This window comes from Schistocerca gregaria, chromosome 8, assembly GCF_023897955.1.
Source record: "Schistocerca gregaria isolate iqSchGreg1 chromosome 8, iqSchGreg1.2, whole genome shotgun sequence".
Taxonomy (NCBI): domain Eukaryota; kingdom Metazoa; phylum Arthropoda; class Insecta; order Orthoptera; family Acrididae; genus Schistocerca; species Schistocerca gregaria.
The window spans coordinates 157,941,231-158,081,035 of record NC_064927.1 but is presented as its reverse complement, the minus strand read 5'-3'; the positions used below and the strand labels follow the sequence as shown (position 1 = coordinate 158,081,035).

At 42.5% G+C, this 139,805-nt stretch overlaps 1 protein-coding gene and 1 pseudogene across 1 annotated transcript; both read left to right on the top strand.

Moving 5' to 3' along the window:
• Nucleotides 1–52,268: 52,268 nt before the first annotated feature.
• On the top strand, nucleotides 52,269–125,060 carry LOC126285088 (uncharacterized). The gene is given in 9 exon segments (XM_049984413.1): nucleotides 52,269–52,343; nucleotides 68,491–68,745; nucleotides 78,599–78,739; nucleotides 86,183–86,409; nucleotides 86,411–86,662; nucleotides 107,122–107,221; nucleotides 115,119–115,232; nucleotides 117,366–117,521; nucleotides 124,760–125,060. Coding segments are annotated over 9 exon segments (1,398 nt in total). The 3' UTR covers nucleotides 124,838–125,060.
• Nucleotides 75,582–75,699, top strand: LOC126285700 (5S ribosomal RNA; annotated as a pseudogene).
• Nucleotides 125,061–139,805: the final 14,745 nt, after the last annotated feature.

The window sequence follows — 139,805 nt, the reverse complement described above, 5'->3', positions numbered from 1 at the left end:
GCCATTGTGCAGTGTTACACTGATTCCCCAAAATGTACAATGCTAGTGCTGTGATGTTTGCTTTTTTTGGAAGGTAAAGAATTTCATCAGAAATTTTCAAAACCAGTCCTATCAAGAGGAAAAATAAATCACTTCCTGCTTCATAAAACATTCTGTTGTACATCATCAGCTATCTTCGCCAGTGGCTGGCGACATGATGCATTATGTGTGGCTAGTTTGCTGCCAAACTGTACGATGAGAGAGAAACTTTTATTAGTGTAAACTAAGTTTGTGTTAGTATAGAAACTTTAAGACAACTATATAATTGTAAAATTGCTATGTTTATAGCATGTGTAACGTGCTGAGGAAATTACTGCTTTCCTCGTTTTTACGATATATGTCACGCTGTGAAATAATGAAAGCATTTAATTTCATATACGAATTTCTCTTGCGTAGCTTAAAATCGCTTCCTGGAAAATTGTATGCAATCACTAATTTTTCTTTTCCTTTCATTTTCGTGCCTTTTATAAATTAATAAATGCAATATATTGCACATTATTTCTCTTTATTTTGCAGTGTAAGTAACACAAAAATTTGAAACACAGCTCTTCTAAAGAACAAGTGCTCATACATTTTAAAGTATGTGTTTTAGAGCTTATGTTTGCTGCACTATTTGTTGTTTTGGTCCATATTGCCACATCCCAAAACATGGTAAGCAAAGAGTTTCCAGTAGAAGAGATTTGTTTCAAAGTATCGAAGATCAAGAATTGCTCATAGCTCTTAAGGTATGCGATTTACAGCTCATCGTTAACCACTTTTTTGTTTCGAATGTTCATACCTGTCATGTGAAACAAGTCGTTTCTAATGTTTTTAAAGAAAAAAGAGAACCACTGTCGAAAACTAATGCCAGCAGTCGATGTAGCTTTTCTTCATTTACATACAGTATTTTTTTAATGGATTAATGAGCTTTCACTGTTACAGCAAGGAAATCTGAAAACTCATTTTTCTCATATACTGCTATCAGCCGCATCCTGGGACTCGCTCTTTACTTTCATGTGTGGTCTTTTCTCTTGCTACTGCTCATTATATGTTTCTAACTTTTGCAGTAAGTCACACAGCTGTTTACTTCTAGGATAGCCCAGCAGCTAAAATGCACAATAAATTAAATAAAGAAAACGTATTCGTTCACCTTTGGCTTCAAAAACTACTGTTTATTCCATTTCAATATGGCAGACTTCGAGCATGCACACTGAATTTTGGCCTGGCTATGGCCCGGCTGAGCACTAGGGCACACTAACAAGGCCATGGCTTTCTGTTTAAAATGTACCACAGGGGAAGTCGAGACGAACAGTTTGATACACATCGTCTATCCAGAAAGATCCGAGACTGATTTTATTTTTTGTGTACAAGCGACGTCACGCAGTTACTATGCTGGCTCCTTGAACTAACGACTCTAGACAACAGTGTGCACTCGACCAGTCAAGCGGCCATAGTGTGTCACATATCGCAAACCGAGCAAGGTTCCTCAGTGATTAAAACACTGGACTGGCATTCGGGAGGGCGACAGTTCGAACCCGCGTCCGGCCATCCTCATTTAGGTTTTCCGTCATTCCCCTAAATCGACTCAGGCAAATGCCGGAATGATTCCTTTGACAGGGCACGACCTATAATCTCGCTGTTTGGTCCCTTCCAGCAAGTCAACCAACCAACCAACAAATCGCAATAGAGTTAAGATCTCCTCATCAGCAGGTGTTTTAGACACATTCCAAATTTTTGGGAGAAGACAAAACTGTGTGCGAAGTTTGCTCTGCACACATTGTCTCCCGAACAAAAGCAAAGCTGCGACTTGATTGATATGCCAAACGTGAATAATCCCTTAAAAAGAATCATCACAGGTGACAGAGCATTGTGTTATCAACAAGCACCTACGACAAAATGCAAAAATTCACATGAGGGATCAAGGCATTGCCGATGTAACAACTGTTTAACGTAACAGTTGCGACAGTCAGTCTCGTTTTTGTTGCCCTCAGTGATAGAAGCACCGCAAGCGACACTTCTGAATATCATATCGGATGTGTGCGAATATACTTACGTTTATATTGGTTTTTAACATAGCTTTTACAGTAGAGATTGTGTGTAATGCCACAAAACTCGACAATAACTAAAAAATGATCACTACATTTTATTATTCTTTACTTTATTTACGATTTTCTTGTAAAGTATAGATATTTACTGAATAAAGCCATTTCCCTTTAATGACAAAAGTTGTTCGCAAACTCCATAAGACCTGGCCTTTTGCCGGGACCCACGAGGTATACGAGGTCTGCAAAGAATTTGTGACGTCACACTTCTCGTCTTGTCCGCCACACTTCGCTAGTGCTCGGCTCGATGGAGGGTATACGGGAAATCAATATGTAATTGAAAAGGTACCCGTTAAAGGCACTAACTTTATCTTGCGCTATAGAGAGCTTGTATTCATCGAAACGTCCAGTTAGGAATTATTAAATTCTTCTAAAATAGTTACTCATCCCGCCGGAGATGACTGCTGGCATTTGTACGACCTTCAGAGTCACATGCTGTGACGTACGCGCCATGGCATGTCTCTCGAGAGCTTCTTCTTTTGCACAGAGACGTCATATGTCCACCCAATAAATCACAGTTTTCTTCGCCACACTTTGCTCCAAATCAGTGAATGTGGGATCGCGGGAAATCTGTGTGGAATGCAACACCTACATTATTTACTGTGCCAAATAAGCCACTACGCCTGTAGCTTAAGAGAAAATCACAGAAACATGACAATAAATAATCAAAAGCAATATAACTGTTTACAAACACAGAAGAAATCAGTTCCACAGTTGTTCGATTTTGAAGCAAAAAGAATCACGTTTACACACATCAAAAACAGTTTTGCACACCTCGGTTCCGAAAGTTCCAGAACCTGTACAGAAAATTGGAACAGACATCAACGTAAACATCATTTCCGCCCTTTTTATTGCTCATGAAAAACACACATTGCTTATTGTTCCTCCACACAGCGGGATCTTCAGAGGTGGTGGTCCAGATTGCTGTACACACCGGTTCCTTTGACAGCCAGTAGCACGTCCTCTTGCATTGATGCATGCCTGTTTTCGTCGTGGCATACTATCCACAAGTTCATCAAGTACAAGTTGTCCCACTCCTCAGCGGCGATTCGACGTAGGTCCTTCAGAGTGTTTGGTGGGTCACGTCGTCCATAAACAGCCCTTTTCAATCGACGTCCAATAGGATTCATGTCTGGAGAAGATGCTGGCCACTCTAGTTAAGCGATGTCGTTATCTGGAAGGAAGTCATTCACAAGATGTGCAGCATGGGGGCGCGAATTGCAAATTGTCATCCATGAAGAAAAATGCCTCGCAAATATGCTGCCGATATGGTTGCACTATCTGTCGGAGGATGGCATTCACTTATGGTACAGCTGTTACGGCGCTTTCCATGACCACCAGTGGCGTACGTCGGCCCCACATAATGCCACCCGAAACAGCAGGGATCCCCCACCTTGCTGCATTCGTTGGACGGTGTGTCTAAGGCGTTCAGTCTGACTGGCTTGCCTCCAAACAAGTCTCCGAATGTCTGGTTGAAGGTATATGCGACACTTATCGGTGAAGAGAATGTCATACCAGTTCTGAGCGGTCCATTCGGCATGTTGTTGGGCCAATCTGTACCGCGCTGCATGTGTCGTGGTTACAAAGATGGATCTCGCCATGGACGTCTGGGGTGAGGTTGCGCATCATGCAGCCTATTGCATTCGGTTCGAGTCGTAACACGTTGTCCTGTGGCTGCACGAAAAGCATTACTCAAAATGGTGTCGTTGCTGTCAGGATTCCTCCGAGACATAAACAGTAGGTAGCAGTCATCCACTGCGGCCTGAAATAAGTACGTCACCGACAGTTCCTGTCACTCTGTATCTCCTCCATGCCCGAACAAAATCGCTTTGGATCACACCAGGACGTCTGGACACTTCCCTTGTTGAGAACCCTTCCTAGCACAAAGTAACAATGCAGACGTATCGAACCGCGGTATTGACCATCGAGGCATGGTTGAACGACAGACAATGAGCCGTGTACCTCCTTCCTGGTGGAATGACTGGAACTGATCAGCAGTCTGAACCCTTCATTCTAATAGGCGCTGCTCATGCATGGTTGTTTACATCTCTGGGCGGGTTTAGTGATATCTCTGAACAGTCAAAGCGACTGCGTCTGTGATACAATATCCACAGTCAACGTCTGTCTTCAGGAGTTCTGGGAACTGGGGGGATCAAAACTTGTTTTCAGGTGTGTATCTTCCATGAGAAGTCGTTGGGTCAGTATTGTCTCGCGTATCCTTATATTTCTTAGGTATCCAAGCTGATCGTCCCAGAGCGCCGCTACTACCAGTTTTTCCATTCTTCTGTAAGGGTTTCGTGTTAATATTTTGCAGCCATGACCTATTAAACTGATAATTCGGTAATTTTCTCACCTGTCAGCATCTGCTTTGTTTGGAATTTCAGCTATTATATTCTTCTTGAAGTCTGAGAGTATTACGCCTGTCTCACACATCTTGCTCACCAGATGGAAGAGTTTCGTCATGAGTAGCCCACTCAGGCTTATCAGCAGCTCTAAACGAATGTTTTCTACTCCTGGGGCCTTCTTTCGACTTAAGTCTGTCAGTACTCTGTCAAATTCTTCACGCAGTACCATATGTCCCTTTTCACCTTCCTCCACATCCTCTTCCATTTCCTTTATCTTGCCTCAGGTACATCTCACTTGTATAGACTCTCTGTACACTTCTTCCACCTTTCTGCTTTCTCCTCTTTGCTTACGACTGCTTTTGCATCTGAGCTCTCGATATTCATGCAGGTAGTACTCTTTTTTTCAAAAGGTCTCTTTAATTTTCCTGTAGACAGTGTCTATCTTAGCCCAAGTGATATGTGCTTCTACATCCTTAAATTTGTCTACTAGCCATTCCTGCTTAGATATTTAGCACTTCCTGTCGATCCCATTTTTCTAGGCGTTTGTGTTCCCTTTCGCCTGGTTCATTTAGTGCCTTTTTGTATGTTCTCCTTTCATCAATTAAATTCAACATCTCTTGTGTTACCCAAGGATTTCTGCAAGCCCTCAAATTTTTACATATTTGACCTTCAGCTGCCTTCACTATTTCATCTCTCAAAGCTACCCATTCTTCTTCTACTATATTTCTTTCTTCTGTTCTTGTCAATCGTTCCCTAATGCTCTCTCTGAAACTCTCTACAACCTCTGGTTCTTTCAGTTTATCGACGTCCAATATCCTTAAATTCCCAACTTTTTGCAGTTTCTTCAGTTTCAATCCGCAATTCATAACCAATAAATTGCGATCGTTGTCCACATCTGCCCCTGGAAATGTCTTACAATTTAAAATCTGGTCCCAAAATCTCTGACTACCGATTACATAATCGATCCGAAACCTTTCGGTGCCTCCAGGTCTCTTCCACGTATACAACCTTCTCTCGTAATTCTTAAACCAAGTGTTAGCGATGATTAAATTATGCTCTGTGCAAAAATCTACCAGGCGGCTTCCTTTTTCATTCCTTCCCCTCAGTCCCAATTTAACTGCTACTATTCTGTCTCTTCCTTGTCCTACTATCGAATTCCAGTCCCCCACGACTATTAAACTTTCGGCTTCCTTAACTGTCTGAATAATTTCTTTTATCTTATCATACATTTCCTCTACATCCTTCAAATCTGCGGAGCTAGTTCGCATATGAATTTGTACTACTGTGGTGGCTGTGGGCTTTCTGAATGTCTTGGCTACAATAATGCATTCACTATGCTGTTCATAGTAGCTTATCCTCGTTCCTATATTTTTTACTTATTATTAAACCTACTCCCGCATTACCCCTATTTGATTTGTACTGATAACCCTGTATTCACCTGACCAGAAGTCCTGTTTCACCTGCCACCAAACTTCACTAATTCCAACTGTATCTAACTTTAACCTATACATTTCCCTTTAAAAAATTTCCAACCTACCTGCTCCATTAAGGAATCTGACATTCCACGCTCCTATCCATAGAACGCCAGTTTTGTTTCTCGTGATAACGATGTCCTCCTGAGTAGTTCTCCGCTGGAGATCAGAATGGGAGACTATTCTACCTCCGGAATATTTTACCCAAGAGGTTTCCATCATCATTTAACCATACAGTAGAGTTGCTTGCCCCCATTGCGACTGTAGTTTCCCCTTGCTTTCATCCATTCGCAGTTCTAGCACAGCACTTTCGTTTTGGTTGTTGGTACAAGGCCAGATCAGTCAATCATTCAGACTGTTGCCCCTGCAACTATTGAAGAGGCTGCTGCCCCTCTTCAGGAACCAAACGTTTGTCGTACCTGTCAAAAGATACCCCTCCTTTGTGATTGCATCTACGGTACGGTTATCTGTATTGCTGAGGGACGCAAGTCTCCCCACCAATGTTAAAGTCCATTGTTCATGGCCGAAGGGAAGGGGGGGGGGGGGTTTGCAAAAGCGATATGAAATGGAAAGAGTACATCAGGCTGGTGATTGGGAAGGCAAATGTTCGCCTTCGTTTTATCGGGAGAATTTTGGGAACAGGCACATCTATAAAGGAATTGGTGAGTAGAATGCTCGCCTGGCCCATTCTTGAGGACTACTCAAGTGTTTGGTATACCGATACCGGACTGCTAGATTTGTTACCGGTAGGTCAGATCAGCACGCAAGTATTACGGAGATGCTTCGTAAACTCAAATGGGAATCCTTGATGGAAAGACGATGCTCTTTTCGCGAGACACTACTGCGGGAATTTAGAAAACTGGCATTTGAGGCCGAGTGCATATCTATTCTACTGCCGCCAACATTCATTTCGCGTAAGGACCACGAACATCAAGTGAGAGAAATTAGGACTCGTATGGACGTTTAGAGATAATCTTATTTCTGTGTACTTGCGAGTGGAATAGGAAAGGAAATGGCTAGTAATGGTATGCATTACTCTTTGACATGCACCTTATGATGACTCAAGGAATACGTACGTAGCTAAAATGGTTCAAATGGCCCTAAGCACTATGGGACTTAACATCTGAGGTCATCAGTTCCCTAAACTTAGAACTTCTTAAACCCAACTAACCTAAGGACATTACACACATCCATGACTGAGGCAGGATTCGAACCTGCGACCGTAGCAGGAGCGCGGCTGCGAACTGAGGAGCATGGAACCGCTCGGTCACAGCAGCCGGCACTTACGTAGGTGTAGATGTAGATGTAGAAATCTGAAACCACAGGTAATGAAAACCCGAGTCAAATAATACATTATTAGCCACTCTTTTAACTTATTGTAATATCTGACCCCAGTAATATATATTGCGGCTAACTATAATATTTGCATCAAAGAGACTGCTACTTCATCGACAGCTGATAGTGTTATTCCTGAAGTTATGTTATGTGTGAAGTTACATAAGTTGTTAGTTTTTGAAGCATTAGATAAAACCATCATCTGAGTAGTTAAAAGGAGGAGCAGGAAATTTTTACAATGCAACTATTATTTTCTCGAGATTCATATAAAAGTATTCTAGAAGTAATACCCATAATTATCAGTGTGATGTTTTTGCACTAGTCATAATTTTTTCTTACTGTTCTGTACTGCTTACTGTTTATTCCGCCACAGTTAATGTGTCCCTAGGTGATACTAAAATCAACGTTGTTACATGTAGAGGCAGGTGCGTTTCTTCACTGGATCGAATTATCGCTTGACCTGAGTGAGATTATAGGGCAAATTCAGCGCTGATATTCAACGAATGGAGAGTTGGTCATAGATAAATTTAACTGAAGAAAAACTCCGCAATACTAATTGTAATACATACTGCAATAGTTTGTGCAAGACGGTTTCTTGATACAAATGAACTTCATTGTCATTAAGCGATAACAGCTCATTCGCTACACTGTGTTCAATAAGTGAAAGATTATGTCCCACAGATGGTGTTAATTAGCGAACAGTAAGGAAGGTCGTATAAATTCATCTCTTGTGGTACTTCTGTTGTGTCAAACACTGAGCTGAAGCTAGATATGAGCAGTGGAAAACAAATATTACTATCTACTGTTCAATTATGATTTTAGCTGTGTTATTAACTAGAGCTCCATTTAACAACAGCTCGGTGATTTTACAAACGTATGAGTTCTTAACAGTAACCTGACCTAACAGAAACAATTATTTGCATTACTAAATATTTCAGTTGTTATACAGAAATACCTGCCACCCACCACTTGCCTGGCGTCGTAAGCCGTCATCCAGAATTATATTTCGTACAAGATGATGGCCATGCTGACCAACTGGAAGCAGCAGAAACTGCTGAACAATGGAAGCTTCATGAAGATGTTAAGAAGAGATTAGGGTCAATAACCTCCACAAGAATGCCACAGGTTTGTTGCTTTTCTTTAAATAATACACTGAAGAGGAATCTATAGTTAATCTCATGAAAATAAGATGATGAATGAAACATTTGTGACCACACATTTTGGTACAACAAAGATTTATTTTCTAAAGGAAACACTGTCCTGAATTTATTGTGCGTATGACTGAATAGATGCTTGCAGCTGACAGTCCTCCTCCGAACTAAGTACGCCCCTGTGGGCACCGGCGAGGTTGATCCCTCACCAATGGTCGAGTGGGAGGAAACCTCAGGGCGTGGCAGGCAGCAAACGACTTCCCGGGTGGCTGAGTGTAAGGCCTTACCGCTTAGTCTGACAAACAGGTTCCAAGTGACGAGACGTGCAAGTGTTCTTCTGGGGCATGCAGGCCAATGGCTCTCCAGCGATGAACAATTAATTACCTCCAGCGTACATAGACATCACACCACACTGCCCCGGCAACAGAGTCGTGGTTACATAGAGCTATGAGGCAAGGATCCGCTTCAGCCACCACGCATTTTCGACCAGTGCTTCAGAGACATCTTTGATGTCAACGTCCTGGTTGAAGGTATCAACTACATATGACACATGTGTCACGTTTGTTCATACAGGTTTACGTTCATCAACATCATCAGTTTCCTGCTATATTAGCAGGTCCTTTGCCTCTTCATTTTCTGCGATCCATTGCTTCCTTTTTAAGGCTGATGTATGTTGTACCGTCCATCACGTCATCCAGTGTCTGGAATCTCTTCCTTCCTCGCTTCCTTTTCCATTGTACATAACCTTCTAAAAGTGTTTTTATCAGTCCGTCATTCTTTCTTTATATATGCCCAATCCAGTTTCTTTTTCTTCTTTTTATTACATCTATTAACTGTCTTTTTTCTCTCACTCTTCTCAGTACCTCTTCATTTTTTACTCTATCCATCCAACTTATTCTTTCCATCCTCCGCCATGTACACATCTCAAAAGCCTCCAGCCTTTCTCTGCCTCTCTTCCTCAAAGTCCATGTTTCAGCGCCATACAGAAGAACATGCCATAGAAAACATGTTATGTGTCTTTTCCTCAGTTCCCTGTCAAGACTGCTGCAGAAAATTCTCCTTTTCTTATAAAATGCCTCTTTTGCCATTGCTATCCTTGTTTTAATTTCTGCCGGCCGTTGTGGCCGAGCGGTTCTAGGCGCTTCAGTACGGAACCGCGCTGCTACTACGGTCGTAGGTTCGAATCCTATCTTGGGCATCAATGTGTGATGTCCTTAGGCTAGTTAGGTTTAAGTAGTTCTAAGTCTAGAGGACTGATGACCTCAGATGTTAAGCCCCATAGAGCTCAGAGCTATTTTTCTTTTTTTAATTTCTGTGCTGCACTTCGAGTCGGTGTCTATCCTGCTTCCAAGATACTTAAAATTTTACATCTGTTATAATATTTCTCCGTTCAGTATAATTTTTCCTTCGTTATTTCCTCTTAGTGCCAATACTTTGGTTTTCTTTGTGTTAATATTCATTCCCTAATTTTTTTCCGTTAGCTTCATTGGTGCCCAGTGAATCCTGTAATTCTCTTTTCCCTGTGGCTAGAAGGACCATGTCGTCAGCAAACACCCTACTGCTCTTCCTCCAGTTTCTACTCCTTTGTCATCTAATGAGCATTGGACAATCATATTTTCCAAGTAGAGGTTGAAAAGGGTAGGTGATAGACATCATCCTTGTCTTACTCCTTTTCCTAATCTGATCCAGTTTGTACATTCTCCTCTCATGTACCTAACAATCAGTCAGGCAGCAGCAGCTGGCCGAGCAACACCAGCAACTGGTAAGTAACCAATTCTGTGACGTTTTACAAGTTCCTAACCAGGAGCGAATTATTTGGTCTCACCTGTAGGTTTTTATAGTTTAGTTCATGGATATCTGTGTGTTAATCTAACTTACTAGACACAGTTCTTGTGTACCATCAATGTCTACATTAGTCTAGAGGTTCATAGCACATGTCGATAGTCATTTGTTTGTCTGTGTAGTATAATTTTCCACCGTATTTAGCATGCGCATGGACTGAGACTGCTGTGTACGGATGCGAGTTGACTGGATGACATTCAGCTCTCAGCTCCAGGCTGCTTTGGCTTCGATTACACAGGTTGCGGCTGCAGCATGGGCATCACTGTTGTGGACAGGCCGTGGGGACCCAACCCACAAGTCTGCCGATCGGTCGGCAAAGGTCGCCAGCCCAGTTACTACTGGCACTGAGGTTGATCCCTCACCAATGGTCGAGTGGGAGGTAACCTCAGGGCGTGGCAGGCAGCAAACGACTTCCTGGGTGGCTGAATGTAAGGCCTAACCGCTTAGTCTGACAAACAGGTTCCAAGTGATGTCTGTGGCTGACGATGTTCCTCAACCAGATGGAGCTGCTTGTCCCATTTCAGAGGAAACCTCTCAGAGCGCAATATCCAGGCATTCACAGAGAGTGGAATTATTGTTAGTTGGGAGCTCTAATTTAGGCGCATTATGGGACCCCTTAGGGACATGGCTGGCAAGGAGGAGCAGAAAGCCACTGTGCACTCCCTGCACATACCGGGTGGAGTCATTCAAGATGTGGAATGGCCACGAAGAGCGAAGAGTGCAGCTAGCTGGAGGTGATGGTTCACATCAGTACCAATAATGTGTGTCGCTTTGAATCAGAGATTCTGTCTGGCTTCAATCTACTGGTAAAGTTGCTAGTCTTGCTTGTGAGATGAAAGTAGAATTCACCATTTGTAGCATAGTTGACAGGACCGATTCCGGACCGGTGGCACAGAGCAAAGAGGAGGATCTGAATCAGAGGTTCAGACGGTTGTGCGACTGTGTAGGTAGAAGATTCCTCGACTTGTGCCATAGGGTGATTGGGTTTCCGCAAAATACGTTAGGAGTCTGTTACATGCAGGAGGCGGATACACGCGTGGCAGGGGGTGTGGCACGGAATGGTCGGTTTTTTGAGTTAGAAACACAGAAGGGCCTCAATCTGAAAGGGTGCAGGTTGAACAAAAGAAGGACGTAGATCTAGGAACCATCGGTATAGGAGTTGCAAACTGTCGTAGCTGTACTGGAAAATTACCAGAGCTCCAAGCGCTAAGAGAAAGTACTGATACCCAAATCGTTGTGTCCCCTGAATGCCGTCTAAAGTCGAAGTTACGTTCAGCCAATATTCTGCGAAGGACCTAACGCTGTTCAGAAAGGATAGAATAAATACAGTTGGCGATGGCATGTTTGCTGTTGTACTCATATGATACAATTCCTGTAAAGTTCAAAGAAAAAATGACTCAAATGGCTCTGAGCGCTATGGGACTTAACACCTGAGGTCATCAGTCCCCTAGAACTTAGAACTACTTAAACCTAACTAACCTAAGGACATCACACACATCCGTGCCCGAGGCAGCATTCGAACCTGCGACCGTAGCAGCAACGCAGTTCCGGACTTAAGTGTCTAGAACCGCACAGCCACACCGGCTGGCAGTTCAAAGAAAATTTCAGTCTAATTTCACGCACGTACCCAACTCATACATTTATTACTGGTGATGACTGCAATTTACTCTCGATATGGTGACGAAAATACATGTTTAATCCAGAGGTATGCATAAAACATAGCCCGAAAAATGTGCTTCATCCATTCTCTGGAAATTGTTTCAAGCAATTAGTTCATGAGCCCATTCGAATAGCAAACGGTTGCTAAAACACACTCCATGTCTCAGTAACAAATAATCCTGAGTTAATAAAGTGCACGAAAATAGATATAGGGGTTAGTGAACACAGAGTTGTCGTAACAATATTGAATACCGTAACTCCCAAACCCCCCAATAATTAAACAAAAAATTAATCTATTCCCCAAAAAAAAAACAGATAAAAATTCATTCGACGCCTTCCTGAGAGACATATCCCCACTCCTTCCAGATTAACAATGTAAGTGTAGACAAGATGTGGCTTGAATTAAAAGAAATAGTGTCGACAGCAGTTGAGATGTTTATACCAAACAAATTAACAAATAACAGAGCTGATTCCTCATGGCACACAAAACAAGTCAGAACACTGTTGCAAAAACAACGAAAAATTCATGCCAAATTTAAACGAACGTACGATCTCCAAGATTGGCAATATTATACAGAAGCTGGAAATTTAGCGAGGAATTCAATGCGAGATGCTTATAATAGTTTCCACAACGAAACTTTGTCTCGAAACCTGGCAGAAAATCGAAAAGACATTCTGGTCATATGTAAAGAATGCTAGCGGCAACACACAATCAACGCCGTCTCTGCGCTATAGCAATGGAGATACTATCGAAGACAGTGCTGCTAAAACAGAGTTACTAAACACACCTTTCCGAAATTCCTTCACCAAAGAAGACGAAGCAAATATTCCAGGATTAGAAACAGGAGTTGTAGACAACATGGATAACTTAGAAGTAGACATCCTCGGAGTAATGAAGCAACTTAAAAACAATTCTTCCTTTCCAGACTGGAAAACTGCGCAGGTCACACCAATATTCAAGAAAGGCAATAGGGTTAATCCACTAAACTACATCCACCCACATCATTATCGTCGATACATAGCAGGATTTTGGTATATATACTGTGTTCTAGAATTATGAATTACCTGGAAGAGAACGGTCTATTGATATATAGTCAAAACGGACTTAGAAAATATCGTTCTTCTGAAACACAACTAGTTCTTTACTTACACTCACATCAACAAAGGATTTCAAACTGATTCTGTACTTCGAGATTTCCTTTTGGCACTGTACCTTACAAGCGGTTTGCAATCAAATGGCATACTTAAGTGATATCGTCTCAGTTACATGACTAGATTTGTGGTTTCCTGTTAGAGATGTCACAGTTCGTAGTAACTGACGGAAATTCATCGAGCAAAATAGAAGTGATTTCCGGCGTTCCCCAAGGTAGTGTCATAGGTCCCCAGCTCTTCATTATCTTTATAAACTATATAGGAGACAATCTGAGCAGCCGTCTTAGGTTATTTGCAGATGATGCAGTCACTCATCTCCTAGCAAAGCCATCAGAAGATCAAACTAACTGCAAAACGATTTAGATAAGATATGTATGGTGCGAAAACTGGCAGTTGACAGTAAATAATGAACTGGTAAAAGGAAAATTACATATAAAACAATGAAATCTAAAGACCATAAATTCAACTAAATAGCTAGGAATAATAATTACAGACAACTTAAATGGAAAGAACACATAGAAAATGGTGTGGATAAGACGAACCAAAGACTGAGTTTAGATGGCTTAGAACTTAGAAGTTGGAACCGTCCTACTAGAGAGAGTGCCTGCACTATGCTCGTCGGACCTCTTTTAGAAAACTGCTGCACGACGTGGGATTCTTACCAGATAGAACTGACAGAGTACATCGAGCAAGTTCAAAGAAGGGGCAGCATGTTTGTATTATAGAGAAATAGGGGAGAGAGGGTGTCGGACCCGATACAGAATTTGGGGTGTAAATCATTGAAACAAAGGCGTTTTTCGTTGCTTTGGATCTTTTCAAGAAATTTCAATCACGAACTTTCTTGTCCGAAAACGAAAATATTTTGTTGACAGCGGACCTATAGAGAGGGAAAATATCATGATATTAACATAAGGGAAATTAGAGCTCTCACTGAAAGATATAGGTGCTCGTTTTATCCTAACGCTGTTCGAGAGTGGAATAATACGGAATTAATATGATTGGTTCAATGATCACTCTGCCAGACAGTTACGTCTGATGTAGCTGGAGATCTGTTATCTTGCAATGGATATTACAAGCTGCATGGAAGTGGAGTTAGTATACAGGCGTTCGTCAAAATATGGAAACACCAAAAACACAACACATTACCATGCCCAATGGAGTGTACGAAATCCGTTGACATTCAAAACAGCTTCCAGTCGAAAACTTCACTACTGGCCATTAAAATTGCTACACCAAAAAGAAATGTAGATGATAAACGGGTATTCATTGGACAAATATATTATACTAAAACTGACATGTGATTACATTTTCACGCAATTTGGGTGCATAGGTCCTGAGAAATCAGTATCCAGAACAACTAGCTCTGGCGGTAATAACGGCCTTGATGCGCCTGGGCGTTGAGTCAAACAGAGCTTGGATGGCGTGTACAGGTACAGCTACCCATGCAGCTTCAACAGGATACCACAGTTCATCAAGATTAGTGACTGGCGTATTGTGACGAGCCAGTTGCTCGGCCACCATTGACCAGACGTTTGCAATTGGTGGGAGATCTGGAGAATGCGCTGGCCAGGGCAGCAGTCGAACATTTTCTGTATCCAGAAAGGCCCGTACAGGACCTGCAACATGCGATCGTGCATTATCCTGCTGTAAACAGCACCTGGATTCATCCGAAAAAATGACATTTTGCCATTCGTGCACCCAGGTTCGTCGTTGAGTACACCATCGCAGGCGCTCCTGTCTGTGATGCAGCGTCAAGGGTAACCGCAGTCGTGGTCTCCGAGCTGATAGTCCATGCTGCTGCAAGCGTCATCGAACTGTTCTTGCAAATGGTTCTTGCAAACGTCCCCATTTGCTGACTCGGGGATCGAGACGTGGCTGCACGATCTGTTACAGCCATGCAGATAAGACGCCTGTCATCTCGACTGATAGCAATACGAGGCCGTTGGGATCCAGCACGGCGTTCGGTATTACCCTCCTGAACCCACCGATTCCATGTTGTTGTTGTTGTGGTCTTCAGTCCTGAGACTGGTTTGATGCAGCTCTCCATGCTACTCTGTCCTGTGCAAGCTTCTTCATCTCCCAGTACTTACTGCAACCTACATCCTTCTGAATCTGCTTAGTGTATTCATCTCTTGGTCTCCCTCTACGATTTTTACCCTCCACGTTGCCCTCCAATGCTACATTTGTGATCCCTTGATGCCTCAGAACATGTCCTACCAACCGGTCCCTTCTTTTTGTCAAGTTGTGCCACAAACTCCTCTTCTCCCCCGTTCTATTCAATACCTCCTCATTAGTTATGTGATCTACCCATCTAATCTTCAGTATTCTTCTGTAGTACCACATTTCGAAAGCTTCTATTCTCTTCTTGTCCAAACTAATTATCATCCATGTTTCACTTCCATACATGGCTACACTCCATACAACTCCCTGTCGATTAAATTTCGCGTCTGTAGCACGTCATCTTCGTGGTGTAGCAGTTTTATTGGTCAGTACCGTATATAGGCACTCCTGCAAAATAATGGCGAATTCAGCTAATGGTGATGGAGGTTGGTAGCGATCACGCACCTTTCTCTCCAACATAAACCGCAAAGGATCAGTAACATTGAGATGTGGTGTCTGTAATGGCTAGGGGAGATGCGAAAATTCAAAGTTGTGCTCACAATGCAGGTCTTGGACAATGAGAGCTGTGTGAAGAGTGGCTGCCGACTTTGAACACAGCATCATTCGGGAACTTTCAGAACGACTTCCTGACACTTAAATCTGTACTCGATGTTAACAAATTTCTCTTCTTCAGAAACGCTTTCCTTGCCATTGCCAGTCTACATTTTATATCCTCTCTACTTCGACCATCATCAGTTATTTTACTCCCTAAATAGCAAAACTCCTTTACAACTTTTAGTTTCCAATTTCCTAATCTAATTCCGTCAGCATCACCCGATTTAATTTGACTACATACCATTATCCTCATTTTGCTTTTGTTGATGTTCATCTTATATCCTTATATCCTCCGATTCCATATTCTGCTAATAGTCATTGGATCTTTACCAACGCGCGCAGCAATTTCGCGATACGATATACAGCAATCGCGATAGGCCACAATCCGACCTTTCTGCAAGTCGGAAACTTGATGCGACGCATTTCTCCTCCTTACACGAGTCATCACAACAACGTTTCACCAGGCAACGCCGTTCAACTGCTGTTTGTGTACGAGAAATGAGTTATAAACTGTCCTCATGTCAGCACGTTGAAGGTGTCGCCACCGGCACTACCCTTGTGTGAATGCTCTGAAAAGTTAGTCATTTGCATATCACAGCATTTTCTCCCTGTCGATTAAATTTCGCGTCTGTAGCACGTCATCTTCGTGGTGTAGCAGTTTTATTGGTCAGTACCGTATATAGGCACTCCTGCAAAATAATGGCGAATTCAGCTAATGGTGATGGAGGTTGGTAGCGATCACGCACCTTTCTCTCCAACATAAACCGCAAAGGATCAGTAACATTGAGATGTGGTGTCTGTAATGGCTAGGGGAGATGCGAAAATTCAAAGTTGTGCTCACAATGCAGGTCTTGGACAATGAGAGCAGTGTGAAGAGTGGCTGCCGACTTTGAACACAGCATCATTCCGGAGCAGACATTGTGCCATGGAATGGGGCTGATCAGCCAAAGCGGTCACAGAATCCTTGGCGGTAGGGTGACGTTGCAGAATAACTACTGGGTCCATGGAAAACGACGGTGTGGCGACCAAATCACCAGCAAACGGCTTCCATGTTTCACTCTTGGGACGTAAAATCCACCAGAAGGTGAAAACGGTGTGAAACATGACTCATTCGACCGAAAGACCCTCTTCCATTATTCCACAGTCTAGGTTTTAGGGCTTCGGCAATACGTTTTCCTGTTATTGTTTAGAAATTGTAGCTCGCCCTATAATTCCCTGCTTATGGCGCTCCCTTCGCATAGTATTGGTGCTGACAGGATTCGTGAATGCGACATTCAGTTCTGCGGTGACTTTTGAAGCCGTCACCGTGTTATTTTTTGTCACAATTCTCTTCGGTGACCGTTTGCCACAATCATTCAAAAGATACTTTCGTCTGCGTTCTTACCTCGTGAATGATGTTTTCCTCTTTGCCTGCATGCTGTATAATTGTTATCTTCGCCACGGTGCCTTTTGAAACGCCAAGCACTTCGGGTCCCTTGGTCAAAGAAGCATGACCCATACAGTAACCAGCAATGTGTCCAGGTTCGTGTTGACTTATTTTGTACATAACGCACTCGTAACTGCACAGAACGTTGTTATGATCACGACTGACGCTCGCTACGTATTGAGGTGCCGTTCGTGGTCAAATAGAACAGCACAACCTGCAGGCCTGGATAGCATCTACATTTATGTTCAGGCATGCGTTTCTCCTGCGTTACCATGTTTTTGTCCAACCCCTGTAAGTGGTGCATTGTCACCTTTATTATTTAGAACGGTCTTGGATATCAAATTATATGACCCATGACTAGATATCACTGGTGGTAGAGATAACGACAGATCAGTATCATCAAGAATTTATGACTGTTGACGCCAGAGAAGATGTGTTGTTTTACCATCATGCTCAGCAAACAAACCTCAGATATTTTCAACAGTGTGAATAGGGCATTACATATCATAAGAAGCAATGTTGTGCCAGTCTCATCGGATGAACTTGATTACCTAGAATGGTTTCACATACCTTGCAGGTTAACTTACAAATAGCCAAAAACTTCCTAACATGGTGTCAAAGAATAGTGTCTTTGCATTGCAGAGAAAAGCTACAAAACTTCATGTTTGTAACAGGCTATACATATTATTTTGTCTAACCTCTACCAGCCACTGCTTAAGAACTTGGATATAACTTTGGTTCTGTTACAGCAGTGGTGATCAAACTGCAGCCTTCTGGTCGCATGCGGTCCGAACGGAGTATTCGGCGGATCTCAGTCCTGTGTTATAATACTACTAGATGACAAACTCGGCATCTCCCAGCTATTCAGTTTGCTAATTTTCTTTCTGGTGCTGTTAGTAGGTTACCGCCCTCTGTTGGAGGCAAGACGGTATCGTTTAGTGGCAACAGCGGTGGTTAGCGACATGTAGTAACTGTTGCCCTATCTTGGGGGTGACGTCGTTGTTTTTCCGGGTAGTGTGAGTGGGCCAGTTCGGTTGGAGAATCAGGAGGAGCCAGGTCCGCGCAGTGTGAGAATACCCCGGGACCACTGGCGGCGCGCATGGATGCTGGATGGAATGGCTGTGGTCCCGAGGATACGTTACCTCGTCGTAAACCATATCCTGCGGGCTTTAAGATGAGTGCATTTCAATTTAAGTAGAGAAACTTCCATCATTTGTGACATCTCACGATTCTCCAGTGACTTGGGTTCGTCTTGCTGCTCGTAGTCTCGCCAAGGCGAAGAGCAGCGAGTGGAGTGCTTGGGGAAGGCGGATCTGATTAGCTTTCCCCCACTTCTTATTACTATTTACTGCGTTCAGCTTGTTACAATGTGTTAAGTTCAACCAGCGGTATTTTTCCTGCCTGGTGGCCGCTAACGCCCCAGTTACCTTCCCTGGGGATTAGTCTATGTAACGGCAGTGTACGTTTCCTTGCCTTGCCGCTGCTGCCTGGTAAGGCATGTAGTTTTGACAGCTTTCTTGATTGTAGGCCGTTTGTCATTCTTCTACTCTGGTGGTAGTGATTTCCTTCTCGTTCCGCCGCTCTAAGCACAGTATTCTGGGGGCGTAGTGCAGTCCACCGGTTCCGGCTTTGGCGTGTGGCTCTATTCTTGCATTTGGTTTACTGGACGTCAGGTAGCTTCAGTAAGATTGTCATTAGTCATTCGTTGGACTACCACTAGTCTTGAGTTACCATCTTGTTAAGTGAATGCAACTCTTGGCTGCCTATCTCATCGCTCGCGGAAGTGTTTGTTGCCGGACCTTCTCAGAGTTCGATTCCTGTAGCACCGTCTTTGACTGGTTCTTATGTTTTATTATTGTGTTATTTATTAAAAAATGGTTCAGATGGCACTGAGCACTATGGGACTTAACTTCTGAGGTCATTAGTCCCCTAGAACTTAGAACTACTTAAACCTAACTAACCTAAGGACATCACACACATCCATGCCCGAGGCAGGATTCGAACCTGCGACGTAGCGGTTGCGCAGGTTCCAGACCGCATGGCCACTTCGGCTGGCCGTATTATTTATTGCCATACCTTGTAATGCCTACATTAAAGATTATGTACGTCTAGTTAATAGTTCCGGTCGCCTTCTGGAATACATCTAGCGGTGTAAGGATTGTGTTACGAAGTTACCATCATCTTATTTCACCCGTTTGGTGGCCTGTTGCTTGTTTCTTTTAATTAAACTTTGCATGTATTTGTTGTTTTTGAGCAGGTTTCTACATTTTTTATATAATTGCTGTACCTGAAGTCTAAGGCCTTGATTGTGGTCATTTGCTTCGAAAAATAATTTGATATTTGTGTTTTAGCAGTAAGTCTTACAACCTTATTTACTGCCATTCCTGGCATCTGATACCTTTCGCCGTGTTTATGGCCACTTACTTTTTAATTTTTCAATACCTGTAAGTTGTAATTGCATTGAGCTCTTAAACATTCTTAATTTACAGCCATTCTTGGCGTTTAAGGCCTTCAGCCGTCATCACAGTGGCTTGTATTTTTTTAACATTATCTGTATCTGCATTTTATGGTGATTTACTAAACTGTAACGCACTGAAAACATTATTATTTACACAGTTGTTTATTCCTTCATTAATAACGTGCGGTATTTTTTTATTGTTGGGTCTAGAATTACTGTTTTAAAAATAAATGTGTGTAACTGTAAAGTGCAACCAATAGTAACTGATTACGGCCCAGTCCACAATCGTAACCGAATCCTGCCTTCCCTTGACTAGCACCAGGTTTCAGCGATCCCTGCAGCTGCTTAGCGTGTCTACAATGCGATTTTGTAAACGTCTCTATATCAACAAGTTTACGTAGATTTACGGGCTGTTACCCTAAGAGAGTGCAAAAATGTAACAGGACATAGAGAATGCTCCACTGAGCAATTTGACACAGGGAACCTGGGATGGGAGAACCCAGCTGAAAGAGATATGGAAGTAAACTTATCTACCACTTTGTCTAGCATTACCGTTTTCCAGCTTATTTACAACTAACATGCGTAAAAGTTTACACCTACTGTGCTGTTTATTTACGTGTACATTCTTTATTTTCTACAAGGAAACAAGGAGCACGAGCCTGTTTACCTGGAAATTCGTGACACAGGTTTTGTTTACTTTACTTGTACATAGGGTGCCTCTGTTGTATCGTATTTATATTGTGCCATGACAGAACGTGCTATGAATCAACGACAGACACATTCATTATTCAGTGCTATTCAGAGACGTAGAGCACAAAACTATGAAGCAATACCGGTTCAGTATTTGCTGGAGACTGGATTGGAAGGGGAGGTTCTATTTCATGGCTTGCAAGGTCACCGACCAGAATCCCCTTGGTTATTTCCTATAGGGAGACCACAGTGGACACGAAGATAGAATTAGTTGCCAGAACTGAAGCTGCCTGTGATGTGATTCGAAACACACCAGAGATATTTGTGAAGGTGCGTCAGAATCTTGTTCGCCGATGTCATGCAGTTTCAGTACATTTGTAAGGTACAGTACAAATGGTGCGTTCATTGTGTAAGTGATGGTATTTGCAGGTAACTAGTGTCTTAGAAGTAAAGAATAACTGTATTAAAACTTGTTGTATAACGTTGTATTTTTTCATGTATCACAGCGTTTATGACGTCATATCTCTTGAGCCATGTGTCGTACAATGGCACCTTTGTGTTGGTACATTGAGTGGTACACATGAATGCTCTCTGAAAGGTACGTTTCGAATAGAATTAGTAGCAATAAATTTAAACGTCATGCTTGTTGTATCAGTTTTTCACGCATCTCAGTGTTTATGACGTCATCTCTACAGATTTATGTGTCACACAATGATATAATTGTGTATGTAAATTCAACAGCAAATGTGGATACTGTCTGTAAATGTGTTGCGAACAGAGTTAGTAAAAAAGAAGCAATAAATTCAAACGTCATCTACAATGCGACAGTTTCTCACGCAGCTCAGGGTTTATGACGTTATATCTCCTGAACTATGCGTGGCACCATGATATAGTTTTGTAGATGCATTTAGCAGCATATGTATGTAGATACTGCTTGAGAATTTTCTTTTGCGAATACAGTAAGTAGCACAGAAGTAACACATTCAAAGGTTATGCATGATGTGGTAGTTTCTCACGCGTCACATTGTTTCTGACGTCATATGTTCAGAAAAAAAAAGATAGGTAACTGGTTCTTATCCCCACAGCGATTGCTGCCTGACACTATGTGTACAAAGTTTGGTTGAAATTGGTCCAGTGGTTTAGGCAAAGATGTTGAACACACACACACACACACACATTTTTATAACTTGTATGGATGCATGAAGCAACTAACAGCCCAATGCAAAAAACGGCGGCAACTAATGTTAAGAGCTTGTTAAGAGTGTTGTAGTTTTTCGTTCTAAGTCACGAGAAAAATACTTGCAGAGACAGTAAAGTTTTAAGATCTGCTTAATTTTAATTGACGTTTGTGAATCTGGCCGTGAGCTAAGTAAAACTGGTCGTTTACCACAGGGACAGAGGAGCAGAAGTAGTGCAGCCGTCGCATTGTTAGAGGATGTGAGAAGGCAAATATTCTGTTGTTTGACTCCGAGTGCAAACAACTCACAGGAGAGCATGACTCGTACCGATCAGCTTCTGTGGCGTGAATTTTGCAAGAAGTAACATGGATTCATGAATGCACATTACAGAGATGGTCATCCGCAAATATATATTTATAGCAAGGGAATGAAATGAAATTAAGGCTGTTGTAATACAGTACAATGAGTAGTAGAAAAATGGAACTCAAAACAGCTAGTAAGCGTTTGTGATCATGTCTCCTATTGCATAATCATCCAGGGGTTCCCATCCTTTCAGAGACCATTACATTACCCCTGATTACAATGAGACATTAGCTAATAACCCCCCCCCCCCCCTCCCCTCCTCTTCCGTTTCTAGCTAGTACCGCATACTGCATTCTCCTACCATTATCAACATCAGAAACTAAACTTCAGAATGAACAAGAACTTGGTTTGAATCCTTTTTTAAAAAATAATCAAAGACAGACGATATTAAGTTTTTGTAGGTGTTTTATTAATCCATGAGCTGATGACTCAATGAGATAATTGGTACGCTTGTCTCTAACAATCATTTTTATAGGATGATGAAGCAATTCTTAGTACATTGCAAGTAGTATCTTACAGCTGGTGATCAGGAAAGAAAGCTACCTGTCCACATTGAGAGAGCACAGTTGTTACAGAACATGCTTTATCCGCATCACTCACCTTTGTAGCAACACATGCTTCATCCACACATGCACACCCATTTAAAATCAGTGAAGTTAAAATGTGTGCACTATACTTACTGTTTGTAAATCAATTGCTTATTGGGCTCTTTACTTCCGAAATGGTAGAAATTGGAGCCATGTGCTGTCTGTCTGAACACTGATACTCCTACGAGGCGCGTTTTTTAAGTAAGTACCGTTTCGCCACACTGCGGCCGCAGCGCTGCACTCGGCGTTCTGCACATGCGCACTGGGTACCTACATCTATTGTCTACGCACTGACGCCATTACAGTCTGATTCTTCCTTGTTTATGTTGTGTACTGAATCTTTAAGGTGCCTCCGATAATCTTCAGTCCCGCTGACTGTGAAGTATGGGCTGTTATAAGATTTCTTAGTGTTAAAGGCCTAAAAGCGACCGATATTCATCATCAAATCTGTGCAGTTTATGGAGAAAACGCTATGAGTTATGGAATGGTAAGAAAGTGGGTGAGAGCGTTTAAAGATGGCCGTACAAGTGTGCATGATGAACAACGGAGTGGACATCCTTCGGTCATTAATGAAAGTTTGGTGCAGAAAGTGGACAATAAGGTGAGAGAAAACAGACACTTTACGATTTACTCCTTGTGGGATGACTTTCCTAATGTTTCTTGTAGTGTTTTGTGTGACATTGTGACCGAGCACTTGAATTACCGAAAATTGTGCGCATGTTGGGTACCGAAAATGTTGACAGTTGTGCACAAAACCAAACGTTAAGATATTGCATTGACTTTCCTTGAGCAGTACCATAATGATGGTGATGATTTCTTAACCCAAATTGTTATGGGCGATGAAACATGGGTGGCCTGTGTCACACCAGAATCAAAGCAACAGTTCATGGAATGGCGGGATTCAGATTCACCCAGAAAAGTGAAGCTTAAGCAAATAATTTCTGCCCGGAAAATCATGTGCACAGATTTTGGGACAGAAAAGGAGTATTGCTTGTGGAATTTCTGCCTTGTAATGAGACAATCAATGCAGCAGCTTACTGTAAGACATCCCACAATCTGCGCCGTCCAATGCAGAACAAAAGACGTGGCAATCTGATCAAGGCCATCGTTTTGCGGCAAGACAATGCCCGTCCGCCTGTGGCGAATCAGACCAAAGATCTCATCACATCTTTTCGATGGGAAACTCTAGATCATCCTTCGTAGAGCCACAATCTTGCGCCCAGTAACTACCATTTGTTCCGGCAGTTGAAGAAACACCTGGGCGGTCAGCGTCTTCAAGACGATGACGAAGTCAAAACAGTGGTGATGCAGTGGTTAACAAGTCAGGCGGCAGACTTCTGTGAGGAGGGTATTCAAAAACTGGTACAACGTTATGACAAGTGCCTCAATATTGACTGGAAATTATGTAGAAAAGTAGATTAAGGTACAGGCTTTCATGTAAAAATAAAATTATTGAGATATCTTAGCGCGTCTTTTTTTAATTTCAAAATGGCACTTACTTAAAAAACACGCCTTGTTACTGTAACTACTACTACTACTACTACTTCTAGTAATAATAATAATAACAACACTGTGCAGGGCCTACAGCAGTTTAATAACTGTTACATAGTTACTGTTGTTTATGACTTGAATGCATTTTCTTGAGATACTTAAGAATATGTGACGCACATGTCTCGGTTTTACTATACTATGTACGTAGTGGGTGGATTATGCGACTGTATGAAGCAGATGTTCATACATTCGTTTCACGAGCTGTAGCCTCGTCTACACTGTGTCGCACATTAATGCTATATTTGAAAAAAAGAAACTGTACAACATCAGGTCAAGAGCACTAATAAAGAGAGAGAAGAGAATAAATCACAGGTGATTTGCACTGGCAGTGACACCAGTAGTGAGACTAGTGAGTATTCTGTGCATGACTCTAGCAGTGACATAGACATTATCTGTAGTTCCCTTGAACAAGAAGAAGAAGAAGAAGAATACTGCCAGGAAGATGAAGAAAGTCAGTTTCGTCAGTACACAACTGCCAGAACTGGAAATATTGACCATAGTCACATAAAGCCAAATGATTTCATCTTGGTGTGTCTTATGTATGATGAAGGAAGATAGAAAGAGACTTTGAAACACTCTGTGGTTCAAATACAGAGCATTAATGGTGTCACACATAGTGTTAAATTCTTGAGAAAATCAACAAAAGCATCAAACATACACATATTCTCTCAACAAGATGACATGGGCTCTATAAGCATAAAAAATGTTGTCAGTCTTGTTACCCCTTTATTTGAAAGAAGAGGACACTCATTTTCCATTCGAAATATAAGCTTATACTTAAATTTACAAGTAATTCTTTAACTGCTTTGCATTTTGCACTAGATTTCACACTCATGTAATACACATTCTGAATGTACATCAGTAGGCAATGCTTCAAAATGTTTACAACTGGTATCAGTGGTCAATTTTGGATTTTTTATAAATAAAAAAATATCTAAAGTCTTCTTTTGTCTTTATTTCAGTGTTGCAAGTATCCCACAATAAGTCAAACTTGCAAAACTGCAAGTTTCTATTATAAAAGCATGGGTGTTCCAAGTAACACTCTCCCATAGGATAACTTGGAACAACAAGATTTTGGTAAAAATTAGTAAAAAGAAATTTACAAAACCGTTCTTCTTCACATATTCATTTGCTCTGTAATTTCACATGTACTTTGGAATTATTTAATTTAATGTTTTGGCAAAACTGAACAAACCAGGTGCAGATGAAGATCCAAAGTGTTCCAAGTTACTCCATTTCATGGTATGTTAGGAACTCCAGTTTCAAAGGCATGTACAATTTGTTTCAAATACAGTAACATAATTAAACTAAATTTAAAGATACATAATTAATTATCTGTTGCACTATAAAGTCAAAATTACTGCGACGGGAAGAAACATTATACGAAAATGCTTTGGTGTGCAAAACTTAAGAACGAATAAAACTTTCGTGTGATGTGTCACTGCCAACTATAAGGAAATATGCAGTGAGGAGAACAGAAATGACACAATTATACACAAGCTTGATGAAGAACTACATAATGAGGCGAACAGAAATAAAACTTTTACTCAAAGACAGTAGCTACAGTGAAGCAACTGTGATTTCTGATGCTCCCTTGGACATTAAAAAGAGAGTTCTGAACAGGATGTGTAGTAACCACAGATGGCAGTGCATGTTGTGCAACGTCCTTCCATGCTGGCCGCAACATTGGTAAGGACTTCTTGTGGTATGGCGTCACATTCCTCCACTAGCTCGTCTACATGGTCGTTGGTGCATATGGACGTCGTGCATTACGTCTCCTCAACGCATCCCACACATGCTAGATGGGATTTAAATCCATAAAAATGAAGTCAGGGCTGAATGCATCCCTCCAAAGACGCACATGGGGACGGAGAACCATGTTGCAATAACGCTGACTGGTGTGTCAGATATTGGGAGGTCGGTATCTCCATGCAACATTATGCCTCCCCACAGCATAGCACCTAACCCACTAGAACGATCATGTTCGCCAACATTCCTACATGCATATGTGTTGCCACTTATCGCCATTTGAGGTAGTATACCATTGTGGAACATTATCGTTTTAGTGGCCCAGTTATTATGATGTGGGATAGCATAATGTTGCATAGGCCTACTGACTTCCAAAGTTTTGAACATGGTCCACACACAGGTCAACATTAATGTGAGACTGTACTGCTTCCCAATGTGCCTCTTTTCAGTGGTGCATTCGGCCCTGACTTCATTTTTATGGATGATAATGCGCAACTGCGTCGGACAGTGTATGCGGGGGAGCTCTTGAAATGAGAGGATATTCAGCGGAAAGACTGACCTGACCACTCCCCCCCTTGCCACATGCACACTCCCCCCACCCTCATATCTCCAACTTAAATCTGATCAAGTACATGTGGGATGCATTGGATGGATATACTGCAGCACGTCCACATGGGGTTGGGTTGTTTGGGGGAAGAAAGTAAACTGCGAGGTCATCAGTCTCGTCAGATTAGAAAAGGACGAGAGAGGAAGTCGGCCTTGCCCTTTCAAAGGAACCATCCCAGCATTTGCCTGGAGCAATTTAGGAAAATCACGGAAAACCTAAATCAGGACGGCCGGACGCGGAATTGGACCATCGTCCTCCCGAATGCAAGTCCAGTGTGCTAGCCACTGCGCCACCTCACTTGGTATGCCCATATGAAACCATGACCATCCAGCAGTTGTCAACTGCACTGAGAGAGGATTGGAAACTCCTACCAACCGTGTGGGCAGCATGGGAGCACGTTCCACACAGTATGCACTCCTCTATGTGGCGGTCAGACACCCTATTAAGAACGGTGTGCCGCCTTTTGCAACGTCCAGGGGACCCTAGTGAATCGCTGTGACTTCAGTGTAATTATTTTCTTTGAACAAAAGTGTCTTTTCTGTTCGTCTCATTGCGTATTTCCTCCAGCTGCCTTCTGTATCATGCTGTAACATTCTTTTTGCGTGTGGTCTAACTTTCATCGCGCTATGTCACTTGGTAGCGACACATCATCTGGAAGGTACTTTTGTCCTCGAATTTTGCACACCATTGTAAAATAACTACATGACAATAATTTAACAAAACTTACATTTTAAAATTAAGTAAAATTATATACTGTATAGAGCAGTGTGACTGGACAGCCATATGTCTTGCCGCATTGTTGACACCACTTCCCATCAGATCCCCCAAATTAACTGCTGTCGAGCTTGGCTAGCCGTTGGATGGGTGACCCTCCGGGTCTGCTGAGTGCTATTGGCAAGTGGGGTGCACTCGTCTGTTGTGAGACCGAAACAGGAGTTGCTCGACTGAGAAGCAGCGCCTCCGGTCACGAAAACTGGGAGAATGCTGTGCTCACCACATGCCCTCATATAGGCTAAGGGTGAGACGGCGGTCGGTCGGTAACGTTGGGCCTCCAAGGGCTCTTCAGACGGAGTTTAGTTCAGTAGTATGACTAGACACCCGAAGAAGGATCGACAATACCATACTGTAGGTATGAAGATGGCCAGTGACGTCAGAAACTGGTAATCTCTTGTTCAAGTTATGAGTGTTTGTGACACAAGACAATCCATTTTCAAAAAGTATATCAGCACTCACTGACGTCTCCATTACGAAGAAAATGCTGTATTTTACGTTCAAATATTAAAACTCATCCAGGTTATTAATCTGTGGGCGAATGTATTTTCCTGCTAAACCTAACGATTTTGTCCGTGTCTGTGAAGAACGAGCGAGATGCCACTGCGGTAGACGGCAGCGAAGTAGCATTCGAAAGGAAAGTGGTTCATATACCCATTGAGCTATCTAGCTTCAGGCATTTAACGGTTCCCCTAAATCAATTAAATGGAAGCTACGAATTTCCTTCGAAAGGACACGGCCGACTTCCTTTCCCAGTCTGGGCTTGTGCTCTGTCTTCGTTCCTTGCCCTCTGTTGCCGGAGCTGCTGCAACAGCTGGTGACGTCCCAGTTGTGGCCGCTGCCAGACTCACTGCCCTCTTTGGTATCGAGAGGCGAGCGAGTGAAGGTACGCATTGGGCTGCTGCACTGATTTCCACATAGTTGTTTATGGGCGGACAATGGATTGATTCTCATCACTGACACTCTGTTGAACCCAGTTTAAGATATGGGTCGGCCACCCTTGTTTGACCCACTAGACAGAGTTAAACGTCTCATTACCCCAATTCCAACAGCAGCGATCCAGCTACTTACAGAAGACTCTCATATCCAACCAGTGGGTTTCGAAACTAGGCTGTTTTCCTGTCTCTCCCGCCGATAAGTTGATCTATAAACAGGATATTAAAGTTGTAAAAGAGATAGACAGACACAAAATCACCGCATTTCAAATATCCGCTTCATTCGTTAAAGAAAATGTTCAGTTGCAGTAGTGTTCACATAAGGAGGTGGATGGTGGGAAGAAGTGCGGTGGCAAGGAGCAGTACACTGCGTCACGCTCCAGCAAATACCGTCACTCCGACACGTCTCTCAGTAGCACCCGAAATGGGATGCGCGTAGAACGTTTAGCATTGATTTTTATGATAACTTCGGTTTGGTGAGGTTACTGAGCCAGTATAGGTTTCACTATGGGTGACGTAAAGAAAGGTACGATAAATAGTGTGTTAAGAAGTAACAGAATAGTATTTCGAACATATAAATCACGCTAGGCACAGTAAGAAACAGAGACTACGGGTGTAGAGCTCACCCCTACATTACCAGTTATCATGGTAGGTAAGCAATATAGCTGGAGTGTGAGTTGTGGAACACTGGCAATGCCACAAAGCATTCTCTGTGCAGGCTGCTTCATGTTACCACCTTCTTACGTGCATCTCACCACAGCTAGTGGCCCCATCACCCTATGCTACACGACCTCGACCTGCAGAGATCGTCTGTGCCGACTCAATCGCAACATTCGCCGTCAAAAACCAGCAAATGGCTAAGGCAGCTCCTAGATACACACACGAAAAGGCACGTGCAAATTCAAAAATGGTTCAAATGGCTCTGAGGACTATGGGACTTAGCTTCTGAGGTCATAAGTCCCCTAGAACTTACAACCACTTAAACCTAACTAACCTAAGGGTATCACACACATCCATGCCCGAGGCAGGATTCGAACCTGCGACCGTAGCGACGCGCGGCTCCAGACTGTAGCGCCTAGAGCCGCTCGGCCACGCCAGCCGTGCACATTCTTTTAGAACTTTGAACAGGGCAAACGACTTTATTAATCACTGAAGATCATTGATTACGATCTCCTGAAACCCACTCCACAGCTTCACTACTGCGTCACAGCACACAACACTTATCTCTTGTACCACGCCACGGCTTGTACCGTTCGCCTTTTAAAACGGCAAGGAGTTTCTGCCGTGACGCATTACTACATCGGACACACACAAGTTGTAACTGTCGGGAGCTTGCATATGGAGGATTATATTGTGTGAACCATGAAGGTAAATTATAGCAAACTCCAATAGATTGTTCCCTAGATAATCAAGTACCTCATCTTTCGCTGTCTCGATGTCTACATTGAATTCCTCCTCAGAAGGCTGCAGCTCGTAACATGTGGTTTAAAGACAGTGAATTTTATAATGACTTTTGGGGCTAATATTACAGTACTACAAGATGTTTCGATGAATTGCCCCTCATTTATTAATTCAGACCAAACGTGATGAAAATGTGTTTTGATAGTCAACCCTAAATGAGAGCCAATCTACACTCATAAATCACGATAATAATTTCAGACACTGATTTTAACACTTCGAGCATCAAAATACTAACAGAAGAGTGCACTGTATGTGTTGCAATGTTTCTTTAGTTGTAAGGTGTCAGGCAAATCCAACACCTTCCATGAAAACCCTGACATAATAAGCAAATCTACTAGTATGTCACATAGGTCCGAATAAATCGTGACATTAAATTAACCAAAGTAATACAAGTAACGAGTGAGCAAATGGAATACCACAGACTAACACAAGAATGCCTAAATGCATGTCGTACCTTCCCACCGTGAGGCAGACGCAGTTCCGAGGGGAGAAACGAGGACAGAAGCCGAGAGCAGAACCGTGTTAAGCTAGAAGGCCCTACGATAAGGGAGGGGCTGGACACCCACGTCGCCAGCTAACCACTAGGGCTCACCACTCGCACGTTTTAGCGTGAGACTTTTTCGCGTCTCAGGTATGTCAAGGACCACCCCCCAGCCCATGTTAAAAGATAGAGCCCTCCAGAAGAACAGTATAGATCTTACGATAACGCTAAAAGGACCACACCAGCTGCAAGTTTTAGCGTGAGACTTTTTAGCGTCTCTGTTACGTTGCAAACTTTAAAAACGTTGCCCCATCACGAAAAATATAACGTTTCTCATTGGATAGACAGAATTTTTGTAGGCGGAGCTTAAGGTTAACATTGAGACCCTGATTGGTTAGATGAAAACATAGCCAGATAGGTTTTTTTAAACAAACTTCGGTAAATTGTAGTAAGGAGAAGTTAAGAGAGTTGGTTCCGAGACGGCGAGCTGGATGGCTGCTGCGCCGGCCGCTGCCGCCCTGACGCTGCTTAAACACCGACAAGGTAATGAACGCACGCGATGCCGCAATTTTGAGCGCATAAGACTTCACTCAGAACTGCAGAAGTCTCATCTGTTACACCCCCTTTTTGCGTAATACTAGTGTCGATCGTTAATTAAAACTCATGGTGTTCACATTTGCCACTTGAAGTAAAAATCTGAAACGCGATAATTTTTCTGTTATATAGTTATTGAGAAGCCACATTAGCCACTGTAATTTACGACAAATTAGATAAGTAATTAAAGATAATTGAGGGTCACTGTAGACCATTTTGATAGTTTGCTCTTCTGTGAAACTTAATTTAAACCTAGATTATAGATGTGATATGGCATAGGTCATCTTTCGATCGATTGTAGAACTTGGAAACCCATTCAGGGAATATTCGTTTTTTTTGTTGGACGCAGTTGGTTTTTACCATCCTGTATTAAAACATTTCCTTTTATCAATAGTGTAATTTATAAACGATGTTTTGTGAGTAGAATAAAATTTCCAATGGTAAACTTAACTGCTTTTTCGACGTTGTTTTACCAGCTAACTAAAAATAGGAAAGCCTTGAACCCTTTCCACTAAATTTAGTTAGTATTAAGATTCTTTTACAGGTAGTGCAGTGGAGCTGACGCTGAGATCATTTAGTATTTGGTTATATCATCGCTAGTCTCACTGAACTCTTCTGAGTTCTACATGTCATGTGTGGTCTGGCGTCTCCTTACCAGCAACAGGTCCCAGGTTCAAACTAGTTAATTCCCTAAAAAACAAGCTCAGAGCGTCGTTGCGCGAAAGTGGTAGGGAGACACGATATAGAACGATCAGCCACCACCATGAATGTTTAGATAGTTAAAACAGATCACTGTTCAGAATAAAACTTTGGGTTATTTTCTTACGTAAAATGTACCAATGCTGATCCACACGTGTTGAAAATCCTGGTGCCATTCCTAGACTGGGCTGAGTTGTCCTAACTGCCTCCCACCTGCTTACACTGGGTGCTCTAATGTGTAAATCTGACAATTATTCATAACACCACATTAATCATTTTGCTAAGCTTTGCAGGTCAGTTTTAATAATTTGAATGGTAGTTCATTTCAACATTAAGTATTAATAGCAGAAATTATACATATGGCGCCGAAACTTCTGGACTAGCAAACCTTTGGTAACCATGGGCTCTCACTGCAAACACTGAGGCGAGCCAAGTGCGAAGTCAGTTCTTTAGCATCAATTTTTCATTTTGCAGACATAATTTTCACAGCAAGCTAGTTGTATGCATCATGTTCTTAGGTACGAGTGCAGGTGTTTATTCATGCTTTCTGGGGGCCTTTCTTTAAATTATTGACTTTTTTCTGCAATCATTGGCCATATTCATGACACAGTTCATATTACTGTTTCATGTCCGCCCCTGAGATTCCTCGGATTATGTTCTTATTACTGTCGTTTTATCAAAGACTTTTGTATCAAATCCAGGCCACTGATTGTTAAAAGCCGATGCTAAATTTATCTGGGGTGGTGCTCAACAAGATTCTTTCGATGTGCTGCGAAAAGCTCTGACGACTGACCCTGTACTTGGTCTGTATGGTGAGAGAGCACCTACATAACTACGCATGCCAGTGGGTATGGGATCGGTGCTTTTATGGTGCAGATTTTGGATGGGAAAAAGAAGGTTTTAGCCTATGCTTCTAGGTCACTTACAAAAGCCGAGAGAAATTACTCAACTACAGAAAGAGAATGTCTTGCTGTCATCTGGACCATGTGCAAATATCGACAGTATCTGTATGGAAGGCCATTCACAGTTGTTACAGACTATCATTCACTTTCCTGGTTGACAGGTCTTAAGGACCCAACAGGCTGACTCGCCAGGTGGGCACTATGTCTTCAAGAGTGTGGCATTACCATAGTGTACAAAAGTGGAAGAAAACACCAAGATGCCGGCTGTCTCTCTATGCAATACAATAAAGACTTTGATGAAGATAGTGACTGTCTCACTACACTCCAGGATCTCTCTATTGAGCAGAAGAAGGACGCCAAGATATCTCAAATTAGACTTGCCTTAAATTCCATGGCCGACCGAAGTGGCCATGCGGTTCTAGGCGCTGCAGTCTGGAACCACGAGACCGCTACGGTCGCAGGTTCCAATACTGCCTCGGGCATGGATGTGTGTGATGTCCTTAGGTTAGTTAGGTTTAACTAGTTCTAAGTTCTAGGGGACTAATGAACTCAGAAGTTGAGTCTCATAGTGCTCAGAGCCATTTGAACCATTTTTAAATTCCATGACACACCTGAGGCCGAACGTTTATGATTTATTAAGACTTGTGATAGGATATGCAAGAGATTTTTCTGGCCTGGTTTATTAAGTAGTGTCCGTCACTATGTGTCGTACTGTCGAGAGTGCCAGAGGAGAAAGACAGTTCCTCAGAAACCACCTGGCCGACTCAGACCAATTCCACCAGCCAAAACGCCTTTCAAGCGTGTTGGGATTGACCTCCCCGACGATTTCCAACGTCTGCTAGAGGCAAAAGATGGGTTATTGTTTGCACTGATTATCTGACACGCTGTGCCATTACAAAAGTCGTGAAAACGGCCGAAGGATTCGAGGTAGCCAAATTCATAGTGAAAGACATTGCATTAAAACACGGTGCCCCAAGGTTGTTAATGACGGATCGAGGGGAAAGATTTTCAATCGAGTCTTGTGGCAGAGATAAACCGTCAGTGCAACATTACTCATCACATGACGACTACCTACCATCCGCAGACAAACGGGCTTGCTGAACGTCTTAACAAAACCTTGGCCGACATGCTATCGTTGTTCATCAATGTTGAGCAGAGAAACTGGGATGAAGTGCTACCTTTCGTGACGTTTGCCTACAACACCGCCAAACAAGACACCACAAGATTTACGCCATTTTTCTTGGTTGCGAAGGGGGGGTATAATAATAAAGAAGAAGTGCGGTTGCAAAGTTCCCACGAAATGTGCATATACAAATGTTGGTTAAAAAATGTTACTGCAAATTTTGGCTCACACGTAAGTCTCAGGAGATGATTTCCACACTTGGTGCATTAGTACACTTGCACACCCGCGCATTTGTTATAGTTTTTGAATAAATTATTCACTCAGACGTAAGTACAGTTTATGCTAGGGAACAAGAATTAGGCGATTATTATACTGAAATCAGTTTTTCACGACACAGTTCAATCACTATTTATGGACGTTGTCCTTTTCTTTCACACAATGAAATTAACACTGGTGAGACGGTTTACAGTTTTGCTTTAATAATAATTTGACTCCGAGCCCCCAATAGCAGTAATGTAGGCTGCTATAAACGAAATTTATTCAAACAATACGAACAGAACCACAAGTCCCACTGTCCTCTTTGTTCTAGCACTTTTGGAGCAAAATCACAGTTCGCCACATGTTCACTTACGATGATGTATACTTCGTAAATCGCACTCACACAAATAATCGTAGAACTTACAGTTCACCAAATATATGCTTTCACACTTGCACTATTAAGCAATACTCTTCGTCGAAATAAATCGGCGCGAAAACGAATTCTCAAGCGACCACATGGGCCACCCTCCAGTGGGGCTTGCTCGCCACCCACCCTCCAAAACGACTGACCAACGACTGACCCCTGGCAAAGATGGCCACTCGCTTATATAGGCTCGGATATCCAACCCCCTGGTTATTTAAGCAGGCTACCATTCTCACCAGTTAAGGTTACAAATTTTGATACATACATCCCTCGACAGAACTAAGTACACCATCGGAACCGCGCTAAAAAGTGCATATTATTCATCATGTTACATTAATTTCTAGGATTATTCTATTGTCCGTAAATCAAATTTTAGTTTTTCCAAAATTTCGCCACTTAGCGCAAATTTGTTTGTTGACATCTGTGCTGCAAAGTTTTAACATAGAACTGCATCTAGCACCGTTTTCACACGTAATCTATAGCGATCTACACATTGTGCTGCTCAAAATCTTCATGTCTATAATAATTAATTAATTATGGGCGATAAATTTTAATAGTAATTTGCAAACAATGAAAACTATTGCAAGTTAAGTGTGTAGTATAACTTAACTAGTTTAAAATACGTGTGATGCCACCCAAAATATTATATAGTGCCGTTCTTTACGTCATGAATTTTATAAACAATTTTCCATCAAACTTTGTTTGTTGCTCTTTACGGGCTTAATTATTTATGACTCTTAACATATGACTACTGCACTCGATCCGCTATGACAAAACGTTTTTAATGACTGCTCGCTCATCCCTGTAAGTTGGTATTTCCTATTTTTTATTAATCTTACAGTATTCGTGATATTAACCGATTTTGAGGTTACTATAACTTTTGCATCTCGTGACTTGAAATAAAGATCGATCTTTCAGAAGGTGCATATTGCTCACCACAATCCACTGCCGCGTCGCTCTTCGCCGTAAGTTACATCGTTTTCGCAATATGCGCGAAAAACCAAACAATGCCCCAAGCTGCGGGTCACGTGGTTGCCCGGGCGCGGTGACCAACCGTTGCAAATCTCGCACGGGCACGCTACGCGCTTCCGCGAATCGCGCGCCGTGTAGCGCGCTCGATCTGCACAAAGCAATCTTTGCATACCAGAAATAATCATTTAGTAACGGGGGTTTGTACCGTCGCATGATGCGTGGGCAAGAGGCGACTACGGCGATGGAGACTGTGTTCACGTTACATCCTGATGACGTAGACGACGAATGCATCGGCCAGTTGTTAACCAGAGACGAGGATGCTCGGCAGTTAGCTCGACTCTGGACGCTGCAGGCTCAAGAAAACGATCACCGAAGGTATGAGGCGAGCCACCGCCCTGTTGTCTACCAGCCTGGTGACCTCGTCTGGATCTTCACTCCCGTTCGGAAGATACGTCTCTCTAAGAAGCTCTTCAGGCGCTACTTTGGACCTTATAAGGTTGTAAAATAGTTGTCTGATGTTACTTATGAAGTTGATATTTCGACTCCGACACAAGACGAAAGGTAAGAGTTACTGTCCACGTCCTTCGAATGAAGCCCCATAAGGACCCTACAACCTATTGTAAATTCGAAGCTCCAGCGACAGGCAACAAGCAGAAAAATGACAAAGAGCGTAGCGGCAAAGGACATTTTAAGAAGATCACCATCAGGGCGAACATCAGTCATTGGGAATCGGAGTATTCAGGACCGATGACTCGTTCCCGGACTAGGAGGACGTAACACCAAGACGTTGTTCTCTTAAGAAGAGAACAATGTCGCAGAGGAAGGTGAGTAGTAGAGGCGCCGTGGTGCAGTGGTTGATACTAGACTGTTGCATGGAATGTCGTGAGTTCAAAACTCACCTGAGCTGTACCATAATAATTTCCATATTCGGCTCGAGTACATTCTAGAAGTATCCACAAATGTCAAGAATCATTCTACTGGAATGTTCTGTAACTGTATATATACCGGACGTGTTCTGGCCGGAGGCAGTTGGCTCTGTGCTTTAATATGTGCAAGTGCTGAATAAACCTTCGTTAAGTGAAGTTACTGTTTGTCATTCATCTAATTACACCTTCTTCTACGTGACAATATGAAGCGATATGTTTTGCTGCTGACCATATATTTCAGTAAGTGAAGATGTGAAAAACGTAAGAAGTACAATGTAACATCATCTGGATTTTGGTTCTCAGTTGGACTAGCTGCTCACAGGCAAGATTGCATATATGCTGAATTTAGTGCGTGTAAAAAACAATTATATGGCAAATACTGTCATATGGTAAACGCTTTTGATGAACGAAAAATGAGCATGTATTAAAAAGTCTGTACACATGAAAATATGTAATAAAGCATTATTGCTTTTTTAAAAGTTACAATGTATGTTGTAAAGGAACTGAAAATATTGTGATTTAATCGCAGAGGTGCTGAAAAATTGTTCCAGTGACACACCAGAGAAATATCTGGTAAACTTTTTATCTTTGAGAGACATAGGAACAATTTCGCCCTTCGTTTTTTATTTCTTGTATGAACGACTACTTTTTGTTGTGATGGGCTGGTGGGATGTCGTACTGTCTAATTACTAGTGTGTGTGTGTGGTAAATGAATGAGTTAAAAGACGCAAGATGTGTTTTATATTATTTTCATCGCACAAAAAGCCTTATTCCCATGCCTATGGAGTATTTATGTTAAGCAGAGAAGGCGAGTTTTAGATGGAACCGAAGATCTTCAAAACGGCGCTGCTCAACAATAGAGGTACGTGATTGTGCTCTCTACTTTCCTTTCGTGGCCGCTAAAATTACTTCCGATTCGTTTTGCCGAGACATTCAGAACCTGCAATCTTCTTTTTCGTATAAAAATACTAGTCCGATGCAAAGGAAATACTCTTAGATTTAAATAATTGCCATTCTTTTACCCAGGCCACGCGGAATGATAGAACGTACGTGCCTCTACTCTGAATGTACGTTCGCAATCTCCGAGTGTGTTACGACGAAATTATTTCACAATGAAAATTTCTCATCAGACCGCAACCACTCGCACGCGAATGTACGTACCCTCTGAATGTATCTAGTCAGTCACGTACGTTGTTCAAAAGCTTTACTTTTAATATTCAGTGGATTACATTTCCGAAATTAATTTTTGTTTATGCTGCAAATCGTACTTCACGCGAAGTATTTATTACGTAAGTTTCAGGCTCAATTTAATAAAAAAAAAGATTCCGAATAATAGAAATAAAGAATAACAATCAAACAAATCAAACCTAAATAAACAGAAAGAGGGAACGTTACAATGTGTAACACCATTCACTCAAGATCACCGTTTTTAAGCTGAAATTTATACCAGAGGAATAGATTGTCCGAGTCTGACCCTGTGGAAAGTGGACTGAAAGTCTTGCTGGCATGCATTTTTTTCTGAATGTGAGTGTACTCCATGGTATTCTCGTCGTTGATGTATATATTTGCTCTTTTCTTCGGTAGTTCAAACATATTGTATAGTTAACTTCCTGGAAGATTAAAACTGTGTGGTGGACCGAGACTCGAAATCGGAACCTTTGCCTTTCACGGACAAGTGCTCTACCATCTGAGCTAACAAAGGACGACTCGCGCCCCCTACTCACAGCTTTACTTCTTCCAGTACCACATCTCCTACCTTCCAAACTTCACAGAAGCTCTCGTGCGGTGCTGCAGAGCTGGTACTCCTGGAAGAAAGGATATTGCGGAGACATGGCTTGCCACAGCCTGGGAGATATTGCCAGGTACTGCCGGAAGTAAAGCTGTAAGGAGAAAGAGCCAGTCGTGCATGGGTAGCTCAGATGGTAAAGCACTTTCCCTCGAAAAGCAAATGCCTCGAGTTCGAGTTTGGTCCAGCACACAGTTTTAGTCTGACAAGAAGTTTCATATCAACGCACACTCCGCTGCAGAGTGAAAATTTCATCCTGGAAATATTGTACAGTAGGCTAGTAACGCTGTCAACGTTTGAGAGCGCGAGAGAATTTAACATTGCAGCTATTTCTTTTTAATTTTGGGATAAGCAGACAGCATCACTTTAACGTCAGCAAATCGTTGGTTAAAAATAAATTAACATTACGCTAAACTGGCTATCTGATGATGACCCTATTAACAGTTAATGGTTTAGAGAGTACCACCACATTCATTCAGTGCTAGTGGCGCAGACGTTGGGATAGCGGAATTTCAAAGACTGCAGTCAGTTCAGTGTGTCCTGATCCAGTGTGTTCTTGATGCTTAGTAAGACTGGGCGCTGAGGGTGAATGGTGGTTAGAAATCTAAATATCTTATGTATAACTTAAACAGTTACAATTTCTGTGAGAAATCACTTTAACCTTCCGGTGGGCGCGCATGTGAAACTCGCACGAGCGGGCTCGTGGAGCACTGAATGCTGCCTCCAGAAAATCGGGTTTTCCGCTCATGTAGCAGCCCTGCTTTCTAAGTAAGGTAGGTAAAATCATTAGAAACAAATGGCTATATGGAACTGAATTATATATTTGGTTCTTGACCATATTACAGCCTTTCAGTGTAATGTACTTTTTCAATGTAAACTAGAAACCGTTCCTCAGTAAACTATAAAATATCAAACGCAAGTAACTAAAGCGAAAATATGTTCCATTATCGGTGATAACATAACCTTTCGAAAGAAAGAATGTATACCTTTTGTATACAGCCAATTTCACAAGATTACCAATCAGACGTATAATAAAATATTACCAGAATTTCACAAGCAAAATAGTAGGTAGCTGCTTGCGCTCATAGCATTATCAGAAAAAACAACATTGAACAAGAGTACAGTAACTGAATAGACCACTACCGGTCTGAACATAATTTGTAGGTTCTTGAGGTTCTCTCTTGAAAATCGAGATAAATGTAAAATATTAGAATGCAGGATTTTCAGACGTATCACAATCTTTGCACGTTGCAATATATCGTGAGTGTTTCTTACAAATAAATTGTTTACCATCATTACGTGTGATAGTTATACGATTGTAATTTTTTCCTACACATAGGTGACATGGTCCATTTCCTTTTGCAGCGTCTGGGGCTGCAATTGGTTGGGGTGGCTCGCGGTGTTTTACAAGAAACAGTAGAATATCTTTTGTAAGTATGTACATCTGAGCCATTATTTTCAAATGAGTCTCTAAAAGTTCGAGCGCTAATCCACTGAGAAAGTCGTGACAGCGTATCGTGTATTCGGGGTTATTTTGGAGAAACGCCACTTGTGAATTTATGCTGGCCAGGTCCAAAAAACTGAGAAAAATCCTTAGACGCCATCCACTTGTTTGCCGTACAGTTGAGTATGCAACCCACATTTTATCGAATGTACCGACACCTCCCTTGGTGGAATTATAATCGGCGTTATGAGATGTTTATCTGTCATTTCATTCGGTCATGCACAGTTGATAGAAGAAGTGCATATTTCCTTGGCTTGGTCTGGATGGAAACAAGTGTTTTATCGTACTGAAATCCATAAAGACATGATCCGAGTTCCCGTGATTTTGAGATAAACTCAGAAGGGATTTCTCTTTTGTTGGCTTTGACAGTACCAATGACAGTCCATCCTTTCTCAAGAAGGATATCAGCTAATGGCACACTAGTGTAGTAACTGTCCATTGTAATGTTTCTGTTGGAACGTTGAATATCTTGAGAAAGACTCTGAACTACATCGAAGTGTTTATCTGATACATCCCTAGGGCCTGACCTCTGCTTTCCACCGTACACCTCGAAATTTGATGTATAATATGTCTTAATGTCACATATTGCATAATATTTCAGTCCATATTTGGCTGGTTTGCTAGGCATATATTGGACAAAACCACATCTACCTCTAAATGCGAAAAGCATCTCGTCAGTTGTTGTGAATTCACCATGCCTGTAATTATTCCTACATTTGGCCAGAAACCTGTCATAAATATCGTGGACGGGTGCGAGCCTGCCAGTCTTTTCTCTCGCCACTCTTGTACAAAGATAACCAAACCTCATTGATCGAAGTAAGAATAGGAAGCGCTTCTAATTGCATGTCGCCCTTGTGATCATCATACCTGTTCCATCATTTTTCCATTGCTCTCTGGAGTTCGCACGATTCCCATGCTTCACTCCAACTAGGAATAAAAGTCCCAAAATACCCATAGCCTCATCCCGTGTAGTGTCCTTGCCGTCCCGATCCCTGGAGTCCTTTACTTCGTTCCTTTTGTTCGCACTAAACGTGCTAGTACAGTCTACAATTGTATTAATAATGTCAAGGCCTATATATTTGAGAAATGCATCAATGGGTCTCGGAGTATCCCTGCAAATTCGCTTTAGGCTGGGAAAAATTTTGATGATATTTTTCGCTAGTACTTTTGAAGAAGCTTTTACTGGGGGTTTGCTGCACCAAATACACTCCTGGAAATGGAAAAAAGAACACATTGACACCGGTGTGTCAGACCCACCATACTTGCTCCAGACACTGAGAGAGGGCTGTACAAGCAATGATCACACGCACGGCACAGCGGACACACCAGGAACCGCGGTGTTGGCCGTCGAATGGCGCTAGCTGCACAGCATTTGTGCACCGCCGCCGTCAGTGTCAGCCAGTTTGCCGTGGCATACGGAGCTCCATCGCAGTCTTTAACACTGGTAGCATGCCGCGGCAGCGTGGACTTGAACCGTATGTGCAGTTGACGGACTTTGAGCGAGGGCGTATAGTGGGCATGCGGGAGGCCGGGTGGACGTACCGCCAAATTGCTCAACACGTGGGGCGTGAGGTCTCCACAGTACATCGATGTCGTCGCCAGTGGTCGGCGGAAGGTGCACGTGCCCGTCGACCTGGAACCGGACCGCAGCGACGCACGGATGCACGCCAAGACCGTAGGATCCTACGCAGTGCCGTTGGGGACCCCACCGCCACTTCCCAGCAAATTAGGGACACTGTTGCTCCTGGGGTATCGGCGAGGACCATTCGCAACCGTCTCCATGAAGCTGGGCTACGGTCCCGCACACCGTTAGGCCGTCTTCCGCTCACGCCCCAACATCGTGCAGCCCGCCTCCAGTGGTGTCGCGACAGGCGTGAATGGAGGGACGAATGGAGACGTGTAGTCTTCAGCGATGAGAGTCGCTTCTGCCTTGGTGGCAATGATGGTCGTATGCTTGTTTGGCGCCGTGTAGGTGAGCGCCACAATCAGGACTGCATACGACCGAGGCACACAGGGCCAACACCCGGCATCATGGTGTGGGGAGCGGTCTCCTACACTGGCCGTGCACCTCTGGTAATCGTCGAGGGGACACTGAATAGTGCACGGTACATCCAAACCGTCATCGAACCCATCGTTCTACCGTTCCTAGACCGGCAAGGGAACTTGCTGTTCCAACAGGACAATGCACGTCCGCATGTATCCCGTGCCACCCAACGTGCTCTAGAAGGTGTAAGTCAACTACCCTGGCCAGCAAGATCTCCGGATCTGTCCCCCATTGAGCATGTTTGGGACTGGATGAAGCGTCGTCTCACGCGGTCTGCACGTCCAGCACGAACGCTGGTCCAACTGAGGCGCCAGGTGGAAATGGCATGGCAAGCCGTTCAACAGGACTACATCCAGCATCTCTACGATCGTCTCCATGGGAGAATAGCAGCCTGCTTTGCTGCGAAAGGTGGATATACACTGTACTAGTGCCGACATTGTGCATGCTCTGTTGCCTGTGTCTATGTGCCTGCGGTTCTGTCAGTGTGATCATGTGATGTATTTGACCACAGGAATGTGTCAATAAAGTTTCCCCTTCCTGGGACAATGAATTCACGGTGTTCTTATTTCAATTTCCAGGAGTGTAGTTTCCTTGTCTTTTGCGTTGAAAAAAAAAATCCTCACCAATATTATCAATCTCCATTTCATCTGCTTTCTCTTCAGAAACTTTCGAATCGCTGTCATGCTCATTTACTTTCACGACCTCTTCTTCATCCTCAACATCTGAGCTGCCTATGTCTTCTTCAGTATTCTGTATTCTTGAACCCGCCTCTTCTCGTGAGCTCTAACTGCTCAATAAGTCACCTGATCTCCCAACGGAAGTGCCACGTTTCGCCCTCGGTACAACATACGACGGCGAAGGCAAACAGACTTAGATAGGTAAATATAAATAGTGGGTGCAATTATCATAAGATAGATAGGTAGTAGATATACATATTTGCATTACACTGGTGACATGAATGTGACAGTATATGTATAGATGAAATAGCTAACCCATCATATTGTATGTTGCTTGCATGAAAAACCTTGATCTACGTACATATTTCTACTAAATAATTCATGGTAAAAATGTTGTACAACAAGAAAGCCAAAGCCTCTTACAAAACAATAACCCCTCACCAGTATTCGAAAAGCCGGCCGGAGTGGCCGAGCGGTTCTAGGTGCTTCAGTCTGGAACTGCGCAACCGCTACGGTCGCAGGTTCGAATCCTGCCTCGGGCATGGATGTGTGTGATGTCCTTAGGTTAGTTAGGTTTAAGTAGTTCTCAGTTCTAGGGCACCGATGACCTCCCATAGTGCTCAGAGCCAATATAAGAAAAGCAAATTTACATAGATGAGCGGGCGCATGCTGCACGGAGAGTTGCCGCAGTGGGATACTCGAGTTCGACTTTGGCTAGTGACTACTACAAGGAAGAAAAACGACATCTGGCGCATGGATTGTGTTAACGGTGAAGCCAATTGCAGGTACAGTATGTCCCTACACGACTCAAATACCTTTACTACCAGCCCAGCGGAGGGTAAAAATGCATGCGCAGTAGGTTGCATTCTGTTTATAGGAAGGATGGTTAGAATTCATTTCCATCACACTAAGACATACCTATAGGATAAATAAGCCTCAGTTAAAGAATAAATTGTCACTTTTATGCATGTCGTAGCGAGGATGGATGGTTAGAATTCATTTCCATCACACTAAGACATACCTATAGGATAAATAAGCGTCAGTTAAAGAATAAACTGTCACTTTGACGCATGTCGTAGCGAGCCTTGACGACAGTTCCGTAGTAATACGTTCGGAGGGGGTAGAACCGACACAACAACACCCATAAACAATATTAGTTCACTTGAGTAAAACGCTTTAATATGTAATACTTATCTTGGGTGCAATCCGTGTCCACGTGAATGACAATATACACTAACTTGACAAAAGTTAAGGAATAGTACATTTACAGATGGCGGTGTATCGTGTACACAAGGCATAAAACGGCAGTGCATTGCCGTAGCTGTACTCAAATGATTGATGTGAAAATGTTTCTGACGTGATTATGGTTGCACGACGAGAATTAATAGACTTTGAACGCGAAAAGGTAGTTGCAAATAGACGAATGGAACATTCCATTTCGAAAACCGTTACTGAATTGAATATCCCCATTGCAACAGTGCATCACATTTCAAGCATTATTTTTCACCATGGATCACCCAATGGCCGACAGCCTCTCTTAACTACGGAGATCAGCGGTATTTGAGTATAGTTGTCAGTGTTAACAGAGTCGGCCCCAGTAGCTGAGTGGTCAGTGCGACGGAATGTCATGAAAAGGGGCCCGGGTTCATTTCCGGCTGGATCGAAGATTTTTTTCGCTCAGGGACTGTGTGTTGCGTTGTCCTAATCATCATCATCTCGTCCTCATCGACACGCAAGTTGCCGAAGTGGCATCAACTCAAAAGACTTGAACCAGGCGAACGGTCTACCCGACGGGAGGTCCTAGCCACACGACATTTTATTTCCGTGTTAACAGACAAGCAATAATGCGTGAAATAACCACAGAAATCAATGTGAGGTGTACGACAAACGTCTGCGTTAGAATAGTGCTGCGAAATTTGGCGTTTATGGGCTATGGCAGCAGACGACCGACGCGAGTGCCTTTGCTAACATCGCCTGCAACGTCTCTGCTGGGCTCGTGACCATATCGACTGGCTCCTTGACGTCTGGAGAACCGAAGTTTGGTCAGATGAGTCCCGACTTTTGCTGGTAAGTGCTGATGCTATGTTTCCAGTGTGATCACAGACCCCAAGAAGCTATGGACCCAAGTTGTCAACAAGCTACTGTGCAAGCTGGTGATGTCTCCATAATGATGTGGGCAGAGTTTACATGGAATGGATTGGGTCCTCTGGTCCAGCTGAACCGATCATTGACTGGAAATGGTTATATTCGGCTACCTGATTTGCAGCCAATCATGGACTTCGTGTTTCCAAACACCGATGGAATTTTTTTGGATGAGAATGTGATATGTTACTGGGCCACGATTACTCGCAATATTGTCGTGTCCTGACATAGGTGGTAGAGGGAGAAAAGGGGTTACTGGTCAGTCTGCGCTCCAGAGCGGTACAGAGCAGAAGGTAGAAAGACAATACACAGTGAAGGCATTTAATTGTTTTCTTATATCTGAGCCAACACTAGTACAGGCATTTTCTAGAAATGCAGGTGGTGAGACTTGGCAGGGAACTCGTTATGGAGACTCTTGGACAAACAGGGTTTATTCCATACAGGACTAACTAACACACTGGAGGCTAGTTCTAGGGTTAGAAAAAACATGAATAACACTGTTACAACAGAAGACAGTGCAAAAGTCCCAGAAGTGATTGCTAACCAGAGTAGCAAACACTAGCAGCATTTTAAGGCAACAACTTAGTTGCAAAACAAAACATACTGAATGTGACACTGTTCACTGAGGGATTCCCAAGTGAGAGAGCAGACTTACGCAGAGCTGGACTGAGGCTGGAGTCGAAGAACGCAGATTCGGCGCCCAGATCGTCTGACTGAGAACTACGCCAAAATGCAGAATCAAGGGGTTTTAAAGAGTCACGTGGGGCACTGTTTTTCCCACTTAATGCCACCCAGCAAATCCTGCAGGTCTCTTGCAGGTGCCTGCCAATCACAGTTTAGTTTGGTTCCCTCTACTACTCCTAAGGCGGGGATAATAATGCAGTTGTACGAAGTCCGTATTTGGTATCAACACTGTTCAGCTGAAAGCTAAACGTAACTGCTCTCCCAAATAAGGCTTGCAACATTATTGTTGTAAGTAATTTAGCTCTGCCCCTCGGGCTCCCCGGAGTAGGGGCTGCTAGGTCAACAATTTTTGGCGTTTTCGCTCTCTTTCTAACTCTTGTGAGCCTACTGACGTTGCTGTTCTCAGGGCTCGTATCAAGCTGGCTTTATACACTAATACGTGCCTGTTGGTTACGAAATTCTAAGGTGGCAACCTACCTCAGCGTCTAGACGATATATGAAGTTACATGTTAATTCCTTGAAGAGTAACTAGCGCCCTGGGATCGCGACTGGGGGCGTCTGCATTTTCGCAAGGCTCTCCCCTTACAGTTTACTTCATGTAACAACATCTCTCCTAGCTTCGGCTACCCTCAGCATCGTCTCTGCTTCAGCACCTTGGAGCGCCTGTCCTTTCTCACAGCTTCAAGATAACACTACAGTAGCAAGGAATAATCAATATATTACAATATGTTTGAAGAAGGTTATGTACATTCGAATGATTTGGTCACGTATCGATCATTTACGGCACATAATCGAGGCTGGCCGTTGTGGCCGAGCGGTTCTAGGCGCTTCAGTCCGGAACCGCGCTGCAGCTGCAGTCACAGGTTCGAATCCTGCCTCGGGCATGGATGTGTGTGATGTCCTTCGGTTAGTTAGGTTTAATTAGTTCTAAGTTCTAGGGGACTGATGACCTCAGATGTTAAGTCCCATAGTGCTCAGAGCCATTTGAACCATTTGTTAAGTCCCATAGTGCTTAGAGCCATTTGAACCATTTTTGAATATAATCGAGAGGTCAGTTGGTGCACAAAATCCTGCACTGACAACACTTTCGCAATTATGGACGGCTGTAGAGTCAGCATGATTCAACATGCAGGTCTTTCAATGACTTGTTCAGTGCATGCCACGTCGAGTTGCTGCAGTACGTCGGACGACAGTAGGAGGTATCCCATGACTTTTGTCACCTCAATATACGTCCGCAGCTCGTGGTCTAATGGCTAGCGTTTCTGCCTCGGGACCAAGAAGTCATATCTTCGATTCCCGGCCTGGTTGGGGATTTACTCTGCCCGGGGACTGGGTGTCTGTGATGTCCTCATCATTTCATCATCGTCATCATCATCATCATTCGTGAGTTTGGACTGTGTATAAACTGGACTTTGTAAAAATTGGGACTTTGTATGGGTACTCATCACCTCGCTGTCGAGCGCTACGCAAACCAACACCATCATCTCCTCAGTGTACAATGTGCTATTGCAGTGCAAATCGACCTTGTAAAATATCAAATATTGCCATAAAATAACGAGGCCAATAAGGTCAATACTTTGTTTACTCAGCAGCTTACTTGCTTCTTTGGAAATATAAATTTAAATTTTATACAAAGAAGTCAAGCTTTTGACAATGTTGACTGGAATATTGTCTTTCAAATTCTAAAGGAGTAAAATACAGGGAGCAAAAGGCTATTTACAATTTGTACAGAAACCAGATGGCAGTTATAAGAGTAGAGGGGCATGAAAGGGAAGCAGTGGTTGGGGAGGGAGTGAGACAGGATTGTAGCCTATCCCCGATGTTTTTCAATCTGTATATTTAGCAAGCACTAAAGGAAACAAAAGAAAAATTCGGAGTAGGTATTAAAATCCATAGAGAAGAAATAAAAACTTTGAGATTCGCCGATGACATTGTAATTCTGTCAGAGACAGCAAAGGACGTGGAAGAGCAGTTGAATGGAATGGACAGTGTCTTGAAAGGAGGATATAAAATGAACACCAACAAAAGCAAAACGAGGATAATTGAATGTAGTCGAATTAAGTCGGGTGATGTTGAGGGTATTAGATTAGGAAATGAGATACTTAAAAAAGTAAAGGAGTTTTGCTATTAGGGGAGCAAAGTAACTGATGAAGGTCGAAGTAGAGAGGTTATAAAATATTGACTGGCAATAGCAAGGAAAGCGTTTCTGAAGAAGAGAAATGTGTTAACATCGAGTATAGATTTAAGTGTCAGAAAGTCGTTTCTGAAAGTAATTGTATGGGGTGTAGCCATGTATGGAAGTGAAACATGGACGATAAATAGTTTGGACAAGAAGAGAATAGAAGCTTTCGAAATGTGGTGCTACAGAAGAATGCTGATGATTAGATGGGTAGGTGACATAACTAATGAGGAGGTACTGAATGGAACTGGGGAGAAGAGGAGCTTGTGGCACAACTTGACCAGAAGAAGGGTCCGGTTGGTAGGACATGTTCTGAGGCGTCAAGGGATCACAAATTTAGCATCGGAGGGCAGCGTGGAGGGTAAAATTCGTAGAGGGAGACCAAGAGATGAATACACTAAGCAGATTCAGAAGGATGTAGGTTGCAGTAAGTACTTGGAGATGAAGAAGCTTGCACAGGATAGAGTAGCATGGACAGCTGCATCAAACCAGTCTCAGGACTGAAGACCACAACAACAAACAACAAAGAAGTCTTATGGTTCCTTCAGATGCGTTAGGTAGACATGTAAGCTAGCCAGTTGACTCTACCAGCTGTTTTACTTACTTTTTTGAGGGTATAAGTTAACCGTTATTATTATTAAACGACAGAATGCCCCCTGTCTGTTCTCTCTAATAATTTCTTTTCGATTGTACACCATCAAAGAGTTTAACGTAATTTTCATTCTTGTTTCATTCCCACAATTATATGACAGACGCAAGCCACATGAGAGTTTAATGCTAATGAGGTCCCATACTCCAAGGAGCATATTAGGCAAGGTCCTAGTGAAGGTGGTTTGTCGTTCCCTTCCTTAGACCGTAATGGGGATGAATGACGATGATGAAGACGACATAACAACACCCATTCATCTCAGGAAAAATCCCTGACCCCGCCGGGAATCGAATCCAGGACCGTGTGCACGCGAAGTGAGAACGCTACCGCAAGACCACGAGCTGCGGACAGAGTATAATAAATATGCAACAGTTATTTATGTCCGCCTCCTTCGTACGATGTAGGAAAAGGTAAATTTCTTCGTTTCGGCCATAGACGGGCCAACCGAGCAGACCGACTGCCGTGTTTATCCTGTGACACATGGGATGCGGTATGGAGGGGCATGTGGTCAGCACACCGCTCGCACGGTCGAAGTAGAGTTTCTTGACCTTGAAACTGCTACCAATCGGTCGAACAACTCCTGTTGGGCTCTTGAGACTGAGTGCACCCCATTCCAGTTCTCCCGGCAAGGATAAGTCCCTGGCAGTATCGGGAGTCGAAACAGGGTTCCTCGAATGACAGTCAGTCGCTCTGACCATCCAGCTATGGAGGCGGTCTTCTTCCTTTGTACGAGACGCTGAAAACATTCGCTTATCGGAGCACAGGTTCACATATTCTTCAGTATTTGAACCATTTTTACAGGTGTGCTCCATCCAAAAGTTCGTCATGTCAGAAATTTAAAAAAACTTATTACGTTCCAGCCTCTTCCTCTCTATACGCCACACTTTATCCTTTATTACCCGACGTCATTCCCACGCTGAGGGCACACAAAAAATGGCTTGTCTAAAAGTATCGATCTAAAAGACACTTTACTAACCATATCTCGAAGACTACTGAAGATTTACTCTGGAGGCAGCCCCTTGCCATGTTTCAGACATGCAAAACGTGTGTTCCTGCGCTGTGAAACAGAAACTAGTAAAACTGGAGTATGATGTTAAATATCGCAACGAAATAATAGTTCCAAGTCAGTAAATCTATTGTTAACTCACCCATCCACTTTCTTCACTTTCTTCCCCGGAAGTCTTCATTTAAATGCTGCTAACATTTTTACCTCTTCCCAGTATCACATCAAGCCATAGGCAGAGTGATTCAATTTTTTTCATCGTCATCACATTTCTTTTTCTTCTTTTGATGTCACATGAAAATGACGTAGCGGTAGGTATACAAGTGCTCAAGCAAGCTCCACATCGGTAGAAAAATGCATCAAGACGAAAGAATATAAATGTATCTGTAAATCGCGAAACTATATTGTTTTATTATTTTATTTTGTACGACACAGTCATAAGAGCATTTGACTGTATTATAAAAAATAGAATTAAAAAAATTCTAATAAAAAAATAAGAGAACGTAGGCACATTCTTAACCTCTGTAGACAGCACGTCACTTTTTCCTAAATCACGAAACTGAATGGTTCAGCCCACAGCACAGTAGAGGAGGAAGCGTAATATCACACAGGGCGCCAACTAGTCGTTGAAAAATAATCAGGTCACCTTGCGTAATATTTATCTCTTAGAGCTAAACGTTCGCTTTAATCGAGGCTATGTCGTTTGAGGCAGTGCCGGCTGCCTGACGAAACTCTCACGCCATTTTTTATTGACTCTGTACCTGTAGTTGGTGCAACGCGTTCCGTATTCCGAGTGTCGAAGACTGAACAAACAATAACAACAGCCGTTCTTTCACAGTACATGATTAGAAACGCACGAAAGACTGGGAGCAGCAGCAATTCGTGTCTGACGTCTTCGCAGTGGAAACAAGCGGCAGTGTTTTGCAATGCGTCGGGGACATCTGACATCGAAGCCGTGCATAATGAACACGACATGGCGACAATTCCTAGAGGACTGTTTCCAATCTGTCACACTTTTTCATCGGCGACAATCTGATGTAATTTTTTTATGTTCTGGGGGAGGGAAGAGAAGGGAGTAGGAGGAAGATAAGTGGCATTCTCGAAAACAGACTGTTTGAAGGGACAAGCTGTTTTAACGAGAGGTGGTGTCACGCAATCGTTGGTGGTTTTGTGTCGTAATGTGAAAAGCGGTTCCTTTTTAACGGCTCACAGCGTCGCCTTATCCCGTAGCTTCTACGCTGGATCTCGTGGTAACGATAGTTAGAAAACCGCTGCTGGAAGTATTTGCAAGCAAGGTGTGCAGGTAAGTGTAGTTACTCCACTGTCAGGCGCGATGAGTCATAATCACTTAAAGCAAAATTTCCGAGGAAATTTTCGTAAAAATCAGGAAACGTACCTTTATCAACTTCCACCGTGTCATTCAAAACAGTCACCTCGCACTTGCATACAACATTCCAGCGACTTTCAATTGCCGGAAGCAATGCCGGAAGTCTGCTGGCTGAATCGTGTTCAAAATTAATTGCGGTTCCTCTTGAATCTCTTCTCAAGTTCTGTTTCATTTTCGAGGAGGGGAAGAAATCGTAAAGGCGTGAGTCCTCTTGAATCTCTTCTCCTGTTTCATTTTCGACAAGGGTAAGAAATCGTAAAGGCGTGAGTCCTCTTGAATCTCTTCTCAAGTTCTGTTTCATTTTCGACAAGGGGAAGAAATCTTAATGGCGTGAGTAGGGTGAGTAGCGGACAAGTGTCATTTAGTTTTTTACTATGGAACAATGAGCGAGATGCGTGGAGGTGCTTTGTCATGATGCAGCAACCAGTCCTTTTTTTCCATCTATCAGGCCATTCGTGTCTAACATCTTCCCTCAGTCTTCTCAAAACTTTGCAGCAGAACTTCCCTCACTGAAGAAGTACTTTTGGACAATTCCTTGGTATTAAAGAAATTCTTTACCCTTAACTTGACGTTACTGTTAATTTGGCGACCTTTTTGGGTCACAGAGAGGATGGAGTCTTCCAGAGTGAAAAATTGCTGTCTTGTTTCAGGATCGTAATCATACACCCACGATTCATTGGTACTTATAACCCTGGATGGGAAATTTAGATAATCTTGAACTGTTGTTTACAGTTCAGTGCGCTCATGAACCCGTCGCTTTGCCTTCAAGAGACGAGGAACGAACTTAGCTGCAATTCGTCTCGTGTGCAGTTCATCAGGTAAAATGCGTTGACATGTCCCGTGTGAAATTCCAACGATTTCACAAACATCATGGATTGCCTGCTCCCTTCTGCTTTGTGGATCACTTCAGGCACTTTCGCGATCGTTTCCGGAGTTGTGCATGGTGAGACTTGAGTGTTTGTCGCCATCCACAGACTGCCGGCCGTCTTTAAACAGCTTAACCCACTCAAATGTTCCTGCTTGTTTCAAAGCTTCCTCTCTAAAAGTCTCCCATATCATGTGATGTGTTTCAGCTGCAGTTTTCGAAGCTTAAAAAGTACTTAATTCAGGTCCTTTGTTTCCTCAAGTCAGCCATTTCGAATTTGGAATACACAGTAGAACTCGGTTTAAAGAAATTGTCAAGAAGCCTCAGACCAAAGCACTCACAGTGATGTGGCAGCTGAAAGACACAACTAGAGGTGAAAATATTTTTTGTTGATTGTGTTCCACACTTTAGACAAATAGTAGAAATGACATGACTCAAATTCTCCCAGACCCTTTAGCTACGATTGTGCACATTAACTTTTACTGTGTCTTAGCTTCCATAGAAGTATTTTTTCCCAATGGAAACCTGAGGTACACATTTGTGAATGTTCAAGCATGTCATCATACGCAAGAGCTGCCAACTGTTGGCCATCACTACTAAAATATCAGCAAGTCAATGTATCAGTGCTCAACAGCTCTTGAGCACCAGAATACAAGGATGTGGTTGGTTCGCTATATTCCACTGTATAACTCAATATTGTTATTGTTATTTTGCGCAGTAATCATTAAATGATCATTTTACTATTCATTACTATAGAGAAAATTTTTCTTCCTCCAGAAAAAAATCAGGCCTGAAAGGTTAAGCTGCTGTTCAGTTTATTCATTATATTCCATGTAGTGCGTCCTGTTTCATTCGAAGATCATTATCCAGCACAGATTTTTGGTAGTAATTGACACTTCCTACATCTATTTATCCTTGACAAAGCATTATTTGAAGAATGGAAATGTCAAACGATCTTCGTACCAACTCTCACATTTGTCAGTAGAATCGAAAATAATCTCCCTTTACTACAGTCGACATAATAGTCGTGAGAGAACAGCAAGTGTACTGATATTAAAAAAAAAATCTAAATGTTTATTTCTAAACCTCCGTTGCACAGTTTCTAATACATAACGAGATTCATCCCCCTTGCTCATCTTCAGATTTTCGTAGTTGCTTCGGCAACCTGTCGTTTCTGTGTCAGAACCACACATCAAGACGCTATGAAGATGATCCAGGAAGATGTATTCAAAACTCTGCAAATGAGACTGGAAAAATAAATGATTTATTTTATTTTAAGTGTATCTCTTTTTGACAAAAATTTTTTTGTATGAACAAATCGAAAGGGTATTGTGACACCACAGAATTATGCTCCTCACGTCCGCCCCGTTAGCTGAATGGTCAGCGCGTTGGATTGTCAGACATGGGGTATCCTTCTGTCCAGGGGGTTGGCTCAGTCTTAGGTGCAGCGTGGGTGAAGATCTTCCGGCTGCTGGCTGTAAGGGAACTGCTACCCGCTTGCTTGCTAGCCTCTTTGCTCGTCTGACTTTTAGCGTGGCAGAATGATGTTTGACTATGTGTCCGTAATCTGTTATGCCCTAAATTGTCTGGTGCTAGTAGTGCTAGTGTTTGTTTTGAATACAGTCCAGAGACATGTAGCGCTATTTTCATTGTTTTCTACAAGAAGTGGTTAGCAATCACAGTTTAGTCAATAATCAGCCGCCTTTAGTGAATTAGCAGTCTAGTTAAAAGTTGATTAAGTCTCTTCAGTAAATTGATTCCTTAGGATGGATAGGACGTGTAACTGCTGTGTACGGACGCAGGAGGAGCTGGCCACTCTTCGCGAACAGCTGAGCGTGTTGATGGCCGCGGTCAGCCGTCTTCAGGCTGCTGTCTCGGAGTGTAGCGGCAGTGGGGAGTCTGGTGCGTCGCAGGGTACACCCCAGGTGTTACATGCTGCCTCGGAGTGTAGCGGCAGTGGGGAGTCTGGTGCGTCGCAAGGTACACCCCAGGTGTAACATGCTTCACCCACTGTCCCTGCTGTCGAGACGTCTTCGCGGGTACCGGGCGCGGTTGGGCCACCCTCTCCCCAAGGGGAATGGCGGGTTCAGCGACGTTCACGGCGCACGAGGTGGAGGGTCAATGTGGAGGCTGGCCGTGTGGCGTCGCCCGCTCTGCCTGTGAGTGGACATGTGGCTGCTCCTTCAGCAAGGTCCGAGCACGCACAGGGGGGGGGGGGGGGAGGGGTTTATTAATTATTGGGAGCTCCAACGTTAGGCGGGTGATGGAGCCCCTTAGGGAAATAGCGGAAAGGTCGGGTGAAGAAGGCCAGTGTTCACTCTGTCTGCTTGCCAGGGGGTCTCATCCGAGATGTGGAGGAGGCCTTACCGGCGGCGATAGAGAGCACTGGGTGCACCCGACTGCAAATTGTTGCTCATGTCGGCACCAATGACTCCTGCCGTCTGGGTTCACAGGTCATCCTCAGTTCGTACAGGCGGTTGGCGGAGTTGGTGAAGGCGGAAAGCCTCGCTCGCGGGGTGGTATCAGAGCTAACTATTTGTAGTATCGTTCCCAGAACCGATCGCGCTCCTCTGGTTTGGAGCCGAGTGGAAGGCTTAAACCAGAGGCTCAGACGATTCTGCGGAGAGCTAGGGTGCAAATTTCTCGACCTCCGCTATCGGGTGGAGAAATGTAGGGTCCCCCTGAATAGATCAGGCGTGCACTATACGCCGGAAGCGGCTACGAGGTTAGCGGAGTACGTGTGGAGTGCACATGGGGTTTTTTTAGGTTAGAGAATTCCTTCCCTAGGCCCGACAAGACGCCTCCTGAGACGCGGCAAGGCAGGAGTAGGCAATATGCAACAGGGAATAACAATATTAATGTGCTAATAGTAAACTGCAGGAGCGTCTATAGAAAGGTCCCAGAACTGCTCTCATTAATAAACGGTCACAACGCACATATAGTACTAGGGACAGAAAGTTGGCTGAAACCACATGTAAACAGTAATGAAATCCTAAACTCAGATTGGAATGTATACCGCAGAGACAGGCTGGACAGTGAAGGGGAAGGCGTGTTTGTAGCGATAAGAAGTGCAATAGTATCGAAGGAAATTGACGAAGATTCGAATTGTGAAATGATTTGGGTGAAGGTCACGGTTAAAGCAGGCTCAGACATGGTAATTGGATGTCTCTATAGGCCCCCGGGCTCAGCAGCAGTTGTGGCTCAGCACCTGAAGAATAATTTGGATAATATTTCGAGTAGATTTCCCCACCATGTTATAGTTATGGGTGGAGATTTTAATTTGCCGGATATAGACTGGGAGACTCAAACGTTCATAACGGGTGGCAGGGACAAAGAATCCAGTGAAATATTTTTAAGTGCTTTATCTGAAAACTACCTTGAGCAGTTAAACAGAAAACCGACTCGTGGCGATAACATATTAGACCTTCTGGTGACAAACAGACCCGAACTATTTGAATCAGTTAATGCAGAACAGGGAATCAGCGATCATAAAGCGGTTACTGCATCGATGATTTCAGCCGTAAATAGAAATATTAAAAAAGGTAGGAAGATTTTTCTGTTTAGCAAAAGTGACAAAAAGCAGATTACAGAGTACTTGATGGCTCAACACAAAAGTTTTGTCTCAAGTACAGATAGTGTTGAGGATCAGTGGACAAAGTTCAAAACCATCGTACAATATGCGTTAGTTGAGTATGTGCCCAGCAAGATCGTAAGAGATGGAAAAGAGCCACCGTGGTACAACATCCGAGTTAGAAAACTGCTGCGGAAGCAAAGGGAACTTCACAGCAAACATAAACATAGCCAAAGCCTTGCACACAAACAAAAATTACGCGAAGCGAAATGTAGTGTGAGGAGGGCTATGCGAGAGGCTGTCAATGAATTCGAAAGCAAAGTTCTATGTACTGACTTGGCAGATAATCCTAAGAAATTTTGGTCCTATGTCAAAGCGGTAGGTGGATCAAAACAAAATGTCCAGACACTCTGTGACCAAAATGGTACTGAAACAGAGGATGACAGACTAAAGGACGAAATACTAAATGACTTCTTCCAAAGCTGTTTCACAGAGGAAGACTGCACTGTGCTTCCTTCTCTAGATTGTCGCACAGTTGACAAAATGGTAGATATCGAAATAGACGACAGAGGGATAGAGAAACAATTAAAATCGCTCAAAAGAGGAAAGGCCGCTGGTCCTGATGGGATAGCAGTTCGATTTTACACAGAGTACGTGAAGGAACTTGCCCCCTTCTTGCAGCGGTGTACCGTAGGTCTCTAGAAGGGCGAAGCGTTCCAAAGGATTGGAAAAGGGCACAGGTCATCCCCGTTTTCAAGAAGGGACGTCGAACAGATGTGCAGAACTATAGACCTATATCTCTAACGTCGATCAGTTGTAGAATTTTGGAACACGTATTATGTTCGAGTATAATGTCTTTTCTGGAGACTAGAAATCTACTCTGTAGGAATCAGCATGGGTTTCGAAAAAGACGGTCGTGTGAAACCCAGCTCGCACTATTCGTCCACGAGACTCAGAGGGCCTTAGACACGGGTTCACAGGTAGATGCCGTGTTTCTTGACTTCCGTAAGGCGTTTGACACAGTTCCCCACAGTCGTTTAATGAACAAAGTAAGAGCATACGGACTATCAGATCAATTGTGTGATTGGATTGAGGAGTTCCTAGATAACAGAACGCAGCATGTTATTCTCAATGGAGAGAAGTCTTCCGAAGTGAGAGTGGTTTCAGGTGTGCCGCAGGGGAGTGTCATAGGACCGTTGCTATTCACAATATACATAAATGACCTGGTGGATGACATCGGAAGTTCACTGAAGCTTTTTGCAGATGATGCTGTGGTCTATCGAGAGGTTGCAACAATGGAAAATTGTACTGAAATGCAGGAGGATCTGCAGCGAATTGACGCATGGTGCACGGAATGGCAATTGAATCTCAATGTAGACAAGTGTAATGTGATGCGAATACATAGAAAGATAGGTCCTTTATCATTTAGCTACAAAATAGCAGGTCAGCAACTGGAAGCAGTTAATTCCATATGCCAGACTGAGATTCATTGGAAGAATCCTAAGGAAATGCAATCCGGCAACAAAGGAAGTAGGTTACAGTACGCTTGTTCGCCCACTGCTTGAATACTGCTCAGCAGAGTTGGATCCGCACCAGATAGGGTTGATAGAAGAGATAGAGAAGATCCAACGGAGAGCAGCGCTCTTCGTTACAGGATCATTTAGTAATCGCGAAAGCGTTACAGAGATGATAGATAAACTCCAGTGGAAGACTCTGCAGGAGAGACGCTCAGTAGCACGGTACGGGCTTTTGTTAAAGCTCTGAGAACATACCTTCACCGAAGAGTCAAGCAGTATATTGCTCCCTCCTACATATATCTCGCGAAGAGACCATGAGGGTAAAATCAGAGAGATTAGAGCCCACACAGAGGCATACCGACAATCCTTCTTTCCACGTACAATACGAGACTAGAATAGAAGGGAGAACCGATAGAGGTACTCAGGGTACCCTCCGCCACACACCGTCAGGTGGCTTGTGGAGTATGGATGTAGATGTAGATGTAGATGTAGAACGTGGAGATTCGTCTGTTACCTGAAGCGTCGGGGTGTTGTTGTTGTTGTGGCCTTCAGTCCTGAGACTGGTTTGATGCAGCTCTCCATGCTACTCTATCCTGTGCAAGCTGCTGCATCTCTCAGTACCTACTGCAACCGACATCCTTCTGAATCTGCTTAGTGTATTCATCTCTTGGTCTCCCTCTACGATTTTTACCCTCCACACTGCCCTCCAGTGCTAAATTGGTAATCCCTTGATGCCTCAGAACATGTCCTACCAACCGATCCGTTCTTCTGGTCAAGTTGTGCCACAAACTTCTCTTCAATACTTCTCTTCAATACTTCCTCATTAGTTATGTGATCTACCCATCTAATCTTCAGCATTCTTCTGTAGCACCACATTTCGAAAGCTTCTATTCTCTTCTTGTCCAAACTACAGTCCTAGAAATTGAAATAAGAACACCGTGAATTCATTGTCCCAGTTGGGGGAAACTTTATTGACACATTCCTGGGGTCAAATACATCACATGATCACACTGACAGAACCTCAGGCACATAGGCACAGGCAACAGAGCATGCACAGTGTCGGCACTAGTACAGTGTATATCCACCTTTCGCAGCAATGCAGGCTGCTATTCTCCCATGGAGACGATCGTAGAGCTGCTGGATGCAGTCGTGTTGAACGGCTTGCCATGCCATTTCCACCTGGCGCCTCAGTTGGACCAGCGTTCGTGCTGGACGTGCAGACCGCGTGAGACGACGCTTCATCCAGTCCCAAACATGCTCAATGGGGGACAGATCCGGAGATCTTGCTGGCCAGGGTAGTTGACTTACACCTTCTAGAGCACGTTGCGTGGCACGGGATACATGCGGACGTGCATTGTCCTGTTGGAACAGCAAGTTCCCTTGCCGGTCTAGGAATGGTAGAACGATGGGTTCGATGACGGTTTGGATGTACCGTGCACTATTCAGTGTCCCCTCGACGATCACCAGAGGTGTACGGCCAGTGTAGGAGATCGCTCCCCACACCATGATGCCGGGTGTTGGCCCTGTGTGCCTCGGTCGTATGCAGTCCTGATTGTGGCGCTCACCTGCACGGCGCCAAACACGCATACGACCATCATTGGCACCAAGGCAGAAGCGACTCTCATCGCTGAAGACGACACGTCTCCATTCGTCCCTCCATTCACGCCTGTCGCGACACCACTGGAGGCGGGCTGCACGATGTTGGGGCGTGAGCGGAAGACGGCCTAACGGTGTGCGGGACCGTAGCCCAGCTTCATGGAGACGGTTGCGAATGGTCCTCGCCGATACCCCAGGAGCAACAGTGTCCCTAATTTGTTGGGAAGTGGCGGTGCGGTCCCCTACGGCACTGCGTAGGATCCTACGGTCTTGGCGTGCATCCGTGCGTCGCTGCGGTCCGGTCCCAGGTCGACGGGCACGTGCACCTTCCGCCGACCACTGGCGACAACATCGATGTACTGTGGAGACCTCACGCCCCACGTGTTGAGGAATTCGGCGGTACGTCCACCCGGCCTCCCGCATGCCCACTATACGCCCTCGCTCAAAGTCCGTCAACTGCACATACTGTTCACGTCCACGCTGTCGCGGCATGCTACCAGTGTTAAAGACTGCGATGGAGCTCCGTATGCCACGGCAAACTGGCTGACACTGACGGCGGCGGTGCACAAATGCTGCGCAGCTAGCGCCATTCGACGGCCAACACCGCGGTTCCTAGTGTGTCCGCTGTGCCGTGCGTGTGATCATTGCTTGTACAGCCCTCTCGCAGTGTCTGGAGCAGGTATGGTGGGTCTGACACACCGGTGTCAATGTGTTCTTTTTTCCATTTCCAGGAGTGTATTTATCGTCCATGTTTCACTTCCATACATGGCTACACTCCATACAAATACTTTCATAAATGACTTCCTGACACTTAAATCTATACTCGATGTTAACAAATTTCTCTTCTTCAGAAACGCTTTCCTTGCCATTGCCAGTCTACATTTGATATCCTCTCTACTTCGACCATCATCAGTTATTTTACACCCCAAATAGCAAAACTCCTTTACTACTTTAAGTGTCTCACTTCCTAATCTATTTCCCTCAGCATCACCCGACTTAATTCGACTACATTCCATTATCCCCGTTTTGCTTTTGTTGATGTTCATCTTATATCCTCCTTTCAAGACACTGTCCATTCCATTCAACTGCTCTTCCACGTCCTTTGCTGTCTCTGACAGAATTACAATGTCATCGGCGAATCTCAAAGTTTTTATTTCTTCTCTATGGATTTTAATACCTACTCCGAATTTTTCTTTTGTTTCCTTTACTGCTTGCTCAATATACAGATTGAATAACATCGGCGAGAGGCTACAACCCTGTCTTACTCCCTTCCCAACCACTGCTTCCCTTTCATGTCCCTCGACTCTTATAACTGCCATCTGGTTTCTGTACAAATTGTAAATAGCCTTTCGCTCCCTGTATTTTACCCCTGCCAACTTTAGAATTTGAAAGAGAGTATTCCAGTCAACATTGTCAAAAGCTTTCTCTAAGTCTACAAATGCTAGAAACGTAGGTTTGCCTTTCCTTATTCTTTCTTCTAAGATAATTCGTTCCAGTGTTTCTACGGAATCCAAATTGATCTTCTCCGAGGTCGGCTTCTACTAGTTTTTCCATTCGTCTGTAAAGAATTCGTGTTAGTATTTTGCAGCTGTGGCTTATTAAACTGATTGTTCGGTAATTTTCACATTTGTCAACACCTGCTTTCTTTGGGATTGGAATTATTATATTCTTCTTGAAGTCTGAGGGTATTTCGCCTGTTTCAGACATCTTGCTCACCAGATGGTAGAGTTTTGTCAGGACTGGCTCTCCCAAGGCCGTCAGTAGTTCCAATGGAATGTTGTCTACTCCGGGGGCCTTGTTTCGACTCAGGTCTTTCAGTGCTCTGTCAAACTCTTCACCCAATATCATATCTCCCATTTCACCTTCATCTATATCCTCTTCCATTTCCATAATATTGTCCTCAAGTACATCGCACTTGTATAGACCCTCTATATACTCCTTCCACCTTTCTGCTTTCCTTTCTTTGCTTAGAACTGGGTTTCCATCTGAGCTCTTGATATTCATACAAGTGGTTCTCTTTTCACCAAAGGTCTCTTTAATTTTTCTGTAGGCAGTATCTATCTTACCCCTAATGAGATAAGCCTCTACATCCTTACATTTGTCCTTTAGCCATCCCTGCTTAGCCATTTTGCACTTCCTGTCGATCTCATTTTTGAGACGTTTGTATTCCTTTTTGCCTGAATCATTTACTGCATTTGTATATTTTCTCCTTTCATCAATTAAAATGAATATTTCTTCTGTTACCCAAGGATTTCTACTAGCCCTCGTCTTTTTACCTACTTGATCCTCTGCTGCCTTCACTACTTCATCCCTCAAAGCTACCCATTCTTCTTCTACTGTATTTCTTTCCCCCATTCCTGTCAATTGTTCCCTTATGCTCTCCCTGAAACTCTGTACAACCTCTGGTTCTTTCATTTTATCCAGGTCCTATCTCCTTAATTTTCCACCTTTTTGCAGTTTCTTCAGTTTTAATCTACAGGTCATAACCAATAGATTGTGGTCAGAGCCCACATCTGCCCCTGGAAATGTCTTACAATTTAAAACGTGGTTCCTAAATCTCTGTCTTACCATTATATAATCTATCTGATACCTTTTAGTATCTCCAGGGTTATTCCATGTATACAACCTTCTTTCATGGTTCTTAAACCAAGTGTTAGCTATGATTAAGTTGTGCTCTGTGCAAAATTCTACCAGGCGGCTTCCTCTTTCAGGGTGCATAACTGATAAATAAGATGATGTGTCGAAGTGGAAGCTTCCTCGTACAGACATTCCGACTTCCCTTTGATCTGTGTAGGGATCGATCGTTCGTCTAAGAGGTCATTAATGTTTGTGCTGGGGGTGTATCGGTCTGCTCCTGCGATGGTGCAGAGGGTTCTATTTTGAAGCGTCTGAAGTTTGTGCAGATGCGTGTTCAGAGCTCGTAGGCCGGACTAAATAGACGCCTCGCACACGGATACTTGCGTGCCTATTTTCGGCACTTGAAATGACGAATGCATGAAGTGATGTGTTCAGTCAAAGTGCTCTATCATTGCTTTTTATACCGCCTGCTGGCCTAGCCGGAGTGCTGTTGATGCCCTTTGCTAGTTTGGCCGCTGGGTTCCGTGGTTGCGAATTCCCGTGTCGTCTGAACTGTAGGCGCTGCGCTTGCCGCAGCCCGCACTACATGTATGTGCCCCACGTGTAGTCTCTCTGCAGCAAAATAGTCTGACTTATATTCCTCCGTCAATCCTAGTTCATGTATTTCTTTTTTCCGTAGACACTGGCCAAAGTGAAAATTGCAATCGGAAAGGGATGTTTCGAGAAACAGTGTTTTCATTCCTTTAAGCGCTGCTTTTCCAAAGTCTAGCACTCTCAAAAAAAAAAATTCTTCCGTGTGTATTTTAAATTTTGTCTGCTAGGAAAGCAAGTGAAACAGAAAATATCTTTGTATCCTCTTCAGGGTTTCCGACGTCGTCATGTATTGTGTACAGTTGTTTGAACTATGTCGAACACCTGTCAAATTTCTCGTTTCATTTTCACGTAGGATTTTCTACAATCTTCACATCAGGATTCTTTCGTCAGGAACAGGGCCACTGTAAATTTTCAAATGGCTGTTACCTTCAGTTAATGACAAAATGTCTTCGCTCAGTTGTATCTCCGAATCTCGGGGTCATACCAATAGTTTTTATTCATTCTCTACGCAATCCAGTCTTGGGAGTTATCATAATACGACATAATTGCTACACCATTAGTTTTCAAACCATGGAATTCCTCTTTAAAAAAATTGGAAAAAAGGTTCTGTCTTTTCTGCGTGGACTCTTTTCCAGCAGTGATGATTGCGTTTTTTAATCGGCACACGTGTTTCGTCAGGTGAGCAAGAGTATTTCTGGTTTCCATCTGTAATTGTAAATGGTCTCACCACTTACTCCGTTCGGAACTCACCCACAAATAGTTCCTATTCCCATCATATTTTCTGTGTACCCAATTCTGATGGCGATCGGTCAGAAGAAACAGCTTCTTTTTTGATCTTGTAGTTATTTCCATTAGTCACAGTGTATAGAACTCAAGGCCCATTGTCGGCCCGTGAAAAATTTTACCGATGCTACAATATTACAAAAAATAAGCAGATTGTCTTTCTACTAAATCGTCACGGTAGGCGCCACCAACTAGTGGCACGTTATTAGCTTTACACAATGGGCTACGGAAATTGGAAATTTGTGGTAACGTCTTACGGGACCAAACTGCTGAGGTCATCGGTCTCTCAGCTTACACACTACTTGATCTAAAACTGACTTAAGCTAAGGACGACACACACGCACCCATGCCCGAGGGAGGACTCGAAGCTCCAACCGGCGGAGCCGCGCGGACCATGACAAGAAGCCTACCCTGGGCGGCCCAATGTGCTACGATCAAGTAAACTGTATATACACTCCTGGAAATTGAAATAAGAACACCGTGAATTCATTGTCCCAGGAAGGGGAAACTTTAATGACACTTTCCAGGGGTCAGATACATCACATGATTACACTGGCAGAACCACAGGCACATAGACACAGGCAACAGAGCATGCACAATGTCGGCACTAGTACAGTGTATATCCACCTTTCGCAGCAATGCAGGCTGCTATTCTCCCATGGAGACGATCGTAGAGATGCTGGATGTAGTCCTGTGGAACGGCTTGCCATGCCATTTACACCTGGCGCCTCTGTTGGACCAGCGTTCGTGCTGGACGTGCAGACCGCGTGAGACGACGCTTCATCCAGTCACAAACATGCTCAATGGGGGACAGATCAGGAGATCTTGCTGGCCAGGGTAGTTGACTTACACCTTCTAGAGCACGTTGCGTGGCACGGGATACATGCGGACGTGCATTGTCCTGTTGGAACAGCAAGTTCCCTTGCCGGTCTAGGAATGGTAGAACGATGGGTTCGATGACGGTTTGGATGTACCGTGCACTATTCAGTGTCCCCTCGACGATCACCAGAGGTGTACGGCCAGTGTAGGAGATCGCTCCCCACACCATGATGCCGGGTGTTGGCCCTGTGTGCTTCGGTCGTATGCAGTCCTGATTGTGGCGCTCACCTGCACGGCGCCAAACACGAATACGACCATCATTGGCACCAAGGCAGAAGCGACTCTCATCGCTGAAGACCACACATCTCCATTCGTCCCTCCATTCACGCCTGTCGCGACACCACTGGAGGGGGTTGCACGATGTTGGGGCGTGAGCGGCAGACGGCGTAACGGTGTGCGGGACCGTAGCCCAGCTTCATGGAGACGGTTGCGAATGGTCCTCGCCGATACCCCAGGAGCAACAGTGTCCCTAATTTGCTGGGAAGTGGCGGTGCGGTCCCCTACGGCACTGCGTAGGATCCTACGGTCTTGGCGTGCATCCGTGCGTCGCTGCGGTCCGGTTCCAGGTCGACGGGCACGTGCACCTTCCGCCGACCACTGGCGACGACATCGATGTACTGTGGAGACCTCACGCCCCACGTGTTGAGCAATTCGGCGGTACGTCCACCCGGCCTCCCGCATGCCCACTATACGCCCTCGCTCAAAGTCCGTCAACTGCACATACGGTTCACGTCCACCCTGTCGCGGCATGCTACCAGTGTTAAAGACTGCGATGGAGCTCCGTATGCCACAGCAAACTGGCTGACACTGACGGCGGCGGTGCACAAATGCTGCGCAGCTAGCGCCATTCGACAGCCAACACCGCGGTTCCTGGTGTGTCCGCTGTGCCTTGCGTGTGATCATTGCTTGTACAGCCCTCTCGCAGTGTCCGGAGCAAGTATGGTGGGTCTGACACACCGGTGTCAATGTGTTCTTTTTTCCATTTCCAGGAGTGTATGTTTATGATTTCCGCTTTGTTTTTTCTAATGCATTAATATGTCATAAATCTTTAACTGCCTCTGTACCCCATGCATCACCGTTCCTGAATAACAAGCATGAGAAGAAAAAAAGTGCTTTACATCACACCCACGAGCCAACACTTTCGTACACTTTCATACTAAAATTCCTACTTTACTCGCTTTTTTCACCACCACCTATAGCCCTTTGACTTAAAAGCGTACTAATCACAACCAAATTTAATACATTAATTTTACATATATAAACTGAACTGTTTAAATTATGTAAAATTTATAATTAATAGTTTTACATTTCGAGGAATAAAATAAAATGAAGAAAAATGGTAGCGACGACAATCGAACCCAGACTGACAGTCGCCAGTCATTTCACTGGACCACTGTGCCGAGGCACAGATATGTCGCATAGAGCTCAAAATTCCTTATATTCTACCTATAAATACTTAGAGAGCATTTTATCTTTTTTCAGACGAAATATTCTTGGAAAATGTAATAGGCATCTACACGCTTCTAATCACATGGTGCTATAAGCCAAAGCAGTAACTTCACTCCCACGCCCTTCCCTTGTCAGATTTAAATTTGGAGCTGGCCTATCTGACTCTGTGACTCTTACTTTCTCCTCCAAAAAGGGCATCTTCATCAGATCATCTACAAAACTCTCTATTTTGCTTGCACAATACTAGACAGACACTTTCAAAGAAAAATACTGCTGTGCTGCAGTGAACAGCGTAGCGCCCACAGTGCCGGCAGCGATGACGTCACGTCAGAGCATGCACAATTGAAAACAGACAGCAGCCTCATAACCCCGAATTCACAGCAACGCTGTTGATCGTCAGTTCAGCACTCGACACTGGTTCCCATTTATCGCGGAGAGAGTATTACAAAACACGTTCTCGTCCATTTTATTTGCATGAATAAAACGTTCTCGGTTTTCCAGCCGCGTCAATTCAAATAAAATGCTCGAGCTTTCGATGGCCATCTCCGCCATCGTCGTCAGGAGTGAACTCCTAACGACGATGGAGTGAACTCCTGACGACGATGGCGGCGATGGCCATCGAAAGCTCGAGCATTTTATTTGAATTGACGCGGCTGGAAAACGGAGAACGTTTTATTCATGTATGCCGTCGCGAAAGACTCCGAGGACACATTTTATTTGCATGCCAACACGCATTCTAAAAGAAATGGTATGATTTTAGTGCGATTACCAGCTCTTATTCGAAGAGAAATGACGTAATTTGAGTGTGATATTTACAGTTTGCTGTAGCACGTTATCACGTGATCACCGGCCTCCACTGCGTAGGCCTACGACACTACACAGAAACGAAGGCTGTTGGCGAGGACACTGGCTGTGCTAACACATCCGCTGTTGCTGAACGACTGGCGTCTACATCTACCTCTACGTTCGTACTCCGCAAGCCGACGTCTGGTGAATGGCAGAGGGTACCTTGTACCGCTACTGGTTGTGTCCTTTTCTGTTTCACAAATGGAAGGAGGGATAAAAGACTGTCTATATGCCTCTGTACGAGACCTAATTTCTCTAACCTTATCTTTATGGTCCGTACGTGACGGCCTTAGAATCGTTCTGCAGTCAGCCTCGAATGCCAGTTCTCTAAATTTTCTCAGTAGCGCTCCTCGAAAAGAATGTCGCCTTCCCTCCAGTGACTTCCTAAATCATGTCCGTAATACTTGCGTGTTGTTCGAAACCACCTGTAAAAAATCTAGCAGTGCTCCTTCGAACTGCTTCGATATCTTCCTTGAATCTCACATGGTGAGGATCCCAGACCCTTGAACGGTCCCCACCAGTGTATCGAACTAGTGACCTTCATGCGATCTTCATTACAGATAAACCACAGTTTCCTAAAATTCTCCCAATGAACAGAAGTCGACGATTCGCGCTCCCTGACACAGTACTTACACGCTCATTCCATTCAATATTGCCTTGCAACGTTAAGACTAGATATTTAATCTACGCGACAATGCGAAGCAGAAGATTATTGATTCTGTCCTGAAATATTATGAGTTTGTTTTTCCCACTCATCCGCAATAACTTAACTTTCTTACATTAGGACTAGCCACCGTACATCCCATCAACTAGAAATTTTGTCTAAGTCACCTTGTACCCTCCTTCAGCCCGCCCCCGGTAGCTGAGTGGTCAGCGCGACAGAATGTCATTCCTAAGGGCCTGGGTTCGAAATGGTTCAAATGGCTCTAAGCACTATAGAACTTAACATCTGAGGTCATCAGTTCACTAGACTTAGAACTACTTAAACCTAACTAAGCACATCACACACATCCAAGCCCGAAGCAGAATTCGAACCTGCGACTGTAGCAGCAGCGCATTTCCGGACTGAAGCGCCTAGAACCGCTCGGTCACAGTGGCCGGCGGCCCGAGTTAGATTCCTAGTTGGTCGGAGATTTTCTCCGCTCAGGGACTGGATGTTGTGTTGTCCTAATCATCATCATTTCATCCCCATCGACGCGCAAGTCACCGCAGTGGCGTCATATCAAAAGACTTGCACCCGGCGAACGGTCTACCCGACAGAAGGCCCTAGTCGTACGACTTTTACATCCTCCTTCAGCCACTCATGGAGGACACCTTTCCATACATCGCAGCCGGCCGCGGTGGTCTCGCGGTTCTAGGCGCGCAGTCCGGAACCGCGCGACTGCTACGGTCGCAGGTTCGAATCCTGCCTCGGGCATGGATGTGTGTGATGTCCTTAGGTTAGTTGGGTTTAAGTAGTTCTAAGTTCTAGGGGACTGATGACCACAGCAGTTGAGTCCCATAGTGCTCAGAGCCATTTGAACCATTTTGAACATCGCAGCCTCTTCAGCAAACAACCGCACACTGTTGCTTCGCCTGTCCGCCATGTCATTAATGTATACAGAAAATAACAGCGCTCCAGTCACAATTCCCTGGGGCATTTCTGTGTCTCTCATGAACACTTGCCGTCGAGGATTCTGTTACTTAAGATGTCTTTGAGCCACTCACATACCTTGGAATCTATTCCGCATGCTTGTATCTTCGTTAACAGTTGGCAGTGTGGCACCTTGCCAGATACTTTACGGAAGTCTAACAGTGAGGCAAGATTTGGTCGCAAACGACATTGTGCAAAACTGTGCACTTCGGCACACACTGTGCAAAACCACTTGGACGGACGTCCCACGGCACCTACAGCGTCTACAAAACGGTCGAAAACACTCCGATCGGAAAGTCCATAGCCTCTCCTCCAGCGGTCGGGAGTGGCCGAGGGGTTCTAGGCGCTACAGTCTGGAACCGCGCTACCACTCTACCATTCTGCGTGGTGTCTGTTTGTTCTATATCGTGCCTTCCTACCACTATCTCGCAAAGACGCTCTGAGCGTGTTTTTTTTAGGGCATTGACTAGTTTGAACCTGGGAACTGTTGCTGGTAAGGAGACGCCAGACCACACATGACATGTAGAATTCAGAAGAGTTCAGTGAGACTAGCGATGATATAACCAAATATTTAATGATTACAGCGTCAGCTCCACTGCACTCCCTGTAAAAGAATCTCAATAATAACTAAATTTAGTGGAAGGGGTTCGAGGTTTTCCTATTTTTAGTTAGGTGGTAAAATAACGTCGAAAAAGCAGTTGAGTTTACCATTGGAAATTTTATTCTACTCACAAAATATTGTTTAAAAATTTCACTATTGATAAAAGGAAATGTTTTAATACAGGATGATAAAAACCAACTGCGTTCAACAAAAATGTGAACAAATATTCCCTGATTGGGTTTCCAAGTTCTGCAATGGATCGAAGGATGACCTATGCCATATCACATCTATAGTCTAGGTTTAAATTAAGTTTCACAAAAGAGAAAACTATCAAAATGGTCTATAGTGACCCTCAACTATCTTTAATTACTTATCTAATTTGTCGTAAATTACAGTGGCTGACGTGGCTTCTCAGTAACTATATAACAGAAAAATCATCGCGTTTCAGATTTTTACTTCAAGTGGCAAATGTGAACACCATGAGCTTTAATTGACGATGGACACTAGTATTACGCAAAAAGGGAGTGTAACAGATGAGACTTCTGCAGTTCTGAGTGAAGTCTTATGCGCTGTTATGCGGCATCCCGTGCGTTCATTGCTTGTCGGTGTTCGTCAGGGGGCCGCGGGCAGCACAGCTCCGTTCACCTCGCCGTCTCGGAAGCAACTCTCTCCTAACTTCTCCTTACTACAATTTACCGAAGTTGGTTTAAAAAAACTATCGGTCTGTCTTTTCATCTGACCAATCAGGGACTCAATGTTAACCTTAAGCTCCACCTACAAAAATTCTGTCTATCCATTGATAAACGTTATACTTTTCATGGTGGGTCAATGTTTTTAAAATTTGGAACGTAACAGAGACGCGAAAAAGTCTCACGCTAAATCTTGCAGCTGGTGTGGCCCTTTTAGTGTTCTCGTAAGATCTATACTGTTCTTCTGGAGGGCTCTATCTTTTAACATGGGCTGGGGGAGGGGGGGGGGGGGTGGTCCTTGACGTACCTGAGACGCGAAAAAGTCTCACGCTAAAACTTAAGGCTAGGGTGGTCCTAGCGGTTAGCTGGCGACTTGGGTGTCCGTCTCTTATCGTAGGGCCTTCAGCTTAACACTGTTCTGCTCTCGGCTTCTGTTCTCGTTTCTCCCCTCAGAACTGCGTCTGTCTCTCGGTGGGAAGGTATGACATGCATTTAGGCATTCTTGTGTTAGTCTGTGGTATTCCATTTGCTAACTCGTTACTCGTATTACTTTGGTTAGTTTAATGTCACGATTTATTCGGAGCTATGTGACATACTACTGGAGTTGCTTATCATGTCAGGGTTTTCATGGAAGGTGCTGGATTTGCCTGACACCTTACACCGCTACATTCACATGTTCGAATCCTGCCTCGGGCATGGATGTGTGCGATGTCCTTAGGTTAGTTAGGTTTACGTAGTTCTAAGTTCTAGGGGGTTGATGACCTTAGAAGTTCAGTCCCATAATGCTCAGAGGCATTTGAACCTCCATCTCTTCCACTGTTGCCCACGTGTATCGCTACAGCAACAACTAGCGCCGATGTGACGACGCATTTATGGCTGGGTGTTGCAGACGGGGAAGGACGAGGACGAGCTGTCGTGGCCGCTGTCTTCGGTGTTGTGGGAGCTGCGACTTTTGAGGCTGTGGCTGCCGCCGCCGGGCCGCCGACTGCGCCACCGGCTTCTGCTCGCCTTCGCCATGGTCTCGCACGTCGCACTCCTCTTCATGGTCAACGGCAGCTTCATCGTGAACACCCCTACTGATCTCCCTCAAATCTCTTTCGTCGCTTATAACTGCCTGACCGACATCGGGCTCACTTCCAAGGCAGTGAATGAGAGTGCATTGACGTCTGCTAAAATGTAGCAAACAAAGATTTTTTTTTTTTTTTTTTTTTTTTGCAGAATCAAACATACATCTCTAAAAATGGTCATTGAATTCAACGAAACTGATCCAGAGGGACATAGTGACTTTATTCTCTCAGAAACAAAAGTGACCGGATGTGAAAGTTGTTGTAACCGAGATCGGAACGGTCGCAGGATTGCCGAGGACGAAAGTGCGGCGGGACCAAACGGGAGCTGCCAGCGAACAAACAAAACGAACAGGGAAGGACAATCACGAACAATGACGGACGACATAACGAACAACAACACGCAAATAGCAACGGGATCACAAGCGAAACCTCACGAATCCACAACGTCTACTTGTACACGGAAACCAAGTAAACACGCTGTCTGTATGCGAGATGTCGATAGACTACCGCGAATATCAGACTGCCTGCTGAGCGAGAGGCTGGCGCTTAAATACCTAATAGAGTACGTTACTATTGGAAGCGCCAGGATAGCCGAGAGCGCTAATGCGCTGCTTCCTGGACTCGGGTAGGCGCGCCGGCCCGGATCGAATCAACCCGGCGGATTAACGACGACGGCCGGTGTGCCGGCCAGCCTGGACGTGGTTTTTAGGCGGTTTTCCACATCCTACTGTGTGAATACCGGGCTGGTCTCCACGTCCCGCCTCAGTTACACGACTCGCAGACATTTGAAACACATTCACACCATTTCACGATTTGCAGTAGACGCAGACAGCTGGGGTGCGCTATTTCCGTCCTGGGGGTACGGGGTGGCTGCAGAAAGGGCATCCGGCCACCCCTTAAAAATTCGCCAAGTCAAATACGTACTTGACCCTGCGCACAATGCGGGATAAAGGCGGTAGCAAAAAGAAAGAAAAAAAATACGTTGTTATTGGCCGCTGGGACCACGTGCTCCACCGTGGTGCCCTCACATTATATGCGGGCCAGAAGCGCGCGCGCAGCCACGGCTTACGGCGCGACGGCTGGAGAAACTGGTGGTAATCGTGGTCCATGCAGTCTGGCACGGATTCGAAACCCGCGGCAACCGGTACCAGAAAAGTCAGCGTCAAAAGGGGAAATTGTTCGCAGATCAATTTGCAGGAAACTAGGACTTACGAAATGTTGGTTTAAAAAATTAACGGGACAAAAAAAGGGGGGCCTTGATTATCTATCATCATGTGAGAATTTGCTTATAATATATAGGATGACAGTTACTGAACTATATTGAAATAAAATCGTCGTAACTTCTGAACGGTTTCCAAAGCAACGTTCAAACGCCATGGTTAGCCGCGGCGCATGATGGCAATACGTTTGTTGGTTTATCAACGATGCCCACTTTCATTTGGATTGGTTCTTCAATAAGCAAAACTGGCGCATTTGGGGGACTGAGAATCCACATTTCGCGATCGAGAAGTCTCTTCACTCTCAACGGGTGACTATGTGGTGTGCGATGTCCAGTCACGGAACAATCGGTGCGATATTCCTTGATGGCACGGTGACTACCAAACGGTGCGTGAAGGTTTTGGGTGGTGGCCGCGGTGGCCGTGCGGTTCTAGGCGCTGCAGTCCGCAACAGCAGGACTGCTACGGTCGCAGGTTCGAATCCTGCCTCGGGCATGGATGTGTGTGATGTCCTTAGGTTAGTTAGGTTTAAGTAGTTCTAAGTTCTAGGGGACTGATGACGTAAGATGTTAAGTCCCATAGTGCTCAGAGCCATTTGAACCATTTTTTGAAGGTTTTGGGAGATGATTTCATCCCCGTTATCCAAAGTGACTCTGATTTCGCCAAGATGTGTTTAATGGAAGACAGAACTCGACTCTATCATCCCGGAGGAGCTCTTTGGGGACCGCATTCTGGCTCTGTTGTAGCAAGAGGCCACTGGCGTAGGTCTCGATTAGCCGTCGTATTCCCCAGATCTTAATACATGCGACTACTTTTTGTGGGGCTGTAATTAAAGACAAGGTGTACACCAATAAGCCCAAATCCATTGATGAGCTGGGAACAGCCTTCAGGAGGTCATCGACAGCATCGATATTGCGACACCTTCAGTAATCACGCAGAATTTCGCTATTCGTCGGCGCCACATCATCGCCAGTGATGGCAGGCATATCGAACACGTCGCAACTTAAATCCAAATATCTGCAATGACGTTTAATGTTGAATAAAATGTGTGCACACCGTAGTTTGTGACTATTTTCCGATTTTTCATATACATCTACATCTAAGTGATTACTCTGCTATCCACAATAAAGAGCATGGCAGAGGGTTCAATCAACCACCTTCAAGCTGTCTCTCTACCGTTCCACTGTCGTATGGCACGCGGGAAAAACGAGCGCTTAAATTTTTCTGTGCGAGCCCTAATTTCTTTTATTTTATCGTGGTGATCATTTCTCCCTATCTGGGTGGGTGCCAACAGAATGTTTTCGCAATCGGAGGAGAAAATTGGTCATTAAAATCTCATGAGAAGATCCCGTCGCAAAGAACGTCTTTGTTTTAATGATTGACACTCCAATGCACATATCATGTCTGTGGCGCTATCTCCCCTATTTCGCGATAATACAAAACGAGCCGCCCTTCTTTGTACTTTTTCGATGTCATCCGTCAGTCCCACCTGATGCTGAACCCACAACGCACAACAATACTCCAGAATATGGCGGACAAGCGTGGTGTAAGCAGTCTCTTTAGTAGACCTGTTGCACCTTTTAAGTGTTTTGCCAATGAATCGCAGTCTTTGGTTTGTTCTACCCACAGCATTATCTATGTGATCGTTCTAATTTAGGTTATTTGTAATTGTAATCCCCAAGTATTTAGTTGAATTTACAGCCTTTAGATTTGTATGACTTATCGCGTAATCGAAATTTAGTGTATTTCTTATAGTACTTAAGTGTAACTTCACACTTTTATTTATTGAGGGTCAATTTTCGCTTTTATCACCATACGGATATCTTATCTAAATCATTTTGCAATTCGTTTTGGTCATCTGATGACTTTACAAGACGGTAAATGACATCATCATCTGCAAACAATTTAAGACGGCTACTAAGATTGTCTCCCATATCGTTAATACAGGTCATGAACAATAGAGCCCCTTAACACTTCCTTGGGGAACGCCGGATATTACTTCTGTCGTACTCAATGAATTACCGTCTATTACTACGAACTGTGACCTTTCTGACAGCAAATCAGGAAACAGTCGCCAACTGAAGAGATATTCCATAGGCACGCAGCTGGGTTTGAAGACAGTTGTGAGGTATGGTGTCGAAAGACTTCTGGAAATCTGAAAATATGGAATCAATTTGACATCCCCTGTCGATAGCACTCATTACTTCATGAATATAAAGAACTAATTGTGTTTCGCAAGAACGACATTTTCTGAATTCATACTGACTATGTGTCAATAAATCATTTTCTTCGAGGAACTTCATAGTGTCCGAATACTGTATATGTTCCAAAACCCTACTGCAAATCGACGTTAGTGATATGGGCCTGTAATTCCATGGATTACTCCTACTTTTCTTTTTGGGTATTGGTGTGACTTGATCAATTTTCCGGTCTATTAGGTATGGATCTTTGTATATAATTGCTAAATATGGAGCTATTGTATCAGCATACTCTGAGAGGAGCTTGACTGGTACACAATCTGGACCAGAAACCTTGCCTTTATTAAGTGATTTAAGCTCCTTTGAGTCACCGAGGGTATATTTCTTTCAATGTTTCTCATCTTCGCAGTTGTTTTTGATTGGAATTCAGGAATATTTACTTCGTCTTATTTGGTGAAGGAGTTTGGGAAAACCGAGTTTAATAACTCTGTTTTAGTGGCACTGTCATCAATGACTTCACCGTTCTTATCACGCAGTGAAGGTATTGATTGCGTCTTGCCACTGGCGTGTTTTATGTATGACCAGAATCTCTTTGGGTTTTCGGCCAGATTTCGAGACAGAGTTTCGTTATGGAAATTATTAAAAGCATCTCGCATTGAAGTACGCTCTATATTTCGAACTTTGTACAACTTTGCCAGTCTTGGGGATTTTACATCCTCTTTTTCGCTGCTTTTGCAACAGCGATCTGACCTTTTTTGTGTACCATGGAGGATCAGTCCAATCACTTATTAATTTATGTGGTATACATCTCAACTGCTGTTGATACTGTCTCCTTGAAATCATTCCACCACTTTTCTTCTTTTACAGGACCAGATCGGAAGACTATCTTAAAAGGGCGTTAAGAGCACATTTATCAGATTTTTTAAATATATATATACTTTGCGTTTTTTTATTGTTGTAGGTGTTATGGAATTCAGCCTAATAGCAGCTGCCTTGTGGACGCTAATTCCTATGTTCGTTACGATAATCACTATTTGTTCAGGATTATTTTTTGCTAAGAGGTCAAGTATGTTTTCGCAACCATTTACGCTTCCAGTGGGCTCATGAACTAATTGTTCACAATAATTTTCTGAGAAAGCATTCAGCACAGTTTCGGATGACGTTTTATGCCTGTCACCAGCTTTAAACGTATAATGTTTTCAGCATATCGAGGGTACGTTGAAGACACCACCGACTATAACTGTGTGGGTGGGGTACCTATTTGAAATGAGACTCAAGTTTTCTTTGAACTGTTCAGCAACTATATATTCTGAGTCTGGGGGTCGGTAAAGCGATCCAATTAATTGTTCAGTCCGATTCCTAAGCATAACCTCTGCCTATACTATTTCGCAGGAACTATCTGCCTCAATTTCACTATAAGGCAAACTACTTCTGACAGCAATAAATACTCCACCACCAACTGTATTTAAAATATCCTTTCTGAACACTGTTAGATCGTTTAAAAAAATTTCGGCGGAATTTATTCCCGGCTTTTGCCAACTTTCTGTACCTATAACTAGTTGAGCTTCAGTGCTTTCTATTATGTCTTGGAGCTATGGTTCTTTCCCAACTCAGCTATGACTAATTACAACTACAATACCGATGGTTTCTACAAGTTACTGTGTTTTACCTGTCCACTTTTAGAAGGACGCCCTTTCTGTGGTTCCCTGAGACCCTGTAAAGTAAAAAACCACCCAGTCTCTTCCACACAGTCCCCGTTACCCGTGTAGCTGAATCCTGTATGTAGCGGACTCCTGACCTATTGAGCGGAACCCGGAAACTCACCACACCTGCCCTCAAGTTCTAAAATAATACAAGAGTGGCCCACTGTCACATACAAATGTCCCATAAATCTTGATATTGACGTATTAGATAAGCCCGCCAAATGGAGAGTGCAATAGTGACGCCTCTCTCAAACTCCGTCAATCGCTGATAACGCTGTCTCACAACAGTGCGCAGCATCTCCGTTTCGCTCACAGCACTCTCTCAACATCTGACGCTCTTCACACCCCTCGTATACCCTAACAGGCCTGGTAAGAACACTAAACGCAAACAACACATTGCACTCTGGTCAACGTTCTACCTGTCCCACACAACTGTAGCTCATCATTTACACATCCAACGATACTGTGTGCGTGTACAAAATTACGTTGACATCCTACCATGTCTTTTGGGCGCTACAGTTTTTCCTCGTAGGGCAGCATATTTTCAACCAATGATTCCTTATGCACTTTATTGTGATTCCGGGATTCAGAGTCAGATTCAGATAAATTTTTTCCACTGCTCGATACAAAAATAATCTTGTCGTAATTTTCGTGTACAGCATGTACACTCCGAAATCGCCAATCTTCATAAAGTGCATATGTGATCTATAACTGAAAATCTTTATGACAAAAGGAAAATAATGTTCGCTGGCTCTGAATGGGACATTATTCCATCATCAGAGAGATTGTATTGCTTATTGTATTGCTTTTAGTTTCGTTCAGTTTATTCTGCCATTCCATGTTCTGCTTTAAGGGAGATCGGCAGGGTGACGGCCGAAAAAACTCGATTTTTTATTATTACGGAATTCGAATGTATATACATTGAAGAATTATCCCGCAAAATAAAATGCGCGAACTCTGAAATGTAACGTTTCTGTGAGCCTTTGAAGCAGAGCGGGCACGGCACGCCTCGCTGTTAGAGAACCGGTTCCCCATTCACGCTCCCTATTTATACCGATTTGAGTAAACCTGACTTGCTGGAGCGTTGTTTTGGCGGTTTTACTCAAAATGTGTACTAAAGTGTCAATATCATTTGGCGATAAGCTCCAAACATAAGATGCAGCCGAAGCGAAATTGTCAACATTGCTTCAAATTTGGCTGTATGTTTATTCAATGTAGGCCACACTGCATTAACGCACTTGACAAATGCCCTTCAAATCAAAACCGGCGATGAACTGCGCCGATTCCGTGAAGATAAAGACGCCAGCGGCGATGCTCTCAACGACGAAAATGGCTTTGAGGACGAAAATGAGGGATTTTCAGGTGAAAGTAGCAGAAATGGCCATCCACATCTGCATCAGACCCCACAATCCACCTAATGTTATGTGGTGGAGGGTACTTTCGGTACCACTATCTGATTCCTCCAACCCTCTTCCACTCGCGAATAGTGCATGGGAAGAATGATTGTCGGTTAGCCTCTCTATTGGCTCTAATTTGTCAAATTTTTTCCTCATGGTCAATACGCGAGATGTATTTGGGGGGTAGCAATATGTTGTCCGACTCCTCCTAGAAAGTGCTATCCCGACGTTTCAATAGTAAATCTCTGTTATGCACAACGCCTCTCTTGTAACACCTGCCAATGGAGTTTGTTTATTATCTCCGTAATGCTTTCTCGCCAGCTGAACGATCCCGTGATGAAACGCGCCTCTCTTCGTTGGATCTTGTCTAACAGTCCGTACCTGCCATCATGGACGAGCGCAACGGCCTTGCCGCAGTGGATACACCGGTTCCCGTCAGATCACTGAAGTTAAGCACTGTTGGGCGTGGCCGGCACTTGGATGGGTAGCCATCTGGGCCGCCATGTGCTGTTGCCATTTTTCGGGGTGCACTCAGCCTCGTGATGCCAATTGAGGAGCTACTCGACCGAATAGTAGCGGCTCCGGTCAAAGAAAACCATCATAACGACCGGGAGAGCGGTGTGCTGACCACACGCCCCTCCTATCCGCATCCTCATCTTAGAATGACACGGCGGTCGGATGGCCCCGGTGGGCCACTTGTGGCCTGAAGACGGAGTGCATATTATGGACGAGGCATCGATGATATCCCGTAAGTTTCAAGCTTTGTCCCCTTTTTTATGTGATAAATACTAGCCAAACTTTAATCGCGTTTTTCTCAAAACCATGTTTTTCGGCAAGGTTGTCGTCGCCCACGCTACGATTCTCAGATAATTTTAATGGTTCTCCGTCTCTCTTGAAGCAAACTGAATTCTCTTCAATTCTAGGTAGCCGATTTTTATGTCGATATTTAGTATTTTTGTCGGCGAAAAACGAGACGCCAAAAATGGCCGTTTTTACAAATCTTTGTAATTTCACCCTGTTTTTATTTTACAGATCTCTATGATGAACTAAAATTACATCTGTAAGGATCAGGCTGATATGTTAATTTCATGTTTCAGATAACTACAACCGGAATTACAGCGACAACCGTTGATCTACCTCCTTTCAGAGCTCCCTCGGGAAAATCCCAACTACACAGTGAAAATATTATAATTTTTCAATAGAAAAACACCAATTAAAATTTCAATGTATACGTTATTCATTGCAGCTAACCCCATTTGTGTATTACATTCCTGCACGAGAAAAAAAAACCCTGAATTAGTGCTATATTTTCGCCCGTCACAGTGTCGTTCCCCCGTAACCTATTGCCATATTCGTTTCCAGGCAAGTAGGTGATGAAGTCTTTTTTTAATAATCTGTATTGTAAACTGTAGCTGACTTCCTAAAAGAATAGGCTGTTGTTCCGAGTAACGCAATGTGTTGTAGTGTTGTGACGACCATGTCGCCGAGCGCAGTTCACTGGATTTACTGATTTCAGCAGTTCTGGAAGGAAAACGTAGTAGGTGTTATAAATGAACGTGGGTCTGGTAAGAAGGCTGGGCTAAGGTCATGGCTAGGAACGGAAAGGTAAGGGAAGATAGGGAATCCTTATTTTAGAAATGATAAGGAAGTGTGGCATGTAACAAAAGAATTTCGTGACATAGACCGTTTAGTCGTCTGACTGAATGTCTCTGTTAAACATATAAATGTAGTGTGGCACTATGCTGTTGGGCAGGTCTTTCAATTGGACGCCACTTCGGCGACTTGCGTGACCTGAATACCACCAGCACCCAGTTTTCAAGGACGGTCGCCCATCCAAGCTCTAGCTGGGCCCCATGTTACTTAACTACGGTGAGCGTGCGGGAACCGGTGTTACCAACTTTGCAAGGCCGTTGCCTAATGAATCTGTTAAAGCTGTATTAGGAGAGCATTGCATGAGAGCTATGCGTTAGTGAACGAATGTCAGCTTATCATCGCTAGAAATAAGTGAGGAGGCAAATGTGATTGTTGAATTTGCGAGATATGTAGTGTACATGTGTTCACTGTGGGCAAGAAGAGAGAACCAAATATGAAGAGCTCTTGAATGATTCATGTGGGGGCACATGAAAAAAGTGAGATTGACGGCATGACATTAAAGAGTTTGGAGGGAGACCTAGAATTTTTTCGGAGGAGATAGGTAGACGAAATTCGCGGAGAGGAGAATGGGTGATTGTGGAGGAGGGACGGAAGGAAGCAAGGGTGATGTGCGGACATTCATTTGTGTTAGCTGTTTCTCTCTAGGGTTGGCCTTCTATTGGATGTTTAGTAGATTGAGGAGCCAGTAGCCAGGTTGGTTTAAGGTTGAGAGTTACTATGAAATATTTTTGATAACAGCAACAACAATTTGCTATTTTTTAATGTTAACTGAAAATAGAGTTTTTTGTTCTCAGTTGAGTGGAACGCGATTTTTTTGATGATATATTAGAAGAAAACGAAAATTTTTTGTTATATGCTCATTTCACAATTTTTTATTGTTGTGGATGCAAGTGATTGTTATGAGAACTACTATATAAAAGGATGGATGAAGGGTGTGATTTTATAGATTTTGAGGTGAAGTGTGAGGAGGAGGAGACTAGTGATTAAAGTCCTATCGACAACGAGGTCATTAGAGACGGAGCACAAGCTCGGGTTAGGGAAGGATGCGGAAGGAACTTGGTCGTGTCCTTTCAAAAAACCATCCGGGCATTTGCCTGAAGTGATCTAGGGAAAACACGGAAAATCGAAATCAGGATGGGCGGACGCGGGATGAGCCGCCGTCCTCCCGAATGCGAGTCCAGTGATGGAGTGTGATATGGGTTAGTTATTGATGCCATGAAATGCGAAAAGAAGTGAGTTGTCGTTGGAAAGAATGGGAGGAGTGAAGAGAAGAACAGTACACGCAATGAGAGGAGAATAGGGATTCTAATAAATCTGGGGGGGTGGATGTAACTCTAGGAAGATTTCATGGCCGGATATGGGAGCAGATTAAAATTTCTTTGGCAGAGGATGTGGAAGGCGTATGTGTGCGAGACTGGGGCTGTAGATACACGTCAGCTTCCAAAGATTGGAAGGCAGGAGGAAACGATTATATGGTTAAGTCAAGTTTAACGGAACAGATGGAAATCCGTAGATGTTCCGTAAGGGAAAGGAGGGGAATTTATTGATATTTTGAAATGTTTCTTGTAGAGGAGGGTAAGAGGATATGGAACGCAAGTTACTGTCTCAAGGTCTTGTATCTGCAGAGAATTTACAGAGATAAATAAATAATATGTGTTTCGTTTTCCATTACATTTTCCACCAGCGAAAGCAGGAGCGAGTGTGAGGGCTAGTGAAATCCACTGTCTTAGTTTACGGCCTCGCACCTGGTGTTACTGTGCAGATGTTCTCGTTTTCGCTGGACGGGACTCGCGTGACGGAGCTCTTGCGGCAGCTGGCGGTGTCCCGTCGGCGCTTTGCTGACCTCGCAGGGCACAGGGCCCGTAACCACGCCACCGCTGTCAAAATGCACCGATTTCTGCAGGTAAGCCTCACTCTGTGGTACGTTCCTGTTTGAATTTAGAGCGGGATTGGCAAAAGAGGAAAATGGAAAGAGGGAAGGGGAACAATAATGGTAGATCGTCGTTAATAAGCAATTTAGTCACCCCAAGAAGTTTTCACAATACCGTGTACCGCTGCCTCTGAATTTGATAAAGGCCTTAATTCGGGGACGAAGAGAGTCAACAAGTTATTTAACCAGATGAAGCCACTTACTGACGATCGGATCTCGTAGAGCCAGCGAATTTCGGGGATGCTGATTGCCAGGTGTCACCTGTTGTTCAAATAGTACGAGACATTTTCTGTGGCATTAAGATTGGCTTATTTAGCTGGTGGGAAGAGGTACGAGAGAGTACCTGAGTGTTTGTCAAACCAAGAACATATTCGTTCAATCCTATGAAGATGGGTACTGTCGCCTTAGACGGCGGGACTTTTAATAGCAGACTCATCACAAAGAAGTAAAAGAAACGACAAGAATTTGTCACGGAAAATATTGAAATAAACACGGTAGCTTGAGTGAGTGGACTCTAGGTTGTAGTACGAAAAACACCTTCATAATATCACAAAATAACCTCCAGCCCGAACTACTCACTCCACACACTGTGGGTTGGCGTGTCATTGGGGAGTCAAGTGCACTAGACGCCTTGCATCATTTGAAAAGAGGCGAAATCGAGAATTTTCGGCCCACACTAAGCGCTTACAGTTTCTGTGTTATTTGGCCCACTGAAGAAATGCTGCTTTATGTGCTACTATGTTCAAGAACTAACTTGAGTAGAAAATGAAACACAAACGCATGCAGTAATTCAGATAGATTTATTCTGATTTGAAACATATAAGACATAAATCTTGATATAGCCGGTCGTGGTGGCCGAGCGGTTCTAGGCGCTTCAGTCCGGAACCGCGTGACTGCTACGGGCGCAGGTTCGAATCCTGCCTCGGGCGTTGATGTGTGTGATGTCCTTAGGTTAATTAGGTTTAAGTAGTTCTAAGTTCTAGGGGACTGATGACCTCAGATGTTAAGTCCCATAGTGCTCAGAGCCATTAGAACCATTTTTGAACTTGATATAAATTTTGTGCTATCTATACGTGCAACGGCCTTGCCGCAGTGGATACACCGATTCCCGTCAGGTCACCGAAGTTAAGCGCTCTCGGGTGTTGCCGACACTAGGATGGGTGACCATCCGGGCCGCCATGCACTGTTGCCATTTTTCGGGGTACACTTAGCCTCGTGACGCCAATTGAGGAGCTGCTCGACCGAATAGTAGCGGCTCCGGTCAAAGAAAATCATTGTAACGGCCGGGAGAGCGGTGTGCTGACCACACGCCCCTCCTATCTGCATCATTATCTGAGGATGACACGGCGGTCAGATAGTCCCGATGTGGCCTGAAGCCGGAGTGCTTATATATGCCGTTATTACACAGCGTCCTTCCAAACTTTTATGTATCATAAAATCACCGGTTTAGAATAAACATTTTTTAAAGGCTAGAAAGTTTCTCTGATGCCATCCCATAACCAATACTCTGACACGTAAGGACATCACAAAGAAAGTTATATATGTCGCCCCAAGCTAACACCATTCGTGCAACAGGGTGGCACATTGTCAGCATTGAGTACTGTACATCTTTCCGGGTTTCCTGCAGAAGCAATTCTGCTGCGGTACTTAACAGCACATGCATCACAGTGCGCCATGGCGCGGCAAATGGCAACGTTTGAAGCACACGGGACAGTACGGTTCTTGTAGTGAGAAAGGGTGAATTTCACAGAGATTCGCCATGATATTCTGGCGATATATGAACCAGATGCAATGTCGCGCCCAGCTGGAGTGGAATGATGCCAACAGTTTGGCTAAGTCCGCTCAGACTTGGCTGATGCTGATTGGGTAATCCAGGTCTCGCAGCAGGCGATTCCCATCTTTCCGGGAGGCTGAAAGACCATCTGGGGTGGAAAGATTTTTTTCAATGATGAGGATGTTCACACAGTGGTTCTCGAATGGCTGCCTGAGCAAGGAGCAGATTTCTATCGTCAATGAACTGAATGATTGGTGGAGCGTTTCGACTATTGTTAACAAAGACTTGCTGACTATGTTCAAACAATAGCGTCACATGTCTGTGTCACTCGGAAGTGTGGTGCAACGTTCAGTAAAAGTTACTTGGCTTGCCTGCATAATGACGTGTAATGTACTTTTTGAAGTCCCTTGATATTTCTTACGGAACTATGAATTTAATAAGTACACAGTAGTGCCCTTGTTTTGGCATGGCCGGTATCAGTCTCTGTTCGTACCGGAAAGACTGTACACGACGAGATCTCACGGTTGTTGATCTGAAATGCACTAACCTGCTTCTTTCAGATGATGTCCGCTCCGCTGCAGTGTAAGTACTGGTCGTGGGATCGTGCGATCTGGAGGCGGAGGTATAACTTCAATGGTGAAGGGAATCCTCAGCTATTGATTGTGGCAGTAACACAGTACAACACTCGTGGCTGCCGCATCGCGGTCGGGAAGCGGGGCTGAGGCAGCTTCAGTTAAGTTTTTAAAATATGACGACACTTGGTGTATTTGTAATTTTAGTTTGACAATGTCCATTATGGACAAACATTAGTAAGTGTAATTCTGAAGAAGGTTGGGTTATCCCAACTGAAACCTAGGTAAATCTAGGTAACTCAGCAACTGAGGCTGTTAATTTTGAATTCTGTTATCTAATTACACTGATCAGCCAGAACATTGTGACGACAGACCTACTATTGATATAAAACCGTCCAGCCGATAGCAGTGTCACCTGGCGAGGAACTAGTCACACACACACGCACTGTGCATGCAGTATCAGTGATCGTGCGGTCCGTGTGCAGTATTGGAAAGGAGCGAGATCTATGATCGAGAGCAGATTCTGATGGCACGGAGATTCGGCACGAGCATTTCAAAAACTGCCCGAGTTGTCGGGTGTTCGAGGAGTGCTATGGTGACTGTCTTCAACACTTAGAGAAACGAAGGTGAAAACACGTCCAGACGTCGTGGGTTCAGGCGGCCATTTCTCATTAGAGATGTCGCACGTCGTAGGCTGGGCAGACAGGTAAAACAGGAAAGACTGCGAACTATGGTGGAACTAACATCAGAGCACAAGTGTGTCTGATCACAGAATGCACCGAATACTCCTAACGAAGGGCCTCCGCAGCCGACGTCCTACGTGTGTGTACCACGAGATTGGCAGCTACGAGTGAAATGGGCAAGTGACCATCGGCGCTGGAGGTTGGCGCAGTGGCAGAGCGTTGAATGGTCCGATGAATTCCAATACCTTCTTCATCATACTGATGGGAGGGTGCGGATCCGTCGTCTTCCAGGGGAAAAGCTCCTTGACATCTGTATCGCGGGTGGAGACACGCTGGTGGCTGCTACATTATGCTTTAGGAAACATTCACAAGGGCATCCACGGGTGCAACGGAGAACGTGCAAGGCAAGCACTATCGTGCACTGGTTGCAGACAACGTGAACCCCTTCATGACGATCTTGTTGTTTTTTTTCAGCAAGATAATGCGTCTCGTCACAAGGCCAACAGTGTGATGAATTGGTCCGGCAAAAATAGTGGCGAGTTCCGATTGATGTGCTGCCCACCCCCCCCCCCCCTCCCAACTCACGAGATCTGAAACCGATCGAACACATCTGGGATGTGATTGAACGTGGCTTCAGAGCTCATGCTCCCCTACCCCGAAATTGACAGGAATTAGACAACTTGTTTGTGTAGTTGTGGTGCCAGTTTCCTCCAGCGACCTGCCAAGACATCTTTTCTTTCATGCCACGACGCGTCGCCACTGTTATCCTTGGCAAGGGTGGACATACAAGCTATTCGGTAGGTGGTCATGATGTTCTGGCTGATCAGTGTATACTGTAGCGTCATCATCACATTCACTGAGCATTACACTTCATTCGTTACCTATTAACGACCCTCAAAAAGACCTTTGAATAACATATAGCGAATGTGCAGATACAAACATTAAGACTGACAATAATTAACGACACCCACTTCCAATCTGTTAATCAACAAGGCCACCGATACCGATTCTACTTTTAGTGAAAGACATTCAACAAATACTGTAAGGAGCAGGAGATACAATGGACATAGTATGCTCCTGGTGGCCTCCCCTCCGCGCCTAATTTTCCAGCTCTGGTCTGCCACTTGCGACACAAGATCTGCTGCCTTCTATTTAGCCCAGTCGGTGCCCCATAAATTTTATATACACTCCTGGAAATGAAAAAAAGAACACATTGACACCGGTGTGTCAGACCCACCATACTTGCTCCGGACACTGCGAGAGGGCTGTACAAGCAATGATCACACGCACGGCACAGCGGACACACCAGGAACCACGGTGTTGGCCGTCGAATGGCGCTAGCTGCGCAGCATTTGTGCACCGCCGCCGTGAGTGTCAGCCAGTTTGCCGTGGCATACGGAGCTCCATCGCAGTCTTTAACACTGGTAGCATGCCGCGACAGCGTGGACGTGAACCGTATGTGCAGTTGACGGACTTTGAGCGAGGGCGTATAGTGGGCATGCGGGACGCCGGGTGGACGTTCCGCCGAATTGCTCAACACGTGGGGCGTGAGGTCTCCACAGTACATCGATGTTGTCGCCAGTGGTCGGCGGAAGCTGCACGTGCCCGTCGACCTGGGACCGGACCGCAGCGACGCACGGACGCACGGACGCACGCCAAGACCGTAGGATCCTACGCAGTGCCGTAGGGGACCGCACCGCCACTTCCCAGCAAATTAGGGACACTGTTGCTCCTGGGGTATCGGCGAGGACCATTCGCAACCGTCTCCATGAAGCTGGGCTACGGTCCCGCACACCGTTAGGCCGTCTTCTGCTCACGGCCCAACATCGTGCAGTCCGCCTCCAGTGGTGTCGCGACAGGCGTGAATGGAGGGACGAATGGAGACGTGTCGTCTTCAGCGATGAGAGTCGCTTCTGCCTTGGTGCCAATTATGGTCGTATGCGTGTTTGGCGCCGTGCAGGTGAGCGCCACAATCAGGACTGCATACGACCGAGGCACACAGGGCCAACACCCGGCATCATGGTGTGGGGAGCCATCTCCTACACTGGCCATACACCTCTGGTGATCGTCGAGGGGACACTGAATAGTGCACGGTACATCCAAACCGTCATCGAACCCATCGTTCTACCATTCCTAGACCGGCAAGGGAACTTGCTGTTCCAACAGGACAATGCACGTCCGCATGTATCCCGTGCCACCCAACATGCTCTAGAAGGTTTAAGTCAACTACCCTTGCCAGCAAGATCTCCGGATCTTCCCCCACTGAGTATGTTTGGGACTGGATGAAGCGTCGTCTCACGCAGTCTGCACGTCCAGCACGAACGCTGGTCCAACTGAGGCGCCAGATGGAAATGGCATGGCAAGCCGTTCCACAGGACTACATCCAGCATCTCTACGATCGTCTCCATGGGAGAATAGCAGCCTGCATTGCTGCGAAAGGTGGATATACACTGTACTAGTGCCGACATTGTGCATGCTCTGTTGCCTGTGACTATGTGCCTGAGGTTCTGTCAGTGTGATCATGTGATGTATCTGATCCCAGGAATGTGTCAATAAAGTTTCCCCTTCCTGGGACAATGAATTCACGGTGTTCTTATTTCAATTTCCAGGAGTATATATATCTGCCTAGCTTTTGCGTGACTCTTGACATCCACATCACCCAGATTCCATGCTGGAAGTTGAAGCGTAGCGCCTTCGCATCGCTCCTGTCACTTGTTAGGACTATATCGTTATAGGCATGAGTCATCGATAGATGTCACCATCTGACATGGACCTGAGTTACGGAGCTGCACGTAGTTGTACCAGTAGGCGGCAGAGTTCAGCAGTTGACGGACATTGCTAGCAGTCGTAGTCAAAACAATGTTGTACAGTTATGTTTCGCTAATAAATGGCTCTGAGCAGTATGGGACTTAACATCTATGGTCATCAGTCCCCTAGAACTTAGAATTACTTAAACCTAACTAACCTAAGGACATCACACAACACCCAGCCATCACGAGGCAGAGAAAATCCCTGACCCCGCCGGGAATCGAACCCGGGAACCCGGGCGTGGGAAGCGAGAACGCTACAGCACGACCACGAGATGCGGGCGTTTCGCTAATATTTAATGTATTTGCATAATTATAATTGTTTTATATGTGTAGTAATTAGCAGTGTGAGTGTTGTATGAGTGAAGAAGAACAGAAGTAAATGAAAATTGTTTTGTTTATTCACGAAGTACCAGTTAAAGTATACAGGGGATTTACTATAATTAAATGAGCAGTCAGTTTATGGTACTAATAAATCGTGAGTAGAACACAAATTAATCGGTAATTTCAGAAGGAGTAATTTTATAGTTGATACTTTTCTAAATTTATTTATTTAGCAATTGCCATAGAAAGAAATGTTTTACTATGATTGGTCATTGAAGTAAATCGCGGGTTAGTTCGGGATAATACTGCAACTTGATTTGGTGTTTGTGATATCAGCCAATCAGAAAAATGCAGACTCGCGCCAATCTATGCTGCGAACAAAGCCTTTGGTGTGTTCTAGGGAAGTCAGGGCTGAGGGTTCGAACTAGTAATATCTCATTGAAAGCAGCTCCGACGAAAGTACTGTAAAATCGGGGAAAATTCCAATTACGAGTTTGCGAAGTAGTACAAAGTGTATTTAAGTGAATGGTCTAGTGGAAGTCGTGTGGAATTTCGGACAGAATATCAACATTATTGCTTTTGACTGTAAGTTAAAATCGCGTGGCGTCTTGTGCGGTCTAAGACCTGAACAGGTATTAAGTGTAGAGCAGAGTGCACAACATTTGAGCATTTTCATAACTAAACGATCTAGTGAACTCTATTAACTTCGGTAACGGGTGTAAATACCATAAACTGGCTACGTGTGTGATAGTGGTGTGCGTGGGAGCTTTACATTGTGTAGACACTTAGTACGGACTTGGCAGTATTAACTGTGATCTTTATCGTAAAAATACACCTGAAAATTTACATTGCCAAGTTAAAACTTTTATTTCAGTACTAGCCACAGCCCGTTTACAGGACAATTCTATGTATGTTGCGACCTGTAGTAGATAGTAGTGGTCTAGTATTTTCTACTACACCTTTTAGCAAAACAAATGAACATTTCTGGACGCTGGCAGGGCGGTAAAAATTAACGTGCCGTGCCGCAAAGTGCAATGTCATCCAACGCCATCTTCCCTCTGTCTTCTACAGTAGGTTGGCACTGTATTGTACAACATTACAGAATAGAAGGTAGACATTTTTTGACGTAAATGTTACAAATACTTGTTAGCGAAAGGTATCGATATTTCCGCAAATCAATAATATAGGAACGTTCCCATTTCTGGTATTTTTTGTTTAACCGTTGCTTGAGGCGCCTTACTTTTTTACCTCTCCAGGTGACCTACCGAGTGAACTCAGCGTACTGGTTTGTTGCTCCCATCATCAGGATCATAACGGCTCCAAGTTCTGAAGACAGTTTACCAGTGAGGCGAGATGTGCCTATCCGTATGTGGGTGCCATTCGACACCCAACCGTCGCCGGTCTACGAGATCCTGTACTGGCTGCAGTTCGCTTTTGGATGGGCAGTGTCTGAGACCACGGTGTTCGTGGACGTCTCGCTGATCGCAGGTCTCTGCGGAGCTGGCGGTCCTCAGCGACAACCTCGCCGCTGGCACATGGCCGCCCTTGCAGCTCTTACCTGCCTCAGAGTGCGACACCAGCGACTCAAAGCTCCAGTCTACCGATAAATCGCCATCGTCGTTGGAACTGCCACATCCTGCCTCTCTGCAGGGAAGAACTCCTCGTACAGACAGTTCGAAAGGCGAGACGTATCAACAGCTGTTGGTCAACGTTCATTACCACCATATCATTATCGGGTAAGCAGTCGGGTTTTAAGAAACAGTTGAAGTGACCATGTGACTCCAAAGTGATAGACAGTATAACACGACTTCAGTACTCATGTAAAGTTTATAATTTGGATTCTGCAATGAGAAGTACCTCTAGGCACTCGATACAGACACAGTTTGTTAAGAGAACACTTTAAAAAGTAAGTTGTACACTATTATGGCAGACCAAGTGACTTATCGAATGCTGCAGTACACTTCAAAGTGACGTAGTTACATGACATTACTTTCAACATAGGCACCATCTCTATAAACAACTTTCGGAACGGTCTACCAACGGTTCGGTTCCTCGATAATAAGAATCCACTCCTCGGTCACTGGGCCATTTGGAAACTCCTGTGCAGTTACTCTTTCCTGACAATGTGTCACTTTTGTTGCGCAATAGTCTTAACATAGCAAACATATACAACAATACCGTACTTCACAAGCCACCTGACAGTGTCGGGCCACTAACTGATCCCCCCTCCCCTGTCCCATTCGGGAACAGAGCGTGGGAAGAATGATTGTCGTCAACCCACTGCAAAAGCTATAATTTCTATAATTTACTCGTCATGATCATTTCGCGAGGTGTATATGAGACGAAGTAATACGTTGTACGACTCTTCTCGGAAAGTAAACCTCTCCTTGATGCAGCTTTTATAGCCCTAATAAGCCGAAGCAATTTGCGATATCACCGTGTGTACTGCGTCTGGTGCATCGGCGTGCTGGTTCTCGTACACGTCTGCGTCGATGGAAGAACTCCAGCCACAAAATAAAAACTCTTTCAAACCCTAGGATGGCAGAAGGCGGTCCTCTGACTAATATACTATAATACTGTCTTCTCCTCTCTGTGTTCTAGAAACGAGAAACGCGAACTCCCAGCCACAAGGATGGAGTTCAGATTGCGTTTCAATGTGAGTATAGTCAGAGGAAGTGCTCTCAACTACTGAACGTCTCGTACTTAATGACGACTTTCAACCCGGAGGTGAAGTCAACAACCGCATACGTTCGCAACAGTACAGTGCCTACCTGTTCTAACTATAAACTCTCCTGAGAGCAAAGACAGCAAGTCCATCTGTATCAACAAAGCTGATACCGAGCGACCGTCACACACGGGCGCTCACAACGGAAGACCACGTCTCTCCACCGCTGGCCTGCCAGCAAGGCCCAGCTCCCCACCATTGTAATTCCGAAAACGAATTATATTTCCGAAACCACGGAATATTCTCTCTCTCTACAGTTTCCTCCGAACGCCGATCAACCATATTTTAGTCTTTTGTCGTCAAGCGTGGAAAGTTTACGAGGAAATACTTATACAATGGTACGCTTCTGAGTAAAAATTCTTGGAAATAACACAGCCTGCGTGGTTTCCGAGGTGCCGCTTCTTCGTTCCTCTCACCTGCGTCCAAAACTTGCAAAGTTCGGAAGTATTATCCGGTTATCCTTGCGGCCCTACTACAATAGCGGCGGATAGCGGCCGGTCGCGCCTGTATTGTGTCTTTGCGCTCAGGTGTCACGACGTCCGTCTAGCTACTTCCTGTGTTTAAGCAGGACCAACAAACATGTGTGGGCCTTCCATCCAGGGCTTGAGTTCCGCCTGCCGTTTCATCTCCACTGGCGTTCCAACCTCTACTAGTACAGGCAATAATTCATTATGCTGTTCTGATAATAAAGACACTCTGTCACCTTTCATGCAGTAAGCGTTAACAATTATTTACAAGGCTTACGTGACAATGCCAGTGTCCTTTTGTATTCATATATACGATTTACAACCTACCAAGTAATACTAATTGTGTTTGTAGATCATGGCAAAGTATATGGATGGGTGCTTGTAAAGTGGGAAATCATAGCCAACTTAAAACATGTCTTCAAGAAGGCAATGACTGCATTGTCTCACAATGGGATGAACGTATTAGTCCTTATGGCGATTACATTTGAAATAATAGACAGTTTACTTACTATTTTCCATCTGTCTCGTTTTCATTTGACTGCACCTTACAATATTCTTGGGGACCACGAACCTGTTATAACCATTAAGTGAAACTCCGCCACACACTGTGTGGCAGCTCCCTTTCTAAAAATATTAAAGCATTGAATCCCGAGCTCTGAAGTTCCTATAATTTGAGTTACTGTAGTCTGCCTTGGACTAGCCACTGCTATAAGTGGCCAGATTAATTTTTCGGTATAAAAATCAGGCTTGGGGGCCCTGGAATTAGCATCTGCTTGCTACTAATATTGAAACTTCCTGGTATATCAAAACTGTGTGCCGGGCCAGGATTGAAATCTGGGACCATTGTCTTTCACTGGCAAGTGCTCTGTCGCGTGAGCTACTGCATCCAAGCACGAACACTCAACCAGCCTTTCTTCCGGAAATGCTGCTCCCACAAATTATACAGGAGAAGTTCTCTGAAGTTTGGAAGGCTGGAAATGGGGTACTGGCGGAAGCAAAGCTGTGGAGTTGTGTTTTCGTAGCCCAGTCGCTAGAGCACTTACCTGGGAAAGGCAGAAGTCTGAGTTTCGAGGAACGGTCTGGCACATAGTTTCACACAGTTTTCGTTACACAGAGAATTTCAAACCAGCGCACACAGCGCTAAAGAGTAAAAATTCTTTTTGGTGTTTATGATGTTCCGCCTCTGCGGGCGCCGACAATCGCCGAAGAGTACTAAATGACAAAATAAGGAATAAAAATCGGCGCGCCGCTATTAAAGAGCAACAGCACACTCTTCAAATTGGTTGGAAATAGCGTGATTATGGAATATCGTCTCATTTATGTGGATAGCTTCGTGATTTCCTGTCAGAAAGGTCACAGTTCGTAGTAGTAGACGAAAGGTAATCTAGTAAAACTAAATTGATATCTGGCTTTCCGCAAGGAAGTTTTATAGGTCCTCTTCTGTATCTAATCTATATAAATGATTTAAAAGACGATCTGAGGTAGTCCTCGTAGATAGTTTGCAGATGATGCTATCGTTTACCGTCTCGTAAAGTCATCAGAAGATCAAAAACACTCTCATAATGATTTAGGCAAGATATACGGATGGTGCTAAAAGTGGCAATCGACTAAAATCTGAAAGCTGTCAATTGAACTAAATACTTAGAAATTACAATTATAAATAACTTAAAGAGGAACAAACACACCGAAAATGTTGTGCGGGAAGCGAACCAACTGAGACTAACTACACTACACGCAAGATGGAGGACATAGAAAAAGTTGGAAGAACAGCAGTTCGTTTTGTATTATCGCGAAGTAGGGGAGAGAGTGTCACGGAAATGATCAACGGGTTGGGGTGGTAACTATGAAAATAAAGCCATTTTTCATTGTGGAAACAACCTGGTATAAATATTTTCCGAGTTTATAGTTGAAATTAATATTTTACCGGGGAATAAAGAATTGTATGTAACTTGATAGTTACAACTATAAAGAGGATCGTGAAATATGAATGTAGATTTAGATCTAGAACTGTACTGAAATGTGAAATCTTATGGAAAGTAGTCTTTAGAATGTCAGTCATAAAAACACGATGAACGCATGATAAACGTGAACGTAATTGTCTGACTTCATCGCTATTATATGTTTGCTATTGTTGTGATCGTCAGTCCGAAGACTGGTTTTATGCAGCTCTTCATGTTACTCCATCTCCGAATAACTACTACAACCTACATCCTTCTGAATCTGCTTACTGTATTCATCTCTTGGTCTTCCTCTACGATTTTTGCCTCCCACGCTTCCCTCCAGTACTAAATTAATGATACCTTGATGTCTCAGAATGTATCCTACCAACGATCCCTTCTTCTTGTCAGGTTGTGCCATAAATTCTCTTCAGTATCTCCTCGTTAGTTACGTGATCCACCCATCTAATCTTCAGCATTCTTCTATGGAACCATATTTCAGAAGTTTCTATTCCTTTCTTGTCTAAACTGATTATCGGCAACGCTTCACTTCCATACATGGCTACACTCCATAGAAATACTTTCAGAAGACTTTTTTTTCAAGGAGTTCCTTGCGGGGTGGTGGAATGGCTATGTACGTAAAAACAGTATTTCATAGACGAATTACGACAATGCACTGAACAGATATTTGAATGTTGAGCAGGGGCAGTTTAGTTTAGTGAAACTAAACTTCTAATTCTTGTTTTTTGTAGGTCCACAAACTAATATGTTTGCTCAAGCTAGAGGGGGTTCTTGATTCACTTTGGAGGATATCCCATTGTGTCATGACCTCAATATAAATTTTGTATATGATGGTGAAAGAAAAAGGATGTTGGTAGATCTCTTAAATTCATATGATCTAATGCAGACTGTGTTTTCCCAAAAAAATTGGTTCAACTAAGGACATCAGTCCCCTAGAGCGTAGAACTACTTAGACCTAACTAACCTAGGGACATCACACACATCCATGCCCGAGGCAGGATTCGAACCTGCGACCATAGCGGTCGCGCTGTTCCAGACTGTAGCGCCTAGAACCGTTCGGCCACTCCGGCCTGCAGTGTTTTTCCAAATAGGGTGCATTTAAACAGTAGCACAGCCATAGACAATATTTTTATTAATTCTTCATTACTAGATGGACATTCTGTTAGTAAAAGGGTGAATGGCCTTTCAGACCATGATGCACAAATTTTAACCCAAAAAAGGCTTTTGTTCTCAAATAAATGTCACATGTAATAACAAACTAGTAGGAAAGTTAGTCCAACAGCAATAGAGTGTTTTTTAAACCTTGTCAAGGAACAAGAATGGCAGGATGTTTATAGTGGCTATAACATAGATGATAAATATAATGCTTTCTTTTACACATTTATCATGCTCTTTGAGAGTTATTTTCCATTACAACGTTCTAAACGGGGTACTAGCAGTGAAAGGCGGCCTGAGTGGGTGTCTAGTGGGAGAAGGATATCATGCAGAACAAAGCGGGAATTATATAAAAATGTTAGAAGTTGTCAAATCAAGCCACAGTATCCCATTACAAACAGTATTGTAAAGTGCTTAAAATGTTATTAGGAAGGCAGAGAGTATGTGGTATGCACATAAAATAGCTAAATCACAGTATAAAATTAAAACCATCTGGTCAGTTGCGAAGCGGCCGTGCAGAGTGGCCGCTTGGTCTCAGGCGCCATGCACGGATTGCGCAGTCCCTCCCACCGGAGGTTTGAGTCCTCCCTCGGGTATGGGTGTGTGTGTCGTTATTAGCATAAGTTAGTTTAAGTAGTGTGTAAGTGGGCCGATAACCTCAGCCGTTTGGTCTCTTAGGAATTCACACACAGTTGTGAAGGAAGTGTCTGGTCAGCAGTACAACGTCGACGATATAAAGTCAGTTCGTAGTAAAAATATTTCTGCTACTGATAAATCAGATATATGTATAGTATTTAACAATCATTTTCTGAGCATTGCTGGTGAATTAAATAAACATTTAGTTTCTACAGGGAATCATACAACTTTCTTGGCAAATGCCTTCCCGAGACTGATGTCTGAAATACTCCTCTGTGATACAGGCAAGGGGGAGACTGAGTCAATAAATAAATCACTGAAGACGAAGGACTCTCATGGATATGATGGAGCGCCTACCAGAATATTTAAGTATTGTGCAGCACATGTTAGTCCTGTTTTTAGTCATATTTGTAATTTTTCCTTTAGGAATGGTCACTTTTCTGAACGATTAAAGTACTCAGTAGTAAAGCCGCTTATAAAAGGGAGAAAAGGTTAATGTAGACAATTTTAGACCTATTCCATGTCATTAGCGTTTGCTAAAGTTACTGAAAAAGCTGTGTATGTAAGGATAGTTGATCATTTTATATCACATGAATCGCTATCAAATGTACAGTTTGCCTTTAGAAGTCGTTTAACAACTGATAATGCTATATTCTCTTTTCTCCGTGAGGTACTGGATGGGTTCAATACAAGATTTCTAACGCTAGGCATGTTTTTGGTTTAACTAAGGCGTTTGATTGTGTTGATCACAAAATATTGCTCTAGAAGTTGGACCATTAAGGAATACGGAGAGTAGCTCACAATTTAGCAACAGACAGCAAAAGGTCGTTATTCATGGTGTTGAGAATGGCTGTGATGTGGGGTCTGAATGGGGTAGTCAAGTGGGGGGTGCCCCAGGGATCAGTGTTGTGGGCACTCCTGTTCCTTATTTATATAAATGGTATGCCCTCTAGTATTATGGGTAACTCTAAAATATTCCTGTTTGTTGATGACGTGATGACACGTCGTGTGCAACATTGGCTCGATTTCAAATAGTGCAGGTCATGACCGAAGTTCATGGCTTGTAGAAAATAAACTAATGCTAAATCACAGAAAGACTGAGTTTTTACAGTTTCAAACATACAATTCAACAAAACCTGATTTTTAATTTCACAGAATGGGCATATGATTAGTGAAACTGAATTCTTAAAATTTCTAGGTGTTTAGATAGATGGTAAACTATCGTGGAAAGTACACATTCAGGACCTTGTTCAAAGACTTAATACTGCCATTTTCACTATTCGAACGGTATCTGAGGTGAGTAACTACTCAACACGAAAATTAGTCGGATTTGTTTATTCGATTATGTCGTGATGTTATGTTTTGGGATAACTCTTCCCACTCTAAAAGGATAATTTTGGCTCAGAAACGGGGGGTTTGGGCAACAAATGGTGTAAGTTCACGAACCTCTTGTGGACCCCTGTTCACGAGTATGGGTATTTTGACACTGGCCTCTCAATATATATATTCCTTATTTCTTGTCAACAATACTAGCTTATTCCCTAGAATAAGTAGCTTGCTTGCACTCAGTTAATAATTGGCAGAAATCAGAGCTACATTTGGATCGAACTTCCTTAACTCTTGCTCAGAAAGGTTTGCTGTATACTGCTGCATCCATTTTAAATAAGCTACCACTCGAATTCAAAAATCTTCGCATTAATACACGCGCTTTCAAATCGAAACTGGAGAGTTTCCTAATGGGTCACTCCTTCTATTCTGTTGAGAAGTTCCTTGAAAAATTAAGCTGATACTTGTTGTATTGTTGATTGCGCTTACTTAAACTTATGGACTGACTTTATTCGGGTTCATAAACATTTTATTTTTATCCGTTATTACTTTTATGTTGTAATTTCATGTGCGGACACGTTCCTTGACATTGGAGATTTGCTCCTCATTTGGTCCTACGGAACTTGACGTGTAAATAAATAAATAAAAGACACTTAAATCTGCACTCAATGTTAATAAAATTCTCTTCTTCAAAACACTTTTCTTTCCATTGCCAGTCTACGTTTTATATGCTCTTAACTTTGACCATCATCAGTTATTGCTCTGCCCAAAGATCAATAGACATCTCCTATTTTAAGTGTCCGATTTGATAATATAATTCCCTTAGCATCATCTGATTTAATTAAACTACATTCCATTATCCTCATTTTGCTTTTGTTGACGTTCATCTTATATCCTCCCTTCAAGACATTGTACATACTGGTCTACTGCTCTACTGCTCTTACAAGTTCTTTGCTGTCACTGACAGAATTTCAGTTTCATCGGCAAACCTCAAAGTTTTTATCTCTTTTCCCTGGACTTGGGGATTTTTCTTTTGGTTCCTTTACTGCTTGCTCAAAATAAGGGTTGAATAACATTGGGGATACACTACAACCTTATCTCACTTCCTTCTCAACCACTGCTTCCCTTTCATGTCGCTTGTCTGTTATAACAGCTATTTGACTTTTATATAAAGTGTAGATAGCCTTTTGCTTCCTATGTTTTGCCCCTGCTATCTTTAGAATTTGAAAGACAGTATTGCAGCGAGCTTTGTCCTTTCTCTAAGTTTACAGATGCTAGAAACGTAGATTTGCCTTTACTTAATTTATCTTCTAAGATAAGTCGTAGGGTCAGAATTTCAACACGTTTTTCAACATTTTTACGGAATCCTAACTGTTCTTCCCCAAGGTCGGCTTCTACCAGTTTTTCCAATCATCTGTAAAGAGTTCGTCTTAGTATTTTGCAGTCGTGACTTATTAAATTGATAGTTCGTTAATTTTCACACCAGTCAACAGTTGCTTTCTTTGGGATTGGAATTATTACATTCTGCTTGCAGCCTGAGAGTATTTCGCCTGTCTCACAGACCATGCTCACCGGATGGAAGAGTGTTTCCATGACTGGCTCTCCCAACGCTATCAGTAGTTCTATCGGAATGTCGTCTACTCCCGGGACCTTATTTCAGCTTAGATTTTTCAGTGACCTACCAAATTCTTTACGGAGTATCACACCTCCCTTCTCACCTTCATCTAGGTCCTCTTCCATTTCCGTAACATTGCCCTCAAGTTCATCTCCCTTGTAAAGAACCTCTATATACTCCTTCCATCTTTCCCTTCTTTGCTTAGGACTGGTTTTTCATCTAAGCTCTTGATTTTGATACAGGAGTATCTCTTTTCTACGAAGGTGTCTTTAATTTTTCTATAAGCGGCGTCTACCTTTCCCCTAGTGATATACGCTTCTAAATCATTATATCTGTCATATAGCCATTCCTGCTTAGTCATTTTGCACTTTCTGTCAGTCTCGTTTAATAGAAGTTTGTATTCCCTTTTCCTTGCTTCATTTGCTGCAATTTTGTATTTTCTCCTTACATCAATTAAATTCAATACCTCTTGTGTTACCCAAGGATTTCTACTAGCCCTCATCTTTTTTCATTTTTGATCTTCTGCTGCCTTCACTATTTCATCTCGCAAAGCTACCCATTTTTCTACTATTGTGTTCTTTTCCTCTGTTCCTGTCAATTGTTCACTAATGCTTCCTCTGAAACTCTCTTCTACCTCTAATTCTTTCAGTTTATCCAACTCCGATTTCCTTGAATTCCAACCTTTTGCAGTTTCTTCAGTTTTAGTCTACAATTCGTAACCAATAAATTGCGGTCAGAGTCTACATCTCCCCCTGGAAACGTCTTACAGTTTAAAAAGTGGTTCCGAAATCTCTGTCTAACCATTATATAATCAATCTAAAACCTTTCTATATATCCAGATCTCTTCCACATATACAACCTTCTCTCATGATTCTTACCCATTTAATCCCACTGTTCCATTTGTTGCACAAAAGTTTGTGATTTTTTTGTGGACATGAATTTAGGTTTTTGGTAAGTCTGTCACACTGCTGGCCTTCCACATGCTCTTTGCTTTGACTCTAAACTGCCAGTTGTGCTGCGAGCATCTGCATAGCAACATTGCTGGTGCTGCAGAAATTGCTCTTTATGTATAAATAACTACAAGGATAGTGCAAGTAAGTTTTACTACATTTGACAGTGGATAACGATATTATACACACCTGGAAATGGAAAAAAGAACATATTGACACCGGTGTGTCAGACCCACCATACTTGCTCCGGACACTGCGAGAGGGCTGTACAAACAATGATCACACGCACGGCACAGCGGACACACCAGGAACCACGGTGTTGGCCGTCGAATGGCGCTAGCTGTGCAGCATTTGTGCACCGCCGCCGTCAGTGTCAGGCAGTTTGCCGTGGCATACGGAGCTCCATCGCAGTCTTTAACACTGGTAGCATGCCGCGACAGCGTGGACGTGAACCGTATGTGCAGTTGACGGACTTTGAGCGAGGGCGTATAGTGGGCATGCGGGAGGCCGGGTGGACGTACCGCCGAATTGCTCAACAAGTGGTCGGCGGAAGGTGCACTTGCCCGACGACCTGGGACCGGACCGCAGCGACGCACGGATGCACGCCAAGACCGTAGGATCCTACGCAGTGCCGTAGGGGACCGCACCGCCACTTCCCAGCAAATTAGGGACACTGTTGCTTCTGGGGTATCGGCGAGGACCATTCGCAACCGTCTCCATGTAGCTGGGCTACGGTCCCGCACACCGTTAGGCCGTCTTCCGCTCACGCCCCAACATCGTGCAGCCCGCCTCCAGTGGTGTCGCGACAGGCGTGAATGGAGGAACGAATGGAGACGTGTCGTCTTCAGCGATGGGAGTCGCTTCTGCCTTGGTGCCAATGATGGTCGTATGCGTGTTTGGCGCCGTGCAGGTGAGCGCCACAATCAGGACTGCATACGACCGAGGCACACAGGGCCAACACCCGGCATCATGGTGTGGGGAGCGATCTCCTACACTGGCCGTACACCTCTGGTGATCGTCGAGGGGACACTGAATAGTGCACGGTACATCCAAACCGTCATCGAACCCATCGTTCTACCATTCCTAGACCGGCAAGGGAACTTGCTGTTCCAACAGGACAATGCACGTCCGCATGTATCCCGTGCCACCCAACGTGCTCTAGAAGGTGTAAGTGAACTACCCTGGCCAGCAAGATCTCCGGATCTGTCCCCCATTGAGCATGTTTGGGACTGGATGAGGCGTCGTCTCACGCGGTCTGCACGTCCAGCACGAACGCTGGTCCAACTGAGGCGCCAGATGGAAATGGCATGGCAAGCCGTTCCACAGGACTACATCCAGCATCTCTACGATCGTCTCCATGGGAGAATAGCAGCCTGTATTGCTGCGAAAGGTGGATATCCACTGTACTAGTGCCGACATTGTGCACGCTCTGTTGCCTGTGTCTATGTGCCTGTGGTTCTGTCAGTGTGATCATGTGATGTATCTGACCCCAGGAATGTGTCAATAAAGTTTCCCCTCCCTGGACAATGAATTCACGGTGTTCTTATTTCAATTTCCAGGAGTGTAGTTTCTAAATATGATGTATACATACAAGATTGAAAGTATGTGTGTGTTATTTGTTCACATCTGTTCACAACAATAGGTTATAATGCATTATAGCTGAGCGTTCCATTTTTGGAACAGTGGGATTGAATGAGTACATTGAAATAACAGAAAAGCACTTCAGTTTTAGGTTGACTGGCGATGAAATTATAGCATTATTGGCAGACGATATATTTTTATGCTGATTTATGCATAAATCCCCCTGATGTCCCTTGGCGGTCAAATTAAGACAAGTGTGTACATGATATAATTCATCTAAGTGCCAACCAGCTAAAATCTATTGCAGAAGCAAAAGTTACAAAATATTGTGATGAGAAACTTGTTACCGAAGAGGTAAATATTAGGCAATACTATGAATTGAAATTGTGATTAGGAAAGACTAGTATTGGTCATATTTCTTCTGATTGGTTACAACACTTCATCAAGATATGGAATGTACTGGGAAATAAGCAAGGAGAATTTTCTGGGTCATTTACCTGTAACTATATAAATATTATTTACCGTTTCTACAAAGTTGAAGTTTTGTATTGCAGATAGGACCTAGGGAGTCTAACGAGCCATCGTGTTCAACTTCTGGTGCCGCCCATATTGATAGTGTTCTCAGTCCATAGTGTTCTACATCAAATACTATTCCTGTTACCGGCAGAAGAGAGAGGGCTGATGGGAGCTGGACTCAGAATGGTATAAAGGAAGTGCAGATGAAGACATGGACCCTTCCAGAATTTGTGGCAGAAGAAATGTCACCAGTGCAGCTTTTTGAACTGTTTTATGATGACATTATTGTGGACATGCTAGCCAACTAAATATTTACGCTCATCAGTAGGGAGATACAACATTCAATGTGTCAAGTGCAGAGATAAGAGTATTATTGGCCATATTTCTTCTGATTGGTCACAACACTTTATAAAGATATAGAATGTACTGGGAAATGAGCAAGGATTGCCATAACTTACCTGTGTCAAAAGTAATGTCAAAGAGAAGACAAAAAATTGGGAAATATATACATGTCTGTGATAACGACAGCTTATCCAAATATGACAATTTTCAAAAGTGAGACCGCTTTGGAAACTCTAGAATGATAGGTGGCTAAGAGCTTTCAATAATGAAAGACTGCTATGTATTGATGAAGTCATGATTCCGTACTATGGTAAACAAGGAACAAAGCAACATACGACAGGAAGACAGATTAGGTTTGGTTATAAGGTTTGGTGTCTTTGCACAAGGCTAGGGTACCTAGTTCAAACTGAAGCAAAATGGTTCAAATGGCTCTGAGCACTACGGAACTTAACAGCTATGGTCATCAGTCCCCTAGAACTTAGAACTACTTAAAACTAACTAACCCAAGGACATCACACAACACCCAGTCATCACGAGACAGAGAAAATCCTTGACCACGCTGGGAATCGAACCCGGGAACCCGGACGAGGGAAGCGAAAACGCTACCGCACGAACAAAACTTAACCATACCAGTGTGCTGCAACAGGAAACACAAGACCTGAACTTGGTGTAGGCAGTTCAGTTGTGTTAGACATAGTACCAAAACTTCCATTTGAGAACGAACAGACATATGATTTCTTTTTTGATAACTTTTTTACTTCATTGCCACTTTTGGATGCACTGAAAGAAAAGGGCTACACTGGAACAGGAACAGTTAAATAGAACAGAAGGTACTCCTCTGCAAGACTTCTATAAAATGAAAAAAGTCCAAAAGGAATATATGGCCAAGTAAGCGATAATAAATCTGGGTTGACTGATTCTATACCACGACAACAGCATTGTTACCATCGCCTCAAACAGAAGCGGAGTTCAACCAACTGCACAATCCAAAGGATACAGTAGGAGTGAGATAAAGGTTTTTGACATAATTTCTCCTGCAGCAGTTGTTAGTTAGAACACATACATGGGAAGAGTGGACAGACTTGATGAAAATATTGGAGAATACAGGATTAATTTCAGAACGAAGGAACGGTACTACCAACTTCTTGCTTTTCCGCTAAATGCATCAATAAAACAATCTTGGTTGCTATACAGTTAAATAATATAGTATAAGGGCAAACCACTCGATCTTCTTGGCTTCACGAGTTATGTGGTCAATTGCTACTTTCAAAAGTACAGCTCGCGACAGTAACCTGCCCATCCAATGCGAAATCCAAAAGCCTTACACAAAAGGGTGCTCAATGACGTACGCTACGATGGACAAGATCATCTGATTGTACCACTAATCAAACAACTAATATGTTGTCAGTGCAAGAAGAACACGACGATACAATGTAAGAAATGTAAAATTCCTTTGCATGTAAATTGTTGTACGTAGTCTCATGCAAACTAACGTTGGAACTGAACTCTTTATTTACTTATAGATTTACATTTTGTGTAGCTGTAAATGAGCTGTATAAAATATGTAGTGAGAAAAATGAACGTAAACATGAAAAATGTGCAATTGTTTCTCACAGTATTATATACACGGTACGTGTATCCCCCCATTCCCACTGTACCAATTTTATATTTTCCAGGAGTGTATATTGTTACAATCATAAAAGTGTTATTTATCGTTTATCTATACATGGTACGTGTATCCTCCCATTCCCACTGTTCCATTTTTTGGAACGTCCATTTTTTTGTACTGCTTTGTACTAAATATATTGTTACAATCATAAAAGTGTTATTTATCGTTTAGCTACATTCCAAACATAAGATTTAAACAAGGATTCGCAAAAGGTTTTAATGACAAACCTTCTTGGGATCAAACGGGTTAAACGAAGTGTTAGCTATGATTAGATTATGCTATGTGCAAAATTTCATTTCTTTTCCCCAGTCCATATTCACCTCCTATCTTTCGTTCTCATCCTTTCCCTACTATCGAATTTCAGTTCCCCATAACTATTAAATTTTCGTCTCCCTGAATTACCTCAATAATTTCCTTTATCTCTTCATACATTTCTTCGATCTCCTCATCATCTGTGAAGGTAGCTGGCGCATTAACTTGTACTTTTGTGGCTGGTGTGGGCTTTGTGTCTATCCTGGCTACAATAATGCATTCACCTTGCTGTTCATAATCGGTTATCCGCATTCCTATTTTTTTATTCATTATTATTTTCACCTGACCAGAAGTCCTGTTCCTCCTGCCACCGAACCTCACTAACTCCCACAGTATCTGACTTTAACCTATCCATTTCCATTTTTCAATTTTCTAACCTAACTGCCCGATTAAGGAATCTAACATTCCACGCTCAGATCCGTAGGACGCCAGTTTTGTTCCTCCTGAGGGTAACATACTGCTGAGTTGTACCCTCATGACTGTCTTTTTAAAAATACGTCTTTGCTGGTTTCGGCCACAGGCACCATCAACTCAATACCTCGTCAGTTCATCACTTACACTTGTGTGAACTGATGAGATGCAGTGAATGTTCACGGTACGAGCGCCCATGTGAACCGAGAAGTTTTTTAAAACAAATATGATTCTGATTATGGTTGTGACCGAAATATGAGAAAGTGCATTTAAAAAAATTAAAGATACAATACCGATCACCACGCAAAATTATACTGACTGGTGATACTGAACACGGACGCGTACAACGATTTTAAGTCATTTACAGACAAAACAGGATAAACGGTCAAAAGTATACCCGGTAATCGCGATGCAGTTGTTTTAAAATACGTTCACTGCCATGCGAGTACGCGAGAAATGGTAGAGTCAGAAAACCCGCAGGCAGGAATTAAGAACAGGACTATTAAAGTGCCGTGAAAAGAATGGCATCAAAGAGAATAAAACGCCGAAATATGCGTATTGTGTTAATCAACAAACAATGAGCTTCCCATCGCAACAACAGCTGATACAATGACCGGCGTGTGTGGGCGCCAACATAACAGTCAGCCCGACCCCTGTTCCCGCCCCAACAGGAATCCCATCAACATAACAGCATAACAGGCGACTCAGTTAATATTCCATACATAATTTCAGAATAATTAGGTAATTACAATTGTCGTATAGCGGCGTTTACTATGGCCACGTCCGGTTAGCTCGCCACCACACACGGAAGTACTGACGTAACAGTGGAAAGGGGAGGGTGCGGTGGCGAGGAGCGCACAAGTGAAACTCACTGACTACTCTCAGTTGAGTGGACTCTATCTGTCGATAATTCTCCTCCAGGCCACAACAACAACCCTAGGTCTCACTAGCTCATATCTAGGAACTCGCAAAATCGTTTTAAGAATGGAAGAGTTTTCTTTCCTGTAGTATCCTTTATGGATTCATAATATCTTGATATGTATACTTATATACTTATACGCTTATAAATTCGGCTGATTAGTAGTAACAATGTTTTATTAATTTACGCCCAACACGCTGGTATCGTATCGGTTACATTGTCATTTTGTTTTACTGAGTTCATCTGCGTGCTGTTTTTAGCAACCTTAAACCCCGCAAAAACTGCTCTCAAAATTTGTCAAAGGAGGACTGTGCTTTTATTTCTAATAAGCGCATACATTCCACTGCCTTCTAAGTGAATGCATTCCAACGCCTTCTATAGCCGGCCTTTTCGAAAATCTACTGTCGGTTGTTTTCTTTACGATCTAACTGAGAATGAATGTACATCATCTGATCGAAAGTGTCTGGACGCCTGTTAGTGAACATGAGCACTCTTAGCCTTTACGACGACTTGAACTCAGTTGGGGACACTGCCAATGAGGTCTCTGAATGTTTGTGGAGGAGTGGCCGGCCATTCTTCGTCTCTGTGACCAGAGAAGGTAGTGATGTTCGATGTTAGGGATCTGGCGGGTGTTCTAACTCATCGCAAGTGTCATCCATTGGATTCAGGTTGGGACTCTGGGCTGGCCAGTCCACTTGAAGAGTGTTATTGTGCACCAAATATAGTATCACGGTCGCTGCCTTATGACAGGGTGCACTGACACGCTGATTCAAACAACCGTCATCACTGAACGGTTCCGCTATAGTACTGTTCATATCTTTGCGCATTTGTCGCTTTCTTAAGCACTCTAGCCACTAATAACATCCCATCAGTGTAACAGCACGTCCTACGCACTTCACTAATAGCACTTCATCTCAGAAATTTCTTCCTCAAACTAATCCTATGTTTGCTACTAGTTGATTTCCCTTGGCCAGGAAAGCCCTTTTTGGCTGTGCTGCTCTGTTGTTTACATCCTCCTTGCTCCATCCATCAATTTTAATGTTAAATTTCTCGCTGCCTTAATTTCTGCTAGTTTTCGTTACTTTCGCTTTTCTTCGATTTTCTCTCAGTGTGTATTCTGTACTCATTAGATCGTTCATTCCACTAAACACATACTGTACTCCTCCCTCACTTTCAAGAAGGATAGCAATGTCATCAGCAAATCTTATAATTGCCAGCCCGCATCTCGTGGTCGTGCGGTAGCGTTCTCGCTTCCCACGCCCGGGTTCCCGGGTTCGATTCCCGGCCGGGTCAGGGATTTTCTTTGCCTCGTGATGGCTGGGTGTCGTGTGATGTCCTTAGGTTAGTTAGGTTTAAGTAGTTTTAAGTTCTAGGGGACTGATGACCATAGATGTTAAGTCCCATAGTGCTCAGAGCCATTTGATTTATCATTGACATCCTTTCACCGTGAATTTTTAATCCCACTCTTGAACCTTTATTTCCCTCAATGTTTCTTCGATGTACACATTGAACAGTAGGAGCGGAAGACTGCATCTCTCTCATACACCGTTTTAGTCTGAGCTCTTCTTTCTTGGTCTTCCACTCTGAGCTGTTCTGGTACATATTGTATATTACCCATTTTTCCGTATAGATTACCCCTAATTTTCTCAGAAGTTTCAGCTTCTTGCACCGTCTGACCGTGTCGAAAGCTTTTTCCAGGTCGTCAAACCTACGAACGTATTTTGATTTTTCTTCAGTCTTGCTTCCACTCTCGGCCGCAATGTCAGAACTGTCTCTCTGGTGCCTTTACCTTTACTAAAACCAAACTGATCGTCATCTACCATAGCGTCCATTTTCTTTTCCATTCTTCTGCATATTATTCTTTTCTGCAATGTCAGAACTGTCTCTTGGTGCCTTTACCTTTACTAAAACCAAACTGATCGTTATCTACCATATCGTCCATTTTCTTTTCCATTCTTCCGCATATTATTCTTTTCTGCAACTTGGTATCATGAGCTGTTAAGCTGATTGTGCGATAATGCTCGCACTTCTCGGGTCTTGCAGACTTTGGAACTGTGTATATGATGCTTTTAAGACAGTCTCACGGTATATAGCCAGTCTCATACAGTCTACACACAAACAAGAATAGTCGTTTTCTTGCCACTTCACCCAATGATTTTACAAATTCCTATGGAATGTTGTCTATCCCTTCTGCCTTATTTGATATTAAGTCTTCAAAACCTCTCTTAAATTCTGATACTAACACTAGATCCCCTATCTCTTTCCACATTACTCCTGTTTCTTTTCCTATCACGCCATTAACGCCATTAAACAAGTCCTTCGCTTCATAAAGATCTTCAGTGTTTTCCTTCTACCCATCCGCTCTCTCCTCTGCATTTAACAATGGAATTTCTATTGTACTCTTAATGTTACCATTCTTATTTTTACTTTCACCGAAGGTTGTTTAGACTTTTCTGTCTGTTGAGTCAGTCATTCCGACAATCACTTCTTTTTCGATTTCTTCACGTTTTTCATGTATCCATTTGTCCTCAATTTCCTAAATTCCTAGGTGGCTTGTATTTCTGTATACCTGCAATTCCCTAAACGTTTTTGTACTTCCTTCTTTCGTCGTTAAACTGAAGTATTTCTCCTGTGATCCAAGGTTTCCTGCCTGTTACCTTTCTAGTACCTATGGTTTTCTTTCCAACTTCTGTGATCTTTAGCTGTAGAGACCTTCAGGCAAATCTCTTTATTCCTTAGCGCTTCCGTATCCCACTTCTTTGCACACTGTTTCTTACTGACCAGTCTCTTAATCTTGAGCCTACTCTTCATCATTACTAAATTGTAATCTGATTCTGTATCTGCTTTTGGGTACACCTTACAAGGTTGCTGTCGATTATGATCATAACAACTCTATCAGTGGACTGTTCACTAGTTCACTCTCTGCCCTATCCTCGTATTCATAAGAAATCCAGCTCCCGTCACACCATTTTCTGCCGCTTATGATGTTACCCTTTGTTCGTCTGATCAGAAAACGTTGTCTCCTTTCCGTTACACTTCGCATAGCCACAATATACCTGGTCTGAGTCTTAGAATTTCCCTTTTCACATTTTCTAGCTTACCTACCACGTTTAAACTCCTTACATCCTCCTAGCAAACGTTATCCTTTCGTTGGTTATTCAATCTTTTCCTCATCATCACTTCTGGAGATTTGAATGTGGGACTAGTCCGGAATCTTTCGACAATGCAGAGATCATTGCGACACTTTTTCAATTACACGCCACATGTCCTGTGGGTACACAATATGTGTCTTAAATGGAGTGATTTCCATTGCCTTCTGCATCGTCATGCCGTTGATCATTGCTGAGACTTTGGCCTTGTAGGGCAATTTTGCATCTGAAGGGAAAGGGTGTGCCCCGAACCTCCGTCCGGTCGTCCGCCCTCTTGGCCAAGGCTATTAACAGAACGAGGGAGATTTCTTATGCTGGAAGACTTCAGCCGCCATTTCTGATGAATTGACACTCCTGGAAATTGAAATAAGAACACCGTGAATTCATTGTCCCAGGAAGGGGAAACTTTATTGACACATTCCTGGGGTCAGATACATCACATGATCACGCTGACAGAACCACAGGCACATAGACACAGGCAACAGAGCATGCACAATGTCGGCACTAGTACAGTGTACATCCACCTTTCGCAGCAATGCAGGCTGCTATTCTCCCATGGAGACGATAGTAGTGATGCTGGATGTAGTCCTGTGGAACGGCTTGCCATGCCATTTCCACCTGGCGCCTCAGTTGGACCAGCGTTCGTCCTGGACGTGCAGACCGCGTGAGACGACGCTTCATCCAGTCCCAAACATGCTCAATGGGGGACAGATCCGGAGATCTTGCTGGCCAGCGTAGTTGACTTACACCTTCTAGAGCACGTCGGGTGGCACGGGATACATGCAGACGTGCATTGTCCTGTTGGAACAGCAAGTTCCCTTGCCGGTCTAGGAATGGTAGAACGATGGGTTCGATGACGGTTTGGATGTACCGTGCACTATTCAATGTCCCCTCGACGATCACCAGAGGTGTACGGCCAGTGTAGGAGATCGCTCCCCACACCATGATGCCGGGTGTTGGCCCTGTGGGCCTCGGTCGTATGCAGTCCTGATTGTGGCGCTCACCTACACGGCGCCAAACACGCATACGACCATCATTGGCACCAAGGCAGAAGCGACTCTCATCGCTGAAGACGACACGTCTCCATTCGTCCCTCCATTCACGCCTGTAGCGACACCACTGGAGGCGGGCTGCACGATGTTGGGGCGTGAGCGGAAGACGGCCTAACGGTGTGCGGGACCGTAGCCCAGCTTCATGGAGACGGTTGCGAATGGTCCTCGCCGATACCCCAGGAGCAACAGTGTCCCTAATTTGCTGGGAAGTGGCGGTGCGGTCCACTACGGCACTGCGTAGGATCCTACGGTCTTGGCGTGCATCCGTGTGTCGCTGCGGTCCGGTTCCAGGTCGACGGGCACGTGCACCTTCCGCCGACCATTGGCGACAACATCGATGTACTGTGGAGACCTCACGCCCCACGTGTTGAGCAATTCGGCGGTACGTCCACCCGGCCTCCCGCATGCCCACTATACGCCCTCGCTCAAAGTCCGTCAACTGCACATACGGTTCACGTCCACACTGTCGCGGCATGCTACCAGTGTTAAAGACTGCGATGGAGCTCCGTATGCCACGGCAAACTGGCTGACACTGACGGCGGCGGCGCACAAATGCTGCGCAGCTAGCACCATTCGACGGCCAACACCGCGGTTCCTGGTGTGTCCGCTGTGCCGTGCGTGTGATCATTGTTTGTACAGCCCTCTCGCAGTGTCCGGAGCAAGTATGGTGGGTCTGACACACCGGTGTCAAAGTGTCCTTTTTTCCATTTCCAGGAATGTATTTAGAATTTAAGTGGTGGCGATGGTCGCACCCGGGACCGACGGCGTTTACATTACTAATCGTAGACACTATCCCTAGGCCATTGGTGCAATAGTAGATCATTGTATGGCACCACGAACGGGGCGAGTGGTGGCTGCACATGTTACAGTCGTGTTTGATCGATCGAGTCTATTATCAAGATCTTTATCGAGGCATTTTCAAAAGTCATCTACGTTAAATTCTGGACCTAGACGGTCCACTCAGATCCCACCTAGCAAATTTTTATCTTCTACCAATGGCGTCATTAGGTACATATGGAGAGGCAGTCAGTACACAGCTCTCTCTATAGTTGTAGGGCCTTCTTTACCTTGGAACTGCTAGTAATTTGTCGCGTAGCTCCTCCGTTAACCTCACGAGACTGAGTGCATTCTACACCAGTTCTTCCACCGAGGAAAAAAATCCCTGGCAGTACCAGGAATCGAACCTGGGTCCTTAACATGTCAGCCACCAGCGAAGACCACTCAAATCACTCAGTTACAGAGGCGGAACTGAAGTCATTCTGATAGGCTCTACACAAGCTTATTACATAAATCACGCATTCCAGATCCTGAATAAAACTGCCACGTCAGCGTCGTCATGCCAGACACACTGACATTGGTTCACACACTGAAACTTGTATCAACGCCTCTCCTTTGTTTTTGTTTTTTTTCAGTTGCGTAGGCCTCCTGCAGAAAGTGTTAAGTCGCGCGACGTCAGTGCTTCTCATCTGCAACACGATCTCCATCTGTTTCCATGTCATCGCTACTGCAGTGGTAAGTGTGAAGTAACTGGCAGCGTCTGGATGCAGATAAACCTCTTATCGCCATACTACTTTAAATGTTCAAAATACTCGTAAGTTGTAGATGGGTTGTCTATAATAAAACTGTTTTCAGTTCTATATATGAAAACATGAACTTCTAGAATGCTCTACAAGTTATATAGTCCAAATTGATGATTATAATGACATATGCTTTTGTATTATTAACAGTTTTATACAAACTTATCTTTTTTCATTCTTGTAGAGATAAAAAACCTTAAAAATGCTAAAAGTTATTTTATAAAGCTGAATTATTTAAAATTGTGGGATTCTTAAATGCGCCACGTGTAAAGGACAGTGTGTATTTAGCTTTTACAAGATACTGAATATTTACGAGAAAGTTAAGTGTATTTTTAGAATATAATGTTTTTCTGTTTAATGAACAATAAATTAATCGGAAATATTACACAAATTACATTTAGAAAAGTAATCGAACCATGTGGCATTTGTTATAACTCATGTAAAGTGAATCTACAGGGTAAAAAATGTTATGACCAATAACTTCTGCATTGAAATAAACAAATAATCTGTCAATAGGTTGCGAACTATTTTGGAACAGTATTAAGTTTTTCTTGAATACTTTAGTATAACGTGTTAGTCCAACACACGTCAATCCTGTCCTTTAAAACTGCCATTAGAATAAACATTAGCGAAGAAAGAGATAAGATCACAGTTGCGAGTAAACTGAGGATGTTATCGATAGTTGTGTTTGACTTAGGTATCCCATAATCTTGGTCTGTTATTAGCAGAATAAGCTGCGTAACACATAGTTGTTTAATTCAGTCATAAACGCCATCACGTTATCTAGCAAGATAACTTATTTAATATGGTCTGGTAGGTTGTTCAAAAAGTGTGTACTGACACATTTGACTCATTTCTGTCCAGATATTAAGTTCTTAAAGTCTTCATAGAGGTTGGTATATTCATGCTTGTCACTATTTATAGAGAAAAGGGAAATATTTACAAGACAACGAACATTGATCAATATAAGTATTGTGAAGCAGTTGTCAAAATATCAAGTTTATTTTGTAACTCATCCCTGCAGGATGTTGAAGAGTAACTTCAGATATAATTCTTGAATCAGACTTATGTATTACGAAAACACTATTGCAGGAAGATAAGATTCCGAGAAAAATGATTCTCTAACTCATTAGCGAATAAAACCTGCAAAATGAACAACTATCCTCGTTTTGAAATTACCTTTAGCAGTAATCATGTATACTGCAAGTGTAGCTGCACTAAAGTACTTCATTAATTCTATGGTATATGTTACCAACTAAGGTTGTGATCCATCTGTACTCCCAGAAACGTTATATATTCTACTTCTGATAAGTATTTAATTGTTTAAATAGAATATTTTTATAGTTGGTGGAGTTATGTAAGAAGTTGCGAACTGTTTGTAATCATATTTGTCAGAATTTAAGGACAATTCATTTGCTTTGAAACAATTGACTTTTTTGAATATTTCATTAAGTGCCTGATCAATAAGAGAACCGATTATGATTAATATTCTCATACTTGTATCACCTGAGAAGAGAAAAAGGCCTGGGGAACAGGTATGGGTAGTTATTAGCGTCTTTGCTGCTCAATTCAAGTAATGTATCCTTGATGTCAAACGAAATAATAATAAAAAAAGCGTCCACAGATGGATAAATATAAAGTAATATAAAATAAACCAGTCCAAAAGAAACATTTTTGTAGTGACACTAAGTATGGTGCCCATTTACGAAGACGTGGAAACACAAATACGAGTGAAGAGATAATGTCATGTGTCTCCTATGTCACATTGTGAGAGCACTTCGATTACATGCCACATCAACGGCTTGCTTGTCAGTGTCACTCTGTATTTTACTAAGCCATTTTCATTTGGGGCACTAGGTTGATAAGACTCCATTAGAGATCTTACCACTGCAGAAAAATATGAGACTGCAACTGCTGTTTTCATCTAGGTCACACAAGTCATTATGTTCTCGCTATTAGATAACGGAGGTAGCCATGTTAACTGTTGAGAGTGTCAGTTATTAAGGACTATGTGAAAAAGTAAATTAAGAATTTTCCATCCCACAGTGTTGAATGAGAAGCGAGAAATTAAACTTCTGTATGACTCTTCTAAGCTTGGATGTCTTCAGCCAAAAGAGAAGATAAGCATTTACCTGAATCACGGAACACATTCTCAAATGGCGTTAAGTGTTGACATTGTTTGTGCCTCATACAAAATCTTGAACTAAATGGTTGATGATCACCAACATTAAATTCTTTTTTAGATCCCATATTTATGTCTTTAAAAGAATTAACATTATGGCAGGGCACTTCATGAGGCATTAAGAGAGAGTTTGGTTTGATAATTCTGAAAAGTTTGTGTTTGTGTGGGGAGGGATGAGGGGGTAAATTTGTAGAGGAGACCAAGACTTCACTACAACAGTAATCTGGTTCTATCACATGCATCTTGTGGTCACTCCACAGAGATGTAGAAGCTCACAGCATCAAACCAAATTTTCGACTCAAGACTAGAACAACGACATATTCATATACAACAAGAATCCTATACTTTTGCGGTGTTACTTTCAAGAAGGATTCTACATTTGTTGAAAATAAAGGAACAGTTCAAAACATACCAGGCCAATGTTTTCTTGTTTCTGGCAATTATAAGTTCATTTAGTTGATAAATACCATGGAAACGCAGAAAACGTTCTCCGTACAGCGGATTTTATGATAAGTCACTCGTGACGTTGGACATTGGCAATCTTCTCCACTATCAAGAATCTGTGGGAATGTGATCTAATATATACAAAGAAAAATTAAATGCATCATAACGCATGTTTCACATTTGCACGTGGCTAGTAAATCAGGTCAAAAGAAAAATTAAATGCATCATAATGCATGTTTCACATTTGCACATGGCTAGTGAATTAGGTCAAACGCACTGACCTAAAGCAAGGATTTCCCACTGTCATATCCCTTAAATATTTTTGTTTATATGCCATAAGTCAAAGGTGAGTCATACACATGCCATAAACAAGTTATAATAGGAGGACAAAAAAATCATAATTTTTCTAAAGAAATAATAACGTCACTGAAGTAAGAGAAACTGCATATCTGTATATTTTACAAGGCATTCAGACTTACCCGGGGCAAGTAAGGCTAGCAACCTGCTTCCCTGGTACAATAAATATGATGCTGGTAACAATCAGAACAAAATGCCTTGGACCTTTGGAGGTGACGGAGTCCCACCTCTAATTGACAAACCAGGGACTCCTAAGATACAACTCGGCAAACGAATGGTTACGAGATGGGGAGCTATTAATATTAATGGGGGCTACTCTGGGAAGAAGGTAGAGCTAGCTGAGGCTGCAAGTAAGATGGGATTGGACGTTTTAGCTGTTAGTGACATTCGGGTAAGGGTGAGAAAGAAGAGGAAGTGGGAGAATACAAGGTCTACCTGTCAGGAGTCAAAGCAGGAATAGCACAATGGGGTGTAGGGCTTTTCATCAGGAAAGAAATGGAACCCAGCGTAGTTGCAATAAGGTACGTAAATGAACGACAGATGTGGATAGATTTGTCAGTGTCTAGCAAGAAAACTAGGATTGTGTCAGTATATTCGCATTGTGAAGGGACAGATCAAGATAAGATGGATAGTTTTTATGACACACTCAGTGATGTAGTTGTTAGAGTAAAGGACAAGGACAGTGTTCTGCTCATGGGTGATTTTAATGCCAGGATTGGAAATCGAACAAAAGGGTATGAAAAGGTTATGGGTAAATTTGGAGAGGATATGGAGGCCAACAGGAATGGGAAACAACTCTTGGATTTCTGTGCCAGTATGGGCTTAGTAATCACAAACTCCTTTTTTAAACATAAGAACATTCACCGGTATACTTGGGAAGGCAGGCGAAACAGATCTGTCATTGACTATATAATAACAGATCAGGAATTCAGGAAGGCTGTGAGCAACACACTTGTATTCAGGGGATTCTTTGATGACACTGATCACTATTTAATCTGCAGTGAAATTGGTATTGTGAGGCTGAAAGAGCAGGAGGTCAGGTCCATGTGTAGGAGGATAAGAGTGGAGAAACTTCACGATAAGTAAATCAGACACAAGTACATAACAGCAATCTCAGAAAGGTACCAGTTAGTTGAATGTAGTCAATTATGGTCACTGGAAAAGGAATGGACAAAGTACAGGGACACAATACTAGAAGTGGCCAAAGAATGTCTTGGAACAGTAGTGTGTAAAGGTAGGGTGAAGGAAACAGCTTGGTGGACTGATACAGTCAAGGCAGCCTGTAAAAGGAAAAAGAAGGCATATCAAAAATGGCTACATACTAGAACTCAGGTAGACAGAGAAATTTATGTTGAAGAAAGAAACCAAGCCAAACAGATAATTGCAGTATCCAAGAAGAAATCTTGGGAAGACTTTGGAAACAGGTTGGAGACCTTGGGTCAAGCTGCTGGAAAACCATTCTGGAGTGTAATTAGCAGTCTTCGAAAGGGAGGTAAGAAGGAAATGACAAGTATTTTGGACAGGTCAGGAAAACTGCTGGTGAATCGTGTCGATGCCTTGGGGAGATGGAGGGAATATTTTGAAGAGTTTCTCAATGTAGGTGAAAATACGATCAGTAATGTTTCAGATTTCGATGTACAATGGGACAGGAATGGTGATGGAAATAGGATCACATTTGAGGAAGTGGAGAAAATGGTCAATAGATTGCAGTGCAATAAAGCTGCGGGGTGGATGAAATTAAGTCGGAATTAATAAAATACAGTGGAATGTCAGGTCTTAAATGGCTACACAGGATAATTGAAATGGCGTGGGAGTCGGGACAGGTTCCATCAGACTGGGCGAAAGCAGTAATCACACCAATCTTTAAACATGGAAACAGAAAAGATTGTAACAACTACAGAGGTATCTCTTTTATCAGCGTTGCGGGTAAAATCTTCACAGGTATTGTTGAAAGGAAAGTGCGAGTATTAGTTGAGGACAAATTGGATGAAAATCAGAGTGGCTTTAGGCCTCTTAGAGGTTGTCAGGACCATATCTTCAGCATACGGCAAATAATGGAGAAGTGTTAAGAGTGGAATAGGGAATTGTATCTATGTTTTATAGATCTAGAAAAGGCATATGACCGGGTTCCTAGGAGGAAGATATTGTCTGTTCTACGTGATTATGGAATAGGAGGCAAACTTTTGCAAGCAACTAAAGGTCTTTACATTGATAGTCAGGCAGCAGTTAGAGTTGACGGTAAACTGAGTTCATGGTTCAGAGTAGTTTAAGGGGTAAGACGAGGATGCAACCTGGCTCCACTGTTGTTCTTATGATTTATGGATCATATGTTGAAAACAATAGACTGGCTGGGTGAGATTAAGATAGGTGAACACAAAATAAGCAGTCTCGCATATGCAGATGACTTAGTTCTGATGGCAGATTCCATTGAAAGTTTGCAAAGTAATATTTCAGAGCTAGATCAGAAATGTAAGGACTATGGTATGAAGATTAGCATCTCCAAAACAAAAGTAATGTCAGTGGGAAAGAGATATAAACGGACTGAGTGCCAAATAGGAGGAACAAAGTTAGAACAAGTGGACGGGTTCAAGTACTTAGGATGCATATTCTCACAGGATGGCAACATAGTGAAAGAACTGGAAGCGAGGTGTAGCAAAGCTACTGCAGTGAGCGCTCAGCTACAATCTACTCTCTTCTGCAAGAAGGAAGTCAGTACCAAGACTAAGTTATTTGTGCACCGTTCAATCTTTTGACCAACTTTGTTGCATGGGAGCGAAAGCTGGGTGGATTCAGGTTACGTTATCAATAAGGTTTAGGTTACGGATATGAAAGTAGCAGGTACTAGTAGATGGGAACAATGGCAGGAGGGTGTGTACAGTGAGGAAATCAAAGGAAAACTGGGAATGAACTCTATAGATGTTGCAGTCAGGGCGAACAGGCTTAGATGTTACACGCATGGGAGAAGCAAGGTTACCCAAGAGAATCATGGGTTCAGCAGTAGAGGGTAGGAGGAGTCGGGGTAGACCAAGGAGAAGGTACCTGGATTCGGTTAAGAATGATTTTGAAGTAATAGGCTTAACATCAGAAGAGGCACCAATGTTATCACTGAATAGGGGATCATAGAGGAATTTTATAAGGGGGACTATTCTCCAGACTGATCGCTGAAAGGCTTAATCAGTCTTAAAAGATGATGATGATGATTCAGATTCTAAGCAGAACACATTTTAATTATCTCCCTTAAACATATGTGAGAAGCTTCTTAAGTTCACTAGTGTAACATGATAAACACACAATACTTCACTTAGTTTAGAAAATATATTTTTAATAAGAATGTCTTAATTATTTAACTTTAGGGCAATATGATTTAATATACTGCTTAAAAAGACAGAGAGTGTTTTGAAACACTCTTCGTTCAAAAGTAAGAACTGTATGCTGTCATGAAACAAGAGTGAACTTCCAAGAATGCTTGGAACTTACTTTGCTCTGAGATGTATTCCTACAATAATAATGTTTTGTCTGTATGTAACTGAAAATGGAAATCCAAAAAGTCTTTAACTACTGGGAAACATTGTGAGTGAATAAAAGTTTTGTCTTAGGAATCTGACCATTTCAGTTCAATAAATTATGACTGAAACCTCGTTCTGTCAACTCAGATCTAATTTCTGAACACCTTTTTAAGGTGTGCGTGATTTCATAAGTTCGATGAAGCTGTGATCTATCAGAGCTGAAATGCGCTAATTATAGTACATTATCAAAAGCTTCCACTGTTCCGTTCTGTGTTGTGTCGTGATTATAAGTAGCTAGGAGTCTACAATTGCGTGACTGCGGCGCATTTCGTAGAGGATGAATGGGTTATTCATTAGTTGTACTTACGAAACGAAATTACTTAATCAGACAAATTGCTCAAAAAGCAACGACCGAGCTGCAGTCCCTGTTTAACTTTCATCCTTCACACATTCCAACAACTTGCGTAGAAATAAATCTTTAAATATGAATACTGAGATTTAGGCAACTGAAAGAAAAACTCTGGAGACGTGCCTGAAAATTAATACCATATATTCTTAAAATTAGGTATAACTAATTCCTGACATTTATTAGTCACACTCGCAGTTCAAAATTTGGCAACAATCGGTCGTAATTCTGTCAGTTACAAATTTATCAAGGTGTCCTCTCAAATAACATATTCTGGAAACTGTATTCAGTATCTCCATAAAATCTCAGAATGTATTAGTTCCACTTCATTACAGGTCTCTCCTTCTTTATATGAACAAACTACAAAGAGTGAATGTTCCCCGTTTTCCAGAGAGCACAACGCTCTGTTGCAATAGTATCTGGTATGTTATCTCTGGTTGCGCGCTATCACGCAGCTTATCATTACGTAAAGTTAAATGTCTACACATTTTCAACAGACTTCATAGTTCATTTATACATAGAATAAAACATGAAATTAAATATAGTGGACAACAATATACATAAGAGGGGATTGCATATCTGAAAACGCGTTAGTTGTAAGCACTAAGCAATGTTACACATTTATTCTTTTACAGGTAACGGAGTTTAATAAATTTACTCATGTAGAGTCGTAACAAACAGAGAAACTTTTCAAGTAGGCTGCCATACTTGAAGTAATCCCTCGACAATATTTTGTTGCCAGGAAACGAAACATTGCAAATTGCTTTCAAGAAGAAGGAATCCAGATTATGAGTGATTACTTCCGTTGTAGCATTAAGAAGTCATTGCACATAGTTTTATGTGGTATTATAAAAGAAAATTCTGTACGCTGGCTGTAACTAAAAAGTTAATCTGAATATCTTCGAGGGCAACGCACATCTAAAGACTGTTGTTTCAGTTGTTGCAGGAGGATGGAGAGGTAATGGAAACCCTTAAGATGTTGATGGGTTCGACGCTTTACGCTTACCAAGTGGTGCTCTTTTGTCTGCTCGGCCAGAGGATCATCAATCAGGTCAGTACTACTCTCCATCAGTGCACCCTGCCAAGAGGCAGGGCCTATACAGCGTGTCCTGACTGAGCACGTAAGATAGTGCTTCCGAGACACTCGTTCTATACGAATGAGGTGGTCCTTGACAGCCAGGATAAACCTTGTGGTAGATGTTGCTAGATCCACTGACGTCACTGTTAAAGATACTCCCTATTCTTATTAATTTTTTAAGATCTGTTAGTATGTCCTAAAACAGTAATTTCGACTCAAAATAATTTGAGTATACGCAGCAAACAAACAACTCACACGTTATAAAACGGTAGCCTTTTCCTCTTCTAGTTGTCGCCTTCTCTTACTGTTGGTGGCCACGGAAGCATGTCTCCAATGAAAAAAGCTAATTGTACTGAGTATGGATCACATGTTCTAAATTTTAAATAAGTATTTTAATTTGTTCGTGTATGTTACCTAAGGGGAAGGCCGTTGGGGATGATTTGAGGAGAATACGAAGTAAACTATTAAGTTACTTTAAAGCACAAAATCTCATTTTAGCGTTCAGCGGAATTTTACACAATACCGAACATTACATTATCTAGAAGAATTTCTTTTATAAAAGGAGAATTACGATCTGACTTGGCGTCTCACATTGAATGATTCAAAACTATTTATAAGAAAAGACGTGATAGTGGTCCAGTAAACCACAATGAACATTTGATTGTGCGGTTGACGACCTACTCACGTGAAGAGTTTCTTAAGATTTCCTTTCACCGTTTATAAAAATAGAAAATTTAGAAATTATTCCCTAAAGTTAATGGGGGAGGTAAGTTATTTGCAAAAAAGTTCAACTTAACATTTATTAAATCATAGCTGGAGTCAATCTACAGACAAAGACATTCTGCAATTTAAAGCATTCTACAAGCTTTAAAACGACATCAGTTCGATACATTTTGCATCCAATTAGGGAAACCTCATGAATACTGTTCTTCACTATTTTTATTTGCTATTAATATGATCATTATTACAAACAATGGTTGTAAAAATTGTCTAAAGACTGAAGGGCAATTTAAACCTCAGCCGTTATAGAATGAAACTGTCTTGTACATGAAAAAAAATTTCTGTTCGATTCAATGTATTTTTGTTTTTGTTGTGGGCCATACAACTAGACCTGAGGGTATGGTGTATTTTCAATATTTTGGAAGGTGAATAATGACTTTTTAGTAGCCATAAAAATCTAATTCAGATCCTGTTAAAATCCTACGTAATACTGACTTCTAAATCATTTTCTTGAAACAGCGGCCCCCCTTGCTCTCGGGTACGGGCGCCTCTTTCATGGAGAGTGATCATATGAAAACGCCTTTGGACGGAGCACTAATGATCACGTCAGAAGTAGGCCTATACACATTTTTCTTTTTTATTGTTCTTACTCTCATAGAATTAACTCCTTCAGCTTGAGATTCATTAGGTTCTAACAGTTGTTTTAGCAATTCATACCCTTTATTCTCCTTCCCATTCATTTTTTTGGTTGCATTTCTAGTTGCTGTCGCCATAAAGTTTCCTTGACGGGAGCATCTTAATTTCAAACTAGTGCTAGAGACGCCCCTACATAAAAGCCTAAACGTGCCCCATCGCCATGTTTGAACTAGTTTTGAAAGTACAGTAGAAATTCCCAGCCTTTGAAATTACACTATTGCACCTTGTAGAGTAAACTCCTGTAAACAAACATGTTATTATCTAGTCTCAATTCTGAAACGCATGCGCGCTCCCTGAGAAACAAAATTTATTCACCTTGCACGAAAACACAGATATATTCTTCGCGTCAAGATTAACATTGGAAACAATAATTAATTTTGCCACAGACGGTACACAAGGTGAAGAGGTTTCCCTTCGCACCTCTTAAGCAGAGTCTCTCCACGAAGCATGGAGCTATCATATAGCTGCATGTATGTAGTTTAAAAGTTAATAACTAGCCACTCATTTCTATTCAAGAATTACTCTATAGTACAGAACGAGCTATTAATTAGAAACCTCTGTATGTGGAAACAACATTTTATTTCATTGGGCAGATTATCAAAGTTTCTTTATAGCTGAGTACTGCAATCCTTTCTGTGTCAAATTTAGAATCTCCGTAGGGAAGTGCAGACCAGTTTTCTTTGTTTGCAGAGTGAGCAGTTGCCGCGATCAGTCTTCAGTGGCGACTGGCCCGAGGCGGACGTCCGCTCCTGGCGTCTGGTCCTCTTGCTCAGCTTGGTCTCCTCGAGGGCTCTCAAGCTCAAGATAGGTGGACTTTACATGCTGTCCAGGGAGACCCTGTTGCAGGTGCGCGTCACTGAACATAGTGACTTATCTGTTACCGTACAGCTGTGTTATAATGACAGGTTTGCGTCAGGGGGCCTCAGTAGAAGTGAGTGTTTACAACGTTCATATGTTCTTATCATCACCATAGTAACACACAGTGTCGTGAGGGATTTCATAGCTGGCCCATATCACAGGAACCATGACCAAAGTTGTTACACTTCTGGACATTAAAATTGCCACACCACAAGATGACGTGCTACAGAATCGAAATTTAACCGACAGGAAGAAAATGCTGTGATATGCAAATGATTATCTTTTCAGAGCATTCACACAAGGTTGGCGACTTACAACGTGCTCACATGAGAAAAGTTTCCAACCGATTTCTCATACGCAAACAGCATTTGTCCGGCGTTGCCTGGTCAAACGTTGTTGCGATGCCTCGTGTAAGGAGCAGAAATGCATACCGTCACGTTTCCGACTGATAACGGTTGGACTGTAGCCTATCTCAATAGCGGTATATCGTATCGCGACTTTGCTGCTCGCGTTGGTCGAGATCCAATGACTGTTACCCGAATATGGAATAGGTGGGTTCAGGAGGGTAATACGGAACGCCGTGCTGGGTCCCAACGACCTCGCATCACTAACAGTCGAGATGGCAGGCATCTTATCCGCATGGCTGTAACGGATCGTGCTGCCACGTCTCGATCCCTGAGTCAACAGATGGGGACGTTTGCAAGACAACAACCATCTGCACAAACAGTTCAAAAATGGTTCAAATGGCTCTGAGCACTATGGGACTTAACTACTGTGGTCATCAGTCCCCTAGAACTTAGAACTACTTAAACCTAACTAACCTAAGGACATCACACACATCCATGCCCGAGGCAGGATTCGAACCTGCGACCGTAGCAGTCGAGCGGTTCCGGACTGCGCGCCTAGAACCGCTAGACCACCGCGGCCGGCACAAACAGTTCGAGGACGTTTGCAGCAGCATGGGCCATCAGCTCGGAGACTATGGCTGCGGCTACCGTTGACGCTGCATCACAGACAGGAGCGCGTGCGATGGTGTACTCAACGACGAACCTGGGTGCACGAATGGCAAAACGTCATTTTTTCGGATGAATCCAGGTTCTGTACACAGCATCATGATGGTCGCATCCGTGTTTGGCTACATCGCGGTGAACGCACATTGGAAGCGTGTATTCGTCATCGCCATAGTGGCCTATCACCCGACGTGATGGTGTGGGGTGCCATTGGTTACACGTCTCTGTCAACTCTTATTCGCATTGACGGCACCATGAACAGTGGACGTTACACTTCAGGTGTGTTGCGACCCGTGGCTCTACCCATTATTCGATCACTGCGAAACCCTACATTTCAGCAGGATAATGCACGACCGCGTGTTGCAGGTCCTGTACGGGCCTTTTCGGATACAGAAAATTTTCGACTGCTGCCCTGGCCATCACATTCTCCAGATCTCTCACCAACTGAAAACGTCTAGTCAATGGTGGCCGTGCAACTGACTCGTCACAATACGCCAGTCACTACTCTTGATGAACTGTGGTGTCGCGTTGAAGCTGCATGGGCAGCTGTACCTGTGCACGCCATCAAAGCTCTGTTTGACTCAGTGTCTAGACGTATCAAGGCCGTTATTACGGCCAGAGGTGGTAGTTCTGGGTACCTATTTCTCAGGATCTATGCACCCAAATTGCGTGAAAATGTTATCACATGTCAGTTCTAGTATAGTATATTTGTCCAACGAATCCCCGTTTATCATCTGCATTTCTTCTTGGTGTAGCAATGTTAATGGCCAGTAGTGTATAATAAATGGAGGAACACCCTCTTGGCTCACAGATACTGTTATTACCGACTTCCAGTTTCGGTCTGGCCTGCGATTCATCTTCAAGTCTGTCGCCTCAAGGTATAATTTGTGAACAGTTTTATATCCTGTTGCAATCAGTTTCCACCAAGGTTTTTCCCCCATGCGGCTGGGAAAACGATACTCACGTTCGAAATGACTCGAGATTTCCTGATATATTGTCAAGCTTGATAAGCTACCTAGCCCGCTGAAAGAAGTATGTAACATTTGACTCGTATGGTGCGAGCGCAAGCGAAATGCTAGAAACTATGAACTATCTACACCAACAAGCAACAGCTCATCTTAAAGTTTAGCGATTTCTTGAAACACATGAGAAAACACCATTAAGTCCTACGACTATATGAACTTTTGCTGCATTTGGACTAATTTTCAGTAACAATTGTCATATAGTATTTATAGATATACGAGGAGGATTCGAATGAAAACCTTAGAAGTTCCATAAAATTTCGAAAAGTTGTGCGATGCATTTGTTAGGTGACTGAGGTGTACCTTGAGGTACAGAAAGTGACCGAGAGATGCCATAGTGATGCTACGATGCAGGGGAAGGCAGCAGCGTTCACAATAACCTACCCTGCTGGCAACAAGCACAACGAGTGGGCAGTGATATGTGATGCGTTCTTTGTATAGTAAATGTGTCCAGTGAATCGAAATTCATCGCAGAATGACAGCGCAGTACGGTGATTTGTGTTTTTCGTTGCAGCAGGTTTACAGGTGGTGTGAGAAGATTGAAAGCTGTGTAGCTTTTGTGGAGGATGCCTCAAGACTAGGGTAGGCTCACCCCATAGTGACGGGCGAGAAATTGCGCTAGTGGAAGAGCTTGTAAAGGAGAACAGTCGCGTCCCTTTGAACGAAATAGCCTCAAGTCTGAAGATTAGTACTGGTTCAGTGCAGAATATTGTTCACGATATACTTCCATCAGGTGTCTGCAAGATGGATGCCATGTCAGTTCTGCTGAATGGAAAGAAGGTATTGTCAATGCCTGTGAAGAGCTTTTGCATCCTTTCCACTAACGAAGGCGATGCTTTTCGGGGAAAAACTGTTAGAGGCAATGAGGCTTGGGTCTACTATCACCAACTAGAAACGGAAAGGTCAAGCAAGGAATGGTGGTGCAGATCATTGCCAGGGGCAATTTTTGAACTTCATATGGGCAAGGGAGTGACGGTAACCAGTACTTCTCATTTAGACACGTTGAAAAATCGACTTCACTCTGCAGTCAATAGGAAACGACGAGGGCTTTTAACATCTGGAGTATTGCTTCAGCATGACAACATGTAAGAAATTAAATCTGAATGTCTTGTGCTTTCTCCTTATTCACCAGTCCTCGCTCCTACTGTCTTTCACCTAGTGATGTCAATCGAAGAAGGTTCAAATGGTTCAAATGGCTCTGAGCACTATGGGGATTAACTTCTGCGGTAATCAGTTCCCATCGAAGAAGGATTTTCAGAAGTGACGAAGAGGTGAAAACCATGGTGGATGACTAGCTCCACACACGTCCAAAAGAATTCTTTCAACGTGGTATGTATGAACTTCTGAAGTTATGGTATTATTTAAGTAAAGGTAACAATCAAAAGCGAAAATGCTGTCCTTCAAAAAATATTACTTGACTCTGAACACAGCACAGTTTTTTAACTGAGACCACAATGATTTATCGATTGGATTGCAAACGAGGATTTCAGTGCCTGCTCACATTTTAAAACCAGGGGAGAAAAAGCTACCAGCTTTTATCAGTACGAAAGCAACATGGTTCGTATGTATGAAACGAAGTCGGAAGTTAATTTAGCATTAAATGCCTAGGTGAAATATGAGAGTCGTTATGAAAGTACATAACGTTTCGCCATTTCAAGATATTTCTTAGTAATAATATAAAAATTGAATATACACCTTTTAGCACATAGCTTGTATATGTTTTCACGTAGTTCTCTTTGACTTTGGGGTACTTCTTGTACCTCAGCACATATTTCTGTACAACCTCTTCATGTTGTGTGGCCACTTGGCTACTCAACTAGATCACAATAGCATCCTTCAGGTGGAAAATGTCCGATGGTGGCAGGTCCGGATTGTTGGGAGGATACAGGAACATGCCCACCAGAATTTCTTACGCAGAAAGGCTTGTGAGTGCCCGGCAGTATGCCGATGTGGATTGTCATGCGACAGAAGAATTTCACACAAGAGCTTCTCTCTTCACCAGCTCTAGATATCTCTACGAAAACATCCAAGGGTAGCATAGTATGCATCATTATTGATTGTTGTATTTCTGGACATGAAACTGACAAGTAGGACCTCTGCACTATAACAGGAAGATGGATGTAAAGCGATTGATACAGTGTGAGTTGAGATACAGTTTTATGTGTTACATAAGACGACCAACAAAATTATTGTTATTCAATAAGAGATATAAATTAAATTACTGATGACACTGTAAGAGGATAACTCCAAACATCATGGCAATAATAACTTTTTTTTTACTTATTATCTCTGTTTTGTAACGAAAGCATCAGCTACCTTGCGTGTATTTTGTAAAAGTTATGCTCTTTTGAACTCATTAGCTGACAGACTGTTGAGACAGATGTTGCTTCTGGTCAATTAAGCAAGTATCATTTAATATTTATGCTTTGTTCATTGTTTTGTATGTATGATCTATTTATTTATTCAGTAATTGAGTTTTATAGCAGTCAATGGATACCAAACTTCAGATTACTGTCTTAGAAAATGTGTGTGATGAGGGCACAAAACTATAAGCAGGGTAAACAGACTATTGAAAAGTAGTTTGGTTTACTTATGATGATGCCAAGAGAAAGTCTAGGGGTTACAGTTGCTGTGAATAGATTTGCCAGCAATCATAATGAAGAATCAGCTACTTGTATGGTAAATTAAATAGTTCAGATACTGATAGAGAGCTAGCCTGTTTCAGATCATCCAGGCAACAGGAATACTCACAATGAGCACAGTGACACTATCAGTCACCATAACACTACCCATGGGTGAAATTGCAGTAAGTTGTTAGGTGTTAGGATTATACGTCTGCCTCAATAAATTGGTTGGTGAGTTATGACTTTCAGGATAAATGTGGCGAAAATTTATGATCAGCATTATGCCATGTCACTGTTCACTGCAGTCTTAATTGGTTCTATTATTAGAGATCAAATTCTGTCGATTTTAGTGTTTAATGTGGTAGACATAGCAAAGCAGCTGGCAAAGAGAATTTTATAGTTCATTGCTACAATACGTCCTGCAAAACACAGGCAGAGTTTCTTCAGTTAATTTACATGCATTCTGCAGCAGCACTGCATTTATGTTACTGTTTAGTGCAATCAGGACTGCAGTTGTCTATTAATTATAAGATAATTTCTTTAAAAGCATTTATTCATTTTGTTAATGGTATTTCACAATGACCAAATATGATGACCCAAATGAGGATATAACATATATTGTGCTACTGTATATCCTGTCTGAAATCATAAGCACTCTGTGATAATAATCTGACCATCACTGAATGAAGTAGGATTTTTGGTAATCTGCTGCTCAAACTCTGCTATGTGAAATTTCTGATTATACTGTAGATTTATATAACTTTTTGGAGCACATTAATGACTGAATTGTTAAAATGCGTAATTAGGTGACACAGTTTTGCTGAAGACTTGAGACAAGAAAGAGAATTACCAGCTAGAGTGTTGAGAGAACGTTTAGAATAACACTGCAACTAATTGCACCAAACTGAATGATGATATTCACATTCAGTAACTTAGCACAGCTATAGAGTATGAGGTTTGCTGATGACCATGAATCTCTCATAATTATGTAAATATACTGTAATAACTACAACTGAACACAGAGTTTTAATATGTGTGCTGAATATTGTTCAAACTATGTGTGAACAAAAGCCACTAATAATTTATAGTATACCATTTTACTACTAAGAGGAGAAGACTACCACACATCATAATATAGTTCAGAAGTACCTACATTTATTACTGTTACAACAGTCTAGTTGTCGTTTTATTTTACAGACCTCACCTAGTGAGAAATTAACTTCAGTAATATTCGAGTGAACAATGAATGGCCTTTAAAAAGGACAGTTTCAGGACTACATCATACTGAATCTTAAGAGATAACATGGTATTTTAACAAGACAAATAGTTTCCACGAATTTATTTTTTATAGGGAAAACTATAGATCAGTCAGGCATTAAAATAAAAATTTCTCCCTCATTAGTATATTAACATAATCTTTATCAAAAGCAAAAAATGTAATGACTGCAGAGGGCTGTCAGCCATTGTCTTGTTTCTGTTAAAAACCTGTATTAATGATTACATTTATAGAACAGCTTAGATCTTTTGTTCTTGAAGTATGTGAGTCAAGTTCAGAACGCTTTGTGAATAATTAAAACGTTTTTTAATTATTATTTTGCATATTTTTATGAAAATGGAAAAAATAGCAGAAAAAAACATTTACTGTAAATAAACAAAGTTATTTGTGAATAAATTCCTCAGGAATCTTTCTTTCATTATGACGAAAGTGTATCTATATTTGATCAAGAAAACAACTCTTGATTTCTTTAAAAAATGACTGGATAAATAATTGATTATCAAAAATTCAGAGGAAGCTTTACGAACTCATCAGCAGTTATGTATAAGAATGTACTTGAGTATGCTACTAGATACTTTAGAACATGAAAATGATTTGTAATTATGGTGATAGTAGAGCAGTTTAAATTTTGGAACATACTTAAATTATGTGGCGTTATCTTCTAAGTTACCAAGAGACAGGAAAATTAAAAATTAGTAATAAATCACATTAACTTCTCACAGAAAATGCCTTGAATAGATGACATCAATTAGTGAATAATAACAGATATAAAAGACAGAGAACTGAGAGTTAAATAGTTGAGAAGATATGAACCAAAGTAAAGATAAAAGATGTAAGGAAAATTAGTAAAGAAGTATTTGAGAAAGCTAGTATGAAATTTGAGAAGTGATACTGAGTGCCTTACAATCTAAGATAAGCTTCAGTTGTATCTACCTTTTGTTAAAGTTAAATGAAAATTATTTTGAGTGACATTACTATGAAGCAACTCAACTCATATAAGTCATAACTAATGTTTTGAACTCGACTATAATCGAAAATATTTCAACAGAATTTTGAGAATTGCACAGAAGATCTGTAGATTGGCACAATAATATTTACAATTAAGCCACTGATGTCATAATTGCTGTTATGTGAGCTGCCTACACAGATGCCATTGTGTGATTTACTGTTCTATATATTTATATAAATACAATAGAGGCGAGATTGTAAATTCCTATTTCTATAAATATACAAGTAATAATACTAATGCTGATATGTTTTGCCTTTTTCATTGCAGTAATTTGTTGTTTCACAGATCCTGAACGTTTCATACAGTTTGCTGAACTTCATATATCAAACGAAGTCAGATCAAAGTCTCACTAAACAGGAATAACGACGAAATCCGTGAAATAACGTTTATTATACCTTCAGCCTACTACATATTTTATACAAACTATTACTAATTAATATGACACACTGATTTCTCAGTATTATTTACTTAAAAATACTTCTAAGCATAAAAATATTAAACCCTGTAAATTATTTAGTACTATGAAGTTTTATCAGTGTAATTACACACACACACACACACACACACACACACACACACACACACATGCATGTGTTGCTCAGCTATCCTAGGCACTGTGAAGTAAAACATGTAAAATGGTAGCTCTTCTTTAATATAGTGTGTTGTTGCTCCTCTTTATTTTTATTGCTTTAAAAATAAAATCTGTTGATAGTAAAAACTTACATTTTCTAATATTAAAAAGATGTGTGCTTATAAAAGTTTTATGTGTATTGAATCACAGCTACATGATGAAAAATAAATATAAATTGCTAAATATAGAGTATTTTATGATTTGGAAGTGTTGCCTCAGGCATACTTTGTCAAAAGAAGTGATCTCTATGATGGAAGGAATTCTTGTCTCTCTCTAATTGGTAAGCTAAATGAGTTTTCATCCATTCTGTTCTTTACTGCAGTAACTTTTCTTTTATAAAGAATTAAATCACCTGAATAAGTGTTGGTTTAAATGTAACAAGATGACAAAGGGATTGTCCTTTGCCTGCAGAACTATTTAAGGAAATCTTGGAGCAACAAAACATATTTTATTGAGGATAACATAAACCTACACAGATAATCTAATGATGAGTAATATAAGTAGAAGAAGCTGCTAATTTCACAGAAATAAACTGGAGTATTCATTACATATCATTGATGTATTTCTTTGATATTTTCTAGTATAAGTAGAGTAGAATGTCCACACCTTCATAACATAATACTATCAGATCACTCAGTATTTACAATGAAAAACGTAACGACCTTTTGAACAGAATAGCTGACCTGCGATTATTATAACGGTCTGTATAGTATACTTGGAGCTGGATAAGAGCCAGACACCACAGTACATCTCCTTGGGGAGAAACTAATCGCAGCCATTTGTTTTAATGCAGAACGCAAACAAATTCATTTTGATTCCCCATTAGTATAATCATTATCACATGTATTATTATTGCTATGTACATGTACAAAATGATCAGTTGTTGTTTAATCTCATGAGTCTTAACTTGTTTTGTGTTTATGTGGTGGACTGTTCAGAATTTGGCTCAGGCAGTGTCAGTGCATCAACTCAGTATTAGAAAGCGAACAGTACATGTTTCAGATACTGTGACAAAATTAAAGACACTATCAATTTTGACTGTTCATCCATTCTCATGGTTTATGAATTCAGGAGTCAGATCATTATCATTTTATGGATCCACTCTCTGCCTCTGGTAAGGCACCTACAATGTCAAACTGGTTTGGTAGAATGATGTGATATGTGTGTGGACGTGCAATCTAAACTTTTTAATACTAAGTCTACAAAGTGAAACCTTTTAGTATAAAGCTGACAGAAAGATATGACATATGGAATCGACTGCATTGACAGAAAATGTTGGTGGCAGATTGTTGTATTATACATCAGCGACATGTTTTCTCTGGATGCCACTCAGTAATCAAAGACAATGTCTGTATATGATAACTTCAGTGTTATACAATTAAAGATACATAAAATGTAGTTGTTAATGTTTGTAACAAAACTTCAAGCTGAACAATAAAATATTATTAAATTGTATTTACATTTAAGTGCAAAAACGTAATAATTTGAGAAATGCTCAAAATCTGATAGAGGCTTATGGCATGACTGTAAACAGCACTTAACTGCAGGTGGATAGTGTACACAATACACTGTCAGTTGTAAAGGACTTATGATTGAAGACAGATTTAATCCAGAATTGAAGGTTCTGTCAATTACTTGTATTAAGTAAGTTCTGTCACTATAAATGGTCAATTCAGACTGGCTTCAAATGCCAGATAAGCTGACAGTGTGTGTTGCATTTAGTTTTCCCGTTAAATAGAGGAAGCATGAGTAAGTCTTTAGTTGGGGACCAGGTGTTCATACAAGCGAGTTTTCGAAAGAATGTCTCTCTCTCTTGCATTGACATCATGTCCTAGTTCGTGAAGTTAGAATTTGCAACGAGTTCTGACGTTTTTCAAAAGCACTCAAATATAATTCTGTGTACCAGTTGATAGTTACCATTGGTTCAATTCGAACTATGTTATTATCCTAACAGGAGAGGACTGCTTGTTACTTGATAGAGTTTAGAGACAGTAATATCTTCATAACAGCTGAGGTAACTAGCATGGGATGTACCAACACATAAAGCTGTTGCACTTAAGAGTTTATCGCGTGTGCTGGCTAAGTGTGTTCTTGTACTGATGATGAACATTTAATGTCTAGAAGAAGAAATTGGGTTCTCACTGGCTATTGGGTAATTTTTCACAATTGGAACATGGCTGATAAATCATTTGTATTAACATAGAGTAATGTACTGGAACACAAAATATCTTAAATTGGACAGTAGAATGATTGTTTCCTGTAACTTCGGTATTTGGGTAATGTTGAATAGTACTGTGATGTTAATGAACAATTCAGTACCTTTTTTATCCGGTTGGATGAGATTTTATTTGCTTAGAACTGAAGGGCAAGTTTTTCATTACTATCTCAAGTGGAGGTTAGAGCCAATGACTGTAAGTATTAAGAGCGTTATTGACTAATAAATACTGTACTGTATATTGCTTTTATGGATATCGGTAGTGGTATGTTCCGTAGTCATCAACAATCTAGCACATTTAAATAAAATATGGCTGTGACTTACACCATACAAAGCAAAAAAAAAAAAAAGAAAAAAAAATTCAATGTAAATTTGGAAAAACTACAGCATAAAACAATAATCCATGAAAGCATTTAATGAATTCTGAGACTAAAAATATGTGTAATGTTAGTATTAGTCAGTTATGTTAGAAAAAGTAAGACTTTGAGGATGAGACGGGACAACAAGCAGAAATTAATAAAATGCTCCAAAGTTTTGCGCCATGCCTGAAACAGAGGATAAGTCTCATTCAAATCACTGATTGCCCTCTCTATAGTCGATATCGCACAGCCCACTAGTATTTAGTGTTTGAATCGACACATTAACAGATGGGTTCTTTCACCAGAGTTATTGCTGCTTGGCACAAGACTGTTAGGTGATTAGTGCAAATAGCACAGCATAGCAGGGGCGATCGATAATTACGGAGTTAGACCCATCTCTTATAGATTGTAACCACGGTAAACGTCATGAAATGGAATGTGTCAATTAAACGAAACTTGCAACCCACATGCCTGGCCATTTACAAGTTTGTAATTAATCTTTGACAGGCATGAGCAACCTTTGGTGAGCCGCGGGAGTGATTAACATACGACAACCAACGCTCACGACCGTTAGAGCTTGTATTTAAAACAAACCTGGTTTGCATCCTCAGAGTGGCACTGCTTGCGCCACTCTTATGCGACTGGAATGAGATCAGAGTAGATATCGTGTCGCACAACTCGTTCTAGATGCTGCGATCTTTTTCCTCAGTGTAGACATGTGAACTCCACAGGCGATTCAAATTACATTCTTTCGTGTCATGAATACTTTTTCCTAAGTGAGAAGTTACCCCTTAATGTTAACCCGTATTACGATACTGAATTAAAGTCGGCAAATTATGTGAAATTACTGATTTTTGTATGCCCAAAGCTCGAAATTATTCTTAAGACAAAAACGGGTGAAGCTAAATGTCTTATCGGATCTACTGTATGCTAATATATGTAGAAAATGAATATGATGTTTAAAATAGAAGAGAAACGCTAAATACATCGCAAAAACACATGTGAAGTCCATAATGTCGACTGATTTTAGTGAGGCTGTTGAACGAACATAATATGTATAACTACTGGTAATTTTTGTCTATTTCACACAGAAGTCAAAAGAGCTCTTCAATGCTCTTGTTCACTTTGGTTGCGTTGTGGATTTTGCCGCTGTCATTTCCAGCCGCTCATTGTACACTAATAAACAATAGCAATTTAACAGTGATACTACAGAATTCAGGATATAGTAGACGCAGTAAAAATTGTATGCTTTCTTGGTTTCAGATTCTTTCAGTTAATTTATTCAGATTCTGATACGGCCTGACATCCAAGGAATTGGAACATACGAAACTTGTTGCATCTGGCCACATATTAATTGGTGCAGCGCCCTCAGCTGTATACAGGGTGTTACAAAAACGTGCGGCCAAACTTTGAGGAAACATTCCTCACACACAAAGAAAGAAAATATGTTATGTGGACATGTGTCCGGAAACGCTTAATTTCCATGTTAGAGCTCATTTTATTACTTCTCTTCAAATCACATTAATCATGAAATGGAAACACACAGCAACAGAACTTCAAACACTTTGTCACAGGAAATGTTCAAAATGTCCTCCGTTAGCGAGGATACATGCATCCACACTCCGTCGCATGGAATCCCTGATGCGCTGATGCAACCCTGGAGAATGGCGTATTGTATCACAGCCGTCCACAATACGAGCACGAAGAGTCTCTACATTTGGTACCGGAGTTGCGTAGACAAGAGCTTTCAAATGCCCCCATAAATGAAAGTCAAGAGGGTTGAGGTCAGGAGACCGTGGAGGCCATGGAATTGGTCCGCCTCTACCAATCCATCGGTCACCGAATCTGTTGTTGAGAAGCGTACGAACACTTCGACTGAAATGTGCAGGAGCTCCATCGTGCATGAACCACATGTTGTGTCGTAAAGGCACATGTTCTAGCATCACAGGTAGAGTATCCCGTATGAAATCATGGCGGTGAATCCAGGAAGTACAGTACATACTGACGGAACTAAAATGAGCTCTAACATGGAAATTAATCGTTTCCGGACACATGTCCAGGTAACATCTTTTCTTTATTTGTGTGTGAGAAATGTTTCCTGAACGTTTGACCGTATCTTTTTGTAACACTCTGTATGCATTCCATTCGTACATCACAAATACTTACAAGTGAGGGTAGGTGTTCTCAGAGACGGGATGTAGACACTTAAGGCTGATTAAATGAGGCGTGCATAGGACTGGCTATGAGGCTACTCATTAGGAATCTAGGACTAAGCCGATTATCTTATGGTGAATCTCACCGACGTCTTTAAACGTGTTTTTCTTTCCTATTCATGCACCTGGTACATATAATCAAAAGATATCGCATGAAACACTTATGAAACTTAGAAACTAAGAGAGGTGGCCTTCATCTGATTCTCAAGATCGCTAACCTAGATACAGCTCTGACAGATGTTGCTCTCAAGCACTTCGGGGTAGATGAAGAAGAGAACTTTTTATAAAAAACAAAGCTTATCCTTAATTATCTACTCATTTTGAAGTTGTCTATTAATAATTGAATGTATCTGAGGAAACTGACTGTATTGTTTTCAAAAACTTTTTCCTCGTGTAAGGTGCACTTTTGGTATCGTATTCAGTTGCTGAGCAAAACTGAATTTCAGCTGGCCCTGTGTTGCAAATGCGAACAGTGTCGTGAAATAAAACTTTAAACTTCATGAAATTCAAAATTTGAAATGAAGAAAATGAATATAATTAAATGCCAAAAGACACTAACTTTGTGCACAATGAAAATTATATAACCGAAACTCAGTACCGAAGTACTTTATGAACGTGGCATGGTATGAAGTGCAATGTTTGAGTTGGAACATACACAAAAATAATCTACTGCTCTGCTCGGAAGAAAATAACTGTTTGAAATAGCCAGCATTGTTCATTGAAACTTAATATACTATTTAGCACTATACCTGACAGTCTGACAACAAGCTTTTTGTTCAGGAATGCAAGGTGAGATCCGCCCTGAAATAAAAATGACTTACCTCTTGCTCAGCAGGCAGTTTTTTTGTCAGGAGTGCTGACGTTCTCGAAATCAGTAGGTGGGGCAGCCAAAGTGAAATAGACTACTCCCTATTGAATTCTTACTTTTTGGTTGTCAGATACAGCCTGTCACTTCGTGTGGCGTAATGTGCAATGCACGCACGACAAAATCTTCAATATTTTACTATGAATTACAGAGGTGTCTTTTACTCTAAAGAAAATCGTTCTTGAGAAATCAAATTGTGATTATTGTTAAAAAGGCTGCACAACATATACAATACAAAATTCTCTCGTTACAAATAAACCAGGAACATTTCAATCAATTCAGTTTTTTGCGACATAATGAAAAACAAAACGATCGAAGTAACACTAATCATGAAAGTTATTAGTTATCTGAGGGACAAAGATTTCCTACAATTAATTTCTGACTTGTCATTTTTGCGCATGTCTTCGTTGCCATTACAATTCCTCTGGAATCTTCTCTGTTAAAATAAAGAACGAGAACGTGTTATAAATGAGTTCTCATCTCCACATCTCCAGGTAGTTTCTCCCAGATTAACCAATAACAGATCTCATTCCCTGCAGAAGTTCGGCGTTCAGTATTATATCTCAAGAAGAACGCCCAGCACTGTGCAACTGACTGACTAGCCCATCGGCCAGAGATAAAACTAAACTCAGTATCCTATTCACTACTCATGTCGTACGCTGATTCATCTTTATCCGAGTACAGTAAAGGTGAATTATTTACAATTTCAATATCTGAAATCATACGAGAACCTTGCACAAGGTTCAAAGAAATTTCGTGTTTGCAGCCGACCGTTGTTTACTACACAATATTTTGACTGGGCACTAGTGCGTTATCCTCAACCAGTTGAGCTAACGATGGCTGACAAAGACTTTCCTCATCCAGCAACTGCAAGACCATGGTGACAAACTGATCGGAGTACGCAGTGGGCAGCGCCTTCGCTGATGGAACTGCAGGTCTCATTGCAGAGTTGCCACTCAGCATGGCCATCTGCGTTCTCTGTCGTCTTCATTTAGAGCAAGTTGTGGAAATGAATGGTAGCCACTGGTACCCACTGTCAAGGTCCACCAGCTTATCCATCATACGTATTTCCACGGAATCTATACATTTTTCTATGGTATACACGTAATTTATTACTTTTCTTCATCAGTTCCACAAAATGAAAAATTTTCCTTATAATTTAACTAGCAATTAATAACAAATTAATTCAAATAAATAACAAAAAATAAGGAGAAGTTGCCACATAAAAAAGTGGTTAAGGTGACAACTCACGATAAGCGGGAAATCCCGGGTTCGAGTCCAGATCTGGCACAAATCTTCGTAGGTCACTATTGAGTAGGAGATCTATACCTAATGTACAGCTAATGTCAAGAAACTCGCATTCAGAGAGTTACTTTCGAAGTATTTCGTACTGCTGCGATTTGTCAACTATGTCTGCTCTTTCAGACTTTCATGTAAGTTGTAGAGAGCTTTGCGGAGTGTATGAAGAGGTAGTGTTCTCGCTTATATAGGCTGGATGACATCATCAGCAGCCAAACAGATCGATTCAATGTGGCGCGCGAGCGTAAGTCGCTCCGGGCAGCTAGCGGAGCTGTTGCCCGAGGCAGCACCGGTGACGTCAGGTGGCGCCAGGGGCAGGCGCCACGTTTGAAACTGCCGCTCCCGTCTCGCGCATCTGTGTTTGCTTTCTTTCGATGTCCAACGCCCGTCCCCATGCCCTGCTGAGCGTGTATCTCTGGTCTCTGTTGAAATTGTTGTTGTTTAAACGAATCTCGGCCGCTTCCTTTATGACAGAGTCCCAATATGTAGACGCATGAGCCAACACTTTTGTATTTTCGAACTGTATTTTATGTCCGTTTTCTAGGGAAATCTCCGCTATGGCCGACTTGTCAAGCTCCCTTCGTTTAATATGGCGCTTGCGCTCAGTGCAACGCTCAGCAATTTTGCGAATTATTTGTCCAATATAGATGCTGCCACACTCACAGGGTACACCATACACACCGGACACTCGAAGAGCAATGTCGTCTTTACCAGGGCGCAACATATCTCTTATCTTGGGGGCGGGCCGGAACACTGGTCTCAGCTCATGTTTCTGCAGCAGACGTCCTAACTAACTTACTGCTAGTTGCTCCACAGTATGGCAGGGATACAGTCCGTTTGGCCTCTGCTACTGATTCACCAGGTGTCTTTCGTCGGCGGCCACTGAAAGCGTTTGCGATTTCTCTTTTGCTGTGTACATTTTCCCTGAAAACACGTGTTAAGTTCTGCAATTCAGACTGGAGGTGGCGGTCGTCAGAGATAGTCTTGGCTTTATGAACCAACGTGTTCACGACAGCTTTCTTGTGTACAGGGTGGTGGAAACTATTGGCGTTCAGTGTGGTAGTCAGGGCAACAACTGAGTGATTAATTATTCTTACAAGTAATGGAATGTCGCTTGGAACTCTGTCCTTAACCAGATCAAACCTCAACGCATTATCTTGCAAAACCTGATGATTTAACCATCGCTGCATCCTCCTTGAAACTTACTTTATCTCAGTCCATACCCACTCATATCCACCCTCGACCAATATATCCCCACCAGCTTCCACTCGCCCTACATTCCTGCTCCTAAGAGAATCCTATCGACTTTATCAACACTTCCTTCATACTAGAGATTGAGGCACGTTCACACGCGACTCAAAAATACAGTAAGCACCGACGGGCAAAGAAACCCCTTGCTTCATCTACTTCTATATCCATACTCTGCAGACCACTGTAAAGTGCATGGCAGATGGTAGGTTCCTCTGTACCAGTTATTAGCGCTTTCCCCTGTTGTATTCATATATGGACTGCGGGCAGAATGATTGTTTAAATGGCTCCGTGCATCCTGTAATTAATCTAGTCTCGTCCTCAAGCTCTCTACGGGAACGGCATGTAGAGGGTTATACTACATTCCTACAAACAAGGAAAAGCTCGCCAAAATGAAGAAAGTATTTGAAAGCATTTCACCATCTAATCTGTATAAATCACTCACCACATTATCCTCTCCTCCATTACAATCGACCATTATCAGACAACCTGAGTAAAGACAATACCTTTGCCTCGTACCTTGAAAACATACTGTTTGTTCTCAATGATCCAGACTTCAACCAATCCTTGGCTCATATGTCCATCAACACATAGGTATATCCTTTCTACCCTTTCTATTAGCTTTGAATATGTGCACATAATGCAGTAAATCGCGTTAAACACAAGTATCACAATGCGAGACCGTAGAACAATAATCTCCATAAAAACAAACACAGCTCCTCTTCATGACTCCGCTAACTACTGCCCCCTTGAATAAAGTCCCTTTTACTCCCTACAAGCCCTGCCCATGCTGTACATTGCCGTCTTATGCACATGTTTCAATCCAAAGACGTGGAAGAACTCTAAAACACTCATTTTTTTTTTAACTTTCAGGACCCCTAGGGTAACCTCATTTTACCTAGTCATCAGTCTCATTTATGTCTTCAGCGTGGTATCTGGACCCATCCAAATTCAGAATATTCATAGATAAATATGACATGTACCCTTTGTAAAACCTGTTTTGGTTTCTTTCCGAAGAACTCAACAGACGATCAGCTTCTCAACGTTCTCTACTTCCTTTCCGCAGAAATGAAAAACTGCTATTCTAGTAACTTTGTCTCCTTTATTTCATCTACATAGCTGATACGTGTATAACCTAGACACTTACACCTGTCTATCTGCTCCAGTTAGCCCACGGCATCGCTTTTCTTCCCTTCATCCAAACCTCCAAATTTCCTAATTGTCCCTCCAAATCGAACTGAATAACTATCTTCTGGTGGAACCTCTGAAACCTACAAGTCAATCCCACAAAAATCTACGACAGAATCGTAGGATGAACTAACCAGCATTTCTCTCTTCATAATTTAGAACTCACTAACCACAACTGTCCCATCGACCTAATCAGTACATCACAATATGTTGGACTAACCATCAAATCCAAACAGACTTGGCACCTCCACCTACTAGTCATTCAACAAAAGATCCAAAATAGACTAGAATGATAAAAACTATTAACAGACTGTACGTGGCGATCTTTCCGTCATCATCACATTCTCCATTGTACCCTGGATTAGTGCACTGGGAAAATTTTATTGCTGTTTAGCAGTCCTAGACCGCTATGCACTTCACCTCGCCTTTCGTATCTGTCTCCTCTCTCACACACGTCCTCTTGCCAGATCAAAGTTTGTGTTGTGTTGGCAGAAGAGCCAACATCGTGTTACTAGTGGAGACCGAAATGCACGCGTTTTAGCTCACGCAGGCTGGCGTGAGGAGGGAAGGACTATACTGACAGAGTAATTTGAATTTTTTAATTTGCCCCGGAGGGCTGCAATTGTAATTTAAGTGATAATTTAAAACAAGTGACTATCTGTTTATAAGAAATTACCGATCTTTCTGTCCGTTATCCAAATTTTCTGGCGTGAAAGCATGTTTCATTTAAAATTTGCAGAATGCAACAGAAACAATTATTTGATAAATTACTTTATAATACTTGCACAGAAAAATGTAATTAGCCGTACCTTCCATCGGGAAACAAAGTTTCCAGTCACAAAAATAACTGGCGATGTTACAATACTGTTGTTTCGGGAATGTTACGCAGTATAACGTAAGCCCTTTTCAGGGTTCCCCATCTTCACAAATTTCTCTCAATATCATTGGCTTGAGGTATACGCCATGGAGAACTTGGATCAAACAAGCTTTATTACACAAGTACACAAATACATCAATGTTCACAATACAGAGCACAGTTGTAGGACGTGTGTAAAACTATGTACAATAATCTTCACGCTTTTTCGAATTATATACTTGCATTTATACTCAGAGCATACGCCAAGTAAGATTCGGAAAAGAAATTTGAGCAATTGTGAAACTTATAAAGCCATACACGAACTTCATTGCTTCAAAAAAAAAAAAAAAAGCAGTGTCTCTATGAAACATGGTGGCTAATAGCACATCGTGGCACTGCAGAGAACGGAGAACAATGTGCCAACAGCATCTCTATGTAGTCTCTACTTTTTTGAGGTATCTAGAGGCAATTAATGTTGAAAATGGACTTTTTAAACACAGAAAAGACAAAAAGGACTTTGACAGAGTAATGCAAGGCCCAAGGTTACATTGTACGAAAATATATATGGATGTGCTTTGGTTTAAAAAAAGAGAAGTTCTTTTCGACTGTAAGTGAAGAATAACTGGTAAAGTTTCGTGAGAAAAATTGTATCTTTGGTTTATTCATATAATGACTTTTAAACCATTAAAAAGCTATACTCATAGTTAACAATAAATGTTCAGTTGCAGTTGCATTTTAATATTGCTCCATATAGTAATCAACATGCCAAGAAAACTGAACTTTTGACACATTTTTCATTACTCATGGAATATATTGCAATATTTCTCTACCACTGCATTCTGAATACTATGAATCTGATAAATAATTGTAAATTAGATTTACTAACACTCACATACAATACCCGCACGTGGACTGTGATCGAATATATTGAGTAATTACCAGTGCGCCCGTGATTCTTTTACATCGCCTTTCCAATGATGGACAGCGTTGACTGAAAATTACACTTAACCGAGAGAGGTAGGTTGTAGCAACCCATTGAAGCGTATCTTCGATGATCCGGACAGCTTTTTTCCCTTCAGATGATGAGTAGGTCCACTAGATAACGCCAAAAGAAGTCATAATTTTGTTACGTATATAAGAAGAGAAGCGATACTTTAAAACCAGATTAAATTTTAAACACGTCTCAAATTTTTCGAACACCCTTACAAATCTCATAAATGTCATAAATTCAAGATAAAATCCCCGTTGTTTCTCCACTCCTCTCCGGCCTCGAGATGTTGTACCTATATCAACGTTTTCTTTTTTATATATTTATTTATTTATACGTCTAGTTCCGTACGACCAAATTGAGGGATAAATCTCCATCGTCATGGAACGTGTCACTATAAGAAATTACAACAGAAAAGTAATAATAGATGAAAAAGTTTATTAATCCTAAAAAGGCGACAAGTTCTAAGCTTATATAATAGCACTCAATAATTAGCTTAATTTTTCAAGGAACTGCTCCACAGAATAGAAGGTGTGATCCGTAAGGCAAGCTCTTCAGTTTAGATTTGAACGGGTGTGGATTACTGCTAAGATATTTGAATTCTTGTGGTAAATTACTGAAAATGGATGCAGTACAACACTTCGCAGGAGTCAAGAATGTGCGATTTCTGCCTACTATTAACAGAGTGAAAGCTGTCAATTTTTGGGGATAAGCTGATACTGTTAACAAGAAACGACCTCAAACAATATATATATATATATATATATATATATATATATATATATATATATATATATATATATATAATAATAAGAGGTCAATGTCAGAATACCCAGACTAATGAATAGGAGCCGATAACAGATACGTGAACTTAGACGTCCTATTGACCGAACCGCCCGTTTCTGAGCCAAAAATGGCTATGAGAAGAGTTATGCCAAAATACAATACCATAAGCCACAAGCGAATAAAACTGAGCAAAGTAGACTACTTTTCGTGACGTCCTATCAGTTACTTTAGAGACTATTCTAATAGTAAAAATAGCAGCATTAAGTCTTTGAACGACATCTTGAACATGGGCTCTCCACGACAATTTGCTATCTATCTCAACACCTAGAAATTCGAACTGTTCATTCTTACTAATCACATGACCCTTTTGTGTAATTAGAACGTGAGTTTTTGTTGAGTTGTGTGCTAGAAACTGTAAAAACTTAGTGTTACTGGGATTTATTTTCTACAAGCCATTAACTTACATCCTCAACTGCACTATTTGAAACAGTGCCAATGTTGCACGCAATATCTTTTACTACCAAGGTAGAGCCACCAGCAAACAGACATATTTCAGGATCACATGTAGTACTAGAAGGCATATCATTTATATAAATAATTATCAGGAGTGGCCCCAGCACTGATAGCTGGAGCATCCCCATTTATCCGTGCTCGAATCGGACTCCACGTCATAGCCATTCTCAGTACTGTGGAGAAAGTCCTTTGTGTGTTCTTAAAGTAAGAGATGAACCAATTGTGAGCTACCCCGCATATTCCATAATGGTCAAACTTCTAGAGCAATATTTTGTGATCAAGACAATCAAACGCCTTAGTTAAACTAAAAAAAGATGCCTAGCGTTAGAAACTTTTTGTTGAAAGAGAATATAGCCTTACCAACCTTACCTGCCCTAAGGAAAATTCAACAATCCCTCTTGCCGTGACTCAGAAGTCTTTCTTGCCATTTATGCGCGCCACCAACTACATCCCCCAATTTTTCCCTTGGATCAAGTCTGCTGTACCTCTCCCAGCCGCGTGACGACCATGTATCCACCATGATTTCCTCGTGTTCCGGACCCGACTTATCGATTAGATACTTTCCAGGCCAACAGCTTCTTTCACATATCGCAGTTCACCAGTATCGCCCCTAATCCGTCCATCATCTTTTCTTTCTTTTACGACACGTCACGGACTTCCAGAAGCAGCATCATTACACATACTGTAGTACCACACACCATCATTCTCTGTGTCTTTATAGTAGTATCTTCAATAGAAATCATTATTGTAATATAATACCACGATATTATTCGGGAAGATGACGGTTCACTCCAGCGTCCGGCCATCCTGATTTAGATTTTCCGTGATTTCCCTAAATCACTACAGGGAAATGCCGGGATGGTTCCTTCGAAAGAGCACGACCGACTTCCTTTCCCATCCTTCCCTAATCCGATGAGACCGATCACCTCGCTGTTTGGTCTCCTACCCCAAAACAACCCAAGCCCATGATATTATTCATTTTGTCTAGACAAAATGGAGCTTCCTGGCCACCGTGTCATCCTCTGCCTTGCGACATCATGTGGAAGTGGTATGGAGGTGCATGCAGTCAGCACACCACACTCTCAGCCGTTTTGTCGGCTTACCAGACCGTGATACTGGTACTTTTAATCTACTTTTAATTTAAATAGCTCCTCAGTCGGCATCGTGAGGCTGGATGCACCCCGTACCAGCCCTCCCCTCTAGTAAAAATCCTTGGCAGAACCAGGAATCGAACATGGATCATTCTCATCGCAGCCATCTACACTGACCTCACAGAGCTGGTTGGCTCTAGAAGACCGCGCATATGTTAATTTTGTTGGGTTAAAAGCGGCAGCACGGCTACTGACAAGCTCCCATGTGGCGGGGAGTGGCCTATAGTTGGCGGTTTTAGACCTTTAGACATGACAGCAGTCGACAGCTAGAAAATTTTATTGCGAATAGCGCTATGTGGGCGTCAAAACGGAGAAGACTTCTTTGGAGGAGCTAATCCGGTTAGCCGACTCAACAAATACAAAATATTCGTTACACATACAGCTGTATATGGAGAATGAAAACTAGTTGTCGTTCCTGTCAGTAATGTACTTAATGGCGTACACATCTTACACTGGCATAACGAAATATTTTACACCTTTGCGCTGCTAACAATGATCTTTCTCTTCACACGTACTGTCCTACAAAATTCACCATAGACAGTATGTGTACCATCTTTACTTCCGTTAACAAGTAGTTAGAGCTAAATTATGTTAACTGTCTATAAGCTGTACATCCCGTACACTATTTAGACAACACAGCTTTCTATTCTCTTTTCAGTGTCTTCCTTAACAAAAGTTGTTACATATCTTAATGAAATAGAGGATTTAAATCTGCTAAACCTAACGTACCGAAGGAATGGTAAACACAAATTATATCTATTTTTCTATATGCTTACACAGTACATTTTTTTTTTTGCTATCTGGTTGGTCATTATTCCAGGCAAAATAAATCAATAACACAAGCTGGATCTGTGTTTATCTTTTGCAGAGGAACCAACAACGCCACAAAATATAAAAGACCAGAGTACTGATACATAAATACACACATACAAACAAAAACACACACACACAGACAGACACACACACACACACACACACACACACACACACACACACACACACACACACACAGAACTGCT